We start from the raw sequence: 121359 nt of genomic DNA, 5'->3' as shown, positions 1-121359 counted from the left end.
TTCTACTCATTTCTACCTGGAGGATAGAAACCTTCAGTTAGCTGTTGATAAATGTGGCATATGCAAGAGAAGCATAAAAACTGTTCCTCAGAGATATATTCCTTTCTTTTGAACAGTCCATTTGCTTTTGATGGGAGAAGGGTGTTATTTTAAGAGACTAAGGAATTCATTTTCTGTTAGCGTTACCACTATCCAAATAACTAGTAACAAGCAACTTGCAGATGGTTTTATATGTTTTTTATGTCAATATAAAAGTGCATTTTCAGTAATCTTTCTGTTACCTAGAATGTAGTTGCTTAACAGTCTAGGGAGTTTAACCCCCCTAATAAAAGAAGTAATGATTATTTAGACTGTCCATTTGCTATTGAGCTCAGTAGGATGTTAGGAAACAGAATTCTGCTGGAGACTTCTGAGAACTGGCTTACTGTAACTCCTCTTTCCAAATTACCATTACAGACAATGTGTGTAAACTCCAGTTTAGCATTCCTTTTGTAAAATGAAGATAATGTCCTTTACAAAGATTTTTATTATTTCAAACTTAAAAAGAACAAAACCAACAAAACAAACCCATCTTCCATACAGAGAGAGATCCCCAGAGAAACTGTGCTGCCGAGTCCAAAAAGTTACATAAAATAGAACTGTGCCAGATGTGCCTGGAAGTTCATGCACTTCTAATCATCGTGTTTCCATTTTTTCTGTTGGTCTGACACTCGAATTAATCATGTCTGAACTTCACACTGATGAAATTATTTGAAGTATACCTTTCTGTTAAGAAAACAAAATAGGAAGAAACTGCCTTGTAATAGGTGAAAATGTTTTCAAGTTCCAAGCACTGAGTGAATGCAGTCAAAACATTACTACTGTCAGCAGCAGTATAAGATGGGGCTAACAGAGAATCAGAATTATTCATCACCTCATATTTTTGAAAATAAGAAATCTCTGGAATAAGCTCTTTTTTGAATTGTCAGCTCTCAATGCATTAAACCCTCTGACACCTCAGAGAATGTTGTTTTCTGCTTTTGCTGCTCCAAAAAGAAGCAGGAAAAAGAACATCTCACTAATGTCTAGAAGATACATTCTGTTATTGAGCTGACAGACTCAACAGCCTCAATCTTTTAATCATCAAACAGATGGAAAATTTCAACATTCAAATATAGAAGGTGCTGATCATTAAAAGAACTGCTATTCAGACAACAAAATCTTGCTTGATTTTGTTATTGTAAGAAGTGAATGAGTTTTTCCATCATATATGCAGTTCTTTAACTTGAAAACCAAACACTCTCTCTAAGACCTCTTAGTTTCTTCTTACATCGGCTTACTAAACATCCAGATGTTACCACCTCGGTGGTTGATACTTGACCTCCTTCTCTTAACCATTTCCCATTCGATGTTTCCCCTGTCTTGTGTATCATCTGGTTGCAATGAAAGCATTCCAGGGGTTTGCGTGCCTTTTCAGCCCAGAAATCTTATGTAAAATCCTGCTTATGCAGCTCTATAAAACTGTTATATCTTCAGTATCTTGACAGCTTCAGCAGTAACTTCTTCAGTTCTTTTACACCAATAGAGAGCCCTGCCTAACAAAGCCTTTGGGAACACCAGCTCCAGCTGTTGAAGCTCTGCTGGGGCTGTTTCTAGCTATGGATCCCTGGATATCTGAGTTAGGTGACTACAGGATCCACAGGAGCAGTTGTGGTATTTCATTTTTTCCATAGTCTGATGAAGTTGTTTGGAGGAGATTGCGTGGGACCCAAAAGGATCTCAGCCACACTGAAAACAGATTCTATGTGACAGTCATGCTTGCTGACAGCCTCTCAAGTTATCTAATGATCTGATTTGTGGGTACTTCTAGTCTCTTTTGACATAGCTAACTTATTCTTCATGTGCTAAGACATTAAAAGAAAATAAAAAGCCTACACCACATATCATTACTGGATCTCTCCATATCTTAACGTCAAATGCTGCAAAATAAGATGTGGGATAAATGTTTGCAATGAAGAGAAAAGGCAAAACCAGAAACTGACACAAAAACTTTTTATTGCTGTCACTGAACAGTAAGCATTAAGCTTTGCTTTCTGGCGATGCTTTCAAGTGGTCTCGTACAGCCTCATCTCCCCACAGGACAACTGCCCAGTGTTTCCAGGCAGGCATGAAAAGGGGCTGTGAAGCAGCAGTGTCTTTGAAGTGGTATGGGCTCAGTTTTGAAACAGTTTTGAACTCATCCATTTCCCAGTGTTGTTTAGCAGCACAGTGAATTTCAGCTCTCAGGGCTGAATGGTACTCCAGGAGGCCATCTAGCCTGCTTCTGCCACACCACAGAGGGGTCAGCTCCATTTGTGCCATTCCCCATCAGTGTTTAATCAGCCTCCACCAAAGCTGAAGACCTCACTGTCTCCTCTCATCACCTACCCCAGGCTTTGTTCCCCATATTCCAAGAAGTGTCCTTGATGATGTTTAGCTCACAGCTGTTTGTCTTGCCCTATGGATTTAGAAAAATGACTATTCCTTTTGCCATTGCATTTCATGACTTAGAAACTTGCAGTGATGGTGCTTAGTCATCCCTTTTTTTAGGAGAAGCACAAGTAGACTCAATTGCTCTTTGACAGCAGTGTTTTCTAGCTAGACAAAACTCCAGCTGAGGTTGTGTTATATCACAATGGCTGGGTTTTTCCATCCATGTGTCTTAAAGGTCATCCTCTTGTTTATACAGACCATTTTCTGCTTTTCTTGTAGCTCTACAACATTGTTGACTCAGGTTAAGCTTGTAGTTTCTTTCCTACTGATGTGCTACCCAGCCAGTTATTACTCCTCAGTGTCTGCATTCACCACACTTGTCCCCGTTGAATAATATTTTGTTTCATTTTGTTTCTGAAATATAACTCTTATTTTGCAAGATTCCTTTGAATACTAACCTTGTTTTCCTTCTCAACTTGGTGTAATTTGCAAATTTAATACAAGACTTCATTCTATCATTATGCCATTAATGAAAATGTTGTACAGTAGCCAACTCAGATGATGTCCCTGAAAAACCCTGCTCAGTGCATCCCTCTGACTTTGCACAATAGTCTTCCAGAAACTTGTCTCTGTAGAACATTTATTATATTCATTTCATCTTGACTATGTGTCCCTAACTTATTAATTACATGAGACATGGTTAAGATATATGACACCTATTACTTATGCTTTGTCCACAAGATCTTTGATAGAAGGAAACTGGGTTGATTTGGCAGACAACTAAGAGCAGAGAAAGACAATTAGTAGCCATGGTAAACAGTATCCAGCTGATCAGCTATGAAAGGACAATCTGTACTGGTATTTTAGATTAGAAGCACACTGAATTTCCAGTAGCACAACCTGACAGTAAGTAGCGTACCTTTAGTTCAGTGATGTCTAACAGGTCTTTAGTTCAGTGGCTGCAGAAGGCCACCCCTCAGTGAGATATCTGCAAGAAATAAAGAACACTCACAGAAATATGAGGAGGTTGTTGCACTTTATCTTGAAGCAGTCAGTGCCAGCAGTGGGAAAGGTGCTTTAGCAGTCACATTTTTTATATTTACAGTTGTATATCGTATACCTGTGCATAACCCCAAATGAAACCACTAGACATGTCTTAGATGTTGCTAGCTGTTGTGGTATAAACAGCTTAAAAAAATCCAAAACCTAAGACTTTTTTACCCAATAGTAGATAACAGCAACACATCTGTTTGGAAAGATTTTCTTCTTTGTAAAACACAAATAATCAAGAAACTCAGCACTTCTCTTCAATCATTTCGGTAAAACTGATATTTAATTGGGCAAGGAAAATGCTCCCAGGGCTTTAATAACCACAAGCTGAATTAAAAAAACAGAGTCTGCATTCTTTGATGAAGTACCCTGCACTTGAAGCTATGAGTAGACACTCATTACACACTCACTTGTATTACAGGCATTTATTATGAAGCACACCACCAGAATACAGAGAAATGCATTTGCTTTGCCCTACGTTATTTTCTTATACACACCTTTTCAATAGATCAAGGATAATTTCTTGGATCACTAAGGCCAGATCTATGCTGCCACAATTATTCTCTTATTACAACACTTCTCTTTCTCAAGCACAGGGTTGCTCCATCTTAAAACAATCACATTATTTTACCTCCTGCTGCTCCTATAAAAAGGATGTTGCAAGATTACTGTTTTCTAATAGTTAGACAACTTCTACTTTCCAGATTAAATTTATTCATGGTCAGTTTATATTTCTTTCTTTTATATTATTGAAGAGCACTAGTTTGTTTGTGGGGGACCATATCACTTGCTACCAGCTATGCATGCCTCTCTTCTCTTTTTTCCACTTTGGGTCTACCAGGAACTGATATCAAATGAAGTAAACCAATGGGTAAAAGCCACAAGAGTTGTGCTGGGATCTTGCAAGTACGGGACATAACATTAACTGAGCAATGTCTGAGTCAGTGTAGAAAAGCATTCACCCTAGAACTGATTATCTTTCCCATCAGTGTCAGCCACTTAAGCATTCTCCCAGAAATTCATCCAGCCTGGTTAAAATTCTGGGAAAAGAAGGTTTCCTACATTGCCTGTCCAAGTCCACAAGTCTAAGAGTGAAAAACACAAGGACAAGTCACTTTTAGCAAATGAATGGTAGAAGTTCTGTTTGTTTTTGTCTCTCTGAAATCTTGTTCTCCCTCATAGGGTTCACATATGGTATGCTACTATTGCGACCATGGTGTGCTTGCACCCTCCAATGCCCTTCCCAGCTTTAAACATAATTCTTTAGGTCAAAAGGGAGGTTCTGTAGATCTCCTCTAACCCTCTACAAGATAACTTTCACCTGGACAATGAACAGTTATAGTGGTATGAGACATGGGGAAGGCATGACCCAAAGATAAGGAAAGTTTCTGAACGTTTCTGATGCTGCCCAAACGTTTGTACAGCACCATCTAGCTTGGCTTTTCAAGCCAAAGCAAGCTGGTAAGGTCACCTGGCATGGTACTTCAGTGCAAACCTGTAGGGGGAGGTTACCAAGAAGAGTTCAGCACCTAGGAGGATTTAAAAACACACCTAAACCAAGTCTTGTGCAACATGCAATGCAGCTGAACTCAGCTGTGACCCTTTGAGCAAGAGGTTGAACAAGGTATTACTAAAGATCCCTTCCTGTCCAACGGACCTCAAGAGTCCATGCTGATTTTCAGCACACAGAAGACAGAGATGCATGACCAACATAATACATTGCCAAGCTTAACCACTAGAACTGGAGATGAATGAATGTGCATAATCCAACACTAGAAATATGGAAAGCAAGATGAGACAGCCATGGCTACTTCAAAGCAGGTATCAGGCACTGGAAAACGTAATCAGTCTGAAGTGCAATGTAAGATAAATTGGCCTTTACTTATACAAAATATGCCTTCTGAACCTCCCACTGGGATTTTGGCAGGAACTGTTCCCAGACATCATCTATTGAAAAATGATCGACTCCTCTTTGACACAGTATCAGAGAATCTCAGGAATTTAAGTTTCCTTATGCTTGGCAAGCACTTATAAATATTAAGAAATGGAAACATCAGAATGCAAGTGTTTAGTACTCCGTTTTATGACTACATTGCACTAGTGACAGACCTGTTCAAGATTAGAGACTTGTTAACACTGGCTATTTTTAAGCCTGGAAAAGCAATTTTTATTCATGCTGCACTACTGCTTTCTGCCAAATTACCTTATAGAATGTTTCTAGATTCCAGGATTTCTCCAAAAATTTCTTTGAGTTTATAATGTTGCCGACTAGAAAGTTAAGAAGTTACTGAATGTCACAGAGAAATACCTAAAGTGAGCACTGCCGGTGTGGACTCCACACACTAGTATGGTGAGTTCTGAACTTGAGAATTTACTCATTCTGACACAGTGGCAAAAGAAATGACTCAAGAATTATTCCTTCATTGCATTTAGTCTTGTAATCAGAAACCTAAACTTAACAGTCTGCATGTATACTAGCCTTTGCTTAAGTACACATTATGCTAGTAAAAGGACACCACTACAGCACAGAACATTTTAATTCTTCACCACTTTGTTCCAAAAATGTCATGCTAATGTTTTTTCAAAGCAGAATGGCTGATCTCTTATTCTGTATTGTTTTCATACATCCATCTGGGTAAGCTCACGAGGTAAAATATCTAATGAGGTTAGACAGTCTTTTTCTTAAGATGTGAAGAAAAATTTAAAGTGATTCAGAATGTATGTTCTCTTCCCGAATTAAACATATTTTTGATGTCTCCAGTAAATGCTATAGATTGGAATATTATGGAGTTCTTAACCCTCACACATTTGCACGCATGCATAAAAATTATGTCCCTTTCTGACTGCAATAAGTTACCACAGTTGTTCCATTCACTTTCAGATTTCATTTGACAGGTCTTGGTTCCTGCTTCTCCTCTTCCAAAAACCATTTGCACCTGACAGCCCTAGCTCAGGTAAGCACCTTCTTGTTTCTTGTGCTCCTATTTTCTGCTCAGTTGTTCTGACTAGCCATGCTGGAGCATGATGCACCACGAAGTGGATAAGAAGCCTCTTTTGAAAGGATCATGTGGTTGTAGGGACTGAAGCACATTCTCTGTTTTGAGGTACTGGTCAGAGTTAGAATACAATATTGGTTGCCTTTTCCTTATCTGAGTCTGATCAAGCCTCTCAAAGTTCCTCAGGGCTGAGCCCAGGCCAGCCCATGGTGGGGCAAGACCATATTGACCTAATCTTGACTTCTCCAAGGATTCAATCCCCATCAGGCACTATTGAATTTTAATTTGGGTCTTGTCCAATCCAGCTCCCAGTCCCAACTCCTGGGCTGGAATTTGGAGACCATTAAAATATCTTGTATTCCTGAACCAGTTCCCACAAACCATACATTTGCTTCATCAGATAGTGGAGGTTAAAATCTGTCTTCCAATAAGCTGCTGACATCTCAGCCTTACAGAGTCACCATCACTGCTCACAGCAAGAAAATACTGCTCCTCTAGCATAAAGGGTAAGTTCTGGGAGCATTCAGCTCTGCCATAGTCTCATATGCAACACATCTCTTTTCTCTAGCGTGCATATGTTATGGCAGCTAATCAAACTTCTGGTGTTAATAGTGACATGCCTTTCTAGAGATTTCCTCAAGAATACACCTGTTGGCCATGCAGCTTTTATCTCTGTTACTGCATGGCCACTACTGTTTTGCCCTGTCTTTTCACAACATCTGAGGTTGTATTTTGAAAACCCCACTTTTCTTTCTTCATGCACTGATTACACTCACAGAAGGTATATTTTTGGGACCGTTTACTTAGCTACAAAAAGCACATCTACAGATTTTTAAGTGCAATTGCAAATGGAACATATTTTCCCACTAGGGAAAAGCCAGTTACAGTTTACTTATATATATCCAAAACTATTTTAGAAGAAAGATATTATAGAGTTGTACTTAGAAAACAGAAAAGTCATCCATAGCTTCGCAAGACGTGTATCTCAAGAAGGTGTTTGTTAAAGGCAAATAAGATGATAGTGTTGTAGATTTATTGCTGGCAGCAGCAGCAGCAGCAGAAGTTTCATTGTAAATAACTTCAAGGCTTCCTGTTTTAGTAGAAATACTGCCACTATTTTGAGTAAAACCAGACTCAACACAAAAATCAGACCTTATCACTTACACTGTCTGATTTATAGGAACTGCTGTACTTGATGCCAGTCATTCTGATTACATCCTGGTAATTTTTCATGGGATGCTCACATGACATAAAATCAAAATTAATAACACTGTATGTTCTTCATTCTTTCCTTGGGTAAAAACTTCCAGGGTTAATATAATGTCTTGTCTAAGTGGGTTGATATTGCCTCAGTAGGGGATTTTATGGACCGTAGCTGTTGCCAGACAGTAAAGATTGCCAGACTGCAATCAATATATGGAGTTCCTTTTTTTTTTTCCCACCTCTTTTTTCAACAAGGTGGAGTGGCCCTCTTTAAGCAAGCTGGATTTCAGCTCAGTTGGGTTGCCAGTAGTCTGGAGCTTATTCATGTCATGTGCTTGTGAAGAAAAAATTATTGTGTATTCAGCTTTTTGAGAAAGACGGAAACTATTAAATGCAGAGGCTGGAGAAGATGGCATGTCTTGGAACTTCTAGAAAAGGACCATGGATTGATTTGAATAGTTTTGCTGCTGACTGGTGGCACAAAATTTGGACAGCATATGTTTTATTGCATCATCATTACTGGACATCACATGATATGATAAGACTGACCCACCCTGAAATGACTAATCGAGTGGGATGCTTGAAAAGGTTTTTTCTTTTTTACAACCCTCAATTAGAGAAACCACATTTTCCAGGGGAAAAACAGCAACTTTTAAGCGTATGTGAATGTGTTGGGGTTTTTTTCTGTAGTTTTTTTCTTTTTCTTTTCTTTTTGTTTTTAACAAAGAAGGCTTTCCTGCCCACTAAAGAATTTGGTCAGAGAGGCTTTTTGTTTTTTCTCTTTTCCAACAATCGTCACTGAATCAACATGAATCATCTAATTTTAACCAGCACCTTTATAGTTCAAAGCAAAGGGTAAGACTTACTCTCTAAGCAACCGGAAAATGGACTTCTTGGCTCGTGTAGCTTATCGCCCCATTTATCCTGAGATATATAGCCATGTTACTTTCCCCTCTTTCAGCTGTGCCTATTGGAATTGCAGCCATGCCATTTCCCAAGAATATTCTCGGTGCGTCAGCTAACATTTAAATATTAAAAATGGAGAGTGGTTTCTCAAAATTATGCCAAAATGGAAAGGTGTAAGGAAACCGCAGTCTGGAACACAAAAACTTGACGTTCCTCATTCTGAGGCCCCTCTGCATCTTTCAGCACTGAGGCCATGGGTGGTTTCTAGAAATAATATTGTGTTTGTAGCTGTGCACTGCTAGAAAATGGCTTTCAGACCTACCTGTTTATGATAAACTCTGGAGCAATAAGCAACTGACATTTTCTTCTATAACTGAAAGTGACGTACTTAATCACTCAGTAAGGGCAATTTCACATTTTGCTTCTCTGTCTCTTTGTAGAATATATGTTCTATTTACCTTGGTAGGACTTAACTATAATATGCAACAGATTGAGTGTGGGATGTTCAGAATTCGTTTGAGATATTCAGATGTTTTTAGATCCCTTTAGCCATTTGGTAAGGGTTTTAGGGTAAAAGACACCACACGCTACAGTTTAAGTGGGGTTACCCTTCCCCAAGTACATTCCCCTGAAAGCAAAATGGAAAGACATCTTTCAGTTCACCACAGTGCAATAATAACTACCCTTCCATGCTGGTTCATGTAGGTTAAGTAGAGCCTTTGGTAGAGCCAGCAAACAGCTGCTGACCCAGGTCTTGGGCCGCTGAATTTAGAGGAGATGACTGTCTACCAGGCAGCCTATGGAAACCTCTCAGCCTTTTACAGAAATTAAGAGGTCAGACATCAGATGTGGCAGGATCCATGGTGTCTGGCCACATTCATAAATGTTTGGCTTTACAAACCACCTTCATATGTGGTGTGTATGGAGTTCTGTTGTTTCTTTGGTTTCTTCATCAAGGTTTGAATCTATCCAAAACTTGGGGGGGTGTCCTCCATTTTGCAGCATGCATCCGCTCACACTGCAAAAATATATCTCCCTATGAGTTTTGTGACTGTCTTAGTAGCTTCAAGACTTATCCTTCTTGATCTGTAAAAAGGAGGAATTTTTTAGCAGTCACATGGTAATGGACTTTTTCTAGCACTCTTCTCAGACTTGTCCTGCTTGAACATCCTGGGATGACTATAGAGTATGATGGGGTACAGTATTCTTCACTAAACAAAGTAGAGACATTATCTGCATCCAGCTCAAATTTATCTATCAATGTTGTCTATCTGTGCTTTTTAGGAAGTGCCTCCAAGGCGCGAAAACAGCCACCTCACACACAGCTTCAGGAAGAAACATTTCTACAACTTCCTAACCTGGTTCATACAAACTTTCTTGACAAAAATGGGATGGGACAATGTACTTTCTGCAGACCCCTTATAGTGTCCAAGGTTCTTGAAAAGGGTAGAAAAGTTTGTGGTTGGACCTGTTTCCATCAGATCTGGGGATGCCAAAGTCCAGCAAATTCCCTTGTGAAAATTCCTCTTAAAAAATGAAACAGCATGAAATGCAAGGAAACAACTGGGAATGCATAGCTAAGGCCCCCAGTGCTTATATTCCTGTCAGGTACATGTTTTAAAACAGTGAATAGAAATTGTGGTTTGTAGCTTGTAGTCAACTGGTGGATTTGAGCTGCCTTCGGGGCCCCCGCAGGCTGTCAAAAGAAAACAAATGGTCGCTGTGTGGCTGCAGCCTGGGGAATCCCTTGGGCTGTTGGTCACAGTCCTCACGCCCAGAGCTTCAACCTCCTAGTAACAAAACAAAACACTATGAGGAACTTCGTAAAGACATCAACTTCCAGCCTAGAGAGCTGAAGGGAGATCTGTCCCATAAGAGTGTCCCATTACAGAAAGGATCCCAGCCTGCTGCAGAGGTAAGCAGTTTGCTCACAAGAAACACTGCTCTTTTAGAGAGCAGAGCAAGTACTGATCACCTGCCACTACTTCAAACCTTCTCAAGGTCTTCAGAAGCAACTAGTCTTACATCAAATTGTGGATTTTGAGAAAGCAGTTACAAATACAGCCAAAGCCTTACTTGATTTAATGAAAAGGATTGACCTAGAGGCAAATGGTGAAAGATTGCATCCATAAAACTATCTGTAGAAAAATTTGGGGTTTCTAACAATATGTTTACCCTGTCGTTTTCCCCTGTCTCCTTGGAAAACATGATGTCGCTGTGAACTTAGCAGGAAGGTGATTAAGAATGTAAGGAGTAGCGTGTAACCCCTCTTCTGGTAGCCTAAACCTCAGAAGTGGTCTGACTGCAGAAACTCTGAAGGGTGAATCAAGATTTTAGGACAGCTCAGAGACTGTGTCATGCCTTTGTACCACCTTTCTTCGGTGGACTGAGTGGGTGAACTCTTGCTTCTGGGGCTACCTACAGGATATGTGGTTGCTGCCCTCTTGCCCTACTGACACTGACACTTCAGGTCTTGGAGGGCTCACAGGGAGTCACCCAGGCTGCACACTCAGGGTCTGTTTTATTCCCTGCTCAGACAGCATCTACCCATTTCTACTTGGGGCAGAGCAATATGGATTATACCCTAAGCACTGCTCTCAAATTTATTAGTTTCAGTTTTTGGTCCTCCTATTCTTTAGGACATCAAAGTACAAACAGTACAAAACAAACAAACAAACAAACAGGTTTGAAGAACTACTTCTTCATGCTCTTGTCAAAATCTGACACTCACTTGGATATACTGATAGTGTTTTTATGCTGGCTTTTCAGTTTGTGCCTTACCACAGATTTCCTATGGCTGTAAAGGCAAATGCGACCATGTAATTAAAACAGTTCTCATTGTTAAGTGATATTTACTAGATGGCTATGGTGTCTTTTATACCCCAGTTCACTGCACACATACCAAAAAACCCTGGAGAAGAACTTGGATGAGCACAGAGAAATCTCAGCATAGATTCTGGTGAATGATTGGTCAAAAAAGAAGTATTTGATTTGATTAAGAATGCAGTTAGATGAGCTTATATTGTACTGGAATAGAGTATGACAAATGACTTCTTTGCAGTGAAAACAATGGGAGTTCAGTGGGACAGTTTGTTAAATATCCACACATTTATTTCTTAGCCGAGTTGGTGTGGCCATAAAGTTGGAAGGGGAGCTCCATAATTCTGTCTCCTCAGTGGGAACAGATAGTAGTGATGGACAAAAGGGAAGACAAAACCTCTGTGTCCTTGAGCATCCTCACATCAGTCTATGCCTTACTGTATTCACAGGAGATAGAGATTTGATTACTCTTTCTGTCATTCAGGCAAGATAGAGATTGTATTATATTTTCTGACATTCGCTTGATATAACTGCCATTTTCATTTGAGGACTGGGAGATTTAGACATTTTTGAGAGGAGACTTATGAAATGCTTGTAAAAAAAATAGATATAGTGGAATATGACTTAAAATGCCCCTTGGAAAGACACTGCTCCAACTCTCTCAGTTTTAAGTGAAAAATCTGAAAGGAATTTAACATTGAAGCAAACAGATTTCACATGGTTGGACCGACCATAATAAAAGCCTTGCTGTGTATTCATCTGGAGTATGATGGATGCCCAAAAGCATTAGCAAACACAACTCTTGAACAGAAAGGCAACAACTTTCTGAAGAGTCACAGACAGTAACAAATCCTTTTCTGCAAGAGGAATTTTACTGTGAGCTGGAGGGGAAGAGGGTGCAGCAAGAGAAAGGAGATGGCTACAGATTCATCTTCATAAATGTTCCCTGCTCAAAAACTCTTTAGGTCCAATTTATCCATAATATCTGAAGGGATGTGCTTTGTAAAATATCCTCATCTGTGATTCTTTTTGAAGTATTTCCACACATTGTACTGCCACCAGACACCATCACAATAGTGAGCTGAATAACACAAACGGCTCTGCCACCTCGCCATATTCCCTTCCTGGTCTGAAATCTGCCCCTTGAACAAAACTGGAGGCCAGAATTGTACAGACAGAAAAATAAGACACACACTGCTTTATTCTCCAAACTTTGGCATGGTGTCATATGATGATTCACAGTGACTAGAATAAAAATGCCAGGTAATATATATGCCCTCAGGATGAGTTTTCTTTCCTTCACACCCCTGCCTTTCTTTCTCAGGTTTGATGATTAGAGATCAGCACAATCAAACATACCATTTCAGTCAAAAAATTTACAGAAGGCAGTGTAAGCCATCAACTCATTTGATTTCTGTCTTGTGATTTTCAATGGCCTATAAATCAGTGGCAGTGTTACACAGTTCCTTTTGTCCATAAACCTATTCAAACTCAGACAATGAAAGCCTTGTCTTCTACCCGAGTGTCTTTTTTCTTTTTTGAAATAACTGAAGGTGGTACTTCTGAGATTCAGTGTGATGAGTATTGAAATATGAATTAAACATAAAAGCTGAAAAGGATATTGCAAGCATCAAAAGCACCCATGAGCAAACCCTGCTGTTTTTAAGCTTAGTGTGCACTATGTAGCACTAGAAAGCTGCACAGTCCTGCTTTGACTTGGGTCCAACAGGTGGAAGAGTTATTAAAAGAAAGGCTGCAGCGCCTGGAGGTTTTATTTCCTTGTACAAACATCAGGGTACACTGAAGCATATGGTGCTGATGATACTGTGGGGACATAGCACAAACTACTTGGGCCATTAAAAACCCACATCCCAGACTATGCCACATGGCAGCACAGAAGAAAAACCAAGCATTTCTTGCTAACACAAAGCAATTAAATTATTTTTAGCTTCTATGAAAACAACAAACACAACTAAAAGGCAGCCTTCCTGGTCAATAAGACAAGAAGCACTTCTAAGATTAGCCTTGAAATTCTCAAAATAAATGCTCCCCCTGCTCCCCAAAGGAGAATCATAGTAACCATTAGGGTGTCTGCGTTTATAACCAAAGCCCATAAAACAAAGACTTAAATTAAAGGCTAGCAATTTTACTTTTCATTCTGCTGTGCAAAAGGGGATGTTTTGCTCTTTGTTCCCAATGACGTGATCTATGTGGCCATTTTCTATGACTGCGTATTTAGCAGAGTGAGGTAATAGATCCTTTGATCTCCCTTTCTCCACACTGTCTTCACCAAGCAAAGTAAACTGGGCCTCCTACAGCCTTTTCACCTGGTTGATAGTTTCATGGGAGTAATTCCTGTAGTGCAGCCAGCTGCTCAAGATTTGTCTTGCCTTCCCCTTTCTTCTGCTCTTATCACAAAGTGGGCTTGCCTTCAGAATTCTATTTAGGAATATTGTGCAAGAAAAGAAGAGCAGAATAATAATGCTTAGTATATCCCTGGTATGCTTTGTTTTCTTAGAATACGTGTTCATATGTGTGTCTATGCTTGTCTACACATAGATGTGAAAGCACATACAAATATGTGTATATCTATGTCTTTGGATCCTGCATGTGGATAGCATGACCAAAATGTAACAACAGGAGAGTAAGAAATATTCTCTCATAACCTTTGGGGATACTTAAAAGCAGCTCTGAGGTTTTGGAGGAGGATTACAAAGCTTCCTGCAAACTCTTTGCATCCAGCACCAACAGGTAATTTCCCGAACTTCTGGCATAAGCATCCCCTCAGCCCTGCAGCCACCTCCATCCCAGCCCCAGCTGGCTTATGCAGAAGCCTTCAGGGATCTGATGCAAAGGGACTCATGGTCAGCACTATGCAGATCTGATTTGTGTCCCTTGCTACCATATTTCAGGATATTTCAGTTAAAAATCTCTGAGTTCCAAAAGGTGGGAAGGTTTGGACATACACAGCCATGCAGGGAGAACCATAAGCAATTCCACCAGGCATGATGCACCCAAGGAATGGCCACCCCAACCAGAGGCTACTGGAGGACTTTTTAAGAAAGTAAAAGAAAGACCCTTCTTGAAAAGCCTTCATTTTTTATGTGGCAAGGACTCTGTGTGGATCCTGCATGTCACTGCACCCTCTTTTAAGAAATATCTGTGTAGAGTTAAAAAGAGCATTTTTCAGCTGTGTCTCCTCCAGAATGGGGCTTCACAGGGTGCAGTGACAGACAGAGCAGGACCCAGATGAAGAACAGCTGTGCTAAGTGCTTCTTGGCAGAGAGCACATGCTGCCAAGCACTGCTGGTGGGGCTGCTCTGGCAGCATTGGAAGGGCCTGTGTATGCTTCCCCCGCTACTTTCTGTGTTTCCATGCTGTTTCCCATGTGTGCAGGCTTGCATGCTGTGGTGCAGCCAAGGTAGATCTGGGGAAAGGAGCACTGCTCTCCCCATAGCTCAGCCCTGCAATCCTCACTGTAGCACAGCAGCATGGCATGACACATGCCATCACCTACAGTGACCTCTCTCAGCGCAGGCTCCGTCTTCACAGACTCAGATGGTGTGGTCGGACAAGAAGGGAAACATTGCATCTCTCCCTTTCTAAGCTCATAATTTCATGTGGGCTGTTCCCACCAGAAAGAAGCCCAAATTTAAGTCCACAAATAAGTCCACCACTATCCATTGCATTGTGCTGTTTGGTCTTTTCACTTCCACTGGTTAGAAGCCATGAATCCTCCTAATTTTGCTGTTCTTTCTCCTTGGTAGTCTATTCCTTTCTATAGTGGCAGTGGCATGCCTCAAATCTGAATCTCATACTTGGCATCAGTGATGCTTTGCAGTGACGGTACTTATTTTTCCAAATTATGGGGTTTTAGCTGCTATAAGATGAATAAAGCAAGTGCCTTCTGGCAGCAAAGAAAAGATGGCAAATTCACTGCATGACAAACACTCTGCATCAAGCCACTGATTAGAGGACTGCACAAGTGAGCTCTTGAACTCACTATTAAATTCCCTGTTAGCAAGCCTGTTTTGTTAGGCTGTTGGCTTTGAAACTTAATTTCATGGAACCTGAGCAATAGCTCCCTTAGCAAACGATAGTCAAAATCACAAAGCTCAGTTGCCAGTCTCCTGAGCATATACTGTGAAGATAGACAATATAGATGTTTTCCTTTCAGTTTATGCTAAAATCCAGCACAGTATTCTGGCCTTACTATTCATATTGCTGACTCCAAGGGAAGTGAGGCTGCCTGTTTTAATTACAACAAAATTATTCTGTGGTGTGGGGTAGCAATTATTTCTAAAGGTCACTAATTTTACAGCATTTTTACCACCACCTGATTAAAATTTAATGGTAATTCTGCTGCCACTCTTCCCACCCCATCCTTCAACAACTGAAATTACTCTCCCCAGTGAGTTGTTTCAGAAAACCCCCCTACAAGTGTTGAGTGAACTAATTTATGTCAACCTGAGGGAGCAGCTCCCTGGGCTGCTGCTATCTGTCAAATATAGCAAATATTCTAGCAGTCAGTTGTACAAGTTACATGTCTATAAACACACTAAAGATCACTATTATTTCTGCATTTCTTTATACAAAAATACACTTTTGTACAAAGTTTCCCATAATATCAGAATGATTCTATGTAGATTGCTTTGCAAGTAATGCCTCCTTTTAATTTCCATGGAAATTACAACAGATACAAAGAGCAAAATAACACTGTTCAATAGGTAGAGCAGACTCTCTGTTACAAAAAGCTATTTTTTAACCTGGCCACAATCCATGGATTCTTGCAGATGAGCTGATCAAGATGCTCTTCATTTTGTGGTGTGAGGGTTGTGCATGGCTGTCCAGCATGTGGCTTGCCTTCCATGTCACCACTGAAATGCACTACTTCCCACCTGGTCTTCATAAACGTACAACAAGCAGTGATGAATGTCACTGGGTATGATTATTTCTCCATAGAGGAATTTAATAACATGTCTTCATTTCATACCCACTTCCATATCAGACACAATTTTGTCCAACTGCCCCTCTGCTGCTATCTGTCACATGGCAATAAAATGTAATGGAATAATGGAGGAAGGTTCAACCTCTACTGCTCTTCTACCAAAATCTGCTTCTGATGTCATGGGCCAACATCATAAAACAGGAGGCATTACATTTAGAACAGACCTTGTAGCACAGTTACGTAATGTTAAATAGCCCTTTTCTTATGAAAACCTTAATATTGTATTTCAGTAATGGAACATATTTTTTGTGAGGAAAAAAGAAATCATTATTTGCCACTTAGGAAGATGGCTAAGTAATTCTTAGTAGCATCTAAATGTTTTATGTTTTATGAAGATAAGAAATATTAATGCCTTTAAAGCTTCAGTACTTTTAATATTTTAAGGGATGGGTTATAATGGACACTCAATTGTATATACAGCCTGTACCAACCATGTGAATACATAGTCTTCCTTTGTGACTAAACTTCCTCAGTAATATTTTTCAGCCACAAGCAATATCAAGTTTCAAGCTACACTTTGACCACTGGAAGACAAATACATTTACTTTATGTATAACCCTTTGACCACACTGTGACATTTTGTTTTGGTTTCTTCCACAGCAAATGATGGGCTGAAGCATAGTTCATGTAGAAAGAGTTAAAGCCTACAAGTATCTGGTTAGTTAGACTTCATGAAAGTTGCAAACACGTAGTTCAGATACAGAACCCTAAACCACTTATTTAGAAACCTAAAGGAAAAACCCTGTTGTTCTCATTATAACATTTCCTGTGTTTATAGTCACAGACTTTATCACATGTTTACATATATTTGTACATTATATTCTCCTGAATGAAATAAAGGGAGGAAGGGAGGAAGGGAGGAAGGGAGGAAGCCTTGAAAGCTCACTGAGAATTGCAATCACTGCCATCAAACAAGGTTGATGCTTGAGTTTCACAAAAACAAGGTCAAATCTCCCACTAATGCTTTTGTTGCTCTTTTTTCTCTTAATGTTTTAATGACAAATATATATATATATGTATATAAAAAACCTAAGGTTTTTTATATACATTAACTATATTATGTATTTTATATGAGACCCAAGACAGTTCCTCTTAGTGCAGCCCAGACAAGCCAACAGGTCAGACATCCATGATGTAACATATGCACGTCTCACAGGTTTCTGCTTTTTTGTCTATGGTGGTTTGGCTGTGTCAGGAGATCTTCCAGGATGGAAAAGAAACTCCAAAAAATACATAATAAAGCAGAAGCATGCAAGCGTCCATTAGTTGCAGCAGCTCCAACCAATAACACTCTACTAACACCCTACATCCTTCATTTCTTCAAAGACTGGTAGCAGCAGTCTCTAGTCCTCATCCGTCCCAAGGGACATCTCTCATATGCAGAAATTATCTGAGTTTCTTCTCAACTTACACAAGAACAAATCAAGCTCTTGCACTTTCCTCCAAGACTGATATTTTTTCTCAGACCAATGGGGCAGAGTGAACTCAGCAGCCCAAGAGCCATTTGGTGGGCTTCATATTATCTGTGGGCACGACACACCACCGTCCAAACCTACACGATGCTGCACTTAATGCAGCGTACTAACATACTGCTGGCATTTCTCTAGTAACTAACACAAGAGTAATATCTTGCCCCTCTCTGATGATGGATTGATAGAGAGTTAACTACTTGAAGTTGTCTTCTTTAACATTACTTTCAAACTTCACTTCTTGTTTTTTTAGTTTTCCTGTGGGTGATGATGCTTGTGAAAGGATAACACAAATGCAGCTGAAAGTCCATCCATCCTTTGAACTCCTCAGTATTCTTCCCAGAAGGTCTGTCTCATTATTTCTGCTCAAGGATACACGAAGTTGGCTGCATGCCTAGATTTGCATCTGGTGTCTAAAAAGAAAAATAACAATTTGCTTCAACACTATGCATGGGGATGACAGAGGAAGAGAAGTTGAAGCTGAGAAACTGAGCCACTGTCACAGAAGTGAATGCTCAGACAGGTCCTATCCGTAGCCTGAATGTGTTATTCGTAGGCCTAAGAACAGAGGCAGGAGAATGCAATTCTTTTTTTATATATATATTCTTCAAAAAGCAAACTATGATAGACTAGAATGGGATTTATTTCAAGATCCAATCGACTAACAATTATGTTCTATGATTGATTGCCTTGATAGCATAAGTTCAAACGTGAACCAATGTTCATCTTCCACAGCCTAAGTAGAACTTGTGCCATCCTGCCAGCCTCTGGAAGTCTCTTGAGGGTATGGAGCTGTCTTTTGGCAACAAAGCTTCAGCATGCTCATGAATACTAAGGTTCTTTAAAGTTCTACAGGGCCTTAACCATACTCTGAAGGAAAAAATAATCTCTATTTTCCGAAGTGCACAAAAGCCCTTCCATTTCCCCCTCTTCTGTGATGGTAATGTTAGCTGTTGTTTCTTGACAATACACAAATACAAAATATTATCATTTTTCCAGAATCGCCAGCTGCGTATCTCTATTTCTGACTCCTTTACCACTCAGTGACACAATTAATTTTCAGTTGATGAGGTCATAGCACTCTACAGATCGCATCAATCCCCAGTCTACTGTACAGTTTTTGTCAATGTGGTTAACAGGACTTGAAAAATGTGGTACCGAAAGTGTAACGGCTGTTCCAGATAGAGGTCTACTGCTTCCTCTTCTGGATTATGTCTTCAGCTGCAAACCAGCTGTCACATATTCCTACTGCCGAAGCCATCACTTGGAGCCTTGGTCCTTCTTATAGACAGCAGCCCAACATCTGTACCATCAGTCACACTGCTCATAGGCTGTGCACTCATAGGCCAAGATGAGGGGCATTCTATTGTCTAGACCTTTTTTTGTAGGCACCCATGGAAAGCTCTTCTGAAGGCACAAGTACTTTAGTTATTAGCCCCCATCAAGGTAGTATGGTACATTCTGGCTTGTTCACTTCCTTTTCCACATCACTCTCCAAATTGTTTTAATCAGTCAGGAGGTTCTGTATCATCACTGATGCCCACCAGGTTTTGTCTCTGACTGAAATATTTTTATTTGACATTGTGGTCCTTTTACAGATATGCAGTACATCTTTATTACTCTTATCACCAAATAGCTCTCTTTACTGAAATCATTTTATTGATGCTTCCTTATGCCTTTCTAATGATACTCTACTTGTCATTCATATACTGTGAGTTATTCCCAAGGCTGCCTTGACTAGGGATGGCTCATAACTATAGCAACTCTAAAAAAACTGTAGCTTATTTAACTGTAGACAAAAGCTCTGCCAAATTTCAAAGAAGTGAGGCTTTGCTGAACACTGCAGATCAATATACATTTCAAGAACTTGTTGTAACTTAAACAACAATGTGGTAAATTCTGCCTTTGCCTTGGAAAAGTGTCCTAAGTCTTCAGCCTAAATATGCAAGCATTTGCACAACTGTTTCACTTACACATTAGTACTATAAGCACTTCTTTCCATAAGAGCAGCTGGAAGAATGATCTGATGTGTCTAATCTCTCAGATAACCAAGTCAGCATGAGGAAACATGTCTTTAACTGGTCCACAGCTGAAAACTTGCTGCAGTGGGAGTGTTTTGCGTAGTGTCAGCACGTTCGCTAGAGATTAACTAACCTGTAATAACTATCCCGTTCTTCCCACAGGATGTGCAGCCTCCTAATTTTTGCGGGATAGATGATCAGTTTTCTGAGGAAGGGTACTTCCGTGGATTGGATTCTGTTTTGCTGAAGCATGTCCGTGTGAAAAAAAACCTCAGCCCTTTCCCAGGCTTGAGATCTGCATTGAATATGAAGACAGTGTGCACTATTTTAAGGTTAATGACCAAGTGGATTTTCCTTCCCTCAGTCTGTTACTTAGCCAAGATTATCAGCCTTCACTCCAATCCTTACATTACTTTGGATGCCTCTTTAGGTGAGTCAGTGTTCATGCTACTTTAAACATAGCTTTATAGGGGGATGTATATTTCAAATACTATCCCTATACATAGCGGCCACAATATATTGTGGATGTATTTCTATAAACACACCCTAAAATAAGCAAGAGAAAGAACAGATGGAAAAGATTTTTAAAGTCTTGGTAAGAAATTCCAAGTAATTTCCAGAAACTATGTCAAAGTTTGCATAACAATAATTGCACCCACAGTTGTTACTTCTAGAAAGACTTGATACTTCATGTATAGGACTTCATAGTCTTGTATTGCATTTCTACAGCTTTTGAAGTCTCATTTGGTGTTTGGAAAGTGAAGCTATTGGAAATTTGGCTTTTCCTTCCAGCTGATGGCCAACCAAAACACTGGATATGTCTTGTCTGATGTAAATGATAGGATACTATGTTGTGATGTGTGTATTTTAGAGACCAAATCTCTGTTTGTTGAGGTTTTATGTTGACATGGGAATCATGCGCCACTTCATCAGTAATTTCACTCTCAAACCAGCATAATTATAACAAAAATACAATAGAGTAGAACCAAGCCACAATTGAAACATCAGCTTTCTATTCCGTCCCACCACTCGTGAATGAGATGTGAAAAGTTCAGGCTTACCGTAACTCTGTGCTGGTGCCCAATACACAGGATTTCGTTCAGTAAAAACAAATATTTTCAAGTCTTTATTGCTTTTTTTATTATTATTATTATTTTTTTTTTAGGTTGTAAGCAGTCTATAAAAATGCTGTCATATTAACAGATGGCTGGCTTAGCTTAGTCTGCTTTGATAGCAGATATCACTAAGACATTAATAGAAGACACTATTCCAACTTGGTGATCTCCTTTAAAGGCCTGTCATTTTGCATGGCCACCTGTCTGATTAAATGTGCTAAGATTAATTTTTCTTTGTTAAGGTACCTATTGAATAGAATTTTTTCTTGAAGAATTATGTTTATTCTTATCACTTAATTTCCACTGATTTTCTTCTATATTCTCAGTGCTCTGGCAACTTGTCACCCTTAAACAGTCACCCAGATGCATTTGTTAATCATGTGATATTAGAGCACAGATAACAAATGTTGCCATGATGCTGTAAGGATTTCATTTTTAATATCAAAGTGATCTCAACAACAGTCTCTGGGAAATATACACACAGGTCAAAAGGCAGTGAGGTATTCATGAGCCAGTTCAAGGTGTTGATTCAGAACCTTGCTGTTGTGGTAATAGCAGTCCTTGGAGACTCATCCTGCTTTCTGCTCTCTGTACCTCACCTGCACTTTCATAGTTGCTATTCTCTTCCATGTGAGTTGTCTAACACCTGAAACAGTCTGATACTCCGTCAAAAAGCAGTAGCGTTGCTGTGGTCAAGCCCAGTGATCTGTTCTTGTCAAGTTTCAGATAGTTCTCACTTAATTTGAAATGCAAGGGAAAGAGCTGACTCTTCAGCACAGGTCCAAGAAATTAAAATACTCCTCTAATTAGCCCTAGATATATTATGACTTCTGTCTTCAAGAACTGGAAGGAAAAAGTTCTTGTTAGACAAGGACATTAAGTAAGCTTACTTTGGCCCCCATACATACCTCTGTTTTAATCTCTGCTGCTGTTTGCATCATCTCAGATCTCACTCTAAAGGCAAACTCTAGCTTTAAACAGAGCAGAACTCCCAGGTCAGAAATCTGATTCTAGGCCTCCCCTTTGCTTTAATCTCTATTAAATTAGATGCATACTGCATAATGTTTTATGCTTTGTAGCTCAAAACTTGTAGAACACAGGTAGTTCAACCAGTATGAAGTACCTGCATAGTGCTGATAACTACTACTGATAACTACTTCTGCAACAGCATTAGAAACAGTCATACTACATTATGGATTCCTTTCACCCTGTATATGAGAGACTGGGAGCAGGACTCAACAAAAAGATAGGAGCTTCACAAGGGCTGAACAAAAGTGGGGCAAGGCAACAAGTCTTTAACTCTGTAGAGAGCAGATATACACAGCCAATCAGGACTTGCACTTTATCGTTGACTTAAAGGACAGGTCCTACATCAGTGCCTGAGCTCTCTGCACACACTTAGCTGTTAAGAATATGAGAAAATAACAGTATAAATTACACCCGGCTGGGTCAGGGCCATGGTTTGTGCAGTCTATTGTGGTTTCCAACAGCAGTGATAGGAGATGCTCCTCAGGAAGGGCAATGTCTGTGATCCATTCTCTCCCTTCTTTCTCCAGCATCTGCAATTAGAAGGCTGGGGAAGCTAAGGGGTACCTCCTTCTCTATTTTCCTTACTATTTCTGTGTGGACCAGTTGATCATTAATATGTTTAGCCTCGCTTTGCAATAGTGTCCTACACAGCTCTTCATCTGACGCCTCACTTGCTATTCTGTCCTTCAGTGTAAAATACACAGGATGAATGACTTTCTGCACCCCTTCCCTGACAGCGTGCCTACAGAATCAGGTGAAGCACAGTTCCAGTACCTCACAGGTTTGCAGAGATCTTGGTTTTGGCAGTCACTGCCCACTGTGGAAAAGGCTCATGCTGTAAATGCTTTTATACAGCAGCAGGTGCCAGCTTCGAGCCAAATAATCCTCCCCCATTAAATGCACGTAAGTCTCCTTCCATTGTGAGCAATCAAAGAAAAAGAACAAGACCACTTTTTCCCAGCAAGAACTGCACTTGAGGAACATGTTGTAATTGCAGCATGGCCCTGATGTCAGCGAGAGGCCAGCAGAGGAACAGGGACGTTTCCAGCATCCCTGGTGTGGGGGCCATGCATCCCCTTGGCTCCTGGTGTGCAGCAGGATGAGGTGCTGCTTGAGCAGGAGGGCTTGATGGCAGGTTTGACAAGGCATTCCTGGGCAAATGAGTCTTGTGCAAGTGAGGTCACAGCCCTGGCAGCAACGCCATCAGTTAGTAAGTTACAAGCTTAAATTCAAAGCCTGTCCCTATGGGGCACAGAGCTCTGTGGGCTCAGTGCCACGAGGTGACAACCTGAGCTTTTCCTGTGTGCTGGAAAGGGAATTTGCTGTTACCTAAACTAGTGAACAGCCAAAACACATCTAGGGAAACAAACTCAGCTCCCACAGAGCTGGTGACGGACAGTGCAACCCACAGCTGCCTGCCAAACACCACATTGCACTGTGACAGGCGGGATTTCCCAGCAAAGCAAAGCCCCTGCGTCGCAAACTGAGACACATAAGAACTTTCTTCCCCATTTCTGAAGTGCAGGGCAGGATTCAATACAGCAGCAGGATGGCAGCCTCTTTCCATTTTTCATCAGCCATACACAGCACGTTGTTTTGTAATGGCAATAATTAGCTTTAAGATTAATTTTCTCAAATTATTAACACTTTGGCCTTATGGTCCCTTCAGACTAAATGGTTTCTTTCAGGAATTTATTCATCAGCTTTAAGAATGCTTAACTAATATATCTTCTATCATAATTTTTCTGAGCTCTAGAAGAGTTTCATATTCAAGGTTATGCCAGGGGAGGTTCAGGTTAGGTGTTAGAGAAAGGATCTTCACCAGAGGGTGATGGGGGTGCAACAGGTTCTCCTGGGCAGTGGGTACAGCCTCATGCTGGGGCCTCGAGGAGCATTTGGGCAATGCTCTCAGACATAAGGTTTGAATTGTGAGTGGTCCTGTATGGAACCAGGAGTTAGACTGGTGATCCTTGTGGTACCCTGCCGACAGGAGCTGCCCGACAGCCGGCGGCTCTTGGAGCGGTGCAGCGTGCCGGCTGGCCAGGAGGGGGGGTCAGCTGCACGCCCCATGGACGCACTCCGGCTCTTCGTCGAGCCTTCTGGGTACTTCCATTCAGAAAATGCTATGGAGTATACTTTGGGACCAATATACTTCAGTGCACATATGTAAACTATCCAGGAAATGGTTACTATCTTGTCAGTATTACACTATTGACACTCCATTGTTAACAGTGGAAGATTAAAGCCTGAGATGCACTGATTGTCAGCAAAGTTGATTATAGCTGACAGTACCATATCTGTAAGCCTGTTTATGAAAGGCTGTAACTGCACTTAGCTCTGTTGGTCAGCAGGGTTATCATTATAAATAATTCCTGGGGTATGTCCAGCTTGGTGAAACACCCTGTCTTGCTTACAGGACAGTTTCTGTACAGGAATCAGAACATATTTCCTCTTTTAGTAGAATAAAATATACCAAAGGGTCATACTAAAAACCTCAGACTAAGACTTCTTTTTTTTTTTTTCCCTAGTTTTTAGTTTTTCTCGGTTTTAGTTCTCATTTTTCATGCAAGTGTTTCAGTTTCGGTAAGACTGGTCACATGAGTGGGAAACTTAAGGTCTCCCTTTTTAAACTTCACAAAGCTACCAAATGCGTATTTGGTTTATGTGCACGTTCACAAGATTAATTTCACTAGGTATATTTCTGTGCACAAAGGAACTTGTTTAGGTGGAATCAATGGGCAGTTAAACCCCCAGTTTGCCCTCTTGCTAAAAGCGTCCAGTAAACTGTAACTGTGGGTGAAGAACTTTTAGTAGGGCAGAGGAACTCAATAGGAAAGAAAAAGGAAATGATGAACAGAAACTGGGCCTCTGTAGGTGTAAACGGAGAGGAATCAATGGGGGTAAATTAGTAGAAGATCATAATATGCATTATTAAGATAAGGTGGAAAAAGGGGAAAAGACAAAGAGTTTGCAGAGAGAGATCACATAAGTAAGCGTGGCCAAAAATGACAAATTGCCTGTGAAATTGCCCCAGAACACTCTGCTTGCTCAAAGCACTTTCCTAAAGCCAAGAGAAATTCAAAGTGGTCTTTTGTCTGAACCTAAAGCACAAGCATTTCTTTCTTCCTCCCAAGTGAATAAGCTTTTATCTTAAAGATGGGATTTGCTTTATTTACTGATGGGCAAGAGCTCAAATAAGAATATTTCTATCAAACCACTTAGTGTTGGGTCTAATAACCCCTTAATACCAGATAGTGGGAAGGAGAGGTGCTCTTCAGAGCACAGGGCTGAAAAGTTTGATTCATGCATGTGTTAGAAATGTAGGGACTTTCAACATTTGAGGCAACAAAGGTGTGCAGAAGGTATGCATTTAAGTTCACATCAAGAGGAGCCTGCAAAGTGGGGAGCCAGTCTTTTAATGGAGCAGTGCTCTGAAATCTGCTGAACAGCGCTGCACAGCTGCTGCGCTGCATATTAAGCAGCAATCACCAACTGCACCAGTACAGTTGCGTCATCTCAAATCCAGATTTAGAAAAGAATGGGCTTTATCTGAATGCCTGACAAATACTGGACTTTGGCTCTTGGTTCCACTTAGTCACTTTTCTTGCCGTAGGGTGAACTTAAAGCTCCTTCACTGGGTTGTTCATTCACTTAACGCTGAGCCACATCACTGAAGAAGGCATTAACATCATCTGTAAGACTGAAGTGTAATAGGTAGGCTCTGTGAGAAGATTAACTCTAGGCTCTTTGTAACTTCTTGATCAATAGATTATTTTCTTCCTGCCCTACTGCAGAAATACTTGACCACCTCCCCAAGAGATAATAGAGTTAGATTGCTATCTGATCTCCCCAAGTACAACCTACCTCACTTTTCCTGATGGAGAAGGAGACATTAGGAGCTTACCAGCAAGACTACAGTAGGTATTCACTCAGAGCTTTGGATGTGGGTTTGCAGCGTGAGATTTGAGAATCAGTCAAGAACAGGTATGCGAACCTTCTACCACATCCTCAACTGCGTTTAAGCAGATCTACTGCTTTGATTTCAGATGAGATCTGGGGGTGTAGTGACTTGGTACATCTTTGTGTCTCTCTTTAGAAACCATGTTGAATTACAGGATTGTTGTGGGCATTCTGTTACATGAACTGACCAACACATTTTGGCTGTTTTCCATAGCACAAACATCTAAAGGCCTCACATCACAGAGTGATCCATCTGACATTCATGTGCTTGACATAATGAGGCACATTAGAGACAATCATTGCAGTGCCCTTCCTTCATATTAGAACATATTAAGAACAATTCACCGATGTCCCAACGCCAGCAGTGACACAAAGAGCAGTGCCCTGCCCTCCCTGTGAAGCCTTTACACCTGTTGGCTGCCCCAAAACACTGCACTGTGATGAGCACACACACATCAGTTCCAACATGGGCCTGGGCTCTGTACCATGGCCCAGCCCCTGGCAAAGCCATCTCTCTCCCTTCCAACCGCTGAGGGATCCTCCTCCTAAAGGGTACCATTAAGATTTTATTTGCCACTGTTTAGTGCCCTTCTTGCTGCCTCCTAAGGCTGTGGAATCCCGCTTGCATTTAAGAAATCTTTAGAAAGAAATACAGCAACATTAATTAGATTTTAGCTACTATCTATCAATCGTTTTCTGAATATGGAATATAATTTCCTCCATCCCTCAGAGAAGAAAACCCTGATTGTCTTCCTACTGGGAGAGAGAATATAAAACTGAGACTAAAAGTGTTAAGAACACATACATGCTATCCTGTTCTGGTTGCTGCCTATTTATTACATTGAAAAACCTACTGTTATTATTACCATACACTTTTTACTGAGGAACAGACCTGAAGACTGAAAATGGAAACTTAAGTAGAAGCAGTGGGATACTAAAAGAGGAAGGTCTTAGGATGTAAGCGATGAGTCCTGACCTTGTGCTTCTCTTTCCACTTGCTTGCAGCAGAAGACTGCAGACACTCCTTCCTTAATGCCCTGTAATGAGTGCATGGGAACACAATCCAAGGTGATGATTTCAGTGGAATGTTGACTGAGAGCCAGGTGCAACCTGCTTTGTGCCTCTGGAGGGAGAAGCAGGCACTTCATTCTCTGTGTACATGCAAACTTCAGCACTAGAACAGAGAGGAATGCTTTGGTCAGTGAAGCACTGTTAATAAACTGCATAGTTTTTCCTTACATGATGTAATGTTGCCTGTCCCTCCCTATACTCAGATCTATGGAGGACTAGGAAAATACCACCAAACCACCTGCAAAAACGATCTTGTTATCAACAGGCTTCACTCAGCTCATTCTCTCTGGGGAAAGCATCGCAAGCACGAGGTTGATTGGTCTTATCTGTTCATAAACAGAGACTTTCAAAGCCAACTTCCATATAATGTAATCTTTCTGAATTTATCAGAGTGGTTACTGAATGTAAATCCATAAATCTCTTAGTTTCTTACCCAGGCGTAGAAGTTAATTATAAGCTTCAAAAATTGAGGTGTCACTTATCTCACTAATGTAATCTGAAATTGACAACAATATTGTGCACAAGATTGATGCACAAGAAGATATTTCAATTCTTGGGATTTCAGCAGATCTGAAAGCATGGCCTTGGTATACTGTGCTAAGCACTTTAATTACTAAGGATTTTTAGCAAAGCTTAGTAAAGCCTTCCCCCCAAAAAGATGCTTTCTTAGATTTACTTGAATTATTTGAGAAGTCTTTAAGGGGAAGAAACTGAAACAGCTCTTCACTTATTAGGATCCCCTCCATGGACCTTGAAGAGCAGGAAAAGCAGAACAAATACTGTTTTCTCCTCATCAAAATTATGTAAGAAAGCATTTTGACAACACCAGCAGATGAGAGGCAATAGGTCACTTAGGAGGAGGCAGAGATCTCCTTTTACCCATTAAAGTGATAGCTGGTTGGTTCTGTGCACATACATGTATGTGGGGCCTGAGTCTCAGCTGATTAGTTATCCCATTTATTTCTTATATACCAATTTTTTTCCTTAAAAAAGTTGGTCAGGCGTGTGCAGAACTATTTACTTGTGACATTAGTGGTTACACACAGCCCACAGCAGGCCTTAGAGTACTGAAAGCTAGGCTGTATTCACTCACCTAGGTTACACTTTCAAGATGTAATGCTGCGCTTTCTTGTAGTTTGATAACCAGACACAAGGCCTAATTAACAGTGCCCTTTCATATGTTTTCATGAATTATGCTGCTAATTGGCTAAATGTCAATCACACTTTATTTAAATGTGCATTTATTTCAATGTGCAGTGACAGAGGGCTGATGCTTTTGCTTTTACAACATATGAAACAAATTGCATCAAAACACTTTGGAGACAAGTAATTCTAACACAGGCTGCTGCTGAGATTCAGAAGCCTTTATGTATTGCCAACCAGGCAAGGGAAGTTGTCCCACTGTGCTCTGTGCTGTATATGGCCTCACCTCCAGCATTGGGTGTGGTTTTGGGCATGATGATGGGAAAGGGTCTAAAGGGCAAGATATATGAGGAACAGCTGAGGTCCTTTGGTTCGTTCAGCCTAGAGCAGAGGAGGCATTACGGTAACCTACAGCTTCTCATGGGGGGAGCAGAGGGGCAGCACTGATATCTGCTCTGGTGACAACAACAGGACCCAAGGGAACAGCATGGAGCTGTGACAGGGGAGGGTGGGTTGGACATCAGGAAAAGGTTCCTCAACTGAGGATGGTCGCATTTGAGAAGCTTTGGGCCTCCATAAAAACAGAGAACGTGTTTCCCCAAAGGGAAGAATACATTTATTAACTGCCTGGATGACTGAGTTTCTGGCACATCCTCGCAACAATTCCAGTCATGTCTGGATTGTCTTGTCCTAATCTGTGTAAATAAAAGAACTCTGCTATAACATCATGCAGGAGCTTAAGTAGAATTTAGGCCAGTGACAGATAATCTGCTTTGCTGCTTGTTTTGACTGAATCATTAATATTTAGAGGTATCCCTTTTAAATAAAGCTCTCGCTGAAATGCACATGCTGAAGCAAGATAATAGCCTGTTTTTTTCTTGAAACATATTACATCTTCTCATAGCAATGCAGGTAAACTAGCGTTGCACCACAATTTTTGACTCCTTCCTGTGTCATTTTATGTTGAGACCTGGTTGCCGAAAGACTCTGGATATACATGACTCTCATGCCATGAGGAATTAGCACAAAAATCTTACCATAAACGTAGTGCTTGTAATGTGGAACTAGCTATTATAGGATGGCTATTAGCCACTATCACAAGGTGGGTGTGGAATCCTGATGAGGCCTGCTTTGTCTTGAGGTGTTATTTCCAACAGAACCAGACAACATGTAACTACGTAAGCATAAAGGAAAGGCTCGGATGGAGTGGAAAGTCAAAATAAAGTTGGCATTGATGGGGAAAAACACGGCGGTCAATCACAGCAGCCTGATAGCACCTCCCACCTCCATCTTGCACGCAGGAAGGCGGACCCCCGCAGGGGCGGATCCACAAGGGTCAGTCACGCCCTCCCGCTGCTGGCTCAGCCCCCTGGTCCCCGGGGCCTGCGGCACCGCTTGGCCGCGGCCGGCTTTTCTCCCTCCGGTCGGAGCGACGTGTTCGGGGTAGGATGTGCCGCCGTCCGGCAGCGGGGGGCTCAACTCCCACAGGGAGTGGGGGGAGAGCGGCGGGAGCCGTCGGCCTGGCGAGAAGGCCGCGGCTGGGCGGGGGCGGCCCGCGCCTACGTGAGGGAGGGAAGGAAAGAAGGAAGGAGGGTGGGCAGCGCTTGCCGCCGCCCTTGGGGCCTTCCCTGGCTCCTGGCAGCGCCCGGTGTGGGGCTCCGCGCTGCGGTGCGGCAGGACGAGGAGGAGGTGACGCGCCAAGCGGGGGCGGCCCGCTTTCCTCCCCCTAGTTGGTGTGAGGGCTGTCCCGGCTGCTTGCCGTGCTTTGGTCGGCTTGTCTTCACGTTTTCTGTCTTTGTTTTGTCAATTCCGAGAGCCGGGCGCCTGCGGAGAGCTGAGGGAGAACCAGGACATGCGGTGCTGGGGTTTGTGTTAGGCGGGGAGGCCTGCAGCTGTCAGCTGTGCCGAGTGTGTTGGTCACCTTGGCTTCTGTGGGGTGATGGAGGGCTGCGAGGAGCTTCATTTGCTAACGAGCGCTGTCATTTTGTTGTGCAAGTCTTGCTGTCTTGGAGCCAATTTAACGCTGGTAGAACACGTATAATTTGGGAGGATTCGTGTCATTTTTAGCAGGTTTTTGGTGAGTTGTAAGTAGGCCAGGTGCTGGGTGATCCTTGTTCTTTGGTAGGTGTTCAGTGACAGACGCTCTGGGTAGGATACCAGTGGCCTGTCCTACAGTACAGATTCTTAACTTTGTTATTCTACACCTTTGTTTGCTTGAAAGGACGTATTTAAAACACATTTTACCATTTGAAATGCCATCAGACGGCCACACTTATCCAGATGCTTTAATAACTCCATTATTTAAGTATTCAATAGGGTCAAGCATTATTTCTACTAGGCAGAATTAAAGGTTTTCATTCAGAGAGCGAGGTGAGTGAACAAAACATGACCAGTGCTTTTGCAGAAGAGGTTGATGAGGTGGTGATGGTAAACGACTCCTGTGACAGCAGCAGGCTGTGATTTCACAGTCAGCCAGCAGCTTCCAACAACAGAGCTGAGTCACTTTAAAGAGTCATAAATGCATTGCTTCTTGAATGTACTCTGATTTTACTGTCAGCTAAAAAGCTGTTCTTATTTTGAAATTCTTAGCAATCATATTGAAAAGGCAGCTTCTTAGTGCTACCTTTTTGCTTCACAGCTGGGAATAGTATTAGAAATCAAGGTTGAGGGGGAAAAAAATAAGTCTTAGTAACCAGTATGTATAGCTCACAGTCATCATGTTTGACATGTAAGGCCAGCTACACAGTCACCAACTGTAGCCCTCGAACAGCATCGTTGCAGAGATCAGGAGTTAACACCTATGTAGCAGAGACAGAAGAACTAGGTGAATTATGTGGAAGCTTGCTGGAAGTATTCCATGCTGAAGGTTCAGATACACATCTTTGCTGGAATGTACTGGGTTTAAATGAAATACCTAACCAATTCTGTAACTAAAGTGCTTGCTCTTAGTATGTTCTAAGTACTTAATCATGGAATCATTAAGGTTGGAAAAGAAGTCTGTCATCTGGTCCAACCGTCCGCCTACAACCAGTATTGCCCAGTAAACCGTGTCCTGAAGTACCACATCTCCATGTTTCTTGAGCATCTCCAGGTGTTGTTAATGCTATCAAGGATTAAATGCACGCGCTTCTAGTTTTTAATTTGAAGTGGTTAAATATCCTGAGTGGAAATGAGATCTGAGTCTCAAAGGAACACGTTATAACATATCCTTTTTATTTGTCATTTAGGAGTATTTTTCCATTAATTAATTAATATTTGCCATTTTCTCAGCTCTTGTAGAGCAAGAAGTGAAATGATAGGGAGGGATGGCAGCATTTTGCAGGGCAGGGAGAAATAAGTCCAAGGTTGGAGCTCTTTGCTTTGACTTTGTGAATATGTTACTCATTCCTGGGTTAGGAAGATGACTTTGTTCCCTCTGATGTCCTACTGACCCAAATATTTGACTGATATATTTATTTTAATACATTTTTTCCATTTCTCCTTGTAGCTTGTTAACTCTGCCCTGTGCTCTTCAGCACCTTTGTACAGTGCTCTGAAAAAAGCCCTATTTGGTGTGCATGTGAGATGTGTGCAGCTGCCCTATTACTTTTGTTGGATCACTATTGGAATATAAGAAAACTGGGGAAACATCTTTCAACCAAAGCCCAACTAGTGTTTGAGTTTTCTTTAATCAGAGGTTAGTTTTCAAGTACAGCTCTTTAGTAAATAGCATTAGAATTAAACTGTGGAATCATTTGATAGGAAACAAAAATTGAACCCCATATGAATGAAAATAGGAAGTTGGCCAAGCAAAATACGAGTCTGATGCTAAACAACACATTTGTGGTTCAGTTTGCTTTCTGAGCAGGATGCCTGTAGTCAGTTTATATGCTTTGTGTTTAGTCTAACATCCAGCCGCCTGCTTGGTAACGTGCCTTTCAAAATCCTGCTTGTAAGTTATTTTCAAGGTTCATCAGTATGAAATCAGATTTATGTCCTAAGTACAAGAATAGTTTGTACGCTGTGCAAGCTGTACTCAAGTGTATTGTATCCATTTTGTGTATTGAGTAAGAAAAGTTCTTTTGACTTGGATAGGTATAGAGGATGGATTGTAAGATGAAGTATATCCATAACGGTATGTAGATGAAATGCCTGCTGGGGAAGGACAACATGGAAGTAGTTGTTGTGGAGCTGATTTGCCTTATCCTGCAGTGTAGGAAGGCGTGATTAACTAGTTTGCAGGAGTTTTGTGAGCATCAAGCTGGAGAGGAGGGGAGCTGCAGCAGACAAATGAAACACAGGAAATATATGAGCAACAGAAGACGTACTTTTTGTGAAGGGAATACAGTCTGTGCTCTGAGCAGTTACCACAATTGGTGTCTGTGGAACCCTCTTTTCTAGCATTAGGCTTCAGGTTGGTTTTGGTACATTTATGTTGATTCGTACTAACCAGTCTCACTATTCAGAGCCTGGACTTCTTGGTTTGCTGTGCAACCATGAGCTCTGTCTTGCTGATCCTCAGACATAATCTACTTAATATTGATTTGAAGCAGTTGCTTTTAATTTTGTCAGTGATGATTTTCTCTTTGGGCTTTTTGATGATCTAATGTAACCTGAATGCTGGCTGTAATGTCATGTGTCAATGAAAATGATGCATCTTCAGTTTCCTTTCTGGATGTCAGTCACTGCTTGGTTTGGGTTTTTTTGTTCGTCTTCAGCATCCATATGGTTAATTTTTGCTTCTCTTTTATTCAGTGGAGTCCTCTGATATTTTTAAGCTGGTGTTTCTAGTGTTTACTTATCCTAAAGTTGCCTCCACATGATGTTTTCACTTTCACTTCTGATCTATTGGATCTCTATAGCCTTTCAAGTAAGCTTTTACTTTTCTCCTTCCCAAATCATTTCTGGCATCTCAGTTATCCGTTCTTGTTATTTTCATTTTTTAACTTGCATATAAATAAAGTAAAACAAGTACAGTAGAATGGAATAATTGGAATAATACAGTGGTAGAAAAGTACCTTTCCAATCGTGCATCTCCGAGATGTGTGTAAAACTGATGCATGTGAGAAGGGTCCCATTTGCTTGTGTTAGTGACAATAATGGCAGTGACTTTAAATATAACCAAGTTCTCATTGTGCTCATAGCTCTTCATTAGGCTTGGGGGCAGGGAAGGAGTGCAATCCTTAGCAGTTACTCTAAATTTAACAGACTCCTGTACTTTTCCATCATGTTAGTTAATGATGTTAATCAAAGTAATATCTTTTGTTCTCTTTAGGGTAAGCTTTTAAACTTTAATCTCTGTTTGGAAGCCTCGCTTATGACCATTGACTAGCAAGTGTTTTAATAAGGTATTTCAATTTCAATACATAAAGACTTCGCAGGGGAAAAATGGATTTTGTTTCTCTATAATTTAATGGGCTGATATAGGAAAACAATGTAGATAAAGATTTTAGAGTGACAGTGAATGTATGCAATTAGGAAGGAAAAAAATAATCCCTTGGAGTCAGAAGATAAGAGGAGAAAGTATATCACAAACTAACTAATGTGAATTCTTATCTCAAAACAGAATATTTCCCTCTTAAATGCATTGACCTTTTGGTCAGCTCATGGTGAGATAGAGGCGTGAGCCTGCTGTTATGGAGGAAATTCACAGCAGAGCTTTCTTTAGAGTTATCCTTGTGACTCAGAATCCTCGGGCAGGAGACATGGAGTTTCCTGGAGGATGTAATGAGCTAACCCTCTTTCCTCTCAGCTTTCCTGTGTACTGTGCTGGAATGGTTCCTTGCATAGCGAATGCTAAACGACGGGCTTTGCTGTCCTAGGCAGCTGCTTTAGATAACAGAATCAGAATCACAGAATTGTAGGGGTTGGAAGGGACCTCTAGAGATCATCGTGTCCAACCCCCCTGCCAAAGCAGGCTCCCTACACCACGTCACACAGGTAGGCGTCCAGGCGGGTCTTGAATATCTCCAGAGAAGGAGACTCCACCACCTCCTGGGCAGCCTGTTCCAGTGCTCTGTCACACATTGATGTTATCAAACTAGCTGATAAGCATGACTTGCAGGAGGTTCAGTGCCTGCTATTTGGAATGGAGGTATAAAAGAGCTTGCAAAATAGTTATTTACTGAAGATGTTCATCAATACAATTCAGCTGGTGAGAAGCAGTAGAAAATGATTCCATGTTCTCATTCTTAATGTATAAATTCCAGGTGCTTTCAGTACTTCCCTATGTCTGTTTTAAGGAAGAAAAAGGCAGTAATGTGGTACAAGTTTAACTTCCATGTTTCTTCACTTACTCAGCAGTGATTATAATGTCGAATCAGCGTATGCCTTGCATGTATTACGGAGCTGAGCTTGGTGCTTTTACCTCCCTTTCCCTCAGCTGCGATGTATGTGCACTTATTACTCCCTTCCCCACCTTTCCTTTTCCCACACATCCCTGTAACCTCCTGTGTGTCCAGTGCTGTGTTACAAGTGCCTGTTTGTTCTTCCTTCTATGTTCTCTCTGCCCATTTTCTTGCATAGTGGAAGCTGGAATGCTGTTGCTGCTTGGGATGGAGGAGTGGGAAGGGTTTGTTTCCATTTTGTGGTGTACTGAAAGTCAGCCCACACAGGAAGAGACAGAGCTTTGTTCTTGAAATTCAAGGAGTTGCTCCCGCAGTGTTACAGGAACTCCACTGACGTGATTTGTATTACAGCACATATACAGCCCATTCTTCCAAGTATTTTGCATAAAATTAATATTTCAGTGCATTTTCTTGAGACTTTTGTAACATTAACTCCTAGGAGCTTTTTTTTGGAAGACATTTCTCATGTAGTATGGCCATCGGTTTGAGTTTTATCAGGAATGAACATGATAATCATTTTAAAAGCGTGTTGAAGTCAGTAGAGACATCCTTACCTTTTACCTCTAAGTTTTCTTTCTGTCTGGCAACATAGGATGTGATAGCAGCTGAATTTGTCTGTAGACTCATTAGTGGTTTATTTGCTATATGGGATGTTTACTGTAGCCCTCTTGGTTTTAATGGACTTCTAATCTTTTGGTAGTACGAGGTCTGGATGTGCTGGTAACATGTCCTGTGAGGAGAGGTGAGGGCACTCAGGCTGCCCTCCTGCCTTTAGGAGGCTTTCTGCAGTTCCCTGAGAGGGGGAAGCAAAGGGAGATGCTGGCCCATACCATACCATACCATACCATACCATACCATACCATACCATACCATACCATACCATACCATACCATACCATACCATACCATACCATACCATAGGTGGGTCAGACTGGGAACTGGGAAACGTTCCTTTACCATGAGGGTGGTCAGACACTGAAACTTTACCTAGGGAGAAACTTGACATGGTAAGATGGAATTGCATAGTAGAATTTGGGGGTTTTGCTGACTAATGCAGATTTCTTTTTTATTTAGAAATTGTTCCTGTATGGATCAGCATTCTAGTGATGGTGAAACTGGAAGAAGACTACTGTAAACAAACCCAGGATGAATCGGGTGCCAAATGATGCAGAAAATGCTCACAGTAGCAGTGTGGAATCCTGCCCGTCCTTGCGAGATGTTCACTCTATCAACGCAACACACCTGATGGCAAGGATTGAGTCCTATGATGTCAGAGAGAAGAAGGGAATATCGGATGTCAGAAGGACTTTCTGTTTATTTGTTACTTTTGATCTCTTATTTATAACTTTGCTGTGGATAATAGAATTAAATGTGAGTTATCTTTTCAGTACACTTGGTCTTTATTCAGTTATTTATCCACTTCAGCAGTGGCTAATAAGTCTTCTATCCCAGTTCTATGCTACTTGTGTCTGTTGAAATTAGTTTCATTCTTTTAAGCTTTTATGAACTTTTTATCTGCTTATCTGCATCTTATCTACTTATGGTCATTGGATGTATGGTTTATATTACTGTGATAGTGGTGAGGTGCTGGAACAGGCTGCCTAGAGAGGCTGTGGATGCCCCATCCCTGGAGCTTTTCGAGGCCAGGTTGGATGGGGCCCTGTGCAGCCTGGTCTAGTATTACATGGGGAGGTTGGAGTTTCATGATCCTTGAGGTCCCTTCCAACCTGGACCATTCTGTGATTCGTATAATTAAGCCTTTTGGTGTTCCTGTAGTCTTATGAATTGTGCTGAAGAAGCACTCAGAGTCCAGTGAACTTTTCAGGGAGCAAGTAAACCAGAAGTATTACTATAGGTGGTTGTGACTGTTTGGCGAGTGTTAATTTTATTAGGATTCAGGTGTTCTTATTTTACTTAGCAGCTCAGAGTCAGTGATTGAAGTGTTAGTCCCTGAAAGAAACTTACAATGGCTGAAACCTTTGTTTTACAGCAGTATGTTATACCTGAGACAAACTTAGAGTAATATACGTTTATGGTAGGACACATTCAAACAACATAAGCTTCCACAGTTGCTGCCTGTTATTTGTAAAACAGCATTTGTAATTTGGAAAACAAGGTGGTTCTTGTGAAATTACCAGAAGTAAATAAGATGGAAGTTTTGTTATTGTTTGATAGTAGCATCCAGCTTTTTTGAACTGGATTTGAAGCTTGTAATCTAAAGTGTGTGTTTAGGAAAAGGCGTAAGTGAAAAATGGGAGGTGTTCCTTTTTCTGGTGACAAAGATATTGAGTAAATGTTTTTTTGTCATCATTCCAAGATAAACTATGTTGATTATTGATTTGACGTGATGAAATTTCATGAGTTGACTGTGCCAACAGTTTGATATAGTGAAAAATGTACTTCCTAATTTAATCTGAGAAAGCAAACCTTGCCTGAACGATAGTTTTGTGATTATAACTTCTGTTATCTTGATAGGTGGAAAGGCTATTGTATGTAGTGTGTAAAGTTAGCTTGGCTTAAAAGAACCAGCATGTTGCATTCTGATGCTTTCTTTTTGCTCTTTGTAAGCTAGTTTCTTTAGAGCTTGTTTGACTAGGAGAAGTAAAATATGCTTTTGTAATTCTTGTTGAGTACAGTTTTTCATATTAGCGCTCTCAAAATGTTTAAGAGTGTAGGAAATGCTACAGGCTTTATTTGGAATGCTGTAGCATTACACATCTGTAGATCAGTTAGCGGTTGTCTTTGTGAACTTTGTCTTAAGGGGCACTTACTGTGAACCCTGAGCCTTGTAGTGCCTAATGTGTGCAAGAATGAAGAACAAGTTTTTGCCTTGCGAACAGTGAATCAATTCTATTGTGGTTCTCTGTTAATCCTTGTGTTAACATGGTGCTGATGCACACAGAATAGGTTGCTGAATTGTCTCAGAACTCAGTCATCAGCTAATGCTGATGTGTTGTGTTTTTATTCTTTAGTTTCTTTATCCTATAGGAGAGGGCTGAGGTGTCATGCCAGAGAGTGGAGAGAAAGAAAAGACCAACCAACCCTTATTTAATTGGACCTTAAGTGCAATACACCAGTGTTCTGTTTACTAATTTGTCTGCATCTTTTCTTCCATTTCCTCCTAAGTACTTTCCAAGGGTTTATGAGCAACATACATACAATTTCTCTCTCACTAGAATCTTCCTTATTTATGCTGGAAATAAATGCTCATACTTTGTCCAGACCAGTAAGCAATGGAAAGCTATGTTTAGCCAATTGTCAGCTATCTACAGAGGGGCAGGGAGAGAAGAAAGAATAAACTAGGGGTTGGTGTGAGGAGCAGCAGGAAGAAATAAAAACGTTCTAAAATATTCAGCAGTGTAGCTGGGGAAAGAATATGAAAGTATCTACACTGTACTGCTTTGAGATGGTGAGCAGATGTTGTGGGATGCTGTGGTGCTTCCTATTTTTGAAAGCATGATGATAATCAAACTCAAAGCTTTCTGTTGTTGTTTTCCAGTGCTTTGCACAACTACGTTACACAGTGCTTAATTATCTAATATAATATTAAAAACAAATAGCCTTTGGAATGGAATGTGGACATAAAGGTTCCTTGCTAAGACGCTCCTCTTGGTCTCTAACCAAGTGAAACCTAAACTATTTTCGTAGTAGCCTGTTTTGAACAGAAAGATCATGAGTACTTCCATCTGAAAGATACAGGGCTAAGGACAGTGCATTTCTGAATCTCCTCAAACAAATGAAAGAATTAAACCTGCTTTAGGCCTTTCTCCTACAAACAGTGAATGATGACAGCTTCTGTGCCTTTGACAGTATTTTTTAGTTTTGCTCAGTTCTTTGGAAACATGTAGCACATATATTGCGAAGGAAAATAGATATGTTACATGGATTGTAAGTGTATGAATTATATGAATTTGATTGAATTCAAGTGCTGAAGAATCAGAAGAGATTTTTAGCATTGCCTGTTCACCAACCTATGGCTGACGAGAGCTAATTTCTGGGTGGCTTTCTGATCAGCTGCGTATATTCTTCTAAGACACAAAAATGCTTAATGAATTTGTGTAGGAGAACTTGCATTTAACTTCTTTTGCCTTCAGAAACTTGTTTGCTTTTATTTTAGGACAGCCTGAAACGTAGCTTAGATAGCTCAGGTTATTAACAGTGATAAATCATGTGGCATCCTCATCTGTTTTTCTTGAATGCAATGTTGAAATTGATTTCTTAGAATGTATCTCTTCTCTGATTAGTTTAATGATCCTTGTGTACGTCAATCAGGAATTGCTAAGTTAATATTTTACGTCAGTGTTTTTGACTGAAGTGATAAAAGCTATGTGTGTTGTTTCGTTGTAGGTAAAGGGAGGCATTGAGACTACCTTAAAGAAAGAAGTTCTACATTATGACTATTCTTCTTCATATTTTGATATATTTGTAAGTATTCTTTAAAAAAAAAAAAAAAAAAAAAAGCAGGGGGGAAGCAAAAGTAGAGTTTTCCAGTTTCCTCGTCCCTCAAATATTTCCTGCTTTGAGTCCTGTGACAAGGTTGGTCTCTTCTTGCTAATTTAAACCAGAAGAGCTTTTGCCAAATAACACTTGTCTAGGAGTTGCCCGGTCCTTCGCTCTCAAAGAGTTTTTTGATAGAGGTGCTTTGGCACACTTAAATTGCATCTTCTGTTTTGAGAGAAGGAAGAGTTGAGAGAATGAGTTGTGGGCTTATACGGAATTTCTTCGGTTTCTGCTATACGTTCTGAACCAAATCTATATAGTATTAAATGGCTTTGTACCACTGGCAATATCTGTCCCAGGTTCCTTTTCATTTTTGAGTGTTTTTTTCCCAACATTTTAAGAATTCTGAGTACATCTTTTTAAAGCAAGTTAGAAGTATCTAGTATCAGAGTATATGCAGGCAAACTGAGGGTTAGCTTCCCTGATTCAGTAATCTCATCTGCCTGCTATTGATTTTATTTTCTACCCTAGAAATCCCTTAACTCATCCATCTTTACTGCAGAGTATTTGGAGTAGCTTGGTTCTGCAGGCATCTTCGTAAAGGATAATTGATTGCTGAAATATTAAAGAAGTTAAAGAAACATCATACCGTCGCATTTTTGAAGTCTTTACAGTTTTTAATGGTACTGCTGCACAGCAGTAACACACCAGTGGGATCAGCAAGATGCATAGTGATGCTCAAGTTATTTGCTGGATTAACTATGTCTAGATTTAACTGCTTAGATTCCATTTGGGTAAAACGATGGTAAATATATTCTGCGTAGCTTATATTTCTAATTTATATTTGTGCAGTTGCACATGCTTGTAAATTTGAGTCTCCGTAGCCATGTGAATGATACAGGTATCTCTGTGCTCTAAAAATGGAACATTGTTTTAAAAAAGCAAACCCAATTCAGGTTTGTTTCTTAGTAGTAGATCTGATGGTCCTGTTTTGTTTTGTTAGCAGAGTTAGTATTTTTAGTGGGCTGAGAATCTTGTGGTTCTTCTTTGTTCTGAATTAACCAACAAATATTTTTTTCCTTTCTCTATAGCTACTGGCAGTCTTTCGATTTAAGGTGTTAATACTTGCATATGCAATGTGCAGACTGCGCCATTGGTGGGCAATAGCTGTGAGTAGTAGCCAAGCATAATGGAGTTTCAACTAGAATAACAGGCTAATTTTTAGATGCTTCTTAATGTTTGTATGTTAGGAATCATCTTGATGGTATTTATGAACATTCATTCAAGTTAAACGCTTAGGAAGATTTAGAGTCTGAAGACAAGAATTTAATAGCATAGTGCATGTGTTCCTTGTTAGGTATCATGTTAATAAAAGTTAAAAACTAACCTTGAATCCAATGAGAATGGGTAGTCATAACCATTTGTAACATCTGACTTATTAATGCTTGAAATATATTTGCACTGGAAATACTGAATTATATTTCAAAAATAATTAGCATCTGTTGCACCAAGAATCAGCTATGTGTTAATTCACACATTTTTATTTGATAGAGTTTTATATACCAACCATGAGCATCAGCCCATGTACTGCTTCTTGCTCCAATACAGAATATTGATTATGCGTCCCTTCTTAGAAAGGAAGTTCTTGACAACTGTAATGAATTATATATATATATATATATGTATATATATGTATATATATGTAATTTGGTGATTTGGAACAAATATCTTTAGTGCAGTTGTACTGTGTGAATGAGAAAGAATCGTGAACTCATACTTCCAGTTAATACTGTGGCATGTAAAACGATGCATATGATAGTGGCTCAGTACGCTGTTCATCTTAGATGCTTTTACTTTATGCTGTGGTAGATGCATATGTTCACATATAGCTTTCTTAAAGGGAGTAGCATACATTTTCTTCAGTGTTATCGTCAGTCTAGTTCCTGAACTACCTATCAGCTGTATGAAAATCAACATTTGGAGCTGTTTGTATTAAAACAGCTAAAATAGCAAGGTTATTTTAATAACACTTGATAAGATTTATTAATCTATGATGTTTCTATTGATAAATATTTCAAATTGAAACTGTTGGATAATGGCAGAGATGAGAAAGTAAATCCAACTATTAGTCTTAACTGTTCTTATTCTTTCTTTCAGTTTACAACAGCGGTGACCAGTGCCTTTTTACTAGCAAAAGTAATTATTTCACAGGTATATAAATTCTAATCACATCTTTGCTTTACTTCATCAGGGTCATTTGTTTTTAAAGCAAGATTCTTCAGGTAAATTTCTATGTTATATATATATATATATTTTTCTTCTAGCTGTTCTCACAGGGTGCTTTTGGCTACGTGCTGCCCATCATATCCTTTATACTTGCATGGATTGAAACCTGGTTCTTGGACTTCAAAGTGTTACCACAAGAAGCTGAGGAAGAAAACAGTAAGTTTCTGTTGTCTCCCTCAGTCACTGAAATTACCTCAGCCTTTAAGGTGCTTGATTTTGGTACTTAAGTTGCTGTGAGATGATGTCTGGAATTTGTTTTTAATCCCGTTAGGATTTTTGATAGCGCAGGATGCTTCCGAACGAGCAGCTCTCCTTCACCCAGGAGTCCTGTCTGATGGGCAGTTCTATTCTCCTCCTGAATCCGCAGCAGGTAATTATGTTTGCATTTGGGAAGTTTTTCCTTATTGGCATTAGACTTCTGCATATTTCTTCCTCTTCATAGTGTAAGGGGGTGGAGGATGAATGGAGAGTGTACTTCACATTCTGAAATGAAAGATTATTTTACCCAGTAATTCATTTTGTTCAAGACGTACCAGATGAATTGCAATACAGATAGTTAGTGAGTCTTCCAACTTGTCTCAAAGGCATTAGAAAAAAAGATAGTCTCAAAGAAAATGGTGCAGCAACTGAATAGATGTGGCTACTGTTTTTCTGCCCTCTGTCTGCTACCAGTAGTGTTTATTTAGTCCAGCTTGAACTTAGAGCTTTACAGTATCTTAGGGCAAGGAGTGAACTTGAAGCTGCTTGAAAGACCAAGTGAAGTTTCAGTCAGGGGTTGCTTTCTCATAATAAAAAGCTTCCTCTGTGTGAAACACAGAGTGTGTTGAACTGAGAACAAGCATTAATTATACCTTGAGTCTGTGTACTGTGCACTTTGTTCTAGTTAAGCTTTGAGGTGAGTGAGCCAATAATAAACAATAGTGCAGTACTGAAGAATGTGTTTGCAGGCATTTCAAGGAAATAAGTACTTTCTTTGTATTAAGTGGGCTGAACTGCTGTGAACCCCAAGATCCCCTGTCAGCCTTCCTACAGTAAAATAAAAATCTATATTTAATATCTGTATTTAAAATAGTAATATCCACATATAGCTGCAGATGCTTTTGCCCATCTTGCGTTGTTGAAAAATAAATGTTGGTGATTCTTCTCATTTAGTGGCTGTGGTTGCTGAGTGTCTTGGTATAATAAGGGACTTAGAGCTCCATCTAGGGATGGCAGAGCATTAAAGCAATCTTGAGTGTAATAGCATTGTAGTATCATAGGATCACTAATTCTGTGCAATACCAGCTTACAGTCAAGAAACATTTCTGTGATTCCATGTAAATTTGCAGTCTTATTCAGGTGGAAAGTGTTAGAATTCTATGCAGTAGCGTGGCCTCTGGGAGTAATGTGGCTTAAAAATAGCGACCGATGATTAAAACTGAAAATGTATTTTAGTTAAAGGTGTAAAGTCTATCTTGAGGTTTATAGGTAGAAGTAGTCTACTGACAGCAGAATATAGTATAAAAGGACGTAAAAGTGCAGCCAATGTTTATTCCGAGGCATGGTGAGTTATTACCAGTACTTCTTTCTTAGCTGAATTAATAACATTCTTCTCTTCTTGTTCAGGATCTGATGAAGAATCTGAAGAGAAACAAGACAGTGAAAAACCAGTTGTATAGCAAATATGGAAAAGAGGTAAGTTCCTCTGCGTATCACTGAAATAATCTTACATGCTTATTTCTTCTTGGCTCCTTCTCAAATTGTTTGAATGGTTGGGCTGATTCTTACGAGTTCATCTCACAGTCTTGACAAAGCTCAAGGAAGAAGTCCTGTCACGTTACTGAGAGCCAGCTGTTAGGCTCCTCTGCCCTTGAGTTTTGACTAACCCAAGCACAGGAGTCTGAGGCACCTGTCCCAGTGCTCAGTGTAAAAGGCTGCGAACTTGGGTTGAAGCTCCTCTACTGCTTCTTCTCTGGCTTCATGGAAGGAAAGTGATGGACCAAAAGTGGAAAAATAAAGGAGGAGGGACATGTCTCTGGAGATGGGGATGCAGAAATGCTAGAAGATTTTCTTCCAGTTTGAGTCTAGGACATATACCTGACTTTGAAAGACTGCATGGACAAAACTGCTTCAGTATTTCCCCTTCACAGTCTGTTTAATACCACAAGTGGGTTGTGTTATGCAGGCTATGTTTTAAGACTTTTGTAGCATACTTTGGTTAAATGTTCATATTTTCAGAGTTATCTCACCACATGCATTCATTTTACCACAAATGGCAAAGCTTGAGCTAGAGAAGGTATTAAATGTTCTGGAGCAATTGAAGCTTCTGACTTGAGACCGTCTGTTGCCTGTCTGAAATAGTGGGTGACTTCTTCTTCTGAGCCTCCCTGTTTTCTGTATTTGTTTTGACTCAACTTGTTTAATCTGTTACAGAAAGAAAATCTCTAAGGGAAGTTGGTGGGGATTCAGAGACTCTGGCAACAGTCTGTGATTGAGTTGCTGGTGGAGCTGCTGACTGGAGAATTTATTCCTTAGAAAGCAAAGGGAATGGTTCCCATGTACTGTAATACCTCACAAAGATGTACCTTGTGACATATGTATATTAGATTGCCTCCTAGGTGGCATGAAAATATTTGTCCATGATGTATTATTCAGTGATTCCTGAAGTTGATCTTCTAATGACTAGGTAATTACTGGCAAGTGTCGTCTTCGTGTACCTAATCAAGAGACTGGTAATATAATGAAGTAAAACTTCTCTGTGGTGGAAGTCTATTTAATGGTTGGGACTCACTAGGTGAAATTATTTTATGTTTTTGCAATTTTGTCATTAGTTTTATGTTCGTTTGGTTTTTTTTTAACTCCGTGCATTTTCTTTTTTAATGGATATGTTCACTTTCTAAAATAAAAACGTCAAAATGTGGTTAATGCGCTGTGATACTTTGTTGCTTTATCAGATGGAAAATCAGCTCATAGCACTCTTGTTTCTGGTAGGGTTGTGAGGATTCTGGTTTACATTGATTTGGTGAAGAATGTCTTGCGCTGGTTGAATACCTGTAGAGATGCAATGTGGGTGGTAGCAGAACACCATTGATTTCACGGTTGTGTATGAGATATCAGAAGGATGCAAAAAGGTTTCTGAAATAGTTTCGTTCCTATCTCTGTGCTGCTGTTGGATGTTGTTCAGGTTCAAGGAGCAAAGTGGAGGAAGTGAGCATTTGCAAACTGTATTTCTGTAGTAAAGAGAAGCTTCAATCAGTTGTTGGATATAGGTATAAGATGTGGTTTGTTTGCGTTTATTTTCCACATACAGATCTCTAGTATTAACCCATGCTTCATCAACAAAAAGCTTAGGTAGCACTTAATTCCTACCTGAAGGAGAATGTGTTGTCAGTTTCTTTACAAAGCCATGAGCTTTTAATATTAGGAACCTGCCCAGCAAATGATAAGTACCACCATGTCCTTCACGTGTTAACTTGGGTGTACGTACTTCCCTGCTTTGCAGTATTTCTGGTGAAGCAGAAGCATAGGGTTGGAGAAGATATCTCAGTCCAAGGGAGGTGCTGGTCGCTGTTTGCTGCACTTTAGCAGAGCTCAAAGGGTCTCAGAATCACTGCTTGCAGGGTCTGAGATCATTGACTTCTGTCAGGTACTTTTCCATAGCAGCTTCCTTAGATGGTGAAATAAATACGCTGGTGGTCCACCATGGGGTTACTAATGGCTCTATTTAATCAGTTTCCCATTAAATACCAAGATAGGGAAAACAAGGGATTTAAGATAAAATTTTCTGTGTGGAGTATTGGGAACCTGCAGAGAAGCGTTACTATGAGTTGGTATTTCTTATGTAGCATGAGTGTGCAGAAACACCTGCCATGCTTAACCTATTTGAGCATGTTTGTGTACAGTTGTAGACTGTCCAGCTATATCTCCATAGGGGAAACTTCTCATGTTTGATATCAGATTTATTTGTAGTGCCATCTGTTAGTTGGATTTGGAAATGCGATACAGCACTATGCTGAAATCACAATGCAAGTATGCTATAGCGATGGCAGTATAACACATGCAATCACAATGCACTTTGGGAGCATTTATCACAGCAGGGAGGTTGTAGGACCTTTCTACTCCATAGCCTTGGTGCTCCTGTTTGTTTTTTGAAGCAACTGATCCCCCTTTTTTCAAGCAAGAGATTCTGAAATACCACATCAGCTAGTCCTGCACTGAAGAGTTACTGCATGTTCTTGACGTTCACAGGGACTGTTGTTTGATAGTACCTGCATCATCAAAACAAAAGGAGTTTGATAATCTTGCCTTCAGGGCTCAAGCCACGTAAAAGCACTTCCTTGCTTGCCCTTCAGTCTGCCTCAGCTCATTCTCTTCTCAAGCAAATATGACGCACAACGCATATATGAAATCTTTTATTTTAGAAACATAATAAATCCTTTCTGTTCTCTGATAAACTGAAGAAAAAAAATATAACATCTGTTTGCTGTCATTAAATCCTCTCTCCCCCCCCTTCCAAGACTTTATCTACATAAAACAATGTAAAATATTTTTTTTAGATATGCACAGGTCTATACAAATAATTTCTTGCTCAGCATCTCTCAAAAACTTTATACAAGTCAGGCAGGTTAGCGAGCTGCAAGATGTTGCCGTCATCTGTGAAGTGTTTAGGAGGTAAAAGATGAGTCCTGAAGGCTTTGTAAACAACGTGCTCCACTGTCCATTTCCACGGCGGTGAACTAGAGTCAGAATCCTCATTCTGAAACGTGGAACAGAAGGGATGAACAAATGGAAGTTATTTCACTAACAGAGAGCACTTCAACTTTGTGGGACTGCTGAAATGAACTCTGCTAATATTCAAGTTCGTTTTGCACTGCCAAGTTAATTTTAAGCTCTGAAAAATCCATTTGAGTGATGTCACTTGAGCTGGCTAGTTTAACTGAATGATTAAACCAGTACTTACACACAAGCAAACTACATTCTTAGGCTTATATCTATCCTCCTATAGAAGCTTAGTGTAGCTCAACAGGTCAAAAAAACACTTTCTGGACTGAAGCCCAGTGTATACATGAAGTATACTGCAATGCTCAGTGTTAAAAGGTTCTCTCAGTACAAACAGTTAAAGTGAGCAATGTTGTTTTAGAAACATGCTGCACTGCTACTTGATTCACTTCACTGAAAAAGCAGATTTGGGATTAGAACTCTGTAGTCTGGGGGAGAAAAAACAAAGTTTGTCCTGCTAATGCTGGTTACATAAGTAAATAGTAACATACTATGGTACCTGAGAGTGTGTCAGGTTGGTTTCATCCATTATATATTGTTTTCTAATGGAGTAGAACAGAGAAAGTTCTTTACTTAGGCTTTCAAAGCACTCCTTCTCTTCATCCCAGTTTACCTGTTAGAAGAAAGAAGTAATATAATAAAATCTGGATAAGTGGCCAGAGACTTGGTAACAATTCCTGTTATGGAGGAAAAAAATAACAATCACAGAAGCACAGAATTGTAAGGGGACTCTAGTTATCATAGAGACCAACCCCACTGCTAAAGCAGGCTTCCTACAGTACAGAATAATGCTTTGGCCGTTTTTGTGCTGGTAAGGTGAAGGCAGTGAACAGAAATGAGTAAAAATGAAGGCATTCAAATTGAAATATACTTAATTAGTAGTTATGAATGTAGAGGTGAAATCCAATTAATCAGTAACTACTGTAAGAGTGCCTGAACTATGTAACAGCACATTTAATCTATTTCTGCTCCTCCTTTGCAGCTTATCATTAATTCAATTGGTTCACGTAATTATTTCCTAAATTAAAAAAGATATTTGAAAATGAATAACTTACAGAAACATACCTCAGTGGCCAAACGGAGGATAAACATTGGTAGTCCCTCCAGCAGGGGTATGTAGTTGTCTATGAGAAGGGGTAATCCAATAAGGTTTCCTTCCTGCAAAGGCAATACTACTGCTTCAGTTAAAAATATGGGCTTTTTTGCAGTGAATGAGCTAGAACTGTTACCTGTTTTAAGACTTCCTTGCTAAACTTACTGAGCATTAAGGAGTATCTGAAGTTGCAGATTTTTGAAGCTCAATTTCAGGCAGCCATTGTGGGAAAAGGGATGGGGGTGGTGTTTAACTTGAAATGCTTCAGTGTAGTTTTTTCACCTCTGGGAGACCTCAGCTCAGCTCCCTCCTCTACCCCCTGACTATGCTGATCCTATTTCCACTGAGAATACTGAGGTGAGGAGTTTAGGTTATGTGACACACTTGCTAAAGCTGTTCAGTTTTGTACAGAATAAAAGATGCAACAGGCCACCTGCAAATGTTAGAAGCAAGGGAGATCCCATAGCTCAGCCTGGGCTGAAGTTATGTTGCACACCTTGTTGGACAGAAAAGCTGCAGGCTGGTTACTGAAACAATGACTCAAGTATTTTATCTGCTCGTTGATTACACTTTGCATAGCCCTCCTTTAAAAGCAGCTTAATTCCTGAGCATTTTTAATGAAAGGGGTAAACCACCCAAGTCCTACCAGAGCTAGCTCTTGCAGATAGTAAGCACTGCAAGCAAACTATTGCTATTACCAGATGCCAAATTGCAGCACCATTTAGTGTGAAGAGTAATAGCAGCAGTCACCTCATCGATTTCAAGGGAGAAATAATCTTTCAACATTTCAGTCTTCTTTTTCAGAAACTCAACTATGTACTCAGCAAGGCCTTCTTTTGGGCCATCTTCCTCTGTCCAGCCACTTTCAGGGTCCTCTAAAGCAAGCATTGCAAGCTCATATAAAGGAGCTGGCTCCTAAAAGAAGCAGAAGTGTTGTTAATGATCAAAGCAACACGACAGATTTTTCCTTCACATATAACGTGAGTTCAATACACAGTTTCTACCCTGCAGAGCACATCAGCTCATCAACCAGTCTAAAAAAGTGAGAAAAAACTCTAACAAGTCCACAGTCCTGCAAAGAGTTTTGACGGTCACAGGATAAGCTCTATCATTCAACAGCATTTCTGATCAGCACAGAAAGTACAGCACAATTATTTGTAATGATGTATGAGCAAAGCCTGCTGAAGAGTGAGAAGCACAGGAGCAGCCAGGATCACAATCCACAGCTGCAGCTGCAAAATTACTACAGGTTTGCCAATCTATTGCTGTAAGGAAAATGGCACATCGCTCCTATGAGTGGACAAAAATGAACCTATAAAGGGACAGGGTTACTGTAAATAAACAATCTTATAGAGAATATAATGTAAAGTTATACTTACAGAGAGTCTTAGAACGCCAAAGTTTGCAAAGTCATAAATAAGTATCTGGTAGAAAAGTTCCTGGCTAGAATGAAATACAAACATTTGTTGTATGAACACATGTATCTCCAAGGTATCGTAATTAAGAGGGGGGAAAGCACGGGTCATCGTGGATACAACAGCTTCATTACCTGAGTTTTGTTGTATTGAGAAGATACAGTTTTGTCCGATGCTGCACCAGAGCCCACTGAGGGCTGACACAACCAACAAACGAGTGATCACGCAGCATCTCCTGAAGACCTGAAATTGAAGGGAGGAAAAGGAAGAAAACAATAAGAGAAAGAGTTTAATATCCTACCTGCTAAGTCTGCCCTAATTTATTCAGTTGAGTCATCTGTGACTTTTAAAGTCTGGTTTAAAGTCAGACATTGCTACGCTACAGCTTCTAATATAGGCCTGTACTGCTACCAGTTATCAATTCATTTTGAAATCTTAATTATTTATTTGCATATTCATATACTCAGTGTTAAAGCACAAATGAGAAAGGAGTTCATCTGCAAATGCAAGTTTTTAGAAGTCTCTCCTTTTGACTTCAATAACTTGACTTTCTCAGGTTGCTTCAGCCACAGCTTGGTAAGGGAACACAGGCTGGGGGAAAAAAGAATAACAATAAAACAACACCACAGCAGATCACATAGAATGGCAGGAGTTGAAAGGGAACCTCAAGAGATCATCGAACCCAACCCACCGCTAAAGCAGGTTCCCTACAATAGGTGATACAAATAGGTGTCCAGATGAATCTGTAATATCTCCACAGCAGACTTGACAACCTCTCTGTGCAGCCTGTTCCAGTGTTCTGTTACCCTTACTGTAAAGCTCTTCCACATGTTTGCATGGAGCTTCCTATGTTAATAGGAACATGTTCCTATGTTCCTATGCTACCAGAAAGACCACAGTAACTTCAACAGAATGCAAACAAGATTGCCGACATTCAGACTAGCTGAATAATATGGCATTGTGTGACTCAGTGTCATTATGCGACTCTTAAAGCAACTGAAGAAGTGAAGAGAGAACAACCCTAAGAACTGCAACTTCATCTTTTTCCAAACTCTTTCTCCAGTCTCTTGTAAATTCCCCTTATGTACATGGGACAGATAAATATATAATACAGTTATCAAACCTGTTCCATTATTATGTTCTCCTTATGGATTCTTTTGGAATCATGCAACTAGGCCAATTTTCTTATAATATTTTAACTTACATTTGCTTGAAAATTGCTAATTAACTCAGTTTTTCAAGCTGTGATTTTACAGCATTAATTATGATGCAGGTTGAGATTTACCAACTACTTAAAACATATAAACAATCTGAGACACCTTTTTTTAACTTATTTTCCCCCTTGGTAGACCAAACAATCATCTTGATTTGGTAAAACAAACCTGAGAAGCAAAACAGTTGCTTACTTTCATGTGCCTGGTTGCTAATCTCATCCTGAAGAGTCAACACGCTGGTCAAATTGATAATTCTTCTTTTAGGGGTGCAGGCAGCAGTCATTTCTTTTCCAGTGTCTTCTTCCATTCGTACATCTGTGTCTTCCCGTGGTCTCTTTCTGCAATACAGAAACAAAGAGGAAAGATGTTCTACTTTTCTATCACTTGAGCAAAGCACACTCAGACGGATGGGATGCTGAATTCATATACTGTATGTTAATAAAGCAAAGCTGCAAAATGCTGTGATGTAGTTGCTATCTTTCCATCACACCACAGAAGGGTGAACCTGTGAAGTGAGGCAGACTGATATGATCTCTCTGATGCAAAGTCAGCATCATTATCTATACTGTTTCCTGCCTTGTAACTAGAATGGGATTTCCGTGCTTACTGCAAAGTTTTTCACAAGTTACGTACTTTACAGTTCACAGATGACATTGGATTTCTCATTAAAATGCTGTAAGAAGTTACTCTAGAGAAAAAACAACAGAATAAAACATCCTTCTGAAAGCAGCAGTCCAAAGAGATGAGAAAAACCTTCAACTTTGGGGTGATGCCATGAAATAAACAGGTAGGACCTCAGGAAAGCTGAGACTCACCGTGGGACTGCTTTCTCAGGAGACAAGTGTCCACTCTTACTCAGCCCTCCAGGCATCACTGCATCCTGCTGAACGTCAGCCATTTCAATTACATCAGCTGTTTCAAGGAGCTCACTCACATCTTCCATTTCAGCATCCTGTGGCCTAACTGTGCCCTCTGGAGGTCCCACATTAACCCCTGATGTCTCTTCCGTGGGGCCTGTACTCTGGGAGTTGTTCACTGGCTGAAGAAAAGCATCCAACTTCTGCTCTCGGGAATCAGTGCGGACCATCTGATGTGCATAAACTTTATCACTGGTTCCTTTTGTAGCCGTAGAAGAGCTCGCTGCTGATTTTACCACCTCACTGGAAGAACATTCGGCCCCTGGAAGCAATGTCTTCATTATGATATGAGAAAGGAGAGAAATCAATCATAAGTAAGAGCACACAGACAACACAAAGATCATGTCTGTTTCTCACAGCATCTTACTGCTCAAAAGCAAGTAACTTCCAAACCCCACAGAAACCCTGCAGTCACCTGAAACATGCATCCTCACCTGAGTGTAGTACATCCTTGAAGAATTAGAACCCAACAGCTTGCTCTCTATGTGTTGTTGCACACGCTCTAGAATGCTGTCTTCATGGAGGAAGTGGACCTCATGTTTTGTAGGGTGTACATTCACATCTACATTTTTAGGGGCTATTTCCAGGCTGGAAAACATTGTAAAGAAGTTAACATTAAGTTACCCATGGATGGCAGAGAGGGTACAGATTGGTTCAATATTGAATTTGTCAAACTAGGCACCAATTACTCTAAGAAAAGAAATCATAACAATCCCAAAACTTCAAGCTACATTACAAACAATTTTGTTAGGTATATTAAAATTCTATTCTGATCTCAGCCAAGTCAGCTTGCATAAATACCTTAAATCAACCTCTCCACTGGACAACTAAAATGTTTTTAGAGATATTTTATATCCTGAAGTCACCAGTCAATTCATCTGTATTACTGAACAACGGGTCCAGTACTGCATCCCCCTGGTGGGGTTTTCTATTACTTGGCTTAAGAAATTCTCTTTGACGCATTCTAGAAGCCTCCTGAATTACCTACAGCTTGCTGTGCTACTTTTCCAGCAGATGTTGGGAGGAGAGAGTCCCACAGCAGGACTAGAGCTTGCAATCGTGGTGCCTCATGTAGCTGGAGGAAGAAGGCTTCATCAGCAGGCTCTGCTTGATCAGGCAGCCTGTAGTAGACACCAACCACAAGGCTCCCTTTGTTGCCTCAGTCTCTAACTCTCACCCATAGGCTTTTGACTTGCTCATGGCCATTCTTCAGGGACAGCTCTTCACACTCTATTCCTTTCTTGATGTAGAGGGTAATCCCTCTTCCCCTCCTTACCCATCTGCCCCTTCTGAACAGCTTGCAGCCATGAATAACCACATTCCAGTCATGTCAATTATCCCACCAGGTTTCAGTAATAGCAAGTTCATCACGGTTTTCTAGTACCACAGTGACATCCAACTCCTGCTTTTCCCAAGCTGTGTGCATTGGTGATGAGGCACTTCGACAAGGTGACAAGACCTTGAAATCTCATTTCAAGTGTTCTGCAGTATTGCCAGGCTACTTCTTCCTATTACTTTACCTTAAGTATAGGAATGGATGTGTACTTTTTGGCAAATAAGCAGCATACACAGTCTCTATGGCTTTCCGCAAAGCAGTTGACTCTACCAGCCGATCTGAAACAGAACCAAACGCTACTGTCAAATAATGCCACTGAAATAGATTAGATGGTGCCTAACTAATCCTTCAAACCATTACCTTCCAGCTTTTCATCTTCAAAAGACATGCACGATATTCCACAAGCTTCGGTTACTTTAGGTTTACTTTTACTTTTTTTTTAAACTTACGGTTTATGAAGAGTAAAAATATACATTTCTTCACAGAGTAGTTGGCATTCGTGATGTAGCCTTTCATTTTAAAGGCCAGATTTGCATCTTCGCAGCCCACTTCTATGAGTTCCCTATTGACAGTTTGACAGAAACACACACACAAAAAACGTATTCTTCTGTTAATGCAAATCTCAAGCAGCCCTCACAAGTAGCAACACACTGTTCTACACTGTAGTTATGTCGTGGTTAAGGATAACACGGGACTGACATGTACTAGAAAACTCCAGATCCAAATGAATCTTGACATCAACATACCTGCTAACAGCATTTCCAAAGATGGACCTAATGTTGTCCACTGTGGTAGCATTTGATAAAGTTCTGACATCTGACACAGTATCACCTTGCTGAAGAGACCAGAAAGGACCATCAGTCAGTTCACAGTTCTGTCTGATGTTTCAGAAACACATGAAACTTAGCAATAACATTTCTAACAAATGATACGATGTCATGGGATGGTTTATATCATTTACTTATTTGTGTTTAGAAAAGCAGTAAATGTTAAATGGCACCGAAGTGCAGAATTTGCTAGACCACATTAGAGCCACTCAGGCTAATACTTCATCTTTGAAACTGAAGAACATAAGCAGCTCCAGAAAAAAGTGTCAGGAACATCACAGAATGAAGGCACTTTACACAATTCTATTTCACGTAGTTGTTAGTAACCAGACTTTCAAAAAAGGCTGAAACAGCTCATAAACAGTGGACTTCAGGATCTCTCCAGGAGGAGGCATGGATACACAGGACATGGAGGAGCCTGAGGTACTCAAACACTACTTTTATTTTTGGCCTCATTCTTCACTCGAGTGCTCTAGCCATGCTGCCCAAGTCACAGATAGCAAAGGCAGGGACTGGGAGAATAATAAACTGCCCATGTAGTAAACTAGGTCTGAAGCCATCTAAGGAACCTGAAGGTGCACAAGTCTACAAGACCTGATGAGATGCATCATCTCAACTGACATCATTTACCTGGACTTCAAATGCAATGCATTTGACACTGTCCCACCAATCCTTGACACCACACTGTAAAGACAGTAATATGATGGATGGACCATGCAGGGGATAAGGAATTGGCTTAATGGTTGCACTCAAGGAGTTGTGATCAACAGTACGATGACCAGGTAAAGACCAGCAACAAGTGACATCCCTCAGAGGTTGATATTGGGACTGACACTTTTTAACACCCTTGTCAGCAACACGGACGGTGGGACTGAGTGCACCTGCACCAAGTTTGCCAACAACACCGAGCTAAGTGGTGAAGTCAGCACACAGGAGGAAAGTGATGTCACACTGAGGGACTTTAACAGGCTCAAGGTGTGGGCCTACTCAAACCTCATGAAGTTCAACAAGGCTACATGCAAAGTCCTGCTCCTATGACAGGGCAATCTCAAGCACAAATACAGGCTGGGTGGAGAATGGACTGAGAGCAGCCATAAAGACTTGGGGGTGTCAGTTGATGAGAAAGAAACACAACGTGCTCTGTGCACTTGCAACCCAGTAACAGCTGTATCCTAGGCTGCTTCAAAAGCAGCATGAACAGCAGGGCAACGGAGGCGACTCTCCCCTTCTGCTCTGTTCTCAAGACCCCACCTGCAGCACTGCATTCAACTCAGGGGCTGCCAGCATAAGAAAAACATGGATCTGTTGGAGCAGATCCAGAAAAGGCCACGAGGATGATCAGAGGGCTGCAATGTTTTTTTACAAAGACAGGCTGGAGCTGTACAGCTCTGGCAAGACCTCAGAATGGCCTTCCTGTAACCAGTGGGGCCTACACGAAAGCAGGCAAGGGACTCTATTTGGGACTGTACAGACAGGACAAGGGGGAATGGCTTTAAACTAAAAAAAATGATATAAGAAAGAAATTATTCACGAGGGTGGTAATGCACTGACATACGCTGTCTCAAGAAGCTATAGGTGCTCCATCCCTGTGTTCAAGGCCAGGCTGGATGGAGCATTGGGGCAGCCTGATCTGGTGGGTGGCAGCCCTGCCTACAGCAGGGAGGTTGGAAGTAGGTGATCTTCTGAGATCTCTTGCAACCCAAGTCAGTCTATCATTCTATAATAAAGCTAAAACAAATGAAACGCTGATCACAGAGAGAACACCAAACTTCTGAGAAATACATTGTTTTGTTTACTGTTCACTAAAATGATTTCTACTCAACTGCAACAAAGTACACTTCAACATTTCAATACAAGGTAAAACGCTGTATACTATTCCCTCTGCGAAAGAGGCAGTACAACTATGCTGTTGCTTTCACACCTATGTGCATGTGAGAGAAATATATATGTATATAAATATATAAATAAATATAAACTGACTAGATATGTATATGGTGAAATTATAAGGACTTTATTTACATACCTTTTTAACTGAAAAGCTGATACCTGAGTTATGGATGGCATACCTGGAAAAAAAGAAAAGAAAGTCAATATAAGACTGCAGTACACAAAAGAAAAAGGAATGAAGGGCTGCTGTTTGTGAATGCTGAAAAAGGAGCTGGTAACAGGTCCAAAAGTCATTTCCTGCTAGACAGTAATGCAACTCAAGCTAAACTAAGCTTTTTGTAGACTTAACACCTATCAAGAAAACACGAACAGTTTATAGCTCACCCATAACCATGAGGGAGGGAAAAAATATTCTTATTTTATCAAGGAATATATCTTATTTATCAAGGAAAACTAAAATAATAAGAAGAAAACAACCACAAAAAATAACAACAAGCCTAATCAACTTACATAGATCTCATTAGGTTAGTTTCAGTACGAAGTTTTACTACTGAGATCATTTAGCTTTTCTAATCAGCTCTCAACCTGTATGAAGAAAAGGCTGAAAAATGGCTGACTTCTACTCTACCTGGATAGTTCAGCTGCCTTTTATCCAAGGGCAAGTTACGATACATATCAGCTGCATAACCTTGGCTGAATGTCAAAGGCCTTCCACAACTTCATGTAGATGACAACAGTTGTTGCCTTTGTGCACTGTTGTCACTACTCCATCGTAGAAGGCTGAGTTGGAAGAAACTCAGCAAGACTTCAGATCAGCCCATCCCACATCAGCCAGATCTGCCTCTTCCTGGCTGAAGTGTTCCTTTACAGCGAAGACTAAGAAGCTCTTTCACGGAGGAAGCTAAAACTTAACACAACACCCTGCTATTCTTTGGTATCTTCTGTTTTAAGTGGGAGAGCAAAGCAGTTTTATTTGGTTAAATTGCGTAGGTCCTGCTTGCAAATTACTGCACATGAGAGATGCAGAAAAGGAACCCAATAAGGAAGCATTATATCTGGTAGCTAAAGTGATATACATATATATGTGTGTGTGTATGTATGTATGCATACTTCGTATACATTCTATATGCATTATACACACACATATACACATGTGTATTTCATATAAATTATTTATTAACATGCATATAATATATATATTAATTTTATACATATTATATATTTATATATACACACATATATATACACACACACACATATATACATATATTTATATATTAAGATGTCAAATTACCATTCAGTTTTTTCTTTTTCACATTCAGTTACTCAGTTTTTACTTGGATTCTTTTCAAGTCGAGTTTAATTGAAGTTCACTTATTCAAGCCTATCTCCATTTGTTTGCTGGGATTCTTAGTAATGATACACCTGAACTGAGTATAGTTTTTCAACATCTAAATTTTCTCTGTCAACTCAGACTGTTAACTAGCACTGTACACTAAAAAAGAAGTAAAAAACAGAACAACAAAAGGCAACAACAACATCACAGCATCACATACACACACCAGTCTCTCGGAAAAACCCATGTTCTTCATGGCAAAAGGAATTAGAGCTGCTTATTTCATTTTACCTGCCAACAACTTCTAGTATTTTGGCATACTCCTCACTTGGATTTTTTAAAGCTTTCCTCCTTGTATTTACATTGTAAAAAAGATCTTCCACCTAGAAGAGACAGAAATCACAATTAAAGATCGTTAAAAAAAAAAAAAGCTATACAATTAGACTACTTTCTGAAAAGATACCACAAAATTTTCTGAGAACATTTTAGTTTATAGAATCATAGAATCCTTAGAGTTGGAAGGGACCTCTGAAGGCCATCCATTCCAACTCCCCTGCAATGAACAGGGACATCACACCAGGTTGCCCAGAGCCTGATCCAGACTCGCCTTGAAAGTCTCCAGGGACAGGACACCATCCACATCACTGGGCAACCTGTTCTAGTGCCCTCCACCCTCGTTGTAAAATACTTTTCTTTATATCTAAGGAAAGGGCAGGATTTGGCCTTATCAAGCCATGCTGATTCTCCCATATTACCTCCCTGCCTTCCATGTACCTTCACATAGCTTCCAGGAGGATCTATTCCAGGATCTTCCCCAGGTGAGTCTCATAGGTTTGTAGTTTCTGAGGTCATCCTTTTTACCCTTCTTAAAAACAGGTATGCTGTAACCTTTTTTTTCAGTCACCAGGGACTTCATCTGACTGCTACAACTTTTCACGTATCACAGAGAGTGGCTTGGCAACTACATGAGCCAGTTCCCTTAGGACCCACATAGACTTGTGGATGTTCAGGTTCTTCAGGTGGTTGTGAGCCTAACCTTTGCTTACATTGCTTCCCCAATCCCCTCTTACCCAAGCAAACGTTTGAGGCCTGTGTGGCAAGCAGTTATCAAGGAAGACGAAGGCAAAAAAAAATTGTTGTGACCTTGTCTGTTGTGACCAGCCTGCCTGTGTCACTCGTTAGGGGAGGGGAAGCCCTCCTGAACCTTCCTTTTCTGATTGAGGTACCTATAGAAACCTTTCTTGTTCTTTTTTGGCATTAAACTGTGCCCTGGCTTTCCAGACCCCATCCTTACACAGCCTAGCATGAAGGACACATTATGAAGGATCAATGTTCAGAGTTTCCTTACCTGCTTAGTTTCACCTAATAAAATGCAATGTTTAATTTAGTACATAAGTTCTTTGTTGTCTGTTTTTAAACCAACATGACCCCATAAACATTTGTCACGGGTTAAGCAAATGACAACATTTGCTTTCTAGTGAAAGTTGTATATCTTCCATTGCAGATAGCACTGGATTCTCCAAATAAACTGTTCTAATGAAACGCAAATAAGTATTAAAACAGCTGCTGCAATCAAGGCGCACACATAAAACACTTCAAAAATATTGTTCTAAGTGATGCTGTCATATACCTTGTAACACATAACAGTAGGTGGAATAAATATAAAGACCAGTGAACAGGAGAATGTGCAAAACCAACCTACCATGATCTGTGTCCCTTGGTTTCCAGCACAGGGTTTTGGAGGGGCTTTGATTTTTCCATCACTGTAAGAAGCTCTAAGCAGAAAATAAAAAGTTGTTGAACAGTTAATAGAGGTGGGGGGGAAAAAAGGGGAGAAAGAAATAAACGGACAAAAACCCCATTATCACTGTACTCCTCCCAGCAGAGAACTTGGTTTGCTAGAGATTGACTGCAACTCCCCACCTTCTGCTACAGGAAAGAAGACCTCAGTAACCTTTGCAGCCACAGGAGAAGCAGGAAAGTGAGAATAGCAGCAGAGAAAAGTACCAAGTAAAAGGATATGTGTTTTGAAATCGCACTACTCAGACTTTCCTGTGACAGTCTCTTTAGTCTCTTTAATATTCAGACCTGCACTAATGATAATTCTTCTGCTACACTTTATACTTGAGTTATACTATTAAGAGATTCCTGACTTTACATATAACGTGTGTTCCTTTGTTGCGCATAAAAGGATGTTGACATAAACGATTACCTGGATCATAACTAACATACCTGTATGCACACTTTGCATCAGCTGTTTTAGTTGTTACTGTAACATGGGCAACATGACTGATGCTAGCCAATGCCTAGAGAAAGAAAAAGCAACAGGCCTTGCCTCAATTAAATGTCTTCTCACTCCAGAAAACAAGAATAGATACCAATCCCTAAGAATCCACTTATTCTTGAAAGACATGGAAATATATTTTGACTATATTCACAAGACAGACTCTCAGAAACCAGAACCTTCTGTAAAGGTTGTTGGGAATGACAAATTACATGACAAAGTACAAAAGAATAACTATAAACAGTGAACAATTTCAAAACCTTAAGAAGCGCTTACCTCACCCCTAAACCCATACGTTGAAATACTAGCCAAGTCTTCAAATTTCTGCAGTTTGCTGGTAGTAAATCTCTCACAAACAATGTGCAGATCTTCTTTCTGTGTGAAAGAGACGGATGAATTCTCATAGTTGCTTTCTGTTTCATGAAAATCCTAGAACAACTTAGGCTGGGCAGAACCTTAAAGCCCACACAGTTCCAGCCTGCAGCTATAGGCAGGGCTGCCACCCAGATCAGGCTGCACAGGGCCCCATCCAACCAGGCCTTGAGCACCACTGATTTTTCCATGTCTTTTCAAGAGCATGAATATTTACAAACTGAATTAAGCCTTAAGAGGCAATATGGGTAAAATATCAGTGCGTGAATGTCTATTTTAAACTCTACTCACTCTGATACCACAGCCATTATCTTGGACCTGGATGAGCTTCAGACCACCTTCTTTGACTACTACCTGGATACTTGTAGATTTAGCATCCAAACTGCAGAAACCAATGAAGCACATTAGAGAACATCAGTTCTAGTGAATAAATGCTGGATGTTAGGAAACACTCCTTCAAAAGTGCTCAGGCTGTGGCACAAATCCCCCCCAAAGCAGCCATGCCCACAGCCGTTGGGCGTCCCCTGAGCGGGTGGCAGGAGCTTACCAGTTCTCTATCATCTCCTTGATGGCGTTTGCCGGTCTCTGGATGACCTCGCCGGCCGCGATGCGATTCACCACGGCCTCATCCAGCCGCCGAATGACGCCGGCGACCAGCGCCATGGTAAAAGCCCGGCCCGCGATGCTGTACCGCTCCAAACAACAGCACTGCCCCGCACCACGCACACGGAGCTCTGCGATTGGACAAAACGAGTGTCCATCACTTGGCCGTCTTCCCGCCCGCGGCAAGTAGAGGGAAGGGGTCGAGAGGCGGTGGCACGGCGGAGCGGCGCGGTGATTGGCGGAGAGGAGCGACGGAGGCGGGGCTTCTAGCGGCCATTGGGCGACGCCGTGTGAGGGGCGCGGCCATTGTGGGGCTGCGTGTGGTGACGTGAATATTTGCAAATATTTGTTTCTTAAGAACTGAATCAAAGAAGTCGGTGTATAGAAACTTAACAGCAGTTTTGTAACCGTTAAGTCAGGTATGTTTATTATAGTGCTGAGAAGCACTGAGGATATTTCCACCATAATGGCTTCAAAGGTCACATGATTCAGAATCCATTATATTTCCACAGATAGTACATATTCATCAATTACACATGAGACAATTAACAGATACACGCCTATCTCAGGTAGTCATTTATGAGCTCTCCAGTCTTCTATTCTATGGTCTCTTCTACCATCTAGCATCCTTCTAGCATCATGATAGTCCAACCAACAATCTCTTGCTTCATCCAGTGATCTTCCTTGCTTGTCCTCTACATGAACTTCCTTCACTGATGCATGCTCAGTAGGGAAATGCCTATTAGAAGTAATTTATAGGTACCAAAATTGTAACATTTGCTCTCTCAGCACTCAGCCATTATTTCTGGACATTTGCTCATCCTTGGATAGAGATAAGTTTGGCAACCTGTCTTTTAATGATATATACTGGGGTGCAGAAGATAAGGAGGATAGAGGGGAGTATCTTGACTCATGCCTGTTGCATCCCAACCTAATCCCAGAGTGAGACAATTTGGCCTTGTGTGGAGGCCCTGACTTTCATTATTGTGTTTCTTTTGCAGAGGGCATCTTATCAAAACAGAACATCCTTACAGCATGTTTTCTAGTCTACAGTACTACATCCATACTATTTGCAACATTTAAAAGTTACTGGAGTTTTGCAAGCAAGAATTAATCATCTGAAGCAGGTTCCATAGAGCAAGTAGCAGAGGTAAGTGTGAGAAAACAGCCTGCAAAAGCAACCCTGATATAGAGATTGCCACCACTTTGTCTTGCATCCAAACTAGAACTAGAAACAGTAAGTGTCTCTTTAAGAAGATTCTATTTTCTGCAGTTTCTATTTTCCCAAATGTATCACCATTACAAAGGAAAATCACTGAATGATGGAGGGTGATGGAGGCCCAGGCTGGTGCCCGAATACATGCAGCAGTGGACTGTGAGGTCACTGACCAAGAGGTTGTGATATCAGCAAGAGATGACTGTGATTTCACTGACCCTTGCTTTGTGCATTCAGGGACCAGCAGAGTCCAGTGTGAATCCATTTCTGGACTCCAGTTGAGCACAGCCGTGAGAACTGGGAGCACTGAATGAGGCCTTGGTTGAGTTATGCGGTCGGATTGCCAACGGCAGTTCTTGGTGCCCATCTCACAGCATCACCAGTGTTTCCCTGGCCCTGCCTGGCTCAGGCAGCTGGGGACCTTTGGGGTGCACTTGCAGCAGCGGAGATGAGTGGTACAGGTACATGGGCCGGGGTGGCTGATGGGGAGCAGGAGCCAGGAGAGGAAATAAAACATGCAGAAAGATTCTTGTAGATCTGCTCAAGTTATAACTTGATTAAATCAAGTTAAAGGTTAAAATTATTAGTATTTTAGGCTGTAGGCTAAGCAAAATAGGAAGCTACAGCATGAAGACTGCTTGAGCAAAAAAAGCTTGCTTTTTTGTCTTCTAAAAGAGAAACAAGCTCAGCAGCATTCCAGAGGTATTTTGTTGTTGTTGTACTTGTTTATCCCATGTGCCAAGACTTTTATCAAATTTGTGCAAGAAACACCTCTCTTTGTAGGTGATATTCCAACCAATGGGAACATCTTCTTATTTGCCCTTCTAATTTCCTAATTTCCATTAAGGAAAATTATTTAGTGGAAAATTATATCTTTTAGCCTCCTTCCAGTTTTTACTGCCAAGCAGCAGCAACATTTATGACGGCTTCTTAAAGTGGCCTCCAGTTAGCTAGAAAGAGATAACTGAAAGAATGCGAACCGAATAACCTTGATTCACTGTACTGTTACTTTTCAGCTTGTCTTGACAGGCGTCCAGCACGTCCAGGCAGTTCTTTTAACTCTTTGCACTGCTGAACACAGATACGCTGGTCTTGCAGAGAATTTAATGCAGCTTTAGGATACAGGCTAAAATATTAACGCAAAATTTCTGTTAAAATGATTGACTATATATAAATACTGAAAAGCTAGCCAAGCAATAGCACTGCAGCTACTGATGGGTTCTTATGTACTACTAAACACACTAGCAAAGAAATAAATGTTAGGGGGAAGGGAAGGGAAGAGAAGGGAGGAGGGAGGGAAGGGACAGGGAAGGGAGGGAAGGGAAGGGGAAGGGAAGGGAAGAGGAAGGGAAGGGAGGGAAGGGAAGGGAGGGGAAGGGAAGGGAGGGAGGAGGGAAGGGAAGGGAGGGAAGGGGAAGGGAAGGGAAAGGGAAGGGAGGAAGGGAAGAAGGGGAGGAGGGGAGAAAGGGAGAAGGGAGGGAAGAAACGGGAGGGGGGAGGGAGGGAGGGAGGGAGGGAGGGAAGGAGGAGGGAGGGGGAGGGAGGGAGGGAGGAGGGAGGGAGGGAGGAAGAGGGAAAGAGGGAGGGAGAGAGGGAAGAAAGGAGGAAGGGAGAAAAGGAAGGGGGGAGGGAGAGAAGGAAGGGGGGAAAGGGGGAAGGAAGGGAAGAAAGAGAAAGAAGGAAGCATCATACTCCATTTCCAGCTAAATTGAAAGCATGAAAACAAGATAGTTGCTCACCTGCCACGCGATCAGTTGTTAAGCTGCAGTCATTATGTTGTGAGTCGGTATCTTCCAGCTCAGGGCTGGGTAAAAATATGATTCTACCAGCAGAAGAGTTGCTCAAGACTACATGTGTCACATGCCTTTATACAAAGCCTGAAGCATTTTCATTCTGCAAGAGGTGGTTTGCTAGGAAATATTGCCCCAGTTAAGATTTTGCCCCTAGTTTATGGTCCATTTTTATGAGCTCTGAGAGAAAGCAGATTTTGGAGGCTCATGATGAGAACACAACTTTGAAGATGTCAGGTATTTCTCTCTCGTTATCATACTGTGTGTACACAGTCCTGTCAGGAAAGAAATTTGTTACGTCCATTTTCTGGGTTCCAAGTGCAAATAAGAGCAGGACATAATGCCTTATAGGATGTACTGGATTGAATACAAATTAGTTCTTTTTGTAGTTTATTTGTCTAGGCAAAGCATTTGTTTGTGTGGACCTTAAAACATCCAGCGTTGCATTTCATTGAAGAAACATATCATTCTGCTAAAGAAGATGAAGACAGACTAGTCAACACACAACAGGGCACTAACATTAGCCTGGTAGCAATTCTTCTACTGCTCGTACTTCAGATTAATGCAGGAAAGGGAAAAACAAACAAACAAACAAAAAACTACATGTTGTCAATATAAACTATAGTAAACTAAACTAAACCCAACCTGAACACTGGAGAATTGCTTTCACTGTTAAAATAAGGCAAAATAACTTAAGCCAGCATAACCCAAGAAAGTGCTGAGACCCTGTATTGTCAAGCTGGTGGAAACCCTGCACCCTCTTACTTGTGGTAGCAAAAATCATATTTACTTGGCTGTAGGTAAGTTATGATTCTCAGAGAGGTCAGAGCCATTCTGAGATTGTCCTTCACAAACTGATGAGATCATTCCCACACAGGATGGCTGAGGTGGGAAAGGACCACTGGAGTCACCTGGTCTGATTCCTGCTCAAGATGGACACCTGGAGCAGGTTCCACGTCCAGTTGGATTTTGGCTATCTCCAAGGAAGGAGACTTAAAGTGTCCCAAAATTAACTCTGTGATCCTCTGTTGGACTCTAGTATGTCCAAGTCTCTCCCATTCTAGGCAACCCAGAACTTGTCCCAGCATCCAGATGTGGCCTCACCAGTGCTGAATGAGTAGAATTGTGTAAATATTTATTTAATTTTGTGACTAAATATGTGGAAACTTTTTTCTGGTGACAGTAATGGCATGTTTCCACAGTGTTTCCTGAGCCAAGGGAGACCTCATTGCACTCTACAACTTCCTGAAGGCAGGCTGTGATGAGGAGGGGCTTGGCCTCTTCTTCCAGGCAACAAACAGGACCTGAGGAGATGGCCACAAGTTGTACCAGAAGAGGTTTACATTAGACATAAGGAAAAACTTTTTCTCTCAGAGGGTGGTCAGGCACTGGAATGGCTGCCCAGAGTGAAGTTGCCATCCCTGGAAGTATTCAATAGGCATCTGGATGAGGAGCTACAAGATCTGGTTTAGTGGCTTGTGGTAGCAATGGTAATGAGAGGATGGTTGGACTAGATGATCTTGTAGGTCCTTTCCAACACTGTGATTCTATGATTCTATGCTGAACTTTCTAAGATAAAAGGTAAATGTGTATATATATATATATATATATATAAATGAAGGAGGATATATACCATGCTCTCTCGTCTCCAGTCAGTGGCCTGCATGCTGTAAAATTTAGAAATCCTATTTAAGTACTTTCTGTAACTGTATTCAATTACTAGGAAGGGCCTAGGGAATTTTTATTTCAATTTCTGTGATGGAAATTAAGATTAGCAGCAGCACCATGGGCTGCAACCAGCTGAGAGCACATACAGGATTTTGGATGCACCTACATTTGCACTGCTCTGATGATGGTGTTGACACCAGTATTTGAATACAAACAACATGTGGTTTATGTGTGGTTTACCTAAAGTGCTGTACTGCTGTGGGTTGCAAAAGGCAGACTTGGTGGAGGAAGCAGGAAGGAGAAAGAGAGAAAGAAGGAGGAAACGGTAACAAGTAAAAAGAGGCTTTTGTGTTAGTAGAGGGCAGAAGGGCTGCTGACTGTCTGTCCAATTTTCACTTTTAAGTTTCGTTTTTGCAGAGCCCTTGCTTCAAATGACAAATGGAAACACAAACAAAAACTCCTAATGTAAATAACAATGTGTACTACCAGAGGGAGCCCACGTGCTGCAGACGTGGCTATTTTTTAGAGGGTTCATGTAATCAGAAGAGCACGGTGACCGGGGCATGAGCGGAAAAATTGCATCACATTTTGCAGAGACTTACAGGCCTTTTAGATAATAACACCCTCAGCATGTAATTCAGAACTTGCTGCCTGCCTGTTAAATAGGTTTATGAGCATGGGAGAATTAAAAGTACTGTGGAAAACTTGGTGAGACATTTGAGCAGGTAGTACTCAGGCATTAAATTAAAGACACCCCTTTCACTTTTCAAGGTAATCAGAGTGTATCTGATTGCTTCTATTAATATGACAGTAACTATATAAGCAGCCATGCCAGCTGCACTGTGGCCCTGGGGTGCAGGGCTCATGCTGGCTGTGGGATAGCCCTGGAGGATAGGTGGCAGAAGGTGTCCTTCTCCAACCACAGCTGGTAACCAGTGTCACAAGCTACTTTCAAGGGGTTGAATTGCTTAAGCAAAAAGGAGACATTTGGGAAAGCTTGTTTGCTTCTCCGCGCCCGTGACAGTGCCTGCTGTTGGCAGTAAAAACAAACACTTGCTGCTTAAAACTTGGCATGCTCTCATTGCAAAAACAAAGAAAGAAATTCCTGCCAATCTCGTCTGGATTGCAGCCAGGAGAAGAATGTTTGTTCTTAGAACAGAGTTGAGGTAGCTGTCCTTGTCAGCCTGTGCAGTTTCCTGACCAGTTTCCTGATGTATAAACATCTCTTCGTATTTGGGCATCTCTTTTGGGAGCATTCCTCTCCATCTCTGTCACCCAGGCTCAATCCCTCTGTTTCTCATGGGGTAAGGCTGTTTGCTTTTCTCTCTTGATAAGACCCCATTCCCTGTACATTCCTGTGCTAGAGTGTGGAATTGCAAAGTATGCCAAGTTGGAAGGGACTCATGAGGATCTATTGCTCCTCCTGCCCTCTTATCACTTGATTCTGTCAGTTTCTCGTAAATCTCATACCAGAGAAAGGAGACAACTAGTTGTGATACTAAATGAGTTTCATTTCCTTCTGCTATAACTGTCATGCTGATATCAACAGCCAGGCTAAAGTCCAGCTGAGATACATCCCCAGGCCAGTCTTTACATGCACAGCAGGAATGGGTGTTAGAGATTATATTGCTTTCCTAGCTGGATACACAGTGCTGGCTGTCACAGGGCTCCAGTCCCAGCTCAAAAGGACCAGTGATGCTGGTGCAGGTAGAGTTAAGCAACCAGATCTTTAGGAAATGGAGTAGCAGGAAGGGATAATAGGCAAGAAGGATTATACTGCACAGATGTGAAGGGATTTTTCAGCAGTAGGCCAACTAGAAGCAAAATGATTAAATAGGTAGGTGCTTACCATTGGTTGTATTGCAATATCCTCTACTGATTATGTGCTTGAAATTCCGTTGTAAATTCTTTTAAAGCTATCACTCTGAAGTAATACTCATTTCTTTGGGACAAGTTTTTGGCCTCAGAAACAAACTAGGGTGTACATGGGTTCATCAGGAGCATTGCTCCATCAGTCTGGAGATACCCTGTTAAAGTCAAAGGCATCCTGCAGTGTGGATGTCTCTATGAAACCACACTCACGCTGAAAGCTTTTTTCCTCATAGCTGCAATACCTGGAGGCATCACTTACGTAGAGATGCAGTGGTGGAAGGGGTCTAGGAGCTGGGTAGAAAGGCTTTATGTGTCATTATATGCTGCCTTGCTGGATGTTATGAGCACCTCCACCCAGTGTACTGAAGCACCTGTATCACCCCACATGCATCATGACTGCCCTGCCCTCTGGGCATGCAAATACGCAAAGCTGCCTCCCAAAATAGGTCCACATTCTTCAGTTTCTATTCATTACATTGCTGCTCATAATCAGGAAATGCCATAATTTGCAGACTCAGTTCTCATTGGCAATGGGAGTGTCTGGCAGACAGGTGTAGCAGAGGCTGTTACCTATGAGTGTTCAGGTCAGAGTCCCCAATGAACCAAAAGGCAGCAGAACCAGCAGGGTTCTTGAAGTGAAGCATCCCACCAGAGACAACCAGAGGGAGCTCAGGGTTCAGGGGAATGCCAGGTGCAGCCATCCCAGTCAGCCAGTCCTTCCTCCAGGCATTTCTATCCCACCGACCCTGTTTAAGGACTAGCAGCACATTTGCTGCATAAGAACTGAAAAATCCCACCTGTGGACTTTGATTTAGATCTGTTAGTAAACAAGTGCATTCAGGGGAGTGTGCAGTCCCACTGGGTATCCATGCTGCTCCTAAACAGCCTTATTGGCTGTAGTGTTGACCACTTCTTTAAACAGTGGCTTTTCCCAGTATTCCAAGCATTCATCATGGAGTGAAAGGAGAGCAATGCCCATGCCAAGGTTGGCATTGTACCTGTTTCCTAGCCAGTACATGGGCAGCTGACAGATGCTTAGTCAGAAATGTCAGATTGTGGCCCTTGGTGACATAGACCTGTGTAAGTGTTCTTCAAGGAGAATATGTTATTGTATGAACTTTTGTGAGGCCGCTTTGTCCAGTTTTGGGCCCCTCCCTGTGAGAAGGGGGTTGAGTTCTTGGAATGTGTTCAGAGCACCAAGTCTGATGGAGTGGAAAACAAGACCTGTGAGGGGCAGCTGAGAGAACTGGGGCTGTTCGGTCTGGAGGAGGATCAGAAGGGGCTCATTGTGCTTTAGCTGACATGAATTGGTCAGCTAAATTGGTCTCTTTTTGTCAGGTGATAAGGATGTGAGGGACTGGCCAGGGGATGCTTGGATTGGATACTGGGAATGATTTCTTCACATGAATGGTGGTCTGTGCTTGAAACACATGCTGCCCAGGGAGGTGGTGAGTCCCCATCCCTGGAGGTGGTTCGGAGTCGTGTGGACGCTGGCTTTAGGAATATGGAGTTTAGGGACATGCTTTAACGGTGGGCTTGGCAGTATTATGTAGTGGTTGGACGTGGTGATCTGGATGGCCTTTTCCAACTTACACGCTTCTATGAAGCATTAATCATTTGTTGATCCATTTCTTTGCCTGCATGAGGATCCCCACGAGAACCTCGACGCAAGAGCCTCGTTCTTAGTGCAGACAACACGCTGTGTTCCGTCCCGCCTCAGTGCCGCCCCGGGCACGATGCCCACGTCGGCGCGGCTCCAGCGCTGTGCCCGGTGTCTCCCGGTTTCGATTCCCGCGGGCGGCCCCGCGTGACGCGATGCGCGGGGAGGGGCGCGGGGCGGGACCGCGACATCTCCGTGTTTTGAGGCGGCGGCGGGTTTGCAGCCCGAGGGCTTCGTCGCTCGGCGGCGAGCGGGTAAGTGCTGGCGTTCCGTGTCCGCAGCGGTGGGGCATCGCCTGCCCTGCGCCATGTCCGTGCGGGGCTGGAGCTCCAGCGGTGGTCGGGGCGGGCGCTGCGGGCTCTGCGTGCATCGTACGGCCCTGCACCGCTTCGTGCGTTGCTCGGCCCTGCGTGGCTTGGCGTGCCTTGTCTGTCTCGGCACGGCTCTGCTCGCGTCTCATCGCGCTCCAGGAGCAGCATCCCGCCGTGCCGGGGCCGCCTGAACTCGCCTTGAACCCGCTGTGTGGCTGCCGCAGCCGGAGCGGGGCCGTAGTTCCCGGATGAGGGGTGGCCGTGCGGGGTGGAAGCCTGCCAGGCGGTGCGTGGGGCGGCCGGAGGGGAGGCAGGGTGCGTTCTGCTCCTCCTGCCCTGCAGCTGGATGTGCCTCCGGCCTTCCTGCTGCTCTCCTGGAGGGAGGAGTGGGGGGGGGAGGGGGTAGATGTGTGCTGCTAAAAGAGAAACGCTTTGGCATGGCCCCCCGGCTGAGCATTGTTTGCAGGGGTTTTGGATCCTTTCCCTGGAAAACAGTGCTGTGTATAAGATCGCGGAGTGGCCGCTTCAAAGCAGACTTATTAGTTTGAAAGGGAGTTGGGGCACCTAAACCCAAAAGAACTGTTACCTTCGTATTTATTGCCTGATTTACAGAAAAATTAACTTGGTTGATAACATGGGGTTAGTGCAAGTGGGAACGGGCTTTGCCTCCTCAAGAAAATGAGCAAAGAGGGGAGTTTCTTAGTGGAGCTTTTACCTGTGTGCAATGAAACTTGCCAGGTGTGGGCTGCAAACTCTACAGGCTTGAAGGCTTTGCTGTTAGGGGAATCTCGCTGGGTTTCTTTGTTTCCAGTTTTATTCAGCTTTCCAGGAGTTTTATCATATTGAGCTAATCTAGAGCCCATTTGTTATTGCTGCTTTCTTACTGGGTCATCACTGTTTGATGACAGGAACATCGTCAGGCTGAGTAAACAAGGGCAGCGGTGTAAATACCTCCCTCTTGGACGGGTTGCTCTGAGGTGTAGTTTATTACTGATAGGTTACAAAGAAGGGAGGATCGTTTGAAACTGAAAGAAGAAATCTGTTTTGTTTCACTTAGCAAAACAAGGTTTGCCGGGGAGCAAAGCCAAGCCTGTCACCGCTGCCAACTGCAACGCAGCCTTCAAAGAAGGGCAGTCCCCATGTGCGAGGTTGTGTGATGGGCCATCAACATCACTGGGCAACCTGATCTAGTTCCTCGCCACCCTCATTGTATAAGATTTTTTTCCCTATATCTAACCCAAATCTACCCACTTTGAGCTTGAATGTTGCTTCGTGGCCTACTGCCTTTCATGCATGTGAGTCAGCCATAAATCCAACCTCTTGAGGATTCACTGATAACACTTTAGTAGCAACCTAATGTTTAGATTTTGCTTGGGTTGCTGCAAGGCGGCATGCTCACTCTGTGCTTGGGCTGGGTTTGGTCCTTTCTTTTGTGGCCCAGTGGGTGGTTGTGCTTCTGAAGAGAGACAAGCTGCAAGCAGGGTTGGCTACGTGCACTTGGTGTGTGAGGAGCCGGAGTTATCAGTCAGCTGGGCTTAGTTATGAGTAATAATTGCTTTATAACAGTGTGCGTAAATAGAAACCGGTGCTCAGCATTATCTGGAGGAGGAGGAGGACCTCAGGAGGTTTTTGTGGCTAGTCCTGCTTAGAAATGAGCTCTGGAGCAGTGCGTGAGTCTGCCCATGTTTGTCTTCAGCTTCCCTCATTTCATCCAGGCCTTGCACACATCTTCTGCTTATCTGCTTTGTACACAGCATTCGAGACAGTAACAGAACATCGAGATGTCTGTACTAACTGTATCCCAGTATGTGGTGTGTGTGTGCCACAGGTCAGTCACAGACTGACTGTGCCCTTCTGCTTTTCACTATGCGTGGCAGTGCATGCATTCAAGGTAGACTTATCTAAACTGCCTGCTAGGCAGAGCACAGGTTCTTCAAGCTATAACCTGCTCATTTTATGTTTTTATTCTCTTTTCTTGGGTCTGCCCTGTCATTAAGAAGATGCATATGCATCGTTCTTCATCTGTATAGCAGTGAGACCACCTGGACAGACAGTGTCAAGCAGGTTGTGGTGATGTAGCAGTCCGTCCTTGGTGGCATCATGCTCTTGTGGCAATGCTGCACTGGGTCTGGCTGGGATGGAATTAATATTATTGGCAGCGGCCGGCAGGGTGCTGTGTTTTAGGTCTGTGATCAAAACAATGCTGATAGCACACTGCTGTTTTAGCTGTTGCTGAGCACTGTTTGCACAGCCTCACTTTTCTCCGTTCCTCACTTTGTCCTCCAGTGAATAGATTTGGGGGTGCACAAGAGTTTGGCTGGGGACACAAACAGGCAGATAACCCCAAGGGGATACTCCGTGCTGCACCATGTCAAGCTCAATGATAAAACGCAGGAGGAGGGATTAAGGAGATGTTGTATCTTAAAACATGCAAAATGGATGGAGATGGAACAAGAAAATTAATCCTATCCCAGCAAAAATCAAGAGACAACAGTAGAAGTTGGAGCTGATTGTTCCTGGTTTAACTACATATTTTTGTGTTGTAGTTCTTAAAGCCTAAGTGGATGTACTTCATTTTGCTGCCACAGCCATTCTGGTGGTCTCAGGAGCCAAACAAAAAAGTTAGAAGGTGTCATGATTTTATGACTTTTGTTACTGGTATTCCATATCATAACATCACATAGTGCACTAGGAGTTAAAGAGTTAATGCTCCAGTTCTGTGGGCTGTTGATAGTTCTGGGTATACCTGTCTCAGAAGAGAAGAAGAACTGCATCCCTCAGAGGTCTGTTCGTTCAGAGGGAGAGATAAAACTGTATGTAAATCATGAGACACTCCTTTTCCCTTCCTGATCATCTCGACAGCATGTGTGCTCCCTTGCCATCTCACCTTCAGCATTAGAGTAAGGCCTGTGGTTTTGAGGTGCTCTCTCATTTTATTTGATTTATTAGCTTCAATTTAATTCTATTGTATTATGATGTGTTATCTTGCATTCTGATATCATATTTAGTCAATTAGTTTGTTTCTCCTCAGATCATTGCCGCTGTTTTTAGGCCCATATCCCTACTCTTTCCCCTCCTCCCCCTTCCCCTTTTCTGGGGCATGGATCTGTGGGTCCATGGGTCTGTGGGTCTGTGGGTCCGTGGGTTTGCCCCACTAGTCACAGAACCAGGCTGAACCAGCCTGTAAACCATTGATGTATTTAGTGGAGAATGCAGTCATAGCCCACCTTGGTGGGGAAAAGATGTACGTTTAGAACAAATCTCTACTCTTGGAGAGCTTTGTTAGAACTTATCAGTACTTAAAGTGCTGTACTGAAAACATGGCCTTGAAAGTCCAGGCAGACTGCCAGTGTTCCGGGATATTTGTAAACTTTTTGGGTGCTGCTGTCTTGCTTCTCTGAAGAGAAAATAAATGCAATCGTTTCTAAAACTGCTCTTCAAGGGATTGCATTCCGTATTTTTTTTCTCTTTTAATGCTCAGAATGTACTGGGCCTTAATTAAGTTTGCCACTCTGCTCTGTGGAGCTACATGTGTATACGATGAATTAAAAGCAATGGTGGAAATACCTACCTGATATCTGCATACAATGTGGCATGCAACTCTAAAGGGAGTTGCTAATATTATAGAACTTACGATTTTTAAAGTCTTATCCTTGAATCCTTTATGCATATTTTGAATGCTCATCTGATCATCTTGTTAGTCTCCCTGAATGTACACCTCACCATTTCAATAAATATCTGTATTTATAATATTTTGAGGTAGCCTTCCCCAAACCAGAGAATACTGAATGGCTGGGAGTGTGGAGAGACCTGGGAGAGACTTTAGAGAAATGGGCATTGCTGGTGTGATGGAACTTTGCTCCTCAATACCTGCAAGATCCTGAGAGCTTAGGCAGGTATTTGAGACAGGGATGTTGTGGCTCATGCAGATCTGAGGAGGCACAAATTATTTGGGGCCTGGCTAGTGCTTTTCAGGCCTTATTCAATACTATCTCAGTTAAGGAGAGAGTCTCTGAAAATGAGTGAGAGGGTCTTCAAACCAAAAGGGAGAGTCTCCAGGAGAGAGTCAGAGCTGAGAGGGAGAATCTGCAGGTCCAGAAAAAGTCTTTTTAGCTGAGAAATAGGATCTCCAGGTTGAGTGCGAGAGTCTCTGAGCTGAGAATGAAAGTCTCCAATCTGAGAGAGAATCTCCATTCTGAGCAAGACACCCTCCAAAATGAGCAAGATACCTTCCAATCCAAGCTAGGCAGTCTCCAAATTGAATGAGACAAATTCCAGTCTCAACGAGACACCCCCCCAAACTGAACGAGACAGCCTCCTAACCTAACAAGGCAGACATTGAGCCAAGTTGGAGAGAACTTATTCTCCCTCTTTTTGTTTCTCCCCCCTTAAGTAATGTTCATACCGTGCAGCATCCAAAAGACCCACGTAAGCTATGCGAACACTTGACTTGCAGTCTCATAAGGAATGTTTTGAAGCTCTATATCATATGCACATGGTTTAGTGAAGTGATGATTTAATTTGCATTGTCAGAATTACTCCTCCAGTTCTGCCTTGTCATTGTACCTCCCCTGACCTTGCAAAGGTAGAACCTTTTATTAGTCAGTCTATAGTTGGTTTAGTCTATATGCAAGAATTTAATTAGTTCTTCCTGTGATATCTGCATTGCATACATCATCACAGAGCATTATTTGTTTAAATAAATAAGACCTGATTTCTGAAGCAGCTGCCTTGCTCTGAGCTTTGCTGTAGCACCTGGGGTTGTTGCCTTTGCAGAGGCGTGCTCTGCTTCTCCTTTAGGCTCACTGCATTTCACTCAGTGGAGCATCTCCATGCAGACAAGGCACAGTGCCACCCATAGCATTCATCTTAATCCTGTGTGTTAACAATACAGCAGTTATCTGTGCAAGAATGTGTGCAAGAACTTCTTTATGGAGAGGGTGACGGAGCACTGGGACAGGCTGCCCAGGGGGGTTGTGGAGTCTCCTTCTCTGGAGGTATTTGGTATGTACTTGGACATATACCAGCTGTAGGGAACCTGCTTTGGCAGGGGGGTTGGACTCTATCTCTGGAAATCCCTTCCAACCCCTACAGTACTGTGATTGATTCTGTGATTTTCGGCATTTTGGGTTTGCCTTGATAACCTATGGAGAAAATGTCTGTATTACTTTGTGCTTTGTGGGCTCGTGTATTTAGAAATACCTCGTTTGATCTGCTGTGAAGAGCTTTTACAGGTTGTACTAGAAGACTGTGATGTTACAGGTTCTCACTGGTTCTGTTCCATGCTGGTTAACACTAGTATAATAAGTAAACCTGTGCTTTCCTTCTGGGGTTATTAACCCTATTTGCTAATACTGAGATTTGTGAGACTAATAGAGGCTTTCACAGGTAATGGAAATGGCTTCTGATGGTATAATCCAGTTGTGAAGGACGATTCTGCTCAAGGCTTTTTGATTGTTTCACCTGTGATCTTGACGTGCTCTCAGTGTACGTTTTTCCCCTTGTGTTTGTTTACCTGCTTGTTGAAATGGTGATTACTTTTACACAAGGAGCTTAGTTTTACAGTTTTAATTATGAAATGCTTTTTCTATCACTTGCAGCTGATGCCTGTTTCAGCCTTTTGATTTCTCCAGGTGCTGGATATGCTTATTTTAGCAGTGATTTTAAATTTATTTGAAGGTCTTCATGCACTATTAATAGACTTAATGCATTAAAATAATTTACAATCCGTTTAAGACCCAAAGGAAACAATGAGAAAAAATGTGATTAAAAAGTAGCTGGAAAGTTGTGCTATCAAAAGCAAAGACGAGGTTGGTACCTGAGTTACATTTTACTATCCCATCTGCAGCATAGCAAAAGCATGTACTCTTTGGTCCTACTTTTCAAAGATGCGAAACCTAAGATGAAAGTTGGAGTGGATTTTGGGGAATGACGTGTCTCATCAATCACTGTTGGTTTTTGTTTTTTGCTTTTTATCCCTCACAGTCAGCATGGATGCCATGGAATATGCACAGTTTATGAAACAAGATGGGAATCAGGATTTTAAGAATGGAAATTATGCCTTGGCCATCAGGAAGTACGATCAAGCTCTGTATATGCTTGTTCAGTTAAGGCAGTGGGTCCTGTAAGTATTCTTTAATTACAAGATGTGAACCATAAGACAGAAATGTGTGCAGTTCTGTGGTTAACTCAGAACTGTATTTCTTACCCTGACACATGATTTTCTTATGTCTTTTGTCACGCTCTTTGGTATATCAGTTTTACAGTTAAGGATGAATTGCTCTTCTTGATGTATCATGTGGGAGATAAGTTGGCAACTTTAATCTAAAGGTTGTTATATAAGCGTTAATAATAACTATAATTAAGGTCCAAATGATTTTTCCATAAATTATGTTGGTTTGTGTTAAATTACTTCTGCTTTGTAGCTGAGATGTTGTGGATTGATGTTACTGTTGTTCTGCCAGGTACTGGGAGTACGTGGGTGTCTGTTGTTAAATGGATCATTGATTATTTTGAAAACAATTCATGCAGGTTACTTTGTTCTTGGTATCTGAGCTTTCCTGGAGTTCTGAAATCTGTTCAAAACTAACTTCAGCCAAGGATATTTCTTTCCAAATGCAAAATGCTTTTTGTCTTCAGTTAACACTGGTTGCTAACATGATGGTTAATGGTTAAGTAGTTGGGCATTATGTTAACTTCTAAATATTCATTATTACCATGTACTAGCAACGCTATGAGCCTGATGTAACACTAGCCATTAATTTAGTTTGATTGTTTGCCATTAGACAAAGGATGGCAAAACACAGTCTGGAGCTGTGATGGGAGTGAGAGCAAGAGAGGACAGAGCCAAGGAGGCCATCTCCACCAAGTCCTGATTCTGCCCTTTGCAGGGAATGGGGCTTCCTCTTCCCCCTGGGGTCTGCTCCTGAGCATTCTCTTTCCCCTTGTTGTAGGTTGCCTTGGCAGGATTTCCTTGCATGCAAGAGTGTGCTCTGAACATGTTCAGTATAGTTGAAACAACTTTCTTGAGTGTAAATTAATAGGTAGGAAAGTTGGAGGATGCAGCACCAAGCCACAAGATACTTGTTTGAGCACAGACAAGACAGACTGTTCTGGCTCCCCACTACCCTGTGCAGTACTCTGAGTTTTGGGAAGCTTTTTCCAGAAGCTCTTACATCCAGGTACACGTATTTCAGCATGTTTTGTATTCTGAAATGAGTTTATTTCTTCAGCTGACATAAATATATATAATTCTGATGACATTATCAACTGATGATACAGTAAAACACTTTTTGGTTGTATTTTGATGACTAAAGTCTGTCTGGCATTTGTTTTACCTTTCCTATGTCCATTCCCTCCCATTCCTGATTTCTGCCTTTCACTGAATATCTGGATGTCCCTGCATTTTCTGAACTGTCCCTAAACTCTTATAGCATCATAGAAAATACTGCATCGGAAGGGACCTACAAGTAGTGTGGAGTTCAGCACTTACTGCAATACTCCATTGGATTGACCTGCTTCATAAGGGGCTGGAGTATCACTAATATACCATTAGGGTGTTAATAAGAGATTTTCTAGCTGATGTTCAAATTATATTCACTTTCTACAGCTCTGTTTTACCCTCTGAGTTTCTTAGATGGGTGATGTGTGTACTTTTTCCTTTCTCTTGTTGCTCACTATAAAGTACCTTGCATCTTTTTTTTTTTTTAATTGCATAAGCAGTAATGCTGGTACCTTTTTTTCAGGTGTTCTGGGGACATAGCTGTATTATACTGCAACAAATCAACTTGCTTGTACAATCTTGGTAAATGGAGAGAAGCGATGCTTTCAGCTGCCGAGAGCTTGCGCTGGGATCCAGAGTATGTTAAGGTATTCACATGTTTAGGCTGGCAATTTTTTGCCTGTGTTATTTCCTAAACCAATTGTCAGTACCTGCTTTTTGTTGTGTTTTGTTTTCAAGATGTACTATAGCATAAAAATTACAGAATCAGTATCCGGCTATGCACAGGAACATGAAAATTACTTCTAATATTATTGTAATATTACTTCTAATAAGATTAAGCAGCTCTCTTTTGCTTGCTTGCTGTTTCTCATCCCAGCAGGAAATGTACTAATGCTTTCAAAAAGATAACTGTTTTTAGTGTTGCAGACAAGGTGATAGCAAGTAATAAAATCTTATGTGCTCTTCTGATGCTGGGGACCCTGGGTGAGGCAGGATTGACCAGGGTATGTTTTGATCAAATTGACTCCACTGTGAGTCTAAGACATTGAAACCTACTTGAGTGGTGAACATAAATGTGTTCAGGTGCCATTGGCTAAAGAACATGTGCATTGTTTTAAATACTGCAAAATGCTACTGAACAGTGACATAATGACATAAATGTATATTCTGGACCTTGTGACATCCTTCTCATCCTTTAGTTATTTTCCAAGATATTTTCTACTGCTTTATCTGTCTTTTCTGTGTGCATCTGTATCTATTGCTCTTTTGTAGCATGCACAATGACATCAGTAGCACAGAGTGAATTACAAGGGATTTTTATTGCATTTTTGGAGGGGGTACGTGTGTGAGAAGCTGTGAAAACAGCCCTACGTGCCATTTTATACCATACTTAGTGAATTTAGGAGAAAATGGTAACTTTTTGTTAACTTCTCTGGAACAGGCTGCCCAGGGGGGTTGTGAAGTCGCCTTCTCTGGGGATGTTCAGAACCCGTATGGATGCTTACCTGTGTAGCCTGCTGAAGGGAGCCTGCTTTAGCAGAAGGTTGGATGATCTCTAGAGATCGTTTCCAACCCCCGAGATTTCTGTGATTCTGTGGTTTTGTTATCAAGGTCTCTGAATATTTTCCCAACTGTGGTCTATTTTTTTTCTTCTTTTTTCACAGGCTTATTATAGAGCTGGCCATTCGCTGATCATGTTATCAAATGCTTGCAACGCGATTTATATGTTTCATAAAGGTCTGACTCTTCTAAATGCTTCTGTAGATCAAACTCAAGTTGCTGATTTTATAGCAGGAATCTTCACAAGTGTCAATGGTAAGCTAAATCAAAAACCTTAATTATTTTAAGAACCCCTCAGTGGTGATGGACTCATTTTTTTCCATCTTTAAAGGAGACTGGTTGATGATAAAAGGTACAGTTTGGTGGCCAAGGGTTGTCATGCTACATAAGTCAGATGTTTGCTCCCTATTAGCATTCTCCTGAGTATTAATACTAAAGCTGTCGCTCTGTAGTAAAGTAGTTTGGTTGGAGACCACAACTTCAAAAGTACTACATATGCTACATACTTTTCATAACTGTTTCCTCTTGCAGATGAACGAGTCTTTCCACCAACTTTCTACCCTGCATGTGATTACATTTTCAGTGCAAGGTTTGATGCACTGATTTGGCAGTCTGTGATGGAAAAGTTGGCTCAGAAAGGGAAGTGGCAGGTAAGTCTGTCCCTGTGAAGAGAAAACAAATGTTACATACTTTCTTCATGGCCTTTTGGCTAAGATCTAGTGTAGCGTAGTGTAGTACTGCTGCACAACAAGGCAGTCATTGGTACCTGTTCCACAACCTGTAAATTTGTGTTATCTCAGATAAAAAGCAATTAATTTCAGTGTTCCTTGGTTCAACTGTCTTGATTTTTAGACTTGAAAAATATTCCGGTTCAAAATAATTTCATTTCTCAAAGGGATACAACTTAAGATCCCACTTGTCTCTTTGCTGCCATTCCGATGTAACCCTGTTTAGTGTAACCCTCTGAGCCCAACCTGAGTTTACCCATTACATCATGAATAACAGTACTGAAAGCTTCACTGAAATCCAAAACCATCACATCTACTGACTTCCCTTGTTCAGCTAGGTGTGTAATCTTGCTGTGAAAGGAGAATTATTCATTAAAAAGGACTTCCCCCTCATGAACCTGTGCTGGCTGGAACCAGTGAGTGCATTGTCTTTCATTTGTTTTTCAGTAACTCCCAGAATTATTTTCTCTGTAATTTTGTCAGGCCCTGAAGTAGAACTGACAGGCCTGTAATTACACTGATCTTCTTTCTTATCCTTGAAAAAGGATCACTACCAAAAGTGTGCTGGAGATACTTTTAGAACATGACCCTTCTTATGTGGTTTCTATTTCTGATGACGTTTTAGTTGGCCATTGGTTCCCACAGTCCACTGTAAACACATTAACTCAATTGATAAATGAAAAGGGAAATTCAGTGGAGTGTTACAGTCTTAAAAAGAAGAATTGAAATGTTCTTAGCCCATGTTTCACTCTCCTACTGAGTCTAGTGATGCAGTGAAAAATAAAGTTTCTAAGTGCACTTATCACCACTGATTTTTTTTCCCCTAGTCGTTTCTATTGTTGTTGTCCAAGAAGAAAGAATTGCCCGCCAACCTCAGAGTCAACCAGTTACCACTGAAAAATCTCTTCGAGGTAAAGTGACAGGCTTTTTAAGTTTCATGTCCATTTCCTTTCTTTCTGTTCACTTCAGTGGGAGATTTTCCACCTTGTGGGCAAGGTTAAAGCAGATGAGAGGAACATAAAAGGAAAAATAAAATGAAAAACAAAACAAAACATGGTTGTGTTGAATAATATATGATTATATTAAATCATCTGTTTCATCTCTTTTCATCTGATCATTAAAAGAATCCTTAGTTTGTATAGTTTTTGTATGCATTTTAGTATTTCCTTTAATTGGTCACAAAAAGACATCTTCCTCTCAAGCTATTCGTGTCAGACCAGGAACCTGACACTAGATTTAATATAGAATAATGTTTGACATCTGTTAAGTTGAATGCTTTTTCCAGCCAAGATAACTTTCAGTATTCCCGGGATAGGGTGCCGTTATGTTTTACTGGCTTGCTTCTGGACTGCTTCATGATAATGCATCTGATTATGAAAAATTGAGTTCATTGCTGTGTTGGAATTTGTCTTTACTCAGTGCCCCAAATTTTTGGCATATTGCTTTAGACTCAGGCCACAAAACTGGCTCCTTGAAGGCTTACCTTCCAGATAACATAGGGGGTTTTGGCAGGTTGGCAATGTATCAACCAAGTAGCCACAATTCTCATGCCTTTCACTGAGACAGCGGCATTTGCCAGCAGCAAAAGTCAATCTGTGCCCAGCTTGTGCATGTGAAGGAGCCGCTGGTGTCCGCAGTAGTATCATGCTGAGTTTCTGAAGGCAGTATACAGTGCATCTGTTACTATACAATGGTTGCCCATCCTGTTTCAATAGCAGTTGAAGTAAAGCATTTCTTGTGGACCATTACAAGGCAGGTGTGTTTGCACAGGCATGCCGTGGTTAGCTAGTATTGGACAAGTATGCTATGGTAATGCCAGTCGAGGAGCTTAAAAGGGACTTCATGCTACCCTCTGTCATACCTCATGCATAGAGTACAGGCCCTAAAAGATCAATGAGCACTGCTTCTGTTTTGCAAAAATTAGAAGAAAACGTGGCTTTCTGACAGCTGGAACTTCCCCTGCTGCCACCCTATAGTTGGCTGTATTTTATTTTTGTAACTGTGCACAAACAGGAATACTTGCCAGTCAAAATTTGGCATGAGGTGTTAGAAAGGAAGGTTTATTTATGAATGTTGGAAGGCTGTAAAGAGCCTGCTATTTAAAAAAAGACTGGCACAAATGAAGAAATTATGTCTAAACACTGTTTTTGAGCACTGCCTTGTGACCAGATCTTCCTGGCATGTTGTCTCAATTTCCCTCTGAGCTTCCTTTGCTCACCTTTGGAGTTGCTGTGTCAGTGTTGCTTGTAGACTGTGCTTGATGCTCATTAAGTCCCTGATAAAACACCCTTTTTTGGTTCAAACTTTTTCTTCTCAGACTGTGTGCTTTCAGTCTTGGTGTGTAGATTTTCATGTAAAATCCATACTTTTCTGTGTGTGAACAGTTTTATTATCATTGCTGTCTTAATAATAATAGATGCTTCCTGGGCTGGATGGGAGAATGAGGTGTTGTCCTGCTTTCTATTGATGGAATTCCTGAGCTGTATGAGGAGATGTTACCTGGATCGTCTATACCTCTTTCCCTCAGTCAGTAATTCCAATTTCAAAGTCAGTTTTCCAATTTCACACATTTCTTCAGTCGTTTCTTGCTTCAGGGTAACTACTTGCAGATGCTGCCTCATCTGAGCTTAGAATGTACACCACCCAGTTACAGCAACATGTGCACTGGAATGTAGTGACATTGAATGGACTTCTGTGGCAGAAAGTTGCTATCAATCACAGGGAAGAAATAAGAAATATGTGTTACCAAATAGACTTCAAATTCAGTGCTTTTCAGAGCAGGAGAAGAGCCTCAAAATTCATGAACATCTCATTGGAGAAATGTATTTGCTTTGAACTTTTACTGAATCTGTTATGTTTATAGTAAATGTTTCATTTTACAGTGAATATGACTTGGTTGTTACTGTTCAACCAATTCCTGTCATAAAAAAACATGGAAATGTGATTTTAAAAAGAATGTACTTTGTGAATATAAAATAACATGTTGTAATTCTTTGTTATCAGACTTTTGAGTTGTATGGATGTGATGAGACGATGCAGAATGTAGCAGAATTAGTCAAATGGCTGATTTCCATTGGGGCAAAAGTTGAATCCATTGGAGTTTATCCTCTTCACGCTGTTATCAGACTGTGTATTAAAGCAAGTAAGTGACATCCACTGCTAAAATAAACAAGTTGTTGTTTTCTTCAGAGTAAAAGCAAATATAATTAGATCAGATCATGTGGGTGTGACTTCACGTGTATCAATAAAACACAGGATAGATGTGAAACTTTTGGAGAGGATCTGGAGGAGGGCCACAAAGATGATCCAAGGGCTGGACCACCTCGCCTATGAAGACAGATCTGAGCTTGTTCAGCCTGGGAAGGAAGAGAGTGTGGGAGAGGCCTCATTGTGGCCTTCCAGTATTTAAAGGGAGTTTATAAACATGAGGGAAATCAACTTCTTACAAAGATAGTGATAGGACAAACAGGCATGGCTTTAAATTAAAGGAGAGGTGATGTAGATTAGATGTTAGGGGCAAGGTTTTATTGAGAGAGTGGTGAGATGCTGGAACAGGTTGTCCGGAGAGGCTGTGATTGCTCCATCTCTGGAGGTGTTTGAGGCTGGGCTGCATGGGGCCCTGGGCAATCCAATCTTGTACTTGATCTAGCGGTTGGCAACCTTGCATGTAGTAGATGGGTTGGATCTTGATGATCCTTGAGGTCCTTTCCAGCCCAAGCCATTCTGTGATTCTAGAATCTATGATTTTAGCGATGAAAACCTAATATGGGTGTTCTCTTCTGTATTTTGGAGCTATTGTGTGATTGAGGTTCTTTCAGATCCTAGATATGCCAACTTTGACAAAAATAAAGTATTTCTTCCTGCCTCTTCAGCGTGGAGCTACTTTTTCTGAACATGCTAAAGATTCATGAATCAACTAAGTGACACATGTTGAAAGTCAGTGAGAATTTAGTGTCAGGTCTCCCACAATGCAGCTGGCTCATGTCATCATTTCTTTCGCTTATTTTTTTACCTCCCTTACTCCCCACATATGAGAAAAGTTTTCATACAGGTGCATCTTTACATTCTGTAGAGGGGAAAACATCTATTCCTACTGCATCTATTTACTCTTTATAACAAATGTTTTCTTTTATCATTTCAGAAAAGAGCCATATTTTCAGATGGTTACTGACTCAGAGGCCAGACTTGAAGGACAGAATCAACCAGCAAGACAGAGATGGATGCACTCTCCTGCACATTGTGGCATCGTCTAGTGACTATTCCCGGAAACGCAGTAAATGCAGTTCTTTTTTCTTTATTCCTGCTTGTGTGGTGTTTTGTTTTCATGTGAAAAAATGAGGAATGGAAGAAAGTTTCAGACTCCAGTGTTTACTACTACATACAAGGAAGAAAATGAGGAAGCCCTGTTATCTGAACATGATAACTTGCATTTAAGCATTTCAGTAATTCCCTTATCAATCTGTGTACTTGATTTGGTGATCTTTTTTTTTTTTTTTTGCTTCTTGATTGAATTGGTTATAACTTTGCAGTAAGTACCCTGCAGTTTTTAGTCACCTTTTAAATCTACATGTGCCTTGACCTCCTAGAGACGTATCCTGTTTTTCTGTTCTCTTGTTTCCTTGTTTGTTTTGACTAGGTGAGGCTTTAAAATCTAAGTAGCAGTGTACCTTGTCAGAGATGAAAAGTGAAATGCTTTCCTTCAAGTTTTCATTGAGATTTTCTTTACGTTAACTTAGCCTGGCTTTCTTCCTTGTATTTCTTATGCTGCCCACTGGGTGGCCTCAGGAAACAAGCATCAAGGCCAAGATAACTCCTCTCCTCCAGGTCGTTGAGCACAATGACATTCTGATGGCTCTCTTTAATAGTACGAATGAGATGCAGGCAGTTGCTATCTAACAAATTTGATTTCCTGGATAGAAATTATACTTCTTTTGCAATATCTTTTACTGTAAGATTCTGGTGTTTCCAGAAGAGGCCATATATATATATTTATAGATATGTTTATAAATATATTAAAACCCTTGCATCTGTCCATTAACAAAAAATAATTCCTAAGGTATCTTGAATGGTAAGACTTGTACAGACAAAGCACGACAGCTGTGTTAGTCTGTATCACTCTCTCCTCATCCAGATTTTTCCTTCAGCATATGCAATTAAAGTATGTTCTGTGCAGCTGTGCCTTGGGAAGTGTTATGATCTAACAACTCTTTGCTTAGTGTTTCTTCGTCTTCCCATTACATGATTTGGTGTTTCTGTGCTGTTCCAGCTGTTCAGAAGAACAGATCATTACTGCTGCTTGCGAGGCTGTAAAGTGCTTCCTGGGAGTGCAGTGAGACAATGCAAGGAGAGAGCTTCTCATCTTATTAAACACTGTGTCAAAGCTTTAAGTCATCGTTATATTTATTGTCTTTGTTCTGTAATTCTGTATAGCAGTTCAAAACAAAGTGACTTCTGTTGAACGCACTGACGCTTACCATTAGTTAAACTAGAAATCTTTGCTACAAGGCTTATTACCAAAAAGTAGTTTGTTTTCTGCTGCACAGGAAAGAAAATCTGTTGACAGCTCTACATATTCATGCTTGAATATGTAAAATAAACCATTTTGTTAAGTTACCTTATAAACAATGGAAAAGTCTCCTGTTTCGCTTTCTCTTGATGTACAGTGCAGTTTGCCTAAGAACTGGATGACAGGATTGGGGCATAACAAAGGAAGGGCTTTTGGCATACTGTCTCTGACCATTAGGATGCTCTTGAGGCACCCCGCCACTTTGAGTTTCATTGCTCCCATTTCCCAACTTACAATAACAAAGATAGAGTTTATAATTATTATATATACGTGTGTGTGTATATATATATATATATATGCCTGTAAACTAAAATCGTGATAAAAATTGTGCCACATTTGAAAACAAGAAAACAAAACAAAACAGACCCTGAAGAATGAGAATTATTCCCCCTTTAACGCTTCTTCTTGTAATGCTTTAGGTCAAACAGAAGATGTGCTCATGCTTCTGAATTTTGGAGTCGATCCCACCATTCCAGATGCACGGTCAAGAAACGTCATTGATATTTTGAAAAAGAATAAAAACTTTGATGCTGTCAAAGCAGTCAGCAGTCACATTGAGAAACGTGCTTCCTCCTCTGTGGAGCTAGAAGGTACTGCATGGATTATCTGCTTTTTCTGTTTTAAAATTATATCTTTTGATCGCAAAATTGCTTTGTTCATAATTGGCAATAATGCGTTGAATTTATGTAACTTTCTGTATGTGTTGTCACCTTGGTGAGTCAACGTTGAACATTTTGTCCTTGCCTGAAGGTGTCTGCTGTCCAGCTAACATCCTTAATGTATCACACAATAAATAATTACTAATTGCTGGAAGTTACTATAAGCCACTGTTGGATATCTTTTTTTTCCTTAGCACAAGGTTCCTCTCCTGCCATAGAAACTGCATCTTTTTGATGCTTTTATTGGTCTTGACCATTTACCTTCACCTTAGTGTTTGGCAAATGAAACATTTGATAAAAACATCTGTGATATATTTAATGTTGACCAAAAAGAGAAGCCCTGAAGTGATGAACATACATGTGAAAAGACAGTGACCTATTTTGGAAACAAAATAATGTTTCAGTGAGAGATCTTCCTTCTTCAGAAAGTTTTAGTCATCATTGGTATACATGGGTGATATGCAGCTGAACCTCCTGTGTTACAAGGGAACATAAAATCTCTTCACATGATAAGGGACAAGAGCAGCACAGCAGGCTATTGGAGGGCCACTCATAACCATGGCAGAAGACATTAAATTTAGTTACACTCTTGAAGTAAGGGCAAACTGCAAGTTATCTTAAAAAATATTACTGTAATTTCTAGGTAGTTTGTGGAAGACCGATTATCTTATGGAAAGGTGCTGATCTTAATTTTCTCAGTGCTAACATGGCATTTTACAAATTGACACACTTAAGTGTTTTTCAGTTTACTCTTACAAATGCTCATCGGTTCTGAAAAGGACTCTTGAGTTCTCTGTTGTTTGTTCTTAACTTTCTGTTCTGGAAACTGATTTGTGAAGCATGATTGCCCAAATAACAGGGAATTCTACTTTGACATCAACAAATCAGAAAGCATACAATTTGTACAATAAGACCCCTGTGTCAAACTATCAATACTGACTAACCCTTAGATTATTTTCTGTCTTCCTTAACAAATGGCATAAGCCTGAGCTGCCTGTACTGCAGTGTAGTCAGAGAGATGCTGGTTAGTGCAGGAAATGGGGAACTGTCTCCCCACAGGACTGAAGGGTCATTGCAGAAAGTGCTCTCTTGGCAACACGGCAGCTTGGTTGCTACTTACATTCCAGCTCTGAAGGAGATCAGGGGGAGGGGGCACAGACACTTCCAGCAGAGGATGCAGTTGTAGGAGGCTGTTTGGAGAAGCTTTCGTGTATGTCCACATGAGAGCTGACTTGCTGGCTAGGCGAGATGTTCCTGCAGGACTTACAGGTTCAGAAAGCTGCAAGTTCTGCAGCTTACCTTTCCAAGTGATGGAAAGGTTTAAAAGAAGGTTATTAAGCCCCAAACATGGATTATGTTCTTCTTTAGAAAAGTCATTTCTTCAGTACAACCTTTATGAGATGGTTTGGTGCCTATTCATGTTTTCCTTGGCACTAACTAGCCAAGGTAACATTTATTAGTATTAGTAGATAGTAGGTTTTAGTGGTATTAGTAGGTATTAGTGGTATTACCATATTAGCTGAAAGTATACCCTTTTCAAACCAGTGCTTATGTATGTTACGCTTAGGGCATACATGGAGGAAAAGATCTACGCAGGCAGATGAAACTCAGAAAAAAGTGAAGCTTATAGTCTGTATCTCTGGTTTCATGTGTATATTACATATAAGTTTACTGGAAGTCTTTGTATTTCATTGCAGTTGTATTTTCTGGCTCCTGGCAAGCAGATTCCCATAGTTCTTCTCTCTTTACTGTAGAGATCTTTTGCCCTTCTCCTGGAGAAGGTCTTAGCTCAGTGGTTCTCAGGTTTAAAGCACTGCCCTTATAGGGGTAAGTGTTTTGGTTGATATTCCATGTATCTCGGCATGTTTTGGGGGGTCAGTTTATTTTCTACAATGTGCAGCCCCCATGAGTTTCCTAGGCTTAATGTAAAGCAAGAGGCTGGAGAGCATGACACTACTTTACCCCTGGGGTTAATCCTGGTTGCTAAAAAGGTGATTAATAAGTTGCTTTGTCCTAGGGGGGAAAGCTACTGTTTTGTCTGATCTCTGATGTACTTAAATTCTCTGAAAATTATAGGAAATTCAGGGCAAGTCTTTCAGTTTTCATTCAAAAACTGTTATTAAGACATAATTTAAAATCAGCAATTGTCCATTAGCCAAGTATCTTAAACCTGTAGGTGTCATTTTGCTGTGATGGGTTTGTTTGTTGTTCTGTTTGTTTAGTTTTAAAAGGGCCTATTACTCTTCGGCTGTATTTGTTAAATGCCACTGAAGATTCAGACAAGCTCAGGGAATCTGATTAAAAATGTGTTACTGTTCTTAGTCATCTACTCTGAAAATTCTTATCAGTGCAGGGCAGCAGTGTCCTTCCTGCATGTACTGCAGCTTGTCTACTACTGCAATTTTCAGCCTGATGTATTAATGTAAAGAGTATTTAATGGGTGTATCAAATGTGCTTTGGGATACAAAATATAAGAATACAGCGTATTACAACCTTGCCCTGAAAACATGACGATGAAGAGCTGGATTTTCAATTCCTGTAATGTTTTGCAGAAGAAGATAGAAGAGCTGTAGTTAATTCTTTCCTGGATGCTCTTGAACAGCTTGTCAAGCTCTGCAGTTTTGAGAATTGGTTACAGCATAAAAATGTATTGAAAGAAGATGTGTTCCAGAGATTTCTGAAACTGCTTTCTTCTGTGAAAGGTACAGTGAGTTCCCATTTCTCTTCTTAAATGTCTTGATTCTAGTATACAGTTCTTGCTCTATTAGCCTTCGTTCATGTCCATGCTTCTTCAATAGGAATTCCTGGAATAGAGTACTTTTACTTCTTTTTACTGCTGTATTTTGCAGTGAAAACCCATCATAATACACACTAGGATGAATGAAAGTGTTCAGACTGATTTGTCTGTCAGCGTAAAGACAAAAGGATGCAAATGTAGAAGTTTGCTGTTCCGTGCTTTGAATTTAATGAGCTCATTATTCTGAAATTTGTTTACATTGTGATGGATTTTATTGTCTATTTTTGAGTGAGTTATTCTGTACTGCTTGTCTTGCAGAAATTCCTGAAGGGGTGGTTTGCAACATCTCCCAAGCCTGTGCTAACAGCATCATAAAACTGTTGTTGAAGAAGCAAATGTGGCATGAAGTTTTGCTGTTGCTAACAGGGAAAGCCAATGGGGAAAACACATCTGATGGAGGACTCTTAAAAACCTGCAGTCTTTCAGATGTTGACGTTGGCAGCATTATCCAGCAGTGTGACAGACTGGATGAGCGAGTCCACCTCATAAGATGTTTGGTAGAAAGAGGAGGTGAAAAAATAATACTACTTTTTTTTTTTTTTTTTTTTTTTTTTTTTTAAAGATAGGATATCTTCTTTTGCATGTTTGGAGCAGCATGGTTTCAGAAATGTAAAAGCATTGTCTTTGTGGCTCTGTATAAGTGCTAAAGCTTGTTGAGATGTAGTACATTTTCTGCACCTGCTACACTGGATATCTATTAGGGCTGTGTAGGATGGAAGATGTTTTTCAAATGAACTTTGGCTGTCAGAGTTAGATTAGGAGGTAAAAGGCCAAAAATTATTGTTGTTCCTTTGCTTCTAGTTTTCTTGGGCTTTAATTCCCCTGTCCTGAGCTTGACAGAAAATATGATTCATAGTCTTGGGGTTAAGTCTGTTGTCATGTTACAAGTAGTTGGCTACTTCAGTGAATTCAAGGGCATGACCAAGGATCTTGTTTTTCAGTCACTGTGAACATTATCATTTTTTCTTGTTTTCCATAAGGTTTATTCCTAGAATTACTCTGCCATTTTTCACTTAATGTTATAATTTGATACTAGCCATAAATTAGGCGCACATGGTCATGCTGCAGCCTTGTGACTGTCTGGGGTTGCAAGGAGATTTCTTGTTTCATTCAGTGACTGACTTACTTGAAGAAGATATGTTCTGGCCTGTCTGTCTTCCTGCTAGACAGGAAGGCTGGCTGCTTAGATTATTGGGAGATCAGAGGAGATTCTGAAGATGTTAATTCTCAGACACTCTTTCTGCCTGCTCAGCAATCAATTTGTACGTTTCTCTGACAAGCACTTTCTGTAGTTTGCAGATCTGGTTTGTTGTATTTAACCCTTGTTATTTTCATGTCCTTCACACTAGCTCTGCCAGATGGGACTGGAGCCAAATCTGAAATACCACTGCAAATCTGCCTGAAAAAGAACTACTTTGAACTGGTGTATTTGCTGCTGACCAAGGGTGCAGATCCTCGAAATATCTCCTTTGCAAAAGGAGATACTCCTTTGCATGCTGCCGTACACATCTGTTTAGATAAAAGAGGTAAAGTTTTTGTGTGCTGAAGTCTAGGGGACACAAACATCTCTAGCAGGAACTCAGCAAATGTTGAAAATACCTAAAGAACATAAAACTACTTGAGAGTGTCCAAAGAAGGGCTACAAAGATGGTGAAGGATCTAGAGGGGAAGATGTATGAGGAGTGTCTGGTTTCTTCAGCCCAGAGAAGAAGAGACTAAGGGGAGGCCTCATGGTGGCCTACAGCTTTCTCACAGGGGGGAGCGGAGGGGCAAGTGTCAGTGACAGGACACAAGGGAATGACATGAAGCTGCATCAGGGAAAGTTCATATAGGAAAAGGTTCTTCTCCAGAAGGTGGCCAGGCCCTGGAACAGGCTCCCTGAGACAGTGGTCATGACACTGAGCTTGCCAGAGTTCAAGTGTCCAGACAGCACTCTCAGACATGCAGTTTGATTTTAGGGTCCTTTGTGGACCATAGAGTTGGACTCAGTAATCCTTATGGGTCCCTTCAGACTTGAGATATTGTGTGATACGATGATTCGTGATCTCATTTCTTACCTGTCCTGCTCACTACCACTTTCTCTGCTGTTTTTTTTCATGTGATAGCAGAGGCAGCAGACCAGGATGTTTGGCTGTATCTCAGTCCCCAGAGTTTGTAGGCCAAAGGATATGGACAAACCTTTATTAAGCTAATATGTTCTGCTTTTAATTTGCAGTGCCTGAAGCTGTGAGGAGAGTTAATGGCTGGTCAATTGATTGATGGGATTGAGGCAGCTGTAACATTTCCATCACTTGCTGTTTTTTTCTTCTGACTGTATTATTATTTATTTAGCTGATTCAGAGAGCAGAGCTCCTCTCTGGTAATTTATAAAATTTGTACTAGATGGGAATGGTTTAAATATGAAGTGTCTGGGAAGAAACAAAGAAAAAGGCAGGGTGATAGCAGACTTTGAACGAAATCTGACAGTTAAATCTGAAATCCATTTGACTGTTCAGTTTTAACTCAAGCAGAGTTTTGTTTAGAAGAGTGAGTGAAAGGACTGTAGGGCTTACATAAGCATGTAAGAAAAATCTGGAAATCTGTCAAATTAAGCCCCAAATTTAGGTTAAATTTTAAATTAGTAAAAAAAAATGCATTTCTGAGTTGAAGGGTTAAAATAATGTAAAGCACTGTATTTATTCAGTTATAACGCACACACATTTCATTAATAGCCTTAGAGAGATTAAAAACATAGGCCAATTGTAGACTTTATTTATAAGCAGTCTAAACTTGGTATCTTCTCTAAGAATTTTTCACTGTGCAAAATTTTTGATGTGAAATTCCTCTATAATGATTTTGAAGAATCACTATTTTCATTAGGACGTAAATGTTTCATGTATACTATCTGGTTTAAGTCATATGTATTACTTGGATTAAAACTTGGGAACACTGTAGTATTAGCACTCTCTTGTTCTCTCCTTCTCTCTCTCTTTTTCTCTCTTTCTTATTTTCCTAAAGAAGTATCAAGCTAATCTTATTCAATAAGAAATTGCAATAGGAACCTCAGGTATCAGGAAATAGTTGGGATTTGCACAGGTTAGTTACATGTCTTAAAACTATCTACTGCACATTTTTTTCTGAGTGGTGTAATAAAATGAACCAAATGACCCTAGGGTAGTATCAGAGCTGTTTGTTTTCTAGATGACCAGAGTCACCATCCTCTGTTTGGTAGCTGTCAGGGCTGATGTTAGAAGATGACTTGGAGGTTAAAAAAGGAATGAAATTGACTGATGATCCATAAGCAGCTGCAAAACTAGAGATTTTTAAAGCTTTGCTGCCACTGTATGATTTCTTCTGAATATTAGAAAAGCTGTTTTGAGCTATTTCAAACAAGCTTGTTTTAAAAACATGAGATGGAAAATTTGTCTTTTGAAAGCAAATTGATTTAGCAGAAAAAAAAGCATTAACATTTTTTGGCCTACGATGCATCATTGTAAGGAACTGATTTTTATTTTTTTTTTTCTTGCTTTCAGATGTCACTGGCATAAACATCCTGAACTATCTGCTTGATCTCTTCGCTTCAAGACCTTCTGACTTTCCGTATCTTAATCCAAACACACAAGATGATAATGGAAATACAGTGATGCATGTTATTTTTCAGAGAGGATTTTCAAAGCAGGCAAAGAGAATAATGGATTCATTGGCAAAATTTGATGTTAACTTTAATATAAAGAACAAATTAGGAAGAGACGTGAGGCACAGAATTAAGAAAAATGACCCGCTGCTACTTGCCTGGAATACTGCTGTATCAGAGAAGAAGAAGTACCGTCAGGATATGGCAGGGCAGTTGGTTAAAACACCTAAGCCTACTCCAGCTTCTGATGCATCACAGCCAAAGAATGCAGGGCGTTCTTCTTCTGGGTCCTTATTAAAAGTACCATCTGGCAACACAGCACATAATGATGTAAAAACTCTGTCTTCTGTAAAGACAAAAAATGATCAGTTATCAAAGCAGGAAATGGAAAAGATAAACAATCCCTTAACTATGCAGGAAAGTCTAGTGCGGGAAATTGCAACTCTAATTCAGCAACTGAAATGCGGTGATACCCCAAGGAAGGATAATTCTGTGGTACAAAAACCATCTTCAGGCCAAACCAATTTGGAAGAGGGAAAAAGTGCATCTTTACAGTTTTGTGGAAATATAGTTTATTCTGAAGGAAGAGAAGATGACAGGGAGAAAAAGAAGGGAGTGCAGGAATTTAGTGTGGGCCTGCCTAACGGAGAGAAGGAAGAACCAGAGGAAGAGAAGATTCTGGACGTTGAGGCATATGTGCAGGAGTTTGATAACATGACTTGGGAAATAGAGTGTACTCCAGAAGCACTGAAGACCTTGGGCAGCAAAGATGTACCTCATTATCTGAAAACTAAAACTATAATGACAATTAAGAGACTTGGCAACGGGGAATGGACTAGGGGTCTTCAGAAGCCACTGAAACATTTAAAAGCTGATATCCAGCTTTATGAAGCCAAACTGGGCAAAGGTGCAAGAATGCTATGGGAACTTGCAATTGACTTTTCTCCTCGTTGCAGTGAGAGTGCAGAAAAGATTATGGAGACAGAACAGACAAAAAGTCTTCCAGAAAAGTCGGGAAGAGTTTACACAGAAATGATCAGAATTTGGGCCATTGTTCTTGATCACTGCAAGCTGAACCGTGTTTTAGACAACATATGCTTGTCCTACAATCGTGGCTTATCTTGCATCTTAAGGAAAAAGCTCAAAGGCATAAATGAAGGACATCAGAACTACAGTGTGACGACACATAAGCGTGTTCCACGTTGTTATGTTGAAGACTTGGAGAGGGAAAAATCAAAAGAATATTCTATCCGTGAGTATTTCCCTCCGGCCAGTGCAGCAGAAATGGAATACAATATAATGAAATTTCACAGCTTCAGTACTAACATGGCACTTAACATTATAAATGACGTACATTCTGCTGTGGAGTACCCTTTCCGAGTTGGGGAATTAGAGTACGCGGTAATTGACCTCAATCCAAAGCCCATGGAACCAATCATTTTAATTGGGCGAAGTGGGACAGGGAAGACAACTTGCTGCTTGTATAGGCTTTGGAAGAAATTTTATTCATACTGGGAAAAATCCACCATGGCAAATAGTCCTCTGCTGGAGAGGCAGACTTGGCGACAGAGACAGTGTAGTGAGGTTGAAAAAGCTGGGTTAGAAAACGAAGAGTGTGAATTAAAACAGGACAGTGATGATTCAAGTGAGGAGCAAGACCAGGACAGTGAGGATGAAGAAGTTTCTACAGGTACAACTGATACAGAAACAAATCCATGTGATGACCATGAAGAAGACCAAACGTGTAATTCAGAAGAACCAAACAGACTGGAGCATCTGCATCAGATCTTTGTAACAAAAAATCCCGTCTTGTGCCAAGAAGTTCAGAAGAATTTCATTGAACTCAGCAAGTCTTCTAAGGTAACCAGTCATTTCAAACCTCTGGAGCCAAATGTTCACAGGCTACAAGACATTAAAGATGAAAATTTCCCACTGTTCATCACCTCCAAGCAGTTGTTGCTGTTATTGGATGCATCTATGCCTGACCCTTTTTTTCTGAGGAATGAAGATGGGAGCCTTAAGAGAACCATTGTTGGTTGGAGTCCCCAGGAAGAGCTGGTGATACCAAATTGGCAAGATGAAGATGAAGAGGGTAATGCTGAAGCCGAAGATGGTCATGAGGAAAGAACTGCTGATGGATACTCTAGGGAGAGTGACCCTCGGACTTTTGTGACTTACAATTTATTTGCAAATGAAATTTGGCCAAAAATGATAAAAGGTAAAAGCTTGTACAATCCTGCGCTTGTTTGGAAAGAAATAAAGTCCTTTCTGAAAGGCTCTTTTGAGGCACTGAGTTGCTTCGGGGGTAAACTTACTGAGGAGCAGTACAAAAAGCTAGGCCGGAAGAGATCGCCAAACTTCACAGAAGACAGAAGTGAAATCTATCACCTCTTTTGCCTTTATCAACAGATAAGGTCTCAGAGAGGCTACTTTGATGAAGAAGACTTGTTGTATAACTTATCTCAAAGGCTCTCGAAACTTGGGGAGCTGCCATGGTCCATCCATGAGTTTTATGGTGATGAGATTCAGGATTTCACACAAGCTGAGCTGGCACTGTTAATGAAATGCATCAATGACCCTAATTCCATGTTTCTAACTGGTGACACTGCCCAGAGCATAATGAAAGGAGTTGCTTTCCGGTTTAGTGATCTAAGGTCGCTGTTTCATTATGCAAGCAAAAACACCGTGGACAAGAAGCAACGTGTTAGAAAGCCAAAAAGGATATATCAATTGTACCAAAACTACAGGTCTCATTCAGGTAGAGTATGAAACTTATTATCTGAGTTTATGCTTTACAGATGTCACTAACGTTTGAGGTTTGCTATTGGCCATTTCAAGGCAACTTCAATCAGCTGGTTTTTTTGTGTTGTTTTTTTTTTTATTAAGAGATCAGATGATCGGCCTTTTTGGTTTTTTTGATATGACGACTGGAAAAATGTTATTAAAATCGTAATTTTTTGAACAGTCATGCTTAATGCATGCTTTGTCTGTTTGACTTAAAGGTAATTACTCAAAAAATAATCATATGCACTTGTATGCACTTCCTGAAATTGCTAGATTTAGCAGGATTGATGAGCTACTTCTACTTTTCATATTAGTTTTGTGTTTAACCCTTTAAGCAGGAGGGCACTGCTAAGTCTTTGTAGCACACTTTCTGGTCTTTCACAGGCCCAAGAATGGGGTATGCTTAAAATATCAGAAACACAAAGTGGGCCTTGCAGCTTCTTTCTTCTCTCACTCATGTTTGTTTCTGTAATTATACTTCTTAAAGTCAAAATTTTAACAAAATCTTTTAAAAGTGTCTTTGCGAGAGAGTATGAGACGGTCTGATTGAACTTGAAAGACCAAATTCTGCTTATTGTAGGTATTCTCAGCCTTGCGTCTGGAGTGGTTGATTTGCTTCAGTACTATTTCCCGGAATCCTTTGATCGGCTCCCGAAGGACTGTGGTCTCTTTGATGGACCGAAGCCTACAGTCTTGGAGTCCTGCAGTTTCAGTGACCTGGCAATTCTGCTGAGGGGCAACAAAAGGAAAACACAGCCTATTGAATTTGGAGCACATCAGGTTTGCTTTTCTTAGGTATACGGCTTTTTGCAGATTGTTCCAGCTGTGCTGCTAAATAGATAACTGTTTTATATGGGCTGCCCACTGCTTTTTTTAATCCCTTCCACTTTACTGATAAATTATGCCTTTAAAACTCTGAGACAGTCATTGAATTGCTTTCTCTTTCTCTCAATGCATTTCTGTCTCTCTCTGCTCTTCATTGCATCAGGTGATTCTTGTCCCATTTTTTTTCTGACTCCAAATTATCTGACACCAGTTCTGCAACTGTCCCCTCATACCACAGATCTGGCAGTCCTCTAGGGGCAGCTTTGTGTAGCGTGCTGGAATGACTGTTAACTCTGCCTGGTTTGGGGAAATGTCTTGCATTATCTTGACATGTTTGTATGCCTTCTGCCTGTGGCTTTCTAACAACTTATTGTTATTAAAATATTTTACTATAGGTAGTATTAGTTGCAAATGAAACAGCAAAGGAAAAGATTCCCGAGGAACTCAGTCTGGCACTTGTACTGACGGTTTATGAAGCAAAGGGCTTGGAATTTGATGATGTACTCCTTTACAACTTTTTCACAGACTCGGAGGTACTTAATTCTTACTCCTTTTCTGCCTTTTTTCTTAATGTATTGATTTTATGTGTGATCTACTTGGCTTTCCAGCTGGGCAAGGATCCACAGTTTCCATCAAGTCCAGCTCCTGGCTTTGCATAGGGCTACAAAAAATCAAACCATATGTCTGAGAGAGTTGTCATTCAGAGGGACACAACCTCAGGGTTCCCCACAAAGAGCTGTTGACCATGGCAGTCTCACTTGTTGCTGAAGATCACTGATCCTCCATGGTGAGGCAGTAGCCAGTATCCTTATTGAAGGTGCCTGCAGACTTACAAACACCCATGACTGAATTACCATGCAATTAAATGTTCTGTGTGCAGATCTCTCTTGCAGATGCCATCTGGGCTACAGCCCTCAAAATAGTGTTTCAGACATGTCTTGCAGCAACTGAAAACCACAGATACATAAAATAAAACTGAGGGCAGCTTGCTGGTGGTTTTTCATCAAGTAAGCACTATGTGGTGAGGGTGAAAAGAGGGAGTTTGAGGTAAATGACTTGAATGTGGCTTACTGAGATTCAGGGACATTGCGATACTAGCTGTCATGACAAATTTCTCCAAGTTGATATGTTTTGAATGGTGTGAGCTGAGCTTAGAAAAAAAGGAACTAATAGAATCCAGAGTTTAATGTGTTGGGCATTTTAATTTACTTAGACTGATCTGTGTCAGACCAGGAGAACTGCTTTCATATAAAAATTCAGTTTTCCAGCAAGTCATGAGAATTGGAGTTGATCTGAGTAGTTAAATAAGCAGGGAAGAAAAGTTCACACTGAGGTTTTCTGATTTGAAAAGTCGAATCTGAAGTGCTGTGAAGATGGCAAATGTTGCTGTGTGCTGTTTATCATTTGCTTTATTTGGTTTTTATGGGGCTTTAAAATGAGATTTGGAATGAATCCTGTTTCGAGATGCAAATTTAAATGAAGAAATTAAAAGTAAAAAAATTGCCAAACCTCTAAAACCCAAACTTATACCATTATCTGGCTGGCATTTTATAATCTGTACGGGTTTAGGAATGGTTTGACTGGTGATTTATTGTGACCAGAATTTCAGAATGGGTTTTGCAAATATCCTGCATTTTTGCCAGGTTGCTTAGGGCTGCTGAGAACAAAGCTGTTTTAGCCATATATCAGTATTTCTAAGTTTGTGGTACAAACAGGACTTTGTAGTCAGTTTTCCTTTAAACACTAAAAAGGGAATAAAATTAACACAATGTTTTAGAATATGATTTTTTATTTCATTAGTTTTTTGGGGGATCGGGAACCTACAAAAAGGTGTTACTGGGATCTGGCATTTGTTGCGTGACATGAGAGGGAGCAGCAGAAATCTGCTGCCATGCTGAATGTACATTCATGCAAGTTTGTTCATATTTACAGGCTCATATTTACTCACATGTACCTGTATCCAATCCAACCAGGCTCTTTTAGATATTTCACATGAATATCTTTAACCCTTCTTCCAAGGAGGGGGATGTTGGTGACTTATGGTCTACCCTGTGGCTCGGACCAGCACTAGCAATCACTGATGCTGCACACTGAGCCTAAATAAATTCACTGCATGACTGACCAGATCTTGTGAATGTGCTCAGTGATGGTGAGAACATAAACATATACAGGTTACGGATGGATCCACCTCCGTGGCTCCAGCCCACTTGTTCTGTCCATGGGCTCCAGCCCATCACGATTTACATTACCAGACAGGATTTGTTTGTGAAAGGTAATGTCCCATTTGTCCCTTTTTGTAATCCACAGCCTTTTCCTACCCAGTCAGTGGTTCAGTGAAATGCCTCTCAAGTGCACCATCCAAAAGGCAGAAGCTGTTTGCCTTTGCTTGCCTGGATATTGCTTGATGCAGGTCTCCTTGGTGCTTCTGGGATGAGGTCAGTGAGTTGTGGGCCTGCAACTCACTGAGCTTGTCAGCCCTGTAGCACCATGGAAACTTGGCAGCTGCTCATCCTAATCTTCAGGTTTGGATTCATTCAACATTTCGTACATGGCACATTTTAGCACAGCAGTTTGCAACTCATCAGCATTCTTCTACTGTCTTTGAACCTTTGAACCCTATGCAGGAAGCAGGCACGGTGAGTCTGCCTGCTGCAGTGTTGGGGTTTGTAGAAGAATCTTTGTCCATAGGACCAGAGCTTGAGCATTGTCCATGGCGAGGGTAAGCTTTGTACTCCTTTATGAGCCGTCATCCATTGTAGGGGTGTATCTGCTTTAGCTGCAAATTTATAATCTGTCCAAGGAGGTTTTCGTATCAGATGACTGATGTGTGTGGTGCTATATGTGATTTGGATTTAGAAGACTAATTCAGCAGTTTGCTGTAATCACAAGAGAAGCATAATGCAATAGTGGCAATATACAGAAGAGTCACAATACAGACATGACTTCTGTATGTTCCCAAACAGCCTTAGACATCCTCAATTGCTAGAAAGGAGAATGTAGCTTGAAGCCAACTCAATCCAATTACTCTCTTCCAGGTTTGCTTTATTTGTTGCTCTGTTTCTTTATTCTGTGTTCAGCTGAGTTGCTTACCTCCCTTGTGTTGGGATGACAAGCTGAGGGAGACATCACTTTGTAATAGCTATTTCAGGTAATAGCTATTTCAGGTAATAGCTGTATGTTCAACCTGATGATGACCTGATGCAGACACCTCCCATGCGTTGAGTTGAAGTTCCACTTTCTTGACTGTCTTTAGGTTCTTCCTTGAGATTTTCACTTGTGAGGGTGTGTTGGTTAATCACAGAATATGGCATTATCCTTTGCATTTTTGGGCAGTAGTAATTGCTGTTTACATGGAACCTCATTTTTTTGACATTTTAGGCTAGCAAAGAATGGAAAATCATTTCTTCTTACACTCCTGATTCGGATGTGCAAGTAGGAAGCAAATTGCTAATTGAAATGCCTTTAGAGGATGTTACCGCTACGCAAAAGAGACCTACTTCTTTTAACGTAGAAATGTACAAGGTGAGTTTTTTATAACATTGGGAATAGCAAAGTTACACTAAACTCTTAAATCCTAAAAGTAAGGAGATTTCTTCAAGAATTACATTAATTTTAGCTAACATGTTTATTGAGGTTGTTTTATCTTTTTGGTAGTTCCTACTTGTATAACATAAACTTGATTTTGAAAGATTTTTTTTTTGTGTGTGTGAATCCAATGTGGCAAGAAAGAAGTAGACTTTAGGTGTATATACAGTGGTTAAAACAATAGCAAAACATCTTGTCAGTGTCTGTTATTATTGTAATCTGGTTTCAGATCATTGTCATTACTTCAAAATTAAGAACGTTTTACTTAGGCTCAGTCAGGTATTTTCAGAATTGTGCTGCTTCTATATATTTGATTTTAATGCATGTGTGTTGTTGTTCTGCTTCAGATGCTGAATGGAGAGCTGAAGCAGTTGTATACTGCCATTACGAGAGCCAGGGTCAACCTTTGGATCTTTGATGAAAACAGTGATAAACGAGCACCAGCTTTTAAGTATTTTATCAAAAGAGGATTTGTTCAAGTTGTCAAAACAGATGAAAATAAAGGTAAAGTTAAATTAAAGCTTCCATAAAAGAGTCTGAGGCAAGATAACCTACTGAATACTTTTACCAAATCAGAGAATTTGGTTTCTATAAAGACAGTGGATTAACTTAGTTTTATCTATAAAAAGCCGAATTTTTGTAGGCTTTTCAAAACTGCTTGTTTATTTCCACAGCTGACTGGAGAAAGTAAAATTGATTTAACTAACAATTACCATTACTGATGAGATCACAAAACAGGGAATTTGGAACATTACGAGATGTTCATGCTTAGCTTTTGTATATAACAAGCCATTTCTGTTATTTATCTCTTCTAACATCACGTTTTTTTCCCATAATGTTCTAGACTTGGATGATAGCATGTTTGCTAAAACTTCATCTCCAGAAGAATGGATTGCACAGGGAGATTACTATGCTAAACATCAGTTCTGGGAGGTAGGAGCATGTGGTGGCATCTGCTGAAATAAGGATTCTTCCCTATTCTGAAACCTTATTTTCTCTACATCTGTAAAATTAGCTGTTAACCTTTAGTGGCTCAGTAGCAGTGTTTTTCTTATCTGTTGGTTTATAATTCTGTAGATGTCTACGGACAACTTATAAACAACTTGCAAGAGATAAGCAAGGGGAGCGCAGCCTATTCTGTCTGTAAATTACAGGCAGAAATGCTCAGGTCAGGGATGGGGAAGCTTTCTAATATGCACAAATTGACAGTGATTGGAAACAGCAGTTAGCAACAATACAAAGTACTGGAACTTGTGAATCTAAATCACATGCATGGCACTGTCATTACACATTAATTCCTGTAGGCATTTATTTGATATATCAAATAAGTATATTTGACTGTAAGTATTATTATTTTGGGGATGATCTCAGTGCTCTTGTATGGTTTGTTTGCCATCAGCCTCTCAGGAATTTTGCTTTTACTGCTTCCATGTAAATTTTGTAAAAGGCTTTAATTAAAGTTCTACTCGTGATACAGTCTTGTGTGGACTGACCTTGAAGCTGTTCTTTTTGTCCTGTGTATATACTGCTGTCTTTCACCTTTCCCTTCTTCCGTGCATCTTAGGGTCATTATGTTTTTCATTACAGTGGCTGTACAATTGTTTTGTTTCTGAGATAAGCCACAGGTTGGATGCACATGGGTAAATTCTGTGTGTGATCTCACTCTAGGTTGCAGCCAAATGTTACCAGAAGGGAGGAGCAGCTGAGAAGTCAAAGCTGGCCCTGGCACATGATGCTGTTCTCAAAGTGCACTCGAAGAAAAGCAGCCCCAGGTAAGCATAACACAAGTGGGTATCATTCTGGGGTGTCAGACCTTGTGGGCATGTGTTGGGAGTATGCCTACCACAGCTGTGAGACCAAACTGGAGACCTGGAGTAGCTATGTAGGTGAGGTGTCTGTTACAACTTTTTGGGTGGTGAAGGAAACCGAAGAAATTGGAAAGTTCAGCACAGCTGCTTCAGGAACTGAGTTGCTGCCTCCTTTGGGAAGCAGTGAAGGCAGTTGTTAACTGTAGGCCGACCAAACCAAATGTGACCATTCCATGAGAAAAAGCAACAGAATTCGTTTTACTTGAAGAGGCTTTTTTTCTCAGATGTAGATATGAAAGCGCATATCATCAGTGCATCTCAATTTCAGTTAATCCTACTACTTAACCAAGAAGAAGGGACGGTGTTTTACATTTGAGAAGTAAAGCTGGTAACGAAGAGTGAGCTTTGAAGTAAAACAGGCATTTGAGTCAGTCTGAATTAAACAACCTGAACTAGATCCGAACCAAAGGGCAGTTTTAAAAAGGGGACAGATTTTGAGATGAATCATTTATTTATTCTGACAGCTGTGCAAAATTGCTCCAGGGCTGGACTGGGGAGAAAGTTTGCAGTTAATGTGTATAAGACCAGAGCAGAGGAAGACAGCACTGAGGGAAGAAGGAAAGTCTTGAAAAATGTTATGACTGGAATTTATTAAGGATTACCTTTTTTAAAAGGCTCTTTTTATATTAATAGCGCTGGCTGGAAGTACAAGCATAGGGATAAAATTATGTGATCAAAATTTGATGAGGGGACTGAAATTTTTAGTTGGCTGTAAGCTGCAGTGCTTGTCGTATGGCTAGAATTTGAGAAGTTAGGTTTGTTCAGATAATTTGTAAAATAAATTGACATAGGGTAGGATGACATACAAAGTGATACAAAGAAAGTTGATGTAGAACAATTTATGTTGACAGAACATAGTAATGAAGCTGTAAATGTGGCTTTCTAAAATTAAAATGTAAATAAAATTCCTGTTGCTCTATGGTATGAAATACTCTGTACAGTTCTGATTCTCTTGACTCAAGAATGGTGAATTCAAACTAGTTTTGGGAAGAAGATAGATAGGCTGCATGGACACAAAGGAGGCTGTCATGTAATACTATAAAACAAAGACTGAGAACAAATTTGGTTATTGTTTTTAATGCCATGGGGGCTAAACAGCAGGAAGAAAGAAGGAGCAAGCTAAGCTCAAGATGAGAAATCAAAACCATACTGGCCTTTAGTATACTTGGTTTGAGAAATTAAATACTGCTTATGAAGTTCTGGAACTGACTCCTGTTCAGAGCAGTGTTGGTCCAAAATCCAGCTCATCTAGATAATCTAGCTAATTCAGCTAAAGTAATGCCAGTTTAAATATGAGGAGGAATGCATTATGTCAGTATTGGTTGGTTCAAGTTGCAGGTCTTGTTATCTTAAATTTCATTTCATTTGAATAATTTTCTCTTACTTGCTTTCCACAGAGAAAAGCAGATGGAATACATGACATTGGCTAAAACTTACTTGGAATGCGGAGAACCAAAACTATCACTAAAATGTCTGTTTCAGTCAAAGGAGTTCCAGCTTTGTGCAGAACTGTGTAAAAAGTTAGGAAAGGTATTACATCCTTACCCTCTACTCTTCTTACCTCTTTTATCTTCCTACAGCTTTTCTTCCCCTCCAATTTGGTGCCTGTACATCTTTATAGAATTTTTAAAGGTGATCTCTTTCAGAGCTCATGGGGTAATAGTATCTTTCTGTGATGTGGTAGTTGCTGAACTAAAACAGCTCCATATGCTGAGCCATTCAAGATGAGCGCATTCACAAGGAGGCATTTGTCACAGAATAGCTTTAAAAGAAATGAAGAGGACAATGCAGTTATATGGTCTAGATTTATTTCTTTGGCTTTCCTCAAATGTCAGCATCAGTCATTTCTGCTTTGCAGTTGGAAGTTAATTATTGACTGATTTCATGAAATGTAAGCTGTTATTTCTCTCATATGTTCCTGCGATGATACTGCATCTTCACTGATTAGACATCTGAATGGAACCCTGAAATTTGCATAGGTTAAGAAATGTACCAAGGACTATTTTCTAGGCTTGCGAGGGTATTTTTTTTCTCTGCAGTCTATTTCCCCCAGAATGTCTTAAAGTGATCGTTCCCAGATATTTCAAGCTTACAATGCAGGATTAAGGTTCTTATTCTACAGCTACAGCTGTGCTAATTTAATTTACTCCTGTTGATACTGAGAAGTGTGAAAGTCATGTCTGGTGTGGTGTTTTTTAATAACAGGCAGAGAATGGCAAATACCTTGTAAATCCTTAATTTTAAGTTGTTTCTTCCAATGCAAGTATTTTGAAGGCTTTTTAAACATTAATTAAAAAAATAAATCTCTTCAGTTTTATTGATGCCTACTTAGTAAGTACTTGATTACATTAAAAGGTTTTAATTACATTTTATTAGAGTGTGCTTGTGTATGAGACACCTACATGATTCAACTACTAATTTTATTCTATCCATGGATTTTTGGCAGTTCAGAGCACTTTAATTTTGTTATTGACTTCTGCATTGCAGATGAAAGATGCTGCAGTGTACTACCAGAAAAACCAGTGCTACAAAGAAGCGTCTGAGTGTTATGAGCAAATTGAGGAGTTTGATCTGGCAATTAAGATGTACTGTCAAGAGGAGCTCTACGAAGAAGCAGCGAAGGCAGTTGAAAGGTATCTTTCAATATTGTGTTGGAAAATAATTCTCCTTTCCATCTCCAACCTCAGCGTAATACAGCTGGCTTTCCATAAAGTTGTAATGAGAATTTTGGCTGGTGATTTTGTTTTATATGAAGGTAAATTCATTAACTTCTTCAGAATTCTCACCAGGTTCATGATAACATATGCAAAGCATTGTAATGCATTCACTGTTTGACCAGAAACTAGTTTAAGTTTCCTAGGATTCTTTTCCAGTCTCATATTACTACTCATGTAAATTCTTCTTTGGCCAGTCCTCTGAACTAGGTTTCTATGGTAAATATAACAAAAACATCTAATAATAGTAATAAATACTTCCCTTTTAATTTCGTACAATCATTAAGGTTGGAAAAGACTTCTAAGACCATCTAGTCCAACTGTCAACCCATCCCAGCCATGTCCACTAAACCAAGTCCCTCAGTACCACATGTACACATTTCTTGAACACTTCCAGGGACAGTGATTCTGCCGCTTCCCTGGGCAGCCTGTGCCAGGGCCTTACCACTCTGAGAACAGTTTTTTCCTAATATTCAACCTGAACCTCCCCCAGAGCAACTTAAGGCCATTCCCTCTCATCCTACTAGTCACCTGAGAGAAGAGGCCGGCCTCCACCTCACCACAGCCTCCCTTCAGGTAGTTGTAGAGAACAGCAATAAGGTCTCCTGTGAGCCTCCTCGTCTCCAGACTAAACAGTCCCAGTTCTGTTAGCTACTCATAAGACAATTTCCATTCCGGTCCCTGTTCATGTAAATAACCACTCTACATCGAGGCTTACTTTAACAGACAAGATTATCACTGGTAAAATATGACTGAAGTAATTTGTCAGCGTGGAGAAAGATTAATGTTGTCAACCTCGCAATCTTGGTCTTACCAGAAGCTTTCATGTTCTTGTTTCAGGCAACCTTCTGTTGTTATAACTAAATTCCTTTTTAAAATCTTTTGGGATTACATGATTATTTTTTGCTTGATAAACAACGGTCGTAGTTGAACTAGTTGTTCTTTTTCATGGAAGAGCGTCTTGGGGTAGCTGTTTGTTTCTTGTTGTGGCAGTTTTTAGAAGTGCAGTGATTTTGTGTCTAGGTTGGTCATCCATAGTAGCAAATCAACATATGTTTTATTATTTCAGATATGAAGAGATGTTAAATGCAAGAGGGCAAATGGTATCCAGACTCTCATGTACAGCAAACCAGCTGTATTTGGAAGCAGCTGCAAAGTACCTAAGTGTGAACAGAATCGAGGAAATGATGCAGGTCCTCTCGAAACTTGACATAGAGGATCAGCTTGAGTTTCTGAAGTCTCGTGGATGCTTGCACCAAACTGCAGACTTGCTGAAAAGAGAAGGTCGACAAGAAGAAGCTGCGAAACTAATGAAACAACATGGATTTGCTCTTGAAGCAGCCAACCTTACAGCAGTAAAGGAGTTTCGTGCATCTTGTTTGCTTGCTGCAGTTCGGTCTGGTACAACTCATTGTTCAGGGTCGAACCTGGTGGACAGAGAGGACATGCTAAGAGAAGCCCTGGAGCTTTGTGAACAAACTAATCAGAAGTCAGGCACTGCTGAGGCTTTGCTTTTGCAGGGAGCTCTGAAGGGAGACTTTACAAAGCTGAGCAAGGCATTCTATCAGTTTCTATCTGTGAATCATTCTGCTGGTGCAGTTGAAGTTCTCTTTGAGCTGTCTCGCTGCAGCACACCAAGCCAGGACATCCTTTGTAAGGCAACGCATGGCTTAATGGCTCTCCTGGATCTGGTTAAAAGTTTGAAGAAAGCAACCACCAATGTAGAGAAAGATATGGTAAAGTCATGCTTTGCCTATTTTGGTATCGTCCCAACAGGTGACAGTTGTTGCCAGGTATCTCAAAATGAAGCTGAACCCATCCTCAAGTTTTTGTTAGACAAGGCAAGACTAAAAGAGAGGAAAACAAAAGTTAGTTTCTCGGTGAGCACAGTGGCGGTAAAATCAGCTTTGAAGCAGCACTTGCTGAGCAGGTTGTGCTCTATCACCCATGAGTTACTGAACAAGCATTACCCCGATATTTGTATGAAGTTCATCGTTGGCTTGAACTGTGAGGATACAACATGTGAGGATTTCCATAAGCCCTTGATGCGCCACGAAGCGAGGATGGTATTTCAGTGTAAAATGAATCTAGCAGCAATAAATGGACTGCTCTTGGAAGCTACACGCATTTTCCCTAAAGAGCTACTGAGTCACTGCAAAAGCTTTGACGGTCTTTGGACTTCTGACAAGTATGTGTCATGTAAAGCCCTTCTAGAAACATTTTTTCCTAATCATTTCCATTTAAGAATACTGTCAGAGAACCCAAAGGCATGCAAAGACATAATGGGATTTAGTAACATTACTTCCAAACCCTGTCGAGCAGTGTTGAATGAGTACATCTCATTTAAGTTTAAAAACGAAGATGCTAGAGCCAGAAGAGAATCAAGTGACTTGTGGCTAAGCGCCATGAAAGTTTTTCTCTTGTCTTCTGGATATCCTGAAGAATTTGAGAAGCTTCTTTTTAGGGAAGAAGACGATTATAACAGAGAGCTAAACCTTGCTTTGTCAAAGGCAGAACACTCCCCAAAGAGTAAAAGCCAAGGAGGAAAGATCAAAGGAATAGATGGCAGGCACGGCATGTTGCTACCTGACAAGAAAACTGAACATGTAGGAAGAACGCACTTGTGCTTCATTCGACTCCTGCAAAGTTCATTTGAGCAATTCTATGTTTATAAGAACCCCGAAAGCTGTAAAAGGCTGTTCTTCCGTTTTATGAATGTCCTGGTCAAGAAGTGCACGAGGTACCTGATTCCAAGCATAGGAAATACAGTGATGTTGTTGGAATTCCAGTATATTATCTGTTGTGCTGTCCTGATGCGCCTCAACAAAAATGTGATTCTGTGCCTTCCAAAGAGTTACATTGCTCTCGTTCATTACTGGGATTTTTTGTTCAGAAACAAAGGCCGTAGCAAAGAATTTACAGAGACATTTTCCGTTATACAGGAGTATAGGCCAAAAGACATACTTGTGGCTGAACAGAATTTCAGATTTCATCTCTGTTACCTAGCAAAAATTTTGTGTGGAGTTCATGAGAATTTCAGCGTCCTTCTGGATGCTTTTGAGGATCCTGACTGTGTAACTTCAGGAGAGGCTGAGCGAACTGTAGTGCTGAGCCTAGTGATGATACTGAATGCTGACCAGGTGCAGAATTCGACGTGTAAATATCTCCTAAGCCAACTCTTTCCTGAAATAAAGAAGATGCTGAAAGCAATGAGAAAAGACTCTCCCTCAAAAGTGCCTGTGAGATTACTAAAGGTGGTGGAACAAGTGGCTGATGCTTCAAGTGTAAGAGAAGTTGCTGCAAGCCTGCAAGAGCTTCTGAAACAGCGAGATGAGGAATACTTATTTGACTGCCGGTGGAGGTGGGACTCTGTGTATACTCAAGGGTACGCGCCCATACGGGGTATCCTGTATGAAAATGTAAATTTTGACAGGTTTGTAACCTCTTTGGATAAGACAGAATATGCTGATGAGATAGAGAAGGAACTCGAAAGCGATCAGTGCTTAGAGGACCAGAAAGATCCCCTGGAAGTGATTGCGCTCAACAAGCAACAGAAGCAAGAGCAGAAAGCATCGGCCCTACGCCAGCTGTATCGTGTCTTCCATTTTGTTTCTGTGTGCATGAGGTGGAAAAGGAAGGCCTGCTGCAAAGCAGAGCCTGTAGCAGTAAAAGGAGAGGAATTTTTATCAGGTATCTTCAAAAAAGCAGATATTGACCAAACCCAGTGTGACCTTTGTGGAGTCAGATTTACCCAGAGCTCTGAGAACTATTTCGTCCAGACTGAAGGTATGGAGGCAGACACCTTCGAAGCCGTGACACCAACAGAAGAAAAGATGCATGTGGAAGGAAATGTAATTATTGTAGCCAGTGAGGCTTATATGGAGCACAGAAACACAGATAAACACAGAAATAATACTGCTGCCTACAAAAACTACGCTGACTTTTTCAGAAGAAAGATAGATCAAAAAATATGCGATGGGCTGGACATAGTGGAGGCCATTACAGAAAAGACTTGCACTCAAGACCATTTAGCCTATAAAGAAGGTTCCAACTTACGCCAGAGGAAAATCAAAGAGAATATTAAGAAGATTTCAGATGCGGTAGAGGAGATCTATGAGAGAAAAGCCTGGGCTGAAGGTAAGACTTTTTCATTTTTATTTTAAACAACGTTAATATGTTGTTTGTGGCCAGACTTCTAGACGTGACAAAGCTCCATTCAAAAATCTTAATGCGGTCAAAAGAAACAAAAAAAAAGCTACATTTTTCAGAGAACAGTAAGTTAGGAGATGCATATTTTGATACAGGATTTCTTTCTCATTGCATAAAGCATTGTTCTGTGATGAGTTTTACAAGCAAAACTGAATCACTGAATGAGTAGCCCAGAAGCAAAATTGTTTGGGGTGCTTGCTGTGGGAAAGTGACATCTTACATCAAAATATTGTTTCTGGCTTTAGCGTAGAAATCCAGCAACCCTGTCAAGTTGTCACTGTGATGGCTGACAGTAATGAAAAGCTGTAGTGTTCTGTGTGTTCCTCAGCAATTACCAGTACAATACGTTAATTTCTAACTAAACGTTAGGTTATGGTCTTCACTCTACTGTGGAAGCTTTATCTTCACTCCTGACTGAAACCTTTTCGATATGGATGAAACGTGCAAATTTTGCTTGTTAGTTAGGTTTCTCCTCGCTGAACCATGACAGTTGTCCCTGTTGTTTGACATGTAGAATTTCAGGAGGATAATGAAAGCTGGAAGTTTTAATTGCCCAAAATAGATAAACCAGAATACGTCCCAGTTTTAGGTACACTTTCAAAGGGCTGCACAAGGATGGAGAGGTGAGCTTCTCCTCTCTGTGTTAGCGGTGTTGGCTGGCTTGGGAAGTAATACATACAGCCTCCTTATCCCCAGTAGTGGCTGCAGTCTGTACATGAAATCACTGGAGAAAAGATCTGTTGCTTTGCATCATTATCGTACATGTATCTGTGTCACCATGCTTGGCTCTTAGCTACTGTCTGTCACACAGCCAGTGTTCTTACAGAATGCTAATTGTGCTTCATTTCAGCTGAAAAAATAATAACTGAGCATGCCAACAAATTGTTTGCTGTCACTGATGAGGCTTGTAAGTGGCTGAAGAAGATGGATTTACAGAGAATGAAGGAAGAAGGTATGCTTTGAAATTACACAGATCTCTGTGCCCTCTAGTGGTCACTGTTTGGTAATGGTCTCTTAAGTTTAACTCGCTTCGCTCTCCAGGTCACACAGCATCACAGAACTCTAGGCAGTGAGGAACAGACACCTCCATAGAGGGCTGGGGAGAGCGTGAGGTGTTTGGTCTTCCCTCACATCTGGCTGCAGGGAGACTTGGATGGATCAAGGCCCCTCTCCTGGCACTCAGTGAGATCCAGCCTGCATGGAGCATGTGTGTGTGCATATAACCACACACAGCTGTACATGTAGCTAAGGCTCAGGGGCAGTCCTCGAGATGGAAACTTGAGTGAGGGAACAGAAGAGCAGCTTTCTTCATTTTCATCCATTACTGCTGTTTTTTAACTGTACTTCAGCACTGTGTTTATTGGCAGTGAAGTGGTCCCTGAGTTCTTGAAGACCAGTGTCCTAATAAAACTGATCTTCAACTTGTTTTTAAGACTTTTGTGAGAAGAAAATATACGCAGTCAAATTTATTTTGTTTTCGGTTATTTTACTTTATATTAGATCAAAATGAATGTATTTGGATGCTGCCAGTTGCATCAGAGACCTTTTAGGCTAGTTTAAGACTTCATTGTAACTACCCATATTTTTAAGGATAAGCAAATTTTCTAGTGGTAGAATTGCAAAAACAGTTTAAAAAAAAAAAAAAAAAGGTGGAAATAAAGTGATCAGGCTTACAAATGGCACTGTCTGTAGGGAACCAAAGTGGCTCTATTTTAGAGAATTTTATTGTGCTAAAGCTTTGTGTTACAGTTTTCAATTCCAATAAAGACAGAATGGTAAGTCTGCATGAGGATGCTCTCACGGTCTCACAAGCAACATTATACTCTGTCACTCCCTCTTTAGAACTCAGTAAGCAAATGTATTGACAGCTGAAACTGAACCTTGAGAGGGGAAAGACTCTCTTCTTAAAAAAGCCATAAGCTGTAGCAATCAGAACAGATGCTGAGTGTGAAAATGATGACTAGTGCAGCAAGGCACTTTGTCATGTAAAACGCAGTACTTCTTAAGCATGACAGCATGCGTATGAAGATATTTTGCCGACATATAAAATACTACTGGTAGATCTTGTCATTGTATTAAGAGAGACAAGATGTCGTGTCTTTCCATTTTGCACTCATTTCTTTGGGTTTTCTTTTTAATGCAGACTTTGTGCATGACGACTTGGAAAATGAAGTGGAAGATGAAAGCATGGCTTTTGAAGAACTCGCCTATAAAAAACCGTCAAGAAAAAAAGGAAGATATGGGAAATGGTAATTGGAAAAAATATGCAGCTGCTATCCTGTCCTCTGGTAATCTGATTTTAGGATAAAGTATTGAGCTTGTTAAAAGGAAGAACAGAGTGTTGGGGTCAAATTGGAAGAATGTGAAGAAAAAGAGACTTACGCTGTTGTTAACACTTCTGTCTGAATAATGCTTTGCGCTGATGATGTAACTGATAAAATCTACAATGAGACAAATTTCCTTTCAGACCTGTATTGCTTCTTGAAAGCAACCAAAAGCCAAAGAAACCAGCAAGTAGGAAGAAACAGTCGTGTTTTGGCCTTATCTCAGGGGTATTTTTCTTCCAAGTCTTCATTTTTTTTTATTCTTCTCTGTAAACTGACATAATCGTTCTTCTGAGCTGGAGTACTCAGAAAAAAAAAAAAGATACCGTCTCTGATTTTAAGAGGTTTTAATTTCTGTTTTTACATTACCGTTGTAAACTTACTGTCTCTCTCGAGTCTTGCGTTTGGAAATGTTTAAGTCGTCGGGTGAGGTACTTTATATTCCCCTCCTTTATATTTTTATAGACAAGAATGATCATTCCCGAGCTTGTTCGTGTTTTGTGTGACAATGTGCATATTTCCAATTGGATAAGTAAGAAAATTGTCAAGTTTCTTCTCTGTTATGATGTTTTGATATAAACTGTACGTTTTGAAATATCGGCCGTCTCTCTTTAAAGAGTATTACGCGTTGTTTTATACATTCCAATCAGAGGAAGCCTTTTGTAATGTTCGATGACGTTTTATAAAATTTGTAAGATGGTTAAAAACGTGTGATTTTTGTCTGGTTTTGGAATGCTTTGGGAAAGCCACAGCCAACTGACCAACTATATCATCAGGGCACATTTTGGGCCGGAATATCAGTTTGTGATGATGCTATTTGGCTTCTGGGACTTCAGCATCTCCAATGTGCTCTGATCTCCTCATTTTAGAATCTGTCTTGAAAAGTGAGCTGCTTGTATACATAGCAAATTGTTTTAATAACTGCCTTTTGCCAAAAGCTGAGGAACTTGCTCTTATGCCCAGTGTATTCGAAGTGGGACGATTTCCATGGATAGAAATGAAGTGCTGCTGTAGAATGGAGCAGTGTGAGGAGCAGTGGTGGGTTCCTTTTGCATTGTGATTGCTGCTGTCTGCCAGGAGACTCTTTACTAAGTGCTGCTTATTAAAGAAGCCTGGTTGCTTGAGTGTCTAGAATGCAGTTTAAAAATACCCATGAATGAAAAGTAGTGCTGGCCACCTGCACTAAAGAAATCAAGGACTGGGCAAGTGGAAGCATTAATGTAACATCATCAGCTCTGTTTTCTATAACAGAATGTATTTTGCAATTGAAATTACTCTTAGAAATTTTGCTGATTAGTTTATTGGCTTGAGTGCTTACTCCAGTATTTACTCGTTTGTGGCAGTAAACGTTACCTAACCTTTCTAAGGTAATTACACTTTAAAACTCCTCATTCTTCAGGTAAGAGATCCATGGATTGTATTTCTTCTTTTCCACACCAGTCTCTAAAGATAATAATTTATGTGTGCGTTAATCCTATTTTGGGTGTTTAATTAGCAAAAAGGGATACGCTCTTGGCTTTTCACTTATTTAAAAATCCTTTTTGCCCCTACTGGAAGCCACAGTGTTCTAGCACCAGCTAACAGCTTTGACTCAGAGAGGCTTAAGAGCTGTGACAGATGCCTTGGTACGTGCAAGATGAATGTTGCACTGAAACCCTTGGAGTTGAGTAGTGGATGCAGGCTGTGAAGCTGATCCACCCACTTCTGCCTGTCTAAACCTTACTGAGCTGAAAAGGATTTAGAGAAGGCTTCAAAAGTAGAGAAACTGATGGCTTAAAATCTCTTTCCTCGGTAATACAAAAATGACATCTAAATGAAAAAGAAGGAAGGACCACTTACAGTACTTGGAAGGTGGCTTTGGGTCTAAAATTCCTCAAGAAGAGAAAGATCTCTGATTTACCTGAATCTCATTAGTGCTGGGGGATGTGCTCCCAACCAGTTGTGAATCCCTCTTCCTTACAGGAGTGGGGACAACAGACTTTGCATGCACTATAAAGCCTTTTTCTCAGGAAGTTTACATTTCTAGTAGTCTTAGGCAGGGTCCCTAAAAAGAGAGGAGCCTTTGAACATGGAACTGCCTAAAATGACACTGAAGCAGAAGTGGCTGAGGTCCCTTTTTCCCGTTGAGAAAGCTGAGTACCTCAGGACAAGATACAGAACAAAAAGGCACTGAGCACCGCTGGCTGTCTGAAATGGTGCGTGTCTGCAAAGGAAGATACGGAGTAAAGGTGAGTTTCAGACCCTCTCCCTATCTTTGGATCTTAGGACAGAGGAGTCAGGGAGTTGGGGTGTATGTAGTGAGCAGCCTGGAGGCATGCATTAGTCTCTCCTTCAAAAGGACAGATCAGTTACTTATTATCATTTGGTGGCAGCCAAATGAGACTTAGGGGAAGAAATGACGATGAGTTTTCTGAGAAATTGGGTTTTAATCTGGCCTCTCCCAGGAAGATGTTGAGCTGTGTGCTGATGTGGCTAGAGGAGCTCACACTGCAGCTACTGCTGAAGGTGAGTTAATGAGGGGGATTTTTGGCCAAAGGGAGAGTGAGGAGGGCCACATTTAGGAGAGGAGGATGTACATTCTAGTTGTGGGTATTAACACTACTAGTCCTGCATTTAAAACAAACCAGCAAACTGGACCTTGAAAGGAGATCTGCAGCTCCTGTGTCAGTGGTTCGTGTCTGTGAGGGTAAGGTTAAACCCCTGTTCTTTGGTAAGAGACTGCAGAACTTCTTGCTGCTCAGTGATGCAGCTTCAGCAGGAGAGGTGGGGAAGCTGAGAAGGAGTTGTCTGCCTTATGGATCTGGCTGGACTTACAGGTAGGTAATGTGTTGAGCTGCTCAACCTTGTCATAATATGACACTTTTGCATGTTTAGGAAGAGAAGAACCAGGTCGTACCAATATTGTTGCAGCCCAGTATCTTGGTTTTAGTGTTGGACAATGGCTGATCTGACGCATTTCCTTCAAAAGCTCTCTCCATTCCCTTGGCCAGTCTGTTCCTTGACAGGACCAAGTATAAAGTGACATTACATTCAAAGACAGGAACTCCTTCCCTGGGGTCCAGAAGATGTGGGTATTAATGTTGCTTACACAACTCCACCAGTTCCTGGGTCTATGAAGTTTTAGGACAACTAATGCTTTTCAATCCTTTTTGTTTTCCTTTAAAAGTGAGGCAGTACCTTACTAGTGCTGTTACATTCATTTGAACCGGGACTGTCAGGCAGGTATAAAGCATTTAAATTGTTGTTTGAACAAATCATGCAGAACTGCTTCCCACAGTTCATAGATATAATCATGGGTAAGTTTTCTTAAAGACTTATTTTGAGCAGTTAACAAGGAACTCTTGGCTGGAGACCCACATAGAGAGCAGAGGAATCAAGCTGAAGTGAATAAGGAAGTAATGAAGAAGCTGTAAGCTTCCAGTTACACAGCTTGTCACGGTAAATAAAGTGCCTGGGCAGCTCTCACTGCTTTTTGACCCTGTCACCTTGAATGTGTTTGCTATTCAGTCTGATGCTGTTAAAATAAGATTAAACACCATCTAATAGGAAGGACTTTCCCAATATGTTACATTCACGGTTTCTCACTGCTCTGTTTTGGCTAGAGGAGACACTGACGCTTAACAAATGAATGAACTTGTAGTATGATGTGTTGTACCTGTGAGCTGGGGTATATTATTCATAGCTCTGCAGCAGTCTTGTTGCAATGGGGAAAAGGCTTTGTTGTATGGAGTAGTTTTGTGATGGCAACTCAAACTTGCTCTCTGTTTCACAGAGCTGTAAACGTGCGTGAAAAGAAAGGAGAATCCTGCCTCTTTCCACTCCTTGCTTTAAGGCTGTAAGTCCTTCCTCTCCCTTTCACCTTGCCCATTTTGTGTTTGATAGTTCCATAAGTTGTTCTCTCTGCCTGTTTTTGCTGGGGCACCTTCTTGAAACTTTTGTGGCTTCTGAGTTGCCAAGATGCCAGTGAAGCTGAGGCTTCAGTAAGCAGTGCTTTGGGTGCTTTGGGTGAACCCCTTTGGCCTGGAGGAGCTGAGAATTGAACAGAGGTCAGTTTTGACTTGCGCTTGTCCAAAGCCGGGGTCACCAGTTGTCAGGCCACCGTTCCCCAACTGGAAACCATTTCCTCCCAGGTGTAACAAGCTTTAACTAAGAGCTGTAATCATCTGGTAGTACAGCCTGCGCCTTTAACTTGGCATCAGTAATGCATCTGCTTCCTTGGTTGAATCCTTTTTATAGGGATTGCTAAAACAATATGAAGAAATTGTGTTCTTAGGAAGGAAAGGACACAGTCTTTCCCTGATCAGAGCTATAGACTTCTTCTGACTGGAACAGGCTGCTTTTGAGAGGGAAAAGAGAAAGCAAAATAATCTTAATTGTCAGATATCCACTGCTCCTTCCTGTTCCCAAGAGGCGGGGTGGAGATGATCAGCGGTGAGCAGCATGTGGGATGTTAAAGCGACTTTTTAGTCAGCACCTAATAGAATGTCTCTAGAAACCTCTTCTTCCACTGGGCGTTAGCTAGGAAAGAATGTCGTACTTCAAAACGAAGCGCTCGAGCAGTGGGTGTGCGTGGAGGAGAGAGTGAGATCATGCTGTAAAGAAGCGCTCACATTTTTAGCCAGACGGTGCTCCTGCAGCAAATAAAATCTCTCCCTCCGACAGATGGAGGAGAGGTGAGTGGGAGGGAAGTTTGGAAGCTCGCTTTTGTCATTTCTGTTCACTCATCACTTCGGCTGCAGGGGAGGGGGCAGGAAATACTGGGCGATAAAAGGGTGGATTAAAAAGTGCAGCGGCATCAAGGAGATGTGTGCAGCTCTTGTAATTACGGGGCAGGTTTCACCTGGGGCTGTCAAAATGCTTTGCGAACATTAGGCAGCTGAGCTTAATGGTATCCCAGTGGGCATGTATCGATCATTCCTACGTAGAAATGGAGAAATTTGGGAACACTGAGTATGTGATGAGCCTTAGGTGCACAAGGATATTGATTGTAGGGCTGGAGCTCATCTGATTGGCTTTCTGCTCTCTGCTCTCAGTACAGGACCTCACTCTTGATACACATTGTTCAGACTCAGGTGAACTGCCTGCCATTAACACAAGCAGTTCCACATATGCCTGACCCAGCCTTCCCCTGGAAATACACCGTCACTTATTTTCCTCAATCAAGCTTAATTTATCTGTTGCTTTCATTAGAGCTGATGACTTTAAAACTTCCCTAGAAAAAGAGTTTTATTCTCTGAGAATGGCAGAGGAAAAAATCACTGTGTGAGGGTATCTGTGCAAAACCTCATCTTTCCTTCTCAGTATTAGTTTAAACAGGAATTGTTTAAACCGTGCCCTTTCCATGGGGGAAAGGGTGGAGGAAGGAAGTATCTCTGATAACATGTCACTATATAAATCCATTAGCTTTCCCCAGATAGAGCATTAGGAAGAGGCTTCTCACCAAAGGGTGGTGGTCATGGCCCCATTTGCCAGAGTTCAATAAGTATTTGGACAGCACTCTCAGATACAGGGTTTGAATTTCGGATGCTCTCATGTGGAGCCAGGAGTTGGACTTGGTGATCCTCATGGGTCCCTGCCAACTTGGGCTGCTGTTGCAAAGACAAAAGGTCAATACCATGACTGTGTGGAGATGTATTTGGGTGAAATGTTTAAACATGGGCTCAGAAGGATCTGCAGGTTTTGCTGTTCGTTTGTGCTTGTGGGGAAGTGGAGTAAATCTGATAGAAATCAGATGGATTTCACCATTACAGAAGGAAAGCAAGCAAAAACCTGGTCAGATCTTCCAAACGTTAATGCAGGGCAGTCAGGTCTCAATGTTCAAACTGAGATGGGCTTTCTGAACTGATCTGATCCACTCATTCAGTCAGGAATGAAAAAGAGATGTTCTCTTGGCATTTTGACTGGCATTGATAGTACAGAACTGCTGGTGAAAGCCTTGGGTCAAGGACCCTCTGACTTCCTCAGCGAGCTTCTAGAAGGTATTGATTGATCACTGTGGCTTAGGAGAATGGGTCTCTCTATATACAATGATTTCTTAAGCTGAGTTCCCCACACAGGAGTCTTGGCTGTTTTTTCTCTGGGAGGTGTTTACTTCTGTCTCACAAGAGTGTTTGCTTGATCAGATATCCAAAGTGGAAGCTGCTCCTGGGTTGGTGCTTTCTAATGCTTATCTCCAAGTCCTGTTTGTTCCAGCTTCACTCAACTGGGCAACCAAAATGCATTCTGCAAATATCTGGCGTTCATCCTCTTCCTATTTTTATAACAGCAAACTATTTGCGTCTCAAGTGCTGACTCATAAAGCAAGGTATTTCAGTGAAGCTGAAAGGGAAACGACCCTGCATCTATTCCAACTTGTTTGTCATTTCATTTTCTCATCCCTCTTTGGGGATCTCTGTCCTACTTTCTGTCACGCATATTAGGGTTGGCTGATTGATATGAAGAGATGCAGAGCCTTGAGCCAAAACAGTTTTACAAACAAATATAGATTTATATATATTGCTTCATTTATGAGGAAAAGAAGAATGTTAAGCAAAAGGGGAAAGCATGAACTGACTCATGTCCAGACTGACTTAGGAGCAGAGTAACAAAGGAACTAAAATTGAAGCCCAATGGTTTATTTTTCTGCCTCAGTGTTAGACAGAAAAAATGATGGCTCCAAAAAGACGTGTGGTGAATATTTTCTACTAGGATGTGTTTATAGCTTATGACATATAACAAAGCCTAGAAAAGAAGCAGTTAACCTCCTCTGCTTCTGGGCATCTTGAAGGGCACACGGTCAGAAAGAATTCCTAATTCAAATGGTTCTAACTTCAAAATATCATTCAATAAATATTTTGTATCCGTAATATTACACATAGTTATCTGTAGCTGATTAAAGCATATTGAGCTTTTGCCTTTTTATGTAATTGGAATTTCCACCCAAATTGCCTTAAATAATGGATAAAAAGCAACCCCCTTAGAAATGAGAAGCATTATCAGCTTTTTTCCTAATAGAACGCAGTCTAAAACTCAAGATACCTAATTATACTTTTTTCTAGTTATCAAAGAAAAAGTACCAGATTTAGTAAAAACACCTCGCTTGCTTTCAAAAAAGCATGTCTTAATAATTACCAAAAGCGAGAATCAATCTTCAGAAAAAAAATAAGTAAGCATAACAAATATGAGCTAAGAATAAAGCCGCGTTTTGAATCAGGATGCGTTCCTTGCTGAACTAAATAATGTTAAAATTAGCTTCTGCAGCCTTACCCATATGGTACCTTTCTATTTGAGCTCCTGTAGGCTTTGTGTGGATTTGATGATAGCAGCATTGTTCAGGTCACTTCATTACAAAGCCTGCACACATTTCTTGATGTCTTTGCATCTTATGCTGGACAGAATGCAGGTGCTGAGGGTATTTAGAGGTGGCTAATGGGAAGAGTTGATGCTCAAGAACATAGTTTAGGTTTGGTGAATTTAAACCTTATCTCTGCACCTTTCAGTTCCTGCTTATATGCTTCCTCTTGGTCACACCTCTGACAGTCTGGGGGTAAAAGAACCAGCACAGTTTTGTTTCTCAGGAGGTGGCTACTAAGTGTTTCCCTTCAGAGGTAGGCCATGTTATTTTAAAAAGTACTCAACAAATAATCACAGCGTTAAGTCACGTGCAAAACATCTCTGTCCTACAGGAGTTATTAACAGCACCCACCCATTGATTTTATAACAGAGAGGTTCAGCTTTCCTTTAAATTCTCATCCCAGCAAGTGGCTGCAGGAAAACCCAGCCTCAGATTTACTGTATTCTGACAGAATTCTGGCTGAAAACCTTCAGCATTTACTGCAGTGTGATTCTCTCTAAATGAACCTCCATTGGAGCGCTCACCGAGTATTCCAAACTGCTCAGGCGGTAATGTTGTCTCCAGATGCTCTTATGAGATGCTCTTATAATGTAGGTGTGTTTAATAGTGTAATGTTGAAATTTGAATGAAACATTGATGATTTTTTTAGTATCTAAACTAAATGAATACCGATCCCTGCCTTGGAAACGATGTTGAAAACGTAAAGTGAGGATTTGTTCACATGGTGATGTTCTTTGCCTCAAAGGCTTGACTTTCAAGTGCAGCTCATACTCACCATGGTACATGAAACACCAAGCAAGGTGAACTAATGGCTGTAGCCTCCTTAAATCTTCCCATTAGAGGGCAAAAAGAACAGCTTGCCTAGGCTGTATTCAGAACATAATGTTAAAGGCAGTTCTGCAGAGACTGCATTCCTTTCCTCAGCACTGATTCTTGGGAACTTGTCACACACTGTATGGCACTGGATATGGCCAAGGTGTGCGTTCTCACATGCATGGCCTATGCACTTTATCCAGACAGTATCTGAAACTCCAGATAGCCTTCATCAGGTACATGAAGTGGGAAAAATATGTATAGAGAACTCATTTTCTCTTTCGAGAGCAGCATCTTTAGATTTGTCCTTATAAAGAGCAAAGTTATCCACAAAGACACCTCATTCGGTTTCAGCAGGCAGACTAGTTGTTTTCACATCTTTGCTTGCTCTTTTGTTCATCTCTAATGGTAGAACTCAAACAGATCATTACAATTACACCCTTATACAAAGATGGTGTTTTGAATTCAATCTTCCGTTTCACTCGAAGTTATGCCACGTTTCAACACAGGCTTCAGGTAAGGGAACTGCATCCTTTCATAGTCTTATGGTGACCTTCAGCACAGACACTAGAGGATAAAGCAATGTCTAACCACTCTGCTCACGTTTTCACTCTAAACTTCACTACTTTCTGTATAGAAGCCTTCAAACAGACGCTGTGTTCGCATTTTGTTAAGTAAACAAAAGAAAGACAGCTGGCGAGATGCAGGATTTTTCATTCAAATCAGTTTGCACATACTGTCCATTGGGCTTTACTGATGATGTGAATAAGTTGCCTGGGTGGCAGAATACAGTCCCCAGGCTCCCAGGGTATGAGCAAATACTCCACTGTGGGCCTGTTCTTAACAAGTGTAGAGGGATTAGAAACCAGTTGCTTACTTTGATCTGTTTCTCTTCTGCTTCCTTATTTGAGTGAGACTTGCTGGTTGTTTAAGGGAAGGAAAAAATCTTGTTTGTCGCAGGGGAAAATTCTGAAGTGAACTCAAGTTTTTGAGCAATTTAGTCCGTTTTCCAGGCAATCTGGAACTTGACAAGATAAAGGGGGACAGGCTCCACTGCTTTGTGGTGGTGGTGTGTGAAACGAGGTGCTGTATGTGGTCTCTGAAGCGGTTTGCAATGGATTTACACAGGCTTTGAAGACAGCCGTTTTCTCAGAGGGAAGAAAATTGCCACCTGTTTTTCCTTTGTCACCTTTTCATCATTGAAATGTCAAGTCAGGTTTTCCGTGGCATAGATGGAGACTGTGAGGAATGCTGTCAAACGAGAAAAGTATAAATAAAAGGTTGTAGCCATCTGTAGCTGTAACAATAAATAGCGTAATCTGTAGACTTAGTACTTCCTCCATGTCTTCTGTCTGAGGAGACTTGAAAAAGCATTCACATCAATGCACTGTTCCTCATTATTCAGCATATAAATAAAAATTTCATCCCTTTCTGCAGGAGTAAACTTAGTTTAATCTTAGATCTCTTCATTCAAAGTAGTTTAAAAGCTTTCTCTAGGCGATTAGAAATGCAGTTTATACATATTCATCCCTATAACAGATCATCTATGCAATAATGCTCCTATGGTAACCGTCTGAGTTACAGTCTCAGGTGAAAGCAGGACCTTACAATTAGCATTGGGTTGAGAACTCAAAAAGAGGCTGTGAGGACAAATCTGTGCACAGGAATCAGTGACAGGAAACTTCTGAACTGGAGTATCTCATGCTGAGTTTGAATAAGGCAACATCTGTAAAATAGGGTTCGCTCTGGTCTGAACTGAGCTGGGAAAGGGAACAGAGGATTGTGCATGTGAAACATACGTGGGTAGGAGCAGGGGAAGGACATCATTTCCCTTGCCCCCATGGGTCTATTACTGTACCAGAAGAGCGTACAGCACAGGAAAATTACTATGTACAATCTTCTTGTCTGAATGGCTTTGGTTTAGAAGACCACCCAGCCTTTTTTCCCCACTTTCTTTCACTACACTACAAGGAGAAGGGCAAAAAAACATGGCATGCTGCCATGAGGCTGTGCACTGAAACACCACCTCCATCGAGATTCCAGTAAAGCATTTAACAGCCCACTCTGGCCTCTCAAGTCTTTTTCCTTTGCTTGGCTCTGGATAGCTTGTCAGCTGTAGAGAAGCATTCTCAGTACTTTAGCTCTGTCCTCTGGGGTTGAGCCAAGTTCAGTAAGGGCAGTGGAAAAGCACATATTTTCTCATGATATTTCACCTCAACCATGTGCATTTCTTGCACTTTTGTTTTCCGAGCCTAAGTCACGAGGGAAAATGAAATGACTTCAATAAAGGGCTCAAAAACTTGTAAATAATGTAACATGGAATACTGACGCAGGAAGCAACGGAAAGTGCTATCCAAAAAGGTAGCATGGCTTTTAAAGTGCTGCTTTGTGGCGTAAAAGTCAGTGCCATGTGCATTATACTGTGTTTGGTCTTCTAACATTGGAAGAGGGTCTGGGCTGTGGGTGGCATTAGAACCAAAGAGCAAGTTTCAATCTGAGCAGACAGCGGTCATGGTTTCCCTATGAACTGTTCTTTGCCTCCAGTTAAGCTTTGCTTCAATTTGAGTAATGCCATTCTTTACTGTGAGCTATTAATGCAGCCGCCATTGGTGCCAGCACTAAAAAGAAGGGACAGTGCTTGTGCAAAGCTACCCAGGGGTGACTATATGTGCTCATCCAGCAATCATTTGGCAGCCATAAGTGAGGAGAAGCTACACCTGGGATACTTGTTGAGAAAATCACAGCCAGAAATGTCTTTCTTCCTTGGGAAGTCAGGCTTGAGACAGTTAATGCCTGTATCATGTATTTGTCTGCTCGTTCTTCCATCTCAAGGGTTCTTATTTTCAAGGTACTCATATAACCATAGCTGAGGCTTCAAAAAATCATTGCTGTATTCTGAGATTTGGGGTTTTTTTTAAAGTGCTGCTAGAAGTGGCTCTCCTGATTTGAAAAACTCTTGGTGAATTGGTGTCTTTCCATTAAGAGTCTAGAATAAATAGCTGTTTCTAACCACAGCTTCCAAGAGATACGGAATATCTGGATACACCAGTCATCCCAAGCGTGTAGAAAAGCAGCAGCTGGTGACTGATTTTAGACATCTTCCCCTAAATATTGAAGGGTGCTTTGTAATGTAATATTTTGATCTATAATTGAGTAATGCCAAGAAGTCCTAGCTGAAAGTGGAGCCTGAAGATACTATTTTTTTTTCTATGTACGTGCAGTGAGAGATAATCCTTTTCCCAGTTCCCCTCTGTCCCTTCCCCCTGAAATATCATAATTGCTAATTAGGCAAAGAGTGGATGAGGAAAGACAGGCGCCATGAAGTGACTTGTGCCTGACTCCAAAGCAGATCAGTGTCTGAGCTGAGAATAGAGCTCAGTATCCTGCCTCTCTATCACAACCTCTTCCGTGGACTCCTCTGCTACCCTACATGGACCCCAGAAAATATTGCATTTTGAACATGGCTTTACAAAACTCAGAAGTTTAGGAAACTTTTAAGTAAATATTTAAAAGGTAAAAGGCTGTGTGAAATACTTGAAATATGCTGTGGCTTAGAATATGGCTCTGCAGCGCTCATCATCTTTTGTGAGGTGTTGTCAAGGATTTTGTTGAGGGAAGAGAAAAAAAAGGACAAAGAAAAAAGATGTAAGTTAATTTGAAGGATTCAGCTACCTCTCATGCTTTTCAAGCATGTCATGCTGCTGTGACATCTCCTGAGAATAATAGTCCTGTTAAGTTCACACATTAGCATAAATGCATGAACACTCCACGCACTCACCATGCACAGGCTTGTCTTGACTCCTGGCCTTGTCAAAGGGATACAATTACTTCCCCATCACATTATTTTCTTAATAAGCTTTCCTTTCTTGTTGAACTTTTCTTTCTTTGTTATTGATTTGGATTGCAAATGATCTTTATTTCTCTGTTCTTCTGAACTAAATAGCTAAACGTAAGTTCATATGGATATGAAAGAGGTTATGAGTCATAAAAACAAATATTTTAACTTCTCCTCGTGTAGGTTGTGATCCATTAAAAACATCCTTACTCTGTGTAGTTTAACATTGTACTCCTTTCCTATCAAAACCGACAAACTATAATTAACTGAAGTTTAATTTTGATCCCAGCTCAGACCTGTGGGTCTCCATGCATTCATAATAATCTGATGTACAGAGATACTCCAGTTTACATCACCACCTCTCGGTATTGTACTGTGTGATGATAAAGAATGGAATAATTAGGATTGCATGGCAGTCTTTTGGGGGCATTAGTGTAGTACAAGTAAAGGGATGCTTCATGCTCTGAACTCCCTTCCCTGCTGGTTACCAAAGAACAGATTGCTACTTGCTGCAGGGTCTTTGTGGTTCCGTATGGAGTTCTGGCCATTTTCAGCTCTCATGAGTATATGGTAAGAACAGGCTGGTCTACCCAAGCCTGAAGTGCTTGCTGAAGAATCTCCCTAAGGTATGTGTCTGGGAGAGCACCACCTGTATAGGCTTACCCCATGAATTCTGCTTGGGAAGGAGAGGCAAAGTGCTCGTTTTGTTTGCCTAGGATCCCTCTGTGTCACCCATGCTTCTTTTGGAGAGGCTGAGAAGGCCACCAAGAACTTTTCCATGGTCAGCACTTCAAAAACACAAGGAAGCAACAAGTTCTGTCCTGGAGAAGAAATACAAAAGGCACGTTGCAAACAAGCAGAAAGCAGTAGTGACGGTGCCTTGCTTGCTGCCTGAGTTTTAAGTGCCATGACTGTATTCAAGAGTGAGAAGGAAAATATGGATAGAAATATTTTATGTTCCAGCCTTTTCATATGATAAGGAAGTGAGGAGTTGAATTTCCCATCAAGGAAAACATATACTGCCCATTAAGGATCCTGAAGAAGTGCCCAGAATATCAGCGATGACTCTCTT

General features: G+C 40.8%; 3 protein-coding genes across 11 annotated transcripts; 2 read left to right on the top strand and 1 right to left on the bottom strand.

Annotated features, from left to right (window-relative positions):
• Window positions 1-29552: 29552 nt before the first annotated feature.
• On the top strand, window positions 29553-44044 carry STARD3NL (STARD3 N-terminal like). Of its 4 annotated transcripts, none has more exons than XM_015854217.2 (9): window positions 29553-29685; window positions 35642-35938; window positions 38915-38992; window positions 40099-40176; window positions 41165-41218; window positions 41332-41449; window positions 41565-41663; window positions 42899-42967; window positions 43706-44044. In XM_015854217.2, exons 2-8 carry the CDS (start codon window positions 35714-35716, stop codon window positions 42949-42951), a joined length of 705 nt encoding a protein of 234 aa, XP_015709703.1. In that variant the 5' UTR covers window positions 29553-29685; window positions 35642-35713; the 3' UTR covers window positions 42952-42967; window positions 43706-44044. The 4 variants fall into 4 exon arrangements, with proteins under 4 accessions (XP_015709703.1, XP_015709705.1, XP_015709706.1 ...); XM_015854218.2 differs by lacking the exon at window positions 29553-29685 and adding an exon at window positions 33546-33569; XM_015854219.2 differs by lacking the exon at window positions 40099-40176.
• Window positions 44045-45668: 1624 nt separating this feature from the next.
• MLH1 (mutL homolog 1) lies at window positions 45669-59464 on the bottom strand. Of its 2 annotated transcripts, XM_015854215.2 has the most exons (19): window positions 59280-59464; window positions 59024-59114; window positions 58637-58735; window positions 58309-58382; window positions 57779-57851; window positions 56368-56459; window positions 54877-54919; window positions 52773-52861; window positions 52476-52588; window positions 52211-52304; window positions 51125-51278; window positions 50589-50965; window positions 49966-50111; window positions 48694-48802; window positions 48524-48587; window positions 47895-48059; window positions 47117-47209; window positions 46551-46664; window positions 45669-46028 (listed from the first exon to the last, which is right to left on the bottom strand). In XM_015854215.2, exons 1-19 carry the CDS (start codon window positions 59393-59395, stop codon window positions 45861-45863), a joined length of 2274 nt encoding a protein of 757 aa, XP_015709701.1. In that variant the 5' UTR covers window positions 59396-59464; the 3' UTR covers window positions 45669-45860. The 2 variants fall into 2 exon arrangements, with proteins under 2 accessions (XP_015709701.1, XP_015709702.1); XM_015854216.2 differs by lacking the exon at window positions 59024-59114 and having other exon boundaries at window positions 59280-59391.
• Window positions 59465-60984: 1520 nt separating this feature from the next.
• On the top strand, window positions 60985-109013 carry TRANK1 (tetratricopeptide repeat and ankyrin repeat containing 1). Of its 5 annotated transcripts, none has more exons than XM_015854207.2 (24): window positions 60985-61012; window positions 73838-73976; window positions 75598-75721; window positions 76739-76889; window positions 77166-77284; window positions 78190-78273; window positions 80366-80504; window positions 81504-81635; window positions 83348-83518; window positions 86143-86289; window positions 86643-86894; window positions 87734-87910; window positions 89897-92755; window positions 93362-93561; window positions 94002-94139; window positions 96985-97128; window positions 97539-97695; window positions 98036-98124; window positions 98860-98963; window positions 100457-100589; window positions 101547-101692; window positions 102843-105910; window positions 106833-106934; window positions 108126-109013. In XM_015854207.2, the coding sequence occupies exons 1-24, from the start codon at window positions 61000-61002 to the stop codon at window positions 108233-108235; spliced, it is 8898 nt and encodes a 2965-aa protein (XP_015709693.1). In that variant the 5' UTR covers window positions 60985-60999; the 3' UTR covers window positions 108236-109013. The 5 variants fall into 5 exon arrangements, with proteins under 5 accessions (XP_015709693.1, XP_015709692.1, XP_015709695.1 ...); XM_015854206.2 differs by having other exon boundaries at window positions 86140-86289; XM_015854209.2 differs by lacking the exon at window positions 60985-61012 and adding an exon at window positions 67668-67795 and having other exon boundaries at window positions 86140-86289.
• Window positions 109014-121359: the final 12346 nt, after the last annotated feature.

Source organism: Coturnix japonica, chromosome 2 (assembly GCF_001577835.2).
Source record: "Coturnix japonica isolate 7356 chromosome 2, Coturnix japonica 2.1, whole genome shotgun sequence".
NCBI classification, from domain to species: domain Eukaryota; kingdom Metazoa; phylum Chordata; class Aves; order Galliformes; family Phasianidae; genus Coturnix; species Coturnix japonica.
This window is presented reverse-complemented; position numbering and strand designations above follow the sequence as displayed.

Excerpts from the sequence above, each read along its gene's own strand:
- STARD3NL (XM_015854217.2), top strand. The coding sequence starts at position 35,714 with ATGAATCGGGTGCCAAATGATGCAGAAAATGCTCACAGTAGCAGTGTG. Across the intron at positions 41,219-41,331 it reads CAAAAGTAATTATTTCACAG|CTGTTCTCACAGGGTGCTTT; the intron begins GTATATAAATTC and ends TTTTTCTTCTAG. Across the intron at positions 41,664-42,898 it reads TCCTCCTGAATCCGCAGCAG|GATCTGATGAAGAATCTGAA; the intron begins GTAATTATGTTT and ends CTTCTTGTTCAG.
- MLH1 (XM_015854215.2), bottom strand. The coding sequence starts at position 59,395 with ATGGCGCTGGTCGCCGGCGTCATTCGGCGGCTGGATGAGGCCGTGGTG. Across the intron at positions 48,060-48,523 it reads TTGGCGTTCTAAGACTCTCT|GAGCCAGCTCCTTTATATGA; the intron begins GTAAGTATAACT and ends TGCTTCTTTTAG. Across the intron at positions 46,665-47,116 it reads TCCTCCGTTTGGCCACTGAG|GTAAACTGGGATGAAGAGAA; the intron begins GTATGTTTCTGT and ends TTCTTCTAACAG.
- TRANK1 (XM_015854206.2), top strand. Across the intron at positions 78,274-80,365 it reads CACTGAAAAATCTCTTCGAG|ACTTTTGAGTTGTATGGATG; the intron begins GTAAAGTGACAG and ends CTTTGTTATCAG. Across the intron at positions 101,693-102,842 it reads GCAGCGAAGGCAGTTGAAAG|ATATGAAGAGATGTTAAATG; the intron begins GTATCTTTCAAT and ends TTATTATTTCAG.